General features: G+C 41.6%; 3 protein-coding genes across 7 annotated transcripts; 1 reads left to right on the top strand and 2 right to left on the bottom strand.

Moving 5' to 3' along the window:
* The first annotated feature begins 36353 nt into the window (after nucleotides 1-36353).
* cnot10 (CCR4-NOT transcription complex, subunit 10) lies at nucleotides 36354-63161 on the top strand. Of its 4 annotated transcripts, none has more exons than XM_080858577.1 (19): nucleotides 36354-36538; nucleotides 37180-37223; nucleotides 37543-37704; nucleotides 37802-37952; nucleotides 38181-38320; nucleotides 41958-42041; nucleotides 42170-42253; nucleotides 42642-42759; nucleotides 42855-43001; nucleotides 43579-43781; nucleotides 45012-45133; nucleotides 48114-48269; nucleotides 48676-48756; nucleotides 53227-53340; nucleotides 55151-55281; nucleotides 60295-60330; nucleotides 60641-60768; nucleotides 61021-61096; nucleotides 61393-63161. In XM_080858577.1, the coding sequence occupies exons 1-19, from the start codon at nucleotides 36520-36522 to the stop codon at nucleotides 61563-61565; spliced, it is 2169 nt and encodes a 722-aa protein (XP_080714703.1). In that variant the 5' UTR covers nucleotides 36354-36519; the 3' UTR covers nucleotides 61566-63161. The 4 variants fall into 4 exon arrangements, with proteins under 4 accessions (XP_080714703.1, XP_080714704.1, XP_080714702.1 ...); XM_080858578.1 differs by having other exon boundaries at nucleotides 37134-37223; nucleotides 61393-63160; XM_080858576.1 differs by having other exon boundaries at nucleotides 37129-37223; nucleotides 38184-38320; nucleotides 61393-63159.
* A 2885-nt stretch (nucleotides 63162-66046) lies between these two features.
* trim71 (tripartite motif containing 71, E3 ubiquitin protein ligase) lies at nucleotides 66047-108236 on the bottom strand. Its single transcript, XM_080858379.1, has 4 exons — nucleotides 106509-108236; nucleotides 77950-78117; nucleotides 73250-73384; nucleotides 66047-72375 (listed from the first exon to the last, which is right to left on the bottom strand). The coding sequence occupies exons 1-4, from the start codon at nucleotides 107184-107186 to the stop codon at nucleotides 70924-70926; spliced, it is 2433 nt and encodes an 810-aa protein (XP_080714505.1). The 5' UTR covers nucleotides 107187-108236; the 3' UTR covers nucleotides 66047-70923.
* A 9287-nt stretch (nucleotides 108237-117523) lies between these two features.
* Nucleotides 117524-124744, bottom strand: tcaim (T cell activation inhibitor, mitochondrial). 2 transcript variants are annotated; one of them, XM_080857849.1, is made up of 11 exons: nucleotides 124077-124744; nucleotides 123470-123602; nucleotides 123173-123323; nucleotides 122349-122613; nucleotides 121800-121922; nucleotides 121305-121402; nucleotides 121026-121117; nucleotides 120703-120935; nucleotides 119777-119908; nucleotides 118957-119189; nucleotides 117524-118280 (listed from the first exon to the last, which is right to left on the bottom strand). In XM_080857849.1, the coding sequence occupies exons 1-10, from the start codon at nucleotides 124109-124111 to the stop codon at nucleotides 118964-118966; spliced, it is 1488 nt and encodes a 495-aa protein (XP_080713975.1). In that variant the 5' UTR covers nucleotides 124112-124744; the 3' UTR covers nucleotides 117524-118280; nucleotides 118957-118963. The 2 variants fall into 2 exon arrangements, with proteins under 2 accessions (XP_080713975.1, XP_080713974.1); XM_080857848.1 differs by having other exon boundaries at nucleotides 117528-119189.
* Between the last annotated feature and the right edge of the window lie 19435 nt (nucleotides 124745-144179).

Below are 144179 nucleotides of genomic sequence, written 5' to 3'. Positions count from 1 at the left end.
CAAAAATTAAAGGGATGCACAATTAATATTCTAAAATCAGTTTGATGTGGAGCAGTATTTCGATATGACTCAAATAAAACGCATTTAAACTGATATTTGTGCTACCATATTAATACAAATAACATTAAGTTTTAGCTCCATTTAATTGAGATTATCAGCTAAGGCATATATTCATTTGAGAGCCATTTCAATCCTTAGTCTAAATGTGAAAGTGTGACGTGCAAGTTATTGTGTGAGGTGCTGCATAATTATATTGTGCTGCCGACCACCCAATCACAAAGACATTAATAGAAAGTGATTTGGGATATTGTGGAGCATTAACTTGTCTCCCCTGTCTCCATTCATTTACACAAATTGGAATGCCCCAGTAATACACAAACTGAAATACAAATAGGTGTACAGCTCTACGCAATCATTGGTTGATTGGTTGTTCCAGATCTCTCCAATAAAGCCATCAAATGACACAGAGAATTACATTTAGTACTCACATATAATGGCAATGAGTGGACAAGTTTATGGGATGGAGTCAGACAACTTCACTGACACACACATACAAATACACACACACACATGTACACGTACACGTACACGTACACGTACACGACCACACGACCACACGACCACACACACACACATATGTAGACACACACACACACACACACACACACACACACACACACACAAACAGGGATAAAAGAAAGCACATCACAGTCATGTTAATATAACATATGCATGTTGCTGAAAGAGGCTGTTGTATAATAGTATTTCTGGGCAGGTCACGTCTATCACAAAGACATTAATATAAACTGATGTTGGATATTGCTTATGGTGACCTTTGCTCTGCTGTCCCTTATTACTATGCTAATTAGAAGGTCTACCATGACACAACAAGCCAAATATTGCCAGAATGGGGGGTCCATTAGCATTTGCACTAAGATATTGAGGTTTTGTCAGTCAGACAACAATCTGAAAATATCACAATAGATCAGCTTCATAAACCTCACAGAAGTGACCTTCTAAGATCAAATTCATTGCATGCCAAATCTGAACATTTCAGGTGTAAAGATGTGATGACTATCTCAATCTGGAGTCTAAACATCTGTTGTTATTATATTTTGTTCCTGTACATCATGTCACAAACTGATCCTTTTATAAATCAACTAAAGAAAAGAACTGTGGATAATAACGGATCCAATACAGGAACTGTGGATCATTTCGGAACTAATACAGGAACTGTGGATAATAATGAAACTAACAGAGGAACTGTGGATCATATCGGAACTAATAAAGGAACTGCGCAGTACAACATCAGACTGCAGGTGATCATGTGAAAGAAATGACATCAAACAGATAATAAAGGGAGGTGAAACTATCAGCCATGATAATAATGACTTTTATTTCCAGAATTACACCCATAATATCTGCTAATTTACCAGTAGCTGTGAGCTTTTGATAACATTAATTTCAGTTGAAACTGCTTTATTTCCCATGAAGTAGGCTATAGGCAGTGATTAGAATATAGATATTTGCTATTTAATGACATTTGTGGTCTGTCAGCTGATACAGATGAAATGTAATATTTCACTCTAACCTGCCTGACTGTTTCTACCTACATAGTATTTGTGTGATGTTTGATGTCCTCTTCTCTATCACAAAAGAGTATTATCTCCCCCACGAGATGACACGTCTCAAATAACATTGTGAAGACAATAGCTGTGCACTGGCCCTTGGCTCCGCACACACAAATGGAGCCTAAAGATCTTGAGTTACAGGTCCAGGTGAATGCTGACCTCACCATGATTCATGGCTAAATCAGACCAAACATTACTCATTGTCTATCTATGGAACACCAGGGTCATGTGACCACGGGTGCAGATAGCACTCATCATCCTTTGAATGCGAGTGTCAGCACAGGCTTCAGGAAGCTTCAGCACGTGTTTGACCCTCCATCCACTCACAGTTTCCAGAGCCACATCATGTTTGCATTCATAAAAGGGACTGGCAAGTTTATATGACACTCACTGTTGTTAAAAACTCTAAATCCTGTTTTTATCACAGTGAAACAATTTCATTATCAAATATTTTGTGGTGTCTCAACAATTTGTCAACCTGTGATAATGTGATATGACCACTCTCTATGTGCAGAAAATAGAATATGTAACACTACACAAAACCTCTAGCCAGGAAGAGAAGCAATACAGGACTTAAACGTAGTGAACAGACTTTGCCTCCGTCACTGACTGATTGAATGCTACCGTCCCTCTGGTCTGCATATATTGGGAAGTATGTGTAGGTGCATGTTCCTCTGCAATAACATGTCTGACATTGACTTTCTGTTCCAACAACCAGACATGTTGTATTACCAAGGGGAGTATGAGGGGGAGATGCCTCTCTGGTGTCCTTATTTAACACACTGTGCCCTGAAGTAGTGCCTTGCAGTAGTTATGTATGCATATTCCCCCTGCTCCGTTCCTATTACCAGGCTGTGGTCACAAAGACCAGACATTCTCAGAGTCTGCAAATATTTTTGTGATAGTTCTGCGTTATGAAATGTCATTCTGACATGAGAGTTTTTACAAGTGTGGTTATTTTGACCAGGCAAAAGTGTCATCCCTGTGGACATGCTGGCTGGTAACTGAAACCTGATTAGGGTTTTGCTTCTTGATGGTTTCTTTGGTTGCTCTACCTCTAATACAGTTTGGATATTCTACTGGGGCTTTGAAAATGACTTTATTCCAAAGAGCAATTATTCTCTTACTGCAGGGAAATAATAAAGGCCCTTGTTAAATCAGCGTATACAACCTAAAATGGAATTACAGTTCCTAATGACTACGGGTCACTAAGATTTGGTGTGGTTGATGCTGCACAGCTTACTCATTTAATTATTCTTCTATTGGGGACAACCTGATTTAAGTTTTAACTGGTGTTAAATAATTAATTATGCATAGATTTAAGCATGACAGGTCTTCATTCACTCATCCTGTTCAACAGTTATTCCATTTTGTTAACCAACAGTAAATGTCAGATCCAGACAGAGACAGTGCATGGGTTGTATTCGAGCGAGCTGAGGCTGCTCTCCCTGGGAGGGCAGTGATAATGAAGACAGCCACAACTCTCAAGACACCCCCTCCCTCCCCAGATGACTGAGGACACCGCAGCACTCTTGCCTGCCCACAAGATGAGTGTTCAACCACAGTGCTCTGTAGAGTGCACATTAGACTGGAGTGAAATGACACCAGTTCTTACCAGCACTACAACAACAAGATGTTCCTCTGTCTAAAAGCAAAGAAATGGCAGCAGTATAAAATAACCCTCATCACCTCACAGCCCTGTGTATCTAGGGTGGGTTTAGACAGAAAGCTTAATACAGTATACAGTCGTAGACAGCTCTTGTGTAGTTTCATATCAATATCAACCTCAGTCCAAACATGCAGTACAAGCTGAGGAAGAGTTCTCTTGGTTTGTGTTCCACTGGGATTGAATGCACGTCCACAGAAAATTGCAGGTTTCCTCAGAGAACTGTAACAAAAATGCTGGAAGATGGTTTTTCAGTGTCTTGCTGAGAATGTCCGAGTGATTTGGGCAAACCAAATGGATCATTTCTGCATGCCAAAACTCTCCCAGATGCCCAGAGCAGAGTAGGCAAATCAATAAGGAGCAAAGGGTCAGAGGAGGAGCATGATTGTGCACTTATTGATTGAGTGTTTGCCACAAACTATCACTATTGCATTAATATAGTGCCAAATATAGTTCTATTCTTTTGTGTCTTCTTAAAACTAGTCTTTTTGGTTTATGTCTTACTGTTGCATAATGATTTCATTTCAGTGGAGATATTACATGAAACACTGCTAGGCTATGGGACACGTCTGTATGACATGCACACATTACGTGGATAGATATTATACGGACATAGGGATGTTTTTTTATTTCAACATGTGAGAATTCATCTAAGCATCCATAACTCATTCTGTGTGCTTTCATTTTGAGAGAAAGGGGGCCGTTGCATCCCTTGCTCCATCTGTGTCATTAAGAGCTGTGTCTGTAAGTGGGGGGCTTATGGAGACTAGTGAGAGGAGTGACAAAGACTGAGCTCACACCCTAAAGTGACAAGTGTTTGGAGAGTCACTCCAGTCCCAGAGGAACCTCCACGAGGGAATAGCCACATGATTAAAGGAGGTGCGAGGGAATAGCCACATGATTAAAGGAGACGCATAGGAGGCTTCCTGTGTGGGGGTCATCCATGGCTGGGGAGAATGCTTCAAGACCCAAATGTACTCGTATTGAACCATGTTGTTTTAGAATGTGCGGGATTCTGTGAATACATCCCTGTACGTCTGATATTTCTCAAGTATAATTTGTTGGCGAAACAAGCAAACTCATGAACCAACCAGAATATTTTCTTGTCACTCGCTTGTCTCTCTTTGCAAGGCTGCAAGTTGCATACTCTGACACATTATCATTATTGTCACTCACCCAGTGAGTAAAGGGGGATATATAGACGCAGCTGGGGAAATAACAGAAACGTCCTTATTATTTAGCCATCCAGACTCAGTGTCTGAAGTGAATTTGCAACAACCTTTGAATTGACATAAGCATTCAGAATGAGAGTTGAAATCAAGTCCCAAACCTCTGCCTGCCAGACTGGCCTCTCCTGTGGCATCAAGGGGCGATCGCCTGCTGCTTTAAATGAGTTTGCTACACGGCCCAGTGATTCAGGGAACAAGTAAGACGCTAGGTGTGCACAGACTGACAATAACATCAATACAGAACCTGTCACTGACTTGATTCATAACAACGGCCTTATTTAGACTGAAGTAAAATGTTTATTTTTTAAAAATAATTTTCTGCAGCTTTTGTTGCTGGTGTTAAGTTGCAATGCTAATCATTTGGTATCATATCTTTTTTGACACATTTGTGTTTAATTTGTGATAATAATGCTACAATCAATGATTTTACTGAAATGTTGTGGGGTGAGTTTGTAAATGACAAAAGAAACAACATGAGCAAATCTGCTTTTGTGTTTTAGAGGAACAAGCAGAAACGTTGTGTGTTCTTCTGTGAGGATGAGATGGTAATATATGATAAGTTAAGTGTGAAAGGCAATCAATAAATGCTTTAAAATGCAGGGCTTGGGACTGGGTGGAACAAGGAAGCGGTTGAGGAGGGGCCTGGCTGTCTTTGATGGTTTCTGAAGCTCCACAGGCAAGTCTCCAGAGGGAGGGGTTTCATAACACAAGGAACTGAAGGCCAGGCCCTAGAATCCCTCGGGCCTCAACAGGGCAAAAAATACCGTCAGCTGCCAGCAACCTCGTTCCCCTCCCCCTCTGCTATCTTGATCTTTCCCTTTCCTAAATCAGTTCATTCCTCTCATCTTTCTCCATTTAACAGGACAACTCATGATGGCTGCCATCTCGGCACAGACAAACCTAACAATATATGAATTGTGAATTCAATGTAGAGAATGATTGCACCAATCCATCACCGGTTGAATGAGGGATGTGTGTGTGTATGTGTGTGTATGCGATTGCAGACATAGCTTCAGCAAGCATCACACATATATTACCTATAAATATTGGTGCATTGTTTCTCTACATGGTTTGCTGGTATATCACTCACTATATTTCAATTGGGATTACTCAGTATATAGATTTGGCCTCAGGTATTGTCCAGTGCCCTCATTTATTGCAAGTATTCATTATTTGCTTCATACAGCCTATCGATTTATTTCTCCGGTTATTGAAACTACTGATAATCTGGCAGACATATCAGTTGGCTTAAGTCTTTGTTTGTTTGCCATTTTTCGTTGTGCTGTGAATAAATAAATGGTGGCAAATTAGTTTGGTTATATGGTTAATTGGAACATACTGGCTGATGTTTATCAGGTATTTTTTCATGAAAATGTTTTTATGGTTCAAATGTAATACAAATGTGCACTTTCTAAATGTTGTAATTTCAGAAAGTAATAACTTCCTTCAAAGGTAATAGCTGTAGCCCTCCACACATAGGCGGATTATGGCGTGATGGGCCCCTGGGCCTGGACGCATTAAAAGCGCCCCATCCCCCCTCCCCCAACACACACACACACACCGCATACACACACAGATACGGCCAGAATAATAGCCTAACCTTGACCTGCATCTCAACAGGATTTACAGCACAGCTATCTGAACATCCCATCGAATGAAATATTCTAGAAATATTATCCTTAGAATTAACCCTAGGGTTAGGGTTAGGGTTAGAACCCTAGAATTCAGTTCATGTTTAGATTGACTGAGTGTTGTGAGTACTGTGTTCAGATTATTGCAGCAAAGTTGCAGCAAAGTTCAGAAGTCATCTATTGCCATAATCAACTTTTAAATGTTATGTCAAAATTGTAATAGCTGACATTCAGCAGCTTAGCCAGAATGGACTGAATGTCTGAATTCAATAGTCATACATAGCGTTTCCTCTGCCATGTGTTGGTAATGTGTCTTCAGCAGCCTAACTGGTATTGGGGAATTCATCACTACTGGGACTGGGGTGTTCAGCTTCAACAAGATTGGACAGACTTCCACCAGCATGAGGGAGTTCAGCCTGACCAGCACTGGATAGATCAGCAGCATAATATTCAGTATATCTACAATGTGTTTGCAAGCCAGAGCCCTTTGTATTCAATTCAATTCAATTCAATTTTATTTGTATAGCGCCATAACAATACAATTGCCTCTAGGCGCTTAACAGAGCCCAGAGCCTAAACCCCCTTAGTGCATGCACAACGGCAACAGGGGCAAGAAAAAACTCCCTGTTAGGCAGGAAGAAACCTTAAGCAGAACCACGGCACATAAGGGGGGACCCATCTACTTGAGGTCGGCCGGGTGGAGATAGGAAGGTGGGAAGGGGGGAAGGGGGAGGGTTGTGTGGCAGAAGGGGAAAGGAAGCAACAGGGGTTGTACACAGCCAGCATTTAGTCGCTGGACATAGTATGTATACAGACATCCGGTGGTAAATACATGATACAGGCAAGACCAGTTTACTGTACTAATAGGGTTACTGTTACAGGGGTAAGGGATGTAGGGACAGAGAAACATTTCAGTGGTGGCAATAATGTATATTGTATATAAATGCTGGCATAGGGTATGGGGTAGAGTAAGTGTACGGCAATGCAGTGGTGGTGGGTGCAATTGGCCGAGGGTTTCTCCAGGTAGACCAGGTGGAGAGACTACAGCAGCGTCTCATGGCGGAGATAGTCTTGATTAGTAGGGAAAGAAAAGGAAGAAAGTGAGTGGGTAGAGTTCAGCTGTCCATGTGCGTAGATGAGGAGTGGTGGGGGTGAGGAGCAATATTTCCACTTCCATCAGCGATTGGAACATGCTATAAGGGAGAGAGAACATTTATGTTAGTAGACATCAATTTCAGAAACAGATAGGGAGATACATTTGGGTAGTAGATTTAACAGTAGGCAATATGGCTATTTTATCAGTGTTATTATAGGCATAAGCAATATGATATGGAAGGAGAGAGAGAGAGAGAGAAAGAGAAAGGGAGAAGATATGTTTAGTAATGCTGGCATTTGTCATTTAGTTTGGTAGTGTACTTCAGTGATACACTTTGTATCAAATGTAGTCTTTCAAGACACAAGTTGTAGTCTAGCCCCTCTAGCCCCTGGGCTAGTCTGGTCTTGTCTGGTCTGGTCTGGTCGGCTTTGGTCTGGTCTGGTCTGGTCTGGTCGGCTTTGGTCTGGTCTGGTCTCAAATGGGTTTAAATAGCACACTATGGCACACTAAAATGAAAAAAACTTTACTTATATTAAACAGTTTAATCCTTGGGGGTCTTTTCTTAAGAGGTGTTTCAATTTGGAAAGTTCCTAATCATTAAAGCTACAACAATGTAACATTTCCATATAACACAGCCGCACCAATCACACAGATGCAACTGTTCAAATTAAACTGCCACTGAAGCCTACGGAAGTTTAAGCAGCCTTTGCTCATCATGCCTTCAGGAATAAAGCACACATTTAATTCTGTATTCTAGAAGAAGAATTCTAGAATATGGACTCTTATAGCAGCCTTTGCTTTCATGAACAGAATGTATTGTTTAACCTGCCGACTCACTGAATGTATTGGACCATTCAGTTATTCAACTCAAAATAACCTAGTTATTATCTTGATAAACAAATATGGTTACTTTTTAGTTGAGTATAGGCATCTTACAAATCTACAACACAGCAAACCAAAATATCTTATCCAATGTATCCCTCTAAAAAATGATTGCATATTCCAGAAAACCAATTAGTATTCCTGTCATTTGATACATTTGCCAAAACATCCATGTAAAACTGTCAGCATTGTTTAATAGTCCTAATTACCAGCTTGTCTGTGTACATTTTGTATACATTTTGGCAATTTGTATATGGCTGTTTAACCTACAGACATGTTTGCCTGTAAAACTGCATATGTACCAGAGTATGTATCTCAGCAATATAATGCACTCCAAAGCCTATGGTTGTAGTTCCCACCACAATGTTCATAACAATCAACAAGCACTTTAACCATTCTAAAGGAAGAACAACAAGTGTGGCATTAAGTTCAAAGTTAACTGGTAGTCCAGAGGCTACTGGTAAACCATACGATAACCAATAACCATAATATTTGGTCCGATGAACATGAAGACCATTACATTGGCAACAAAACTGACATACGTAAACAAGTTTGTCTAAAAGTAACTTGCATGATCTACAAAGTGATATTTACTACTTGCAGGACGTGTGTGATCATGAGGTCCTGTGAAAATATCTCTCTCTTTCTGTAGAATGCCAACTCTAAGCTCTAAATGAGGCTAATGGAGTCATCTTCCCTACTGTGGCTGTGTCTCTATTAAACTGTGAGCTGCGGTGTCTCTCCTGCTTTGAGAGGGCAATGCCTGACCATGTGTTTCCGGGCAGCCGCTGATATGGGCCACTAAGTGTATGTGTGTGTGTAAAGCCCATTAAATCTTTTGCTCCAAAATCCAAGATGACTGGCCTCTAGATTGGCATCTATTGCAAATGACTGTCATTTAGCTCAATTGCCTGGATTATAAATGGACACTAGACTGCTGGAGCACTTAAAGAAAGGTGAAAAGGGAAGAGATGAGGAAGCCCTCTCTGCATTTGTGTTACCTGCTCAATCAGGCAGAAGGATATGTGTGCATCTGAAGCTAAAGGATACATTAGTAATACAGGGATTACATTAACTGCTGTGTGTGTACAATATCTGTTGTGTGTGTACAATATGTGTCGTGTGTGTACAATATCTGTTGTGTGTGTACAATATGTGTCGTGTGTGTACAATCACTGTTGTGTGTGTACAATATCTGTCGTGTGTGTACAATATCTGTCGTGTGTGTACAATATCTGTTGTGTTTACATATTGTGCATGGTTTACTAGCTAACCCCTATAAGGAAATGTTTACCATTTAATGTTTATGAATATTTTTTATTAGCAAATGATGCCTTAATTGTAAATACATTTAGTCTGGTTTCCCAACCAGCCCCATACAGATATTCATAAATTCAGAAGGACTTCTTTAAAGGCTAATTAAAAGTCCATGTCTAATTAAAATCATTGAAGCAGGTACAGACTGTAGCATGGTGGAAAGCATAAAACCGTATCTGACGTCTAAGCTTCATGTATAAAGTAACTTTCTCAGTATTCTTCTGGCTTCCCAAACCTGTGAGAAGAGACTGTGACTGTGACTGTCATTGCCTGCTCTTGTTCCTGGACATCTCCGTCGAGCAAGAATTGCACCTGCATGGCCACCTCGCCCTGTTATTTATTTTCAACACCTGCACTACTCCGAATGTGACTGATAGCCTATCCTCCCATTAGTCTCAGTGTAATACGTTATTAAAGCACCCTTAGGGGACATTATCTGCAGACATAAACAGAACTCTCTGTTATCATCCAACAGGGCTTTAGGCAGCCCGAAAGCATCCCATTCTCAAAATGGATTTCTATGGCATCCCTCTTTATTTTCTTAGCGGAGCTGATCATGCTGTAATTATGACTCAGACTGCCGGAATGTTTCAATTTCCCCAGTGCCTGCAGAGACGTATCAGTCATAATTCCAGATTCTCAGAATAGTCCCATGTCCAGCGGCAATCAATCAGCCATTCTGCCATCTTAGAGTACGTCTGCTCTCTGTCTCTCTGTCAATTAGGTCTCTCTCTTTGTCTGTTTCCCCTCTCACTCCTGCTCACACTTCTAGCTCTTGTCTGGTGATTTCAAGGCATTTATGAACTACACATTTTTTAAAAGAGTGTCTTAATTTAAGAACCCATTTTATTTCTTGTCCGATCGTAGGCTCCTTGCAGTATTGCAAACTAAAGAAATGATCCTGCACTATTATTTGTTAAGGGACATGATCTGTTTTACTTGTTGCAAAATTGAATAAAGAATTCATATTCCAAATAGGTCTTCTATCTTCATAAAGGCAGCCTTAAAGCTCCGATTAATCCTCCGACTTACCGACCATCAATTAGACTTGAGGTGGACAAGCATCGAAACAGGAGGCACTAGTTTTTGCGTGCATAGAGAGATAGAGGAGCATGGGGCATGGGGACACAGACGTCACAGCAACCGCTGAATCTCAGTGGCCCTGAGGGTTGGACAGGCATTCCAGAGCTTGTGTCATTTTTTGAGGGTAAGGGTAAGCTGCGCCTTTTACGTCATCTTGAATAGAAATGTGTAGATGCTTCACAATGCTTCCATCATTCATTCTACCTCTCTCCTGGGCTGGCCTCTGGACAATGTCTCCTCCCTCTTTCTTGAACTATATTCAGCACAACATTTCTTCCAATTAAAAGGGAGAATTTTCTTGCCATGATCACATGTTTACCCCTGGAGATTTAGGCCTCAGCCTCTCTAAGAGCAATAAACATGAAAATTAAACATATTTTTTTTTTATCTTGCATTGTGAAATGTATTGCTAGGATGCAACCGAAATGGATACTTTATTTCCTAATGCAACACACTGATTCTTGGACTGACTGAAACAATTTCCTTGTTTCGAGGACCATTACAGGTAAAATAGAGATGATGTTTTATTGACAATTAAAATGTCTCAATGATTATTGTTGTTGGTTGAATGTTGATACAACATTCAATAATAAAACAGCTCCCTCTACATTTAATTGAGAACTAACAAGAATTTTACTAATAGGTTTGCTAATCTGCCTTCAGAGCCTACCAAACACCGTTTGTATATCAAAGCAATTAAAGCCATGACAATCACATTTTAGAAGGCTATTTAATGTTTTCAAACCATGCAGAATACGTCCGGTAATGCAAATGTGAAAAACAAACGAATAACTGTTAAATGCCTGCCCCGACACCTTGTCTACCCTGACTAAGCTACAGTGCAGCTCCATATACAAGATATGAACTTGATCAAGCATCTAATAATCTAAGACCTATTTTAAACAACAACAACAAAAATACTCCTTGAGCAAAGCTTGATGGGATTGTTATACAACACAGTCCTGATTACTCACCATATGGCTGGAGGCAAGAAAGAGTAGATGACCCATGACTCTTTGCAGTTGTTTACAGTACTCTATGTTACATCCTGATTTGTGTGAGTGTTTGTGGAGATATCAACTGAGGGTAACTTTAGGGTTGCTTACTTTGTGTGGTTTTATTGGCCTAGAGATCAATTATTATGTATAAAATCATTTTGTCCCAACACATTTCCATTCATAACAGTCGTTGGATTATGAATGATCAATCGGTGAATATCGACCATCAGAAACACTTTACTTGTTAGATCTCACTGACATCTAGGGGCCCTTGGAGGAATTCCATTTGAATGTTAATTCACATAATCAGTTCATAAAAGGACAATACCCAGGATATAATTAACCCTCTATACCCCCAATAGAATTCTAGAACACTGCAGCAAAATCCCACGAAAAACAGAGAATTCCTTAATTTTTTGTTATTCTGTAAACAAACAGTTACAGTTAGAAAACAAAAGAAAAATTACAATTACAAGTTTGTTTTGTTTGAAAGGGCATACATTCTTTGTTAATATGATATCAAATATGTATTAGTGACTTCTACAAATATTAAAATACAAAGCTTTACATACACCCTAAAGTTCAAATTCATAAGTTTTGAACCGTACAGCAGACGTAGTTATTATATTTAATATATTCTTAATGTATTTAATTAGTATTTGTTATATATTTTGTAAATAAATTAATAAATATTAAAATATTAACACTACTAAACCATACAGATTACCAACATTTTTGCTAATTTGGTAGAAAACACCTAACTCTATGCCTCTTCAAAAGCATCCTGGTGCAATACATTTGTGGAGGAGGTGAAGGTGTTTGTGAGGATAAGCATCCTCATGGGTATCCATCCTTTACCCTCTTTTGTTGACTACTGTTCATCTGATCCAGCCTTACAAGTGTCCTATGTGGCAGACACCAATGCCATGAAATAAGTATGAGGAGTTATGCAGATACCAGTAACGTGCGGTGAGGTTCCTAGCTGATGAGGCACAGAAACCGGAAGTGATTACGTCATTCCGATCTCTAGTTGTTTAAAAAAAAATGTAAATGTATACATTATACATGTAAAAATGCATATGGTTTAAAATTTGTCATCTGACCAGGACTGAAAAAACGTTGTTTCATTGTCTAATACTATTACTTTTAAACGATCGCGTTTTTTTTTTATTATAAGAAGTTATGCGGCTCAATACTCAACTGACTTGTTAACCTAACTTTTACAAGGCTACAGGCTTACAGCTAAACGTACAACCGGTGTGCTAATTGAACTTTTACACCCTGTCAAATAAGATATTAATAGTATCAAGCGAGAGTATAGCCCTCCCACCAATGATGTGGCTCATTTCATTTTGTCTGGGGACAATATAACTACGGTTTCGGGAGGCTAATTTAAATGACTCGGACAGAGTTTTGAATTTGCAGTTTAGACAAAAACAATTGCATATTTATTTACACAACATATTCACAAGCAAACAGTTAAACACCGCAGACATAGCACACAATACCAAAATGTTCTACTGACCAGTATAATTTAAAGTTGGTGCACTTCGTTGGAGCTCGTAACGGTCAATTAGAGGTGAAACAAACGTAATCCACTCACGACTGTCCGTATAGTTCAGTGGAAATCGGTTGTCTTCTCCCGCGATTTCCCTCCTCTTCTTGAGCGAATGCAGTCAGTAGTTTAGCTCAGGTATAGCACCTAGTCTGCTCACAACTTCAAGGCATTTTTCCTGCGCCAGCAGCCTTTAGCGAGGTCCGTGTTTCGCATGAATATGTAGTCCCGTTGGGAAACGTTAAACACTCCAATACCTTCTGTCCCGTCGTTTGAAGCAAACCTTTTAGCTCCGGCATTGGTCTCCCATTATCAATCATTTCTTGTTTGGACTGAAAGTCCAGTTTTGAGAACTGCTTCAGGTAAGCAGTGCAATCTTCCATTTTCGCTGTCAAGCTCAAGAAGTGAAGAAGAAATCCAACGTCAGATTATATACCCAACAAGTGCCCTCTCGCTCGCCTCCCTTCTTGAAGCAGTGGTAGTGCGTGCCTCACTAGCGATATTTTTCAATGCGTTTTCAGCTCAACTCAAAAGGTTCTACGCTTGCGCACGCATGCGTAAAACCCAGTTTGGAGTGATTGCGCAATCCTAGGGCAATCCATTTGGCAGCGACAGATGCACTGCCTACCATAGACATGTATAGATAGACGCCGCCTCCACTGCTTCAGCCCGTTGCCTCGGCGAAACGCGTCGCAGCCATTTTGGGACAGGAGCTCTCTGCCGTCAGAGGTCTGTCAGACGTGTCAAACAAGCGCAATTTGCCAGGAGCTGCGGTTTATCTGGATAAAAATCACGATAACCTTTTACATTTCGCAACCAATTTCATGGAGTATTCAAGGGTTTATGCTCTACGTGAAGTGTGTGAAAAAGATTTGCCTCTACGTTACTTTGAATCTCGCTAGTTAAATCGCCAGTCATACATGTGCATGGGTCTATGATAAACGCTCACTTTAATTGCACAGCTCGGGCACTTTGAAAAATACTGAGAAGATCTATAAACTATCGAAATAGTGCTTCTTTAGTTACTACGTATTGACCATCATTAAGAGAAAGAGCATACATCAAATAGTGAGAAACTGGCAGTCAGTGTGTTTTTCATAGTTTAATAGTTCCTTTTCAAGTATGTGCATTAAGAAACCTTGAACAGTGCAATTGGCAATACACAGTTATTTCACAAATCAACATTACAAAAAAAAGCTATATATTTCTATAGCAGTAAAAATATACACATGTCAATATACACATACACATCTCAATAGTTGAACTGTAATATAAATAACATAGCATATATATAATACAATATAATATAATGACTCAGTATAATGTGCAATGGAATAACATATATATGATATATATAATATGTGATACAATATAATATAATATATTTTAAGATATATATGTGATACAATATAATATAATATAATATATTTTAAGATATATATGATATAATATAATAACTTAATCCAGGCTAGAACCCTTTAAAGAGTATAGTCTTGCTGAGCTTTTTTCGACTGTTGCCAGTCTGTAATTGCAGCATGCTCAGTTTTGCAATGTGGTGCAGCCTGATTTTATGGAATACAGACACAGTACCGGTTCTTTCAACACGCACACTACGCACGTTGTGTAGGGCCCCTCAAATGTATTATTCATAATAAAGGCCCGTGGGGAAAAAAAAAAAAACGTGACAACGTCACGTCAAGCTACCCATGCGCATCATTGCATCATCAGTGTAGAAAGATGAAGCGGAGCTATCCCTCGGGGAATGAAAAAAGGAAGAGGAAGGAACTTGAAAATGAACTGCGGGAGCAGCAGTCAGGTAAAGCCTATAACTCGCCTCTCCTGGTGGGAGAGAGGGAGGGACAGTCCGTGTTAGACCTACAGGGCGGTGAGCCCTTGGGGATCCCCGGTCTCTGTGTGCGTCTTGCTAGCTTCTATAATTTTAGTTGTAGCCTTGTATGGTTACAACTGCACTTAACAAAATGGAAAGTAATGGATACATATTGACTAAGATTGAAGTTTGTTTGCTTGGATAGCCCACAGGCAAATATAGACGCAGATACGATTTATTCTTGGTGAATAAATAAAACTCGTGAAATATTATGACAATGGTGCTAAATAATAAACACTTATTAATAGAGTGAGATCATACCGAGAAATATCTAACTGTTGCTTGAAGTATTGGTTTGATGTTTCGAGGTTAGTACGTTGTTTATTATGGCATTTTTACTCTCCTTTCATTTTATAAAGACACGGTCATTGTAAATCGAAAACATGTCGTTTTGTTAAGCTCAAGTCTTCTCACGACTCAAATTGTTTGCCTAGCAACCACTTCAACAGAAAACGGACAATATGGATCTGCTAAATAAAATGGTTTTAATTCCAACACAAGTGATTCAGAGTTTGTAGTCTTTCTATAACATATGCAATATATTTAAAGGGGGGATGAGTGGAAGCACTGGGTGTCAGGTGCGACGGTTGAAAATTTTGGGGTTCAGTTAGGAGGGCCCCTTGGCAGAATTTTGCCTAGGGCCCCATGGAGGTCTGAACCGGCTCTGTACAGACACAACCAAGGACAACAGTGCAAAGTTGTGTCTGTACACTTGCCCTGATGCAGACTGGCGAATGAACCTCTCTGCTGACCTGACCACCTTCATTGTCCCCTCTGATGGAATCATCAGCCCTCCTTTGTTCTTCAGAGTCAGCAGGTGGTAGCTCTCGTCAAAAGATGCGCGTGCAGCATCTGTCACCAGGCTAGCACGGCACGCACCACAGGACAGCTTTCTCAAAACCTGCCGCACCACAAACCCTGCAATGTAGACTAGTGCGTTTTCCACTAGGCCACCAAAGCGGGTTGGCAAGTAGCTGTGGTCCCCAATCAAGGCAGAGACATTCACAAAGGGCACCTCAAGCTCTTCCGTTTCAGAGGGAGAGGACATCTCTACAGCCGACAGGGACACGGTCTCATCCTGTGGTGCCACATTCCCTGAAGTGCTCGGTGTGACACCACATCGGACCATGAGCCGGCGGAAGATGCCCTGGTACTGGCCTGCGGAGGGATTGTTGTTCCAGCCCCCTAAAAACCAAATACACAAACACTTAATACCGATATTCAGACGTCAAAGACTTTTTTGGAAAGACAATGTAATTAATTTAATTAATTTAGAAACTTCTGAGATCCTTACCTGATGCCCTGATGGAGTTGAAAAGGAGCTCCAAATGATCCTGGCTGAACCGGTAGCTGCAGATATATTGCTGACTCTGCAGCAGCTCAGGACACATCAGCATTAGGGTGTCAATGTTGATGACAAACCCCATGACAGACAGGTACCTTCAAAAGAATTTTTTTTGTCAGTTTGAAAGTTGTAGATGGACATTTCCTAATATTTCATGGACATTTCCACATTCACCTGTATGAACTGAAAAACCGCAGACAGCAAAAAGATCGGAACAAGAGAACAGAGCATCATATGCATGCATAAGCAGAGCATGCACATATGGGAGAGTCACTATTTAAAAGACCTCTTTGAACGATGAAGGGGAGTTCCATCCTTCATCACCAAACTGATTAAGTACTCCCGGCCTCTGGACAAGAGTTCTACACTCCTTGTCCAATTCAAAGATCCCAGGGGGGCTTTGAATCCTTTGGCACGGGGATTGCGGCTGTTCATAATGTCAAACAGCCTGTCAATCATCTAAAAGAAATTGTTTAGGAAATAGAAAGGAAGAAGATGGAGATGAAGATGAAGAAGATGGCCAGGACACTTTGATAAGAAAACAATGTTTGAATGTATTCTTACCTCAATGAATTCGGCTGTCGCTTGACAGAGGGTGAAGCGTGGATACCCCAGGTCCCTCAGCGTTCGGAGCGCTACTGCCACAGAGCGACTCAGCGTCTGTGCAGCCAGGGACACCTTCATCTTCTGTGAGTCAAACTGAATGTGCTTTTCAGTGACCCTGTTGGCAGCATGCAGTCCATTCTTTGTTTGAATATCGTTCAAACAAACAACGTAGTCCCAGTTGATGAGGCCAGTTCTGCTACAGATTGGGCTGTACGCTTGCAGCATGTTTCTTGCCAGCTTCAACATGTGGCAAGCGTCCATCATGACAAACACCCTCTCGCCAGTCGCAGGATGGGGGAAAAATGTTTTCAAAGGCTCACAAGGGTTGACCTTTAGCTAGAGATGGCGTAGGTAAGATGGTGCCGACGATTTATGCGGTCCAAGGCCGAAGGGGGCGTCTACCTATACATGTCTATGCTGCCTACCCTGCTCATAGACTCCAATGCATCTGCCTCCCTTGACGGCACGTCCATGTTCATTGGCTGATCACAGTCACTGGGAACCGGAAATGCTCAAATTCAGCGATTTTGATAATAAAAATGCTCGAAATGATCGGAATCATGCAGAAAAGACACTCGTAACACAGATAACTAGAGAAATATGAATATTTATTTTATAATACATAAATATATAGGATTATTATATATATATATATTTTTTTACTTTTCAAAATGACAGGTGAGGCTCTGCCTCCCCTGCCTCCTATGACTGCACGTCCCTGGTAGATACCTACCCTGTTCAAACCCAGGGATAGCAGACTCTGGTGACAAGCTTCAGAAAGTGAGACCATTACAGTTTTTTCCAATCATTTTCACACTTGGTTCAATACCATGTACTCTTTCTCAAAACACTTAACACATCCAGCAGTAGACTAACTAAATGGGATACTTTTCCATTGCTTAGATACAAAATGCAGTCAATGACCACTTCCAAAATTCATGGATACCTGTCTCAGTCAATGTTCAGCACCAGCAAAATGCTGTGCAACTACAGCATTTTTTTTTCAAGATATTTAGATACTCTGTTCAAAACAGTTAACTTTAGTTTTTTAACCAGACACAATTTAGATCACTGTAGATGGAAAGATGCTGTATTTGGACAGACAAATTAAGTTATATGCTTGAATTAGACAAAGTATTCTTACTTTAGCAGAAAGTTTATTTAGATTACCGGTATTTAGGTTTTTTTTGGCTTGCAGACTTCTTGCAGACTTCTTACTATCTCGGCAAGCATGTAGCTGTCCCTGAAGAGTTGTTTCCACTATTACAGTACTGTTAATCTTGGGCTACCAATGAAAGACAGTGAGAAGCAAACTAACATATGAACACTGTCTTCAAATACTTGGCTTGGATTGATGTATTTTCATTTGAAATCATTAGTGTTTCATCCATTTTTATGCCAATTGTTTTATGTCACAACATCAGCTCAATATCCCAGTGTGTACTACATACGGACAAGATATATCACATCTACTATACATTTTTGTAGTAGTGATGTCCTATACCTTGGTCCTGATTTTATTGTGATTAGCTTTTCTACAGCATAAAAGCTGTACAAGCTTAAAATGTAACATCACAACATATTACTAGTTGGCTGTCGAATAATCTGCTGAATACCATTTCAATATGAGGTTTTCAATATTCAATGATGACTTTGCTATTGATTGTAGCTACTGTTATTACCATAAGCCTACAGCTCAAAACAAAGGAGGGATTTGAAATACTAGTAGAGACGAAGTTTTTGTACTATACATGTTATTTATCTAAATCTGATCAGTTTAGTAAGTGATGAGGCTGTGTCAATAGCTGGCTATCAACCAACTCCAGACGAACTCCTCAGACTAACGCTACCTCAGTCAATGTAGATAGCTAGCAAGTTAGCTGGCAAACTGGTCATGGAAATTGGAATGACGATACAAATTTTAAGACATTTCTTCTGAAAACCAGAAAACACAGCCGATTACCCACGTCGTTTATTTGTGCAAATAGCTCTCACCCACAGACGCAGGTGCTTCCTTCGTAGGTCACGAATTGACCGCCATTTCCACAAGTGAGATAACGTGAAAATTAGCTTTACTGAACGTCCCTCAAAGACCAATTATTCAATGTTACATATCTCTGTCAATTAAAGTATCATGGGTTTACAATCCATTCAAACATCACTGATCTAGCTATGACTTTTGTCTATGTCTACGATGAGGCTGCTAGTTGTAAACCAACACTTCTCAGTGACTGCCATACGAAGACGTTACTGGCGAGTTAGCTAGTCAGGAAAAAACAGGAGGATACTTATATTTCTATTTTGAATATGGTTTTTATTTTTGACTTCTCAAACAGGATCTTTACTGTCATACAAACGTGATTAGTCATCGTCATTGGTGCACAAAAATACGGTATCATCCAGTGAGAACAGATGTAGACGTCTCTGATTTCTAGCCTTTACTCAAGAGACACTGTAATCTTCAAGCGATCTGTCAGTAGCAAGGTTAAAGCCCCATTATGCAACAATTATACTTCAGAATTAGGGTTAGGATAAGCAGTTTAACCTTAAAATAACAGCTTAAAAAAAATTGTCTTGTCTTGTTGACTTTCTGCAGATCTAGTAAGTAGCTTATTTGCCGTCTTGCTTTGTCTTGTATTGCACTTGCTTGATGTTTGACTGTGTAAGGACAGTCGTTGAGTAACTAGTTTGTCATAATGTACAAGTCAGCATATTTCAAGAGATTTCGTTAGTTTTAGCTGCTAGCATGCCGTTCGCGAATAGCTATTGATCCGTTGTGCTGCTTTAAACTAGAAAATGCATTTCCTGAAGGAAATACCAGTGCATGAAATGCAAAAGTTAAGAAAGGAAAAAGAAAAGAAAGAAGAGTGAAAGAAGGAAATAAGGAAAAAAAGAGTAAAAGAAAAAAAGAAGAAGAGAAAGGAGAGTGGAAGAAGGAAAGATGAAAGGAAAAAGGAGTGAAGAAAGGAAAGAAGAGTGGAAGAAGGAAAGAAGCAAGTAAGTAAGTAAGTAAGTAAGCTTTATTTATAGAGCACATTTATATACAGCATAAACTGACCAAAGTGCTTTACAATGACATAAAAGGCAAATAATACAGTATAACAATAATACAATAACAGCCCACATAGGCAAGAACAGGGGGTTAACAGTTCAGGAAGAAAGGAAGGCCAGGGAGTAAAGGTGGGTTTTTAGCCTAGACTTGAAGGCAGAAATAGAGGGGGCGGATCTAATGTCCTGAGGGAGCTGGTTCCACAGACGTGGAGCGGCGACAGCAAAGGCCCTGTCTCCTTTCTGATTGAGCCGTGAGCGTGGCACATGCAGAAACCCTTTGGTACAGGATCTGAGGGACCTTTGGACTGAATGTGGCTGTACAAGGTCAGTGATGTAGGCTGGGGCCAGCCCATTGAGTGCCTTAAAAACAAATAATAAAACTTTAAACTGTATCCTAAAATGAATGGGGAGCCAGTGCAAGGAGGCCAGAATGGGGGTGATGTGCTCACACCTCTTGGTGCCAGTTAAAAGACGTGCAGCTGCATTTTGGACCAGCTGTAGACGTCTGAGTGAGGAGTGGGGGAGGCCGAGGTAGAGGGAATTGCAATAATCCAGCCGTGATGTTATAAAGGCATGAATTACTATCTCCAGGTCTTTATGAGATAGGATGGTTTTGAGGCGGGAAATCACTCTGGCCCAATCCCATTTCTCATCTCTACCGCTACCCTTACCCCTACCCCTTCGCCTTCGCTTTTTCAAACGGAGCGGTAGTGGAAGGGGTTGAAACGCTAGCCCTTCGAATTGGGATAGCACTTCAACACTTACGTACGTCATCAGTACGCTGCGTCAGCTGTTACGTTACCGGAGAGCGACAGCTGTCACTCACCAGACATAAACAAACATGGTGCCTGCAGCTCTTATTTACACAATGCAACATTTCATCAAACAAGTTTTAAAATCATGAATTACAAAGAAAATACTTTCATTTGTGTGATGCTTTCCCTGCTGTTTCCGACATTTTTAAATGGACTCGCGCGATGTTTTTTCTTTAATGATCACGGGTTCGCAATGCATTGAGGGAAATCAGTCTACCCCTCCGTTTGAAGTGTGCCCTCGGAAAATCTTCGTTTGGAGCGGTAGAAAGCGCTTCCCCTTCCCCTACCCCTCTGTCTTAACGTGAATTGGGACGGCCCTACCGCTCCACATGAACGCGCAAAACGGAGGGGAAGGGGAAAGACGAAGGGGTAGCGGGAGAAATGGGATTCAGCCTCTAAGTTGGTAAAAACTAGTTTTGACCACATTACTAATCTGTTTGTCAAGACAGAGTTCAGAGTCAAGGATGACACCTAGGTTTCTGGCAAAGGGTGTGACAAATGGAGTGAAGTAACCTAAATTATTTAGAGTAGTGCATCTTGCCTTGGGGGGGCCAAAAATGATGACTTCTGTCTTGTCACCATTTAACTGGAGGAAGTTGTTGGCCATCCAGTTTCTAATGTCTTCAAGACAGACCAGGAGAGATTGGATGGAGTCCCTAGATTTTAATGGCAGGTAAAGCTGTGAATCATCTGCATAGAGGTGAAAAGAGATGTTATGCTTTCTTATAATGTCACCCAGTGGGAGCATATACAGGCTGAATAGTATGGGACCCAGTATGGACCCCTGAGGGACCCCATAAGAGACAGGGGCAGATGATGAAGAGAACTGGCCTATAGAGACAGAGAAAGTCCTATGTTTGAGGTAAGAGCTAAACCAAAGTAATGCAGTCTCCCTGATACCCACCTGCTGGTCCAGGCGGGTGAGGAGGATGTTGTGATCTACAGTGTCGAAAGCAGCACTAAGGTCAAGTAATATCAAGATGGCATTATCACCAGAATCCAAAGTGAGGAGCAGATCATTAGTTACTTTAAGCAGGGCAGTTTCTGTGCTGTGAAGGGATCTAAAACCTGATTGAAAGGGTTCTAGTATGTGGTGGGTGGTCAGAAAGGGAGTCAACTGTGACAAAACAGCTTTCTCTAAAACTTTAGAAAAAAAAGGAAGCTTAGAGATGGGGAGGTAATTTTTAAGGCATTCAGCATCAAGGTTGTGTTTTTTAAGCAAGGGTTGGACAACCGCATGCTTAAAACATGTAGGGACAGTGCCGGATGTGAGGCATGAGTTTAGAATAACCTGAATAGAGGGGCCAACTGCATCAAAAACATCCTTTATGATAGAAGAGGGAATGGCATCATGGGGGGATGCAGTGGGTTTCATGTGCAATACTAAATCCTGCAGTTCAATGAGAGAAATGGCCTGAAATCGGTTAAAAATAGCTGGTGCACCAGAATGATCTGGTGGAGTGGGTGATGGGGAGGGGGTAAACAATGATCTAATGTTCTCTATTTTATCGGTGAAAAACTTAAGGAATTTCTCACAGGTATCAGTAGATACATCAGCAACTGGGGAGTTAAGAGGGTTGATAAAAGAATTAATAGTGCTAAATAAAATGTTGGGTCTATTAGAGTGTTTGCTTATCAGACCAGAGAGGTGTTTTGACCTGGCTTTTTTTTGCTGCTGCCTGGAAGGAAGCTAGTGCAGTTTTAAAAATTTCAAAGGAGACAGTGAGGTGATCCTTTTTCCATTTCCTTTCGGCTTTACGGCAGGCCTGTCTAAGAGAGCGGCTGGCCTCATCCAACCAACATTGAGATTTTTGCTTGGGGCGGCTATATGTGAGAGGAGTTACAGAGTCAAGTATGGAAGAGCAAGAAGAGTGGAAAAGGCTGACTAAATCATCCGGGCTAGAAGAGGATGATGCCGCTGTTGCAATGGTAGATGCAACAGTTTTACTATGAAAGCTATCAGAAAACTGGGCTGCAGTAAGAGAGTTTATGTGGCGAGAGTAACGACCTTGAGTTCTGGCAGTTCGCAATGGATTGGAGAGGGTAACATCAAACAAAATAGGCTTATGGTCAGAGAAAGTGGCATCCTCAATCACACAATATTATCTACAGAAAAGCCATAAGATAAAATAAGATCAAGTGTATGTCCCAAATTATGAGTAGCTTTATCTATATGTTGAGTAAGACCAACGGCATCTATTACACCACGGAATTCTTTAACCATGGGTCTGTCTGGACAGCAGACGTGGATATTAAAGTCACCAAGTATGAGATGACGATCGTGCAATGACACAAAATGGGAGAGAAACTCAGAGAACTCTCTATAAAGTCTTTGTCAGGCTTAGGGGGCCTATAGATGAGTACACAAACCAGTGGGGACATAGCAGATTCTACAATTATGCATTGCAGTTCGAAAGTGGAGAAGCTCCCTACAGAAAGAGTCCGTAATTTAAGATTATCTTTGAAGACGAGAGCTACTCCGCCTCCTCTTCCAGCGCACCTCGTGTGCTAATGAACGAGCAGTTAATAGGGCAAAGTTCGCCCTAGAAGAAGAGTGAAAGAAGAAACGGAGAGTGAAAGGAGGTAAGAAGAAAAGAAAGTAGAGTGAAAGAAGGAAAGAAGAGTGAAAGAAGGAAAAAAGAAAGGAAAGAAGAGTGGAAGAAGGGAAGAAGAGTGGAAGAAAGAAAGAAGAAAGGAAAGAAGATTGAACAAGAGTGGCTCTGGATAAAGACAGTAAAGAGAGAGTGAAGAGGGAAAATACTAAAAGGAGGAAAAAAGGAGTAAAGCAGAGAGATGCAGTGTGAGAGAAAGTGGATTGAGAGGGATAGAGAGAAAGATGGAGAGAGAAAAAAGTAGAGTATGTAAGGTGTCTCTTAATATTCCTAGTTATACAATTGAATGGAGAGGGACAGAGAGAAGAGGAGCCTTGGAACCTTGGCGCAGGTGTCAGTGAAGCACAGGTGCAAGCCAGTTTAATGACCCTATTATGATGTCATAATGGCCCAATGTAAGTCAATGGGAAAATGTATATTCGTTTTTCTTTAATAGCATACATACATAGCATAAGTGTCCTTTACAAGACCTACGGGACAAAGTTTGAACGAAGTTTCTAAGTTAAGCGGTTCGAGCTGAATTAATCGCAGAAAAAGGTGAGAAGAATAACTAGAAAATGCATTTCCTGAAGGAAATACCAGTGCATGAAATGCAAAGGTTAAGAAAGGAAGAAGAAAAGAAAGAAGAGTGAAAGAAGGAAAGAAGAAAGGAAAGAAGAGTGGAAGAAGGAAAGACAAAAGGAAAGAAGAGTGAAGAAAGGAGAGAAGAGCGGAAGAAGGAAAGAAGAGTGAAAGAAGGAAAGAAGAAAAGAAAGAAGAGTGAAGAAAGGAAAGAAGAGTGGAAGAAGGAAAGAAGAAAAGAAAGAAGAGTGAAATAATGAAAGAAGAAAGGAAAGAAGAGTGAAGGAAGGAAAGAAGAGTGGAAGAAGGAAATAAGAAAAGAAAGAAGAGTGAAAGAAGGAAAGAACAAAGGAAAGAAGAGTGAAAGAAGAAAATAAGAAAGGAAAGAAGAGTGGAAGAAGGAAAGAAGAGTGAACAAGAGTGGCTCTGGATGAAGAGATAAAGAGAGAGTGAAAATATTGAAAAAATGAGATAAAAATGGAGTGAAGAAGAGAGATTGAGTGTGAGAGAAAGTTGACTGAGAGAGAAAGATGGAGAGATGGAGAGAAAAAAAAGTAGAGAATGGATGGTGTCTTAATGTTCCTAGTTACAGTTAAATTGAGAGGGACAGAGAGAGTAGAGGTTCCTTTGATTTGGTGCAGCTGTCAGTGAAGCACAGGTGCAAGCCAGTTTAAAGACCCTATTATGATGTCATAATGGCCCAATGTAAGTCAATGGGAGAAATTTATATTTGTTTTTCTTTAATATCTTAAAAAGTATAAAGTTTAGAAAAGTGAAAAATACATAGCATAAGTGTCGTTTACAAGACCTACGCGTCAAAGTTTGAATGAAGTTTCTACGTTAAGCGGTTCGGGCTGAATTAATCGCAGAAAAAGGTAACAAGAATAAGAAGAAGAAGAAGAAGAAGAAGCCTAGGAATAACAATACAGGGCATTTCATGCACTGTAACTAGAAAATGCATTTCCTGAAGGAAATACCAGTGCATGAAATGCAAAGGTTAAGAAAGGAAGAAGAAAAGAAAGAAGAGTGAAAAAAGGAAAGAAGAAAGGAAAGAAGAGTGGAAGAAGGAAAGACAAAAGGAAAGAAGAGTGAAGAAAGGAGAGAAGAGTGGAAGAAGGAAAGAAGAAAGGAAAGAAGAGTGAAAGAAGGAAAGAAGAAAAGAAAGAAGAGTGAAGAAAGGAAAGAAGAGTGGAAGAAGGAAAGAAGAAAAGAAACTAGAAAATGCATTTCCTGAAGGAAATACCAGTGCATGAAATGCAAAGGTTAAGAAAGGAAGAAGAAAAGAAAGAAGAGTGAAAGAAGGAAAGAAGAAAGGAAAGAAGAGTGGAAGAAGGAAAGACAAAAGGAAAGAAGAGTGAAGAAAGGAGAGAAGAGTGGAAGAAGGAAAGAAGAAAGGAAAGAAGAAAAGAAAGAAGAGTGAAGTAAGGAAAGAAGAGTGGAAGAAGGAAAGAAGAAAAGAAAGAATAGTGAAATAATGAAAGAAGAAAGGAAAGAAGAGTGGAAGAAGGAAATAAGAAAAGAAAGAAGAGTGAAAGAAGGAAAGAAGAGTGTAAGAAGGAAAGAAGAGTGAAGAAAGGAAAGAAAAGTGGAAGAAGGAAAGAAGAGTGGATGAAGGAAAAAAGAAAGGCAAGAAGAGTGGAAGAAGGAAAGAAAAATGGAAGAAGAAAATAAGAAAGGAAAGAAGAGTGGAAGAAGGAAAGAAGAGTGAACAAGAGTGGCTCTGGATGAAGAGATAAAGAGAGAGTGAAAATATTGAAAAAAGGAGATAAAAATGGAGTGAAGAAGAGAGATTGAGTGTGAGAGAAAGTTGACTAAGAGAGAAAGATGGAGAGATGGAGAGAAAAAAAAATAGAGAATGGATGGTGTCTTAATGTTCCTAGTTACAGTTAAATTGAGAGGGACAGAGAGAGAAGAGGTTCCTTGGATTTGGCACAGGTGTCAGTAAAGCACAGGTGCAAGCCAGTTTAAAGACCCTATTATGATGTCATAATGGCCCAATGTAAGTCAATGGGAGAAATTTATATTCGTTTTTCTTTAATATCTTAAAAAGTATAAAGTTTAGAAAAGTGAAAAATACATAGCATAAGTGTCGTTTACAAGACCTACGCGACAAAGTTTGAATGAAGTTTCTACGTTAAGCGGTTCGGGCTGAATTAATCGCAGAAAAAGGTAACAAGAATAAGAAGAAGAAGAAGAAGAAGAAGAAGCCTAGGAATAACAATACAGGGCATTTCATGCACTGTAATAAGAGTGAAATAATAAAAGAAGAAAGGAAAGAAGAGTGAAGGAAGGAAAGAAGAGTGGAAGAAGGAAATAAGAAAAGAAAGAAGAGTGAAAGAAGGAAAGAAGAAAGGAAAGAAGAGTGTAAGAAGGAAAGAAGAGTGAAGAAAGGAAAGAAAAGTGGAAGAAGGAAAGAAGAGTGCTGCTGACAGCTGTGATGGTCTGCAGGCCTGGTCTGTGTATGTCCTGTTCTGCTTTGTCTCCTCTCTGTAGGCATGGCTGCAGCCCAGTTACTGAATTGGTGACACCTGGGCCAGGTGTCCATTTCCTTTCAGACCGTTTCCACCCCGTTACCCGTTGGAGCTTCTTTTCACTCCCTTTCCGGTCTGGCATGCAACACACCTCACTACATTGTTCACGCATCCATGCACTCACCCTACATTACTGACTTTACTGACTTCCACACTCTACCGCTTTGTTTCTGTTCGTCTTTGTTTGTGTTTATGGTTATAATAAATTACTTGTTATTTTGTATTTAAACACTGCGTCCTTCCTTTGGTCATGGCTTTCGAGCCAAGTCATGACATGGGGGCTCGTCTAACTTTCTAAAGGTATCATTCGGATTTGCGCACCGTAATTTCATTTTCGTTTTTGTTATTTGCGAGTGCTGCGGGTAAGTAACGTAGTGGGGATTCCCTCAGGTTCCGCTCAGGGGTAGGCCTTGCTGTCGGAGCGGGAAGTCACTGTTGTGTGAAGCGACGTAGTGTTGGTACCGATTTAAATGTGTTATTTTGTGTGTAGAAGCTCGACCTCTGTGCGCAGCGTTTAAGGTAAGTGAATGTTTGACTTGATGTAGGTTCTTGTGGGTTATGTGATGTGTGTCCCTGTTAGGTGAAGCGGCGTTGTCCCGTTTGGACTTCGTCAAGGGGGGTTTGGTAGTGTTGAGGTGAAAGCGGGCAGAGCAGTCGTCTCGGGAGTGTATCCATGGTGTGAGAGGAGTCGCTAGTTTCTGGTTGCTTGTCTCCCCACTGGGCGTTTGCACTTAATTTCCCACCGCCAGTAACAATATGAAGAGCTAGGCCGCAGCTTGATTAGGTAGGTTGTCGGGCTTTAGATAGTTAGAGGGGCATGCATTGCTTGTTTAGCCTTCAGTTTCGAGGTTGTTTTTTTTTTGCATTGAGTCAATCGCTCACTTGTTTTGTTTGTGTAGTTGCGCACAGTGTTAAAATGTCGACGGTCAAGGAGTTCATTGCTTCTCCGTCGGAGGAGTTATTAGATCGGTGCAAGAAAGATCAGCTGCTGGAGCTGGCGGAGCATTACAGACTTGAGGTGAATGCTCAGTTTGTAAAGGACAAGGTTAAGGCGATTATTAAGAGTCATTTGGTTGTTGCAGGGATTTTGGTTGAGCGTGAAGCAGTTAATGTCACGTCTCCTCTGTCAGTGTCAGTTGAGGGACTGAATTTTGAACAAAGAAAAGAGATGCTGCTGTTACAAATGGAGCATGAAAGATATAAAGTAAGTGCCGCGATCGAGAAAGACTTGGCAGTGGAAAAGTTGCGTCAGGAGACGGAACAGACGCGTTTAGAGAGCACAAACTGCAGGTTCTCCGTGAGGAGAAAATTGCGCCGTCGCCTAGGTTCTCAGTCCGGCGTCGATCAGTTTGATGTTCGGAGAAATCTGAGCCTTGTGCCAAAGTTTTCTGAAAGTGATCCTAACACGCTTTTTCTTTTGTTTGAGCGTTTAGCTGATGCACGAAGGTGGCCCAATTCCACTCGCGCATTAATGCTCCAGTGTGTGCTTACGGGTAAGGCTCAACAAGTATTTTCAGCATTGACTGATGAAGATAGTGAAGATTATTATAAGGTAAAAGTGGCGGTACTGAAGGCGTATGAGCGTGTACCGGAATATTATCGGCAAAAGTTTAGATCATGGAAAAGAGGTCCAACACAGACTCATTTAGAATTCGCACGGGAGTTAACAACGTGTTTTAATCGCTGGTGTGGTTCTGTTGAGGTCTCAGATTTTGGCGGTCTCTGCGATCTTGTGGTACTTGAACAGTTTAAGAACTCTGTCCCGCATCATGTTGCCACTTATATCTGTGAGCAGAAAGCGCGCACTGCAGCTGAATCAGCCGCTCTAGCTGACGATTATGTGTTGATCCATCATAGTCCTCTTGAGCGCCGGTTCCAACCTGACGGTGGTGTTGCAACGTCTGAGGGTTAGAATCGTTCATATAGACCTTTTCAGTCTGGTGGTGGGTCAAGTGGTTCAACTGAGGCAGAGAAGATTTGTCATTTTTGTCATAAACGTGGCCACTGGAAGGCTGATTGTTACATGCTCAAGTCTAGTAACAATGAACCTCTTCTAGGTTCACGTCCTAAGGGGGCTGGCTTGGCTGCCCCTGGTCACTTTAAAGAACCTGCTGTTATGGATGACCAGTCACAGTTAAACCATTCATGTGTTACCGAGTCTGCACTTGATTCTTATTTGCCATTCATTAGAACAGGGTTTGTGTCTATGGTTGGCAGTGAGGTGAAGGTGCCTGTGAGAATCCTGAGAGATACCGGGGCATTTGACTCTTTCATTAGAGCTGGGGTGTTACCTTTATCTAGGAACTCTGAATTGGGCAGGTCAGTGCCAGTTCAGGGAATGAGTTTAGATGTTTTGTGTGTGCCACTTCATAGGGTAATGCTTGATTGTGACTTAGTTCAGGGTGAGGCGGCACTTGCTGTGCGTCCAGCATTGCCAATTGAGGGAATCTCTGTGATTCTTGGTAATGGTCTGGTAGGTGCTCAGGTCTGGCCTAATGTTGCTCCATCCCTTGTTGTAGATCCTGTGCCTCAGTTGGAGTCTGGGCTGGTTGAATGTGCACTAAACTTTCCTGAAACTTTTGCAGCTTGTGTAGTAATGCGTGCTATGGCGCGAGCAACGCCTGAGTCTGAGACTCCTCAGTCTGGTAAGTGCAAGCAGTTGGAAAAATGTTCTTTGCCTCTAACTGATTTTCCTGTGTCCATGTCTCGTAGTGAGTTGATTGCTGAGCAGCAGGCTGACTCTTCACTGGCTGGGTTGTATGAGTTGGTCCGACCTGAGAGTGAGATGCGAGACAGTGCCTACGGTTACTTTCTTCAAGATTCATTGTTGGTGAGAAAGTGGGCTTTGCACACAGATGTGTTTGTTGGGGACCCTGTTTATCAGCTTGTGTTGCCTGATAAGTTTCGTCAGCCAGCGGTAAAAGTGGCTCATAATGAATCTGGACATTCTGGGGTTCGGAAGACTTATGACCGGCTGTTGAGGAATTTCTTTTGGCCACGCATGAAAAGGGATGTTTCCGCATACATAAAGACTTGTCATACGTGCCAACTAACTGATAAGCCAAATCAAATTCTAAAACCAGCTCCACTGTATCCTATTCCTGCCATTGGTCAGCCGTTTGAACAGTTGATAATTGACTGTGTGGGACCTCTGCCGCGCTCCAAGTCTGGTGCTAACTATTTGTTAACTGTCATGTGTCAGAGTACTCGATACCCGGCAGCGTATCCGCTGCAAACTATTTCAACAAGGTCAGTAGTTCGTGCTCTTTCGCAGTTTATTTCAGTTTTTGGTATTCCCAAGGTTTTACAGTCAGATCAAGGTTCAAACTTCTCGTCTCATGTGTTTGCTCAGGTGTTAAAGCAACTTCATGTTCAACACAACCGAGCTTCGGCCTACCATCCTCAAAGTCAAGGGGCGTTGGAGCGATTCCATCAGACACTTAAGTCTCTCCTTCGTGCATATTGTACCGAGTTGGGTAGGGACTGGGAGGAGGGGTTACCTTGGTTGATGCTTGCGGCTAGGGAGGTTACCCAGGAAAGTTTAGGGTTTAGCCCAAACGACTTGGTGTTTGCTCACTCAGTGAGGGGTCCTCTGGCGGTTGTGGCAGATGCCTGGAAGGAAGTAACGCCTCCACAGAATTTGATTGAGTTTGTTAATGGGTTTCGGCATCGTCTGTATGTGGCAGGTACACTGGCGAAAGAAAAGCTGGGCGCAGCGCAACAGAAAATGAAGTCATGGTATGATCGTCACACTGAGCATAGGGTGTTTGTTCCAGGGGCCCAGGTATTGGCTTTGTTTCCCAGTCTTCAGTCTCCCTTTCAGGCCGAGTTTTCAGGGCCATATGTTGTGGTGAAACAGGACAAACAACAAACAAAATGATCTGATTTCTACACCTGGGCAGGGCTTGAAATTAACTTTTTTCCTCAGTGTCCCACAATTGTCCCGGATATAACCAACAGTGTCCCAAATTTTTTAGTTGTCGCCCCCCGCAGAGTACATATAATTTGATTATTTTTTGTCACTTACTCATCACACCATGGACTCAGGTCCACCATGTAAGTTTTTAAAATACTTATTCCTTTATTAAACATATGAATTAGTCTGAGGGTGCCAGTGGCTTTGAAGAATTACACCCTAAACTCGTGACACTATCACAGATAGTGAATATCAACCTAAGGAGAACCATGAACTCTGATCTGTTGCATTAAAGAATTCTATTTTTTATTTTTCTATTTAATATTTGGATCCCTCTATCTGGCAATCAAAGTGGTATGAATGAAGATCCAAAAACAGAAGTTCCATAATATAGTTTAATGAATGTATTTGTTTTCAGTTGTTTACAAGTTATCATCACACAATGAAAAGTAATATACAGATGTTATCATTTATGAATGTCAATCATCTCTCACTCTCACTCATTCAACCACCCCACCAGGGGGGTATACATCGTACGTGGTTTAGTGTTTAACTTTACATTTACACTTACATTTAGCAGACGCTTTTGTCCAAACTCAGGTTAAACACTTTATCAGGTTAAACACTAAACCACGTACGATGTATACCCCCCTGACCCCCCCCTTCACATTTACTCTCTACTGTCGCTAAACATAGGACGGCATGTTCTTTGGCTACTTTGCCACCACTTCTCAACAGCCTTCTCCGCACTGAAGTCCTCAACAGCTGCTAGCTACCATGCCTTACGTTTTTGAAGCTAACGAATCTAGCTTAGTCCCTGACTGAACAAAGAAAATACAAAACTGATAGTACAAATACACCTTTTAATCTAATCAACTGTATTTCACATGATTTTAGCAAACATCAAAATAACATTTTCGGACGTTTGTAGCTGCTATGCATACTTGTAAGGCACACTTCAGCTGCTAGCTTTAGCTATCGCTGAACACTGCTAGCTAACACTGTCACAGGTAACGAACTAACCACAGGAGAAGACGATGAATGATGACTTGGGGTGTCTTCGTTTCGGGAGTCTGCAGTGTTGGAGCTTGCCTTATTTGCTGCAGGAGGCTGTTTATTAAGCCACCTCAGCATTTTGTTGTTCTCCTTGTCGATGATATGGTCTGTCTGTTACATTACTTCTCTGTCTGCACCCACCGCGCGAGTCTGCAGTAACTGACAGTAGAATGGATGACGTAGAATGCATTCTATGATTTTCCCAATCGTGATTCGTGAGATGTCCCAAATGTAACTCGCCTTTCTCTATCTTTACTCATAATTAATGCATTTGCAAATAACGGCTGTTTGGAAGTAAGTTTACTTCTTCTTTTTTTTTTCACTGTCCCGGGATTGTCCCAGACAAAATACATTTGTGTCCCAGAAGGATTTTTTATCGTCCCCGGGACAACGGGACACCGTTAATTTCGAGCCCTGCACCTGGGCATAGGAAGAGCACCCAACTCTGTCATGTTAATTTATTAAAGCCATATTACACACGTGCAGGTGTTATCCCACAGGCAGCTTGTGTAGCTGGGCCTGCTAGTTGGTTAACCGCTTGCCATGAGGAGCAAGATGAGTCCATTGTGCCTGATCAGGCGCTCCAGCTTGGCCGTTTAAAAAACTCTGAGGCTTGTCTAACCTTGGTGAGTTTCTGGCACATTTGCCCACGTTCCGGTCTGCTGAGTTAAAGGGTTTAATTGACTGTTTTCCCAGTTTGTTTTCTGATACACCTGGTCGCACACATCTAATTGAACACGACATTGAGGTTGGAGATGCTAAGCCGATAAAGCAAAGGTTCTATCGTGCAAATGCAGATAAACTGAAATGTCTAGACAGTGAAATTGCATACATGCTTGAGAATGGTATAGCTGAACCTACTTCATCTAGTTGGGCATCTCCTTGTCTGCTGGTTCCGAAAGCTGATGGAGCCCTACGCTTCTGTACTGATTTTCGCAAAGTCAATGCCATCACTAAGCCTGATTTGTTCCCTCTTCCGAGAATGGAAGATTGTATAGATCAGGTGGGCTCTGCGAAATTCGTAAGTAAGCCTTTGTCAGACCGTGCTCGAGAGATTGCTGCCTTTATTACACCTAAAGGTTTGTATTCTTACTCAGTTATGCCATTTGGACTTCGGAACGCACCGGCAACATTCCAGCGTCTTATGAATCATGTTGTGGGTGATCTGGAAGGTTGTGCAGTATACTTAGATGATGTGGTGGTGTTTTCAGATACTTGGGACGTTCATATTCAGCGGATGCGGGAACTTTTCACTCGTTTGGCGGAGGCAAGGCTCACAGTCAACCTCGCAAAGTGTGAGTTTGCAAGGGCCACTGTGACCTACCTTGGCCGGGTGGTGGGGCAGGGACAGGTTTGCCCTGTGGAGGCAAAGGTCCGAGCTCCTTTGTGATACGACAGTTTTGGCAGCACCCCGTTTTGACCAGCCGTTTAAACTATTTGTTGATGCTAGCCTTGTGGGTGCTGGGCCTGTCTTGGTACAGGAGGATGATCGTGGAATAGACAAGCCGGTCAGTTTCTTCTCAAGAAAGTTTAATTCTTACCAGCGGAATTATTCTGTAGTGGAGAAAGAGACTTTGGCGTTGGTTTTTGCTTTGAAACATTTTGATGTTTATGTTGGTGGCAGTACTCCTGTTATGGTTTTCACAGACCATAATCCACTCACATTTCTTAATTCTTTACATTGTCCTAACCAGAGGTTAATAAGATGGTCACTTTTTCTGCAATCTTATTGCTTAGAGATCCGTCACATCAAGGGGACCGACAACGTGGTGGCAGACGCGCTGTCTAGGGCTCCCCAGGTGTAACGGCCTCTTCTTCTGTGCTCATGGTTTTTCCATCCTCTCTTCTACTCTTCATATGCTTCCTAGGTGCACCGGTTGCTGAGTTGGAGAGGTTGAATGTGTGAGCGGTGGGTCAGATGTGACTTACATCCGGGTTCGACTGATCTAATGTCCTGTGATTTATTCTTTTTTTTTTAATATACTTTAAAATGTGCTTTAAAAATGTTTATTGTTATAGCCATGTACTGTGGGCGGGACTCCGCTGGGGAGCCCGCTTTTGAGGGGGGGGGGGGTGTGATGGTCTGTGTATGTCCTGTTCTGCTTTGTCTCCTCTCTGTAGGCATGGCTGCAGCCCATTTACTGAATTGGTGACACCTGGGCCAGGTGTCCCCATTTCCTTTAAGACCGTTTCCACCCCGTTACCCGTTGGAGCTTCTTTTCACTCCCTTTACGTTCTGGCATGCAACACACCTCACTGCATTGTTCACGCATCCATGCACTCCCTCCACATTACTGACTTTACTGACTTCCACACTCTACCGTTTTGCTTCTGTTCGTCTTTGTTTGTGTTCGTGGTTATAATAAATTACTTGTTATTTTGTATTTAAACACTGCGTCCTTCCTTTTGTCATGGCTTTCGAGCCAAGTCATGACATATCCAGTTTCCGGTTTCAAAATAAAAGTAAGATGTTAATCTATCCATTAGCGGGGTATTTTTTCATATATTAATGTTGTAGTATAAACACTGTGTCTTTAAAAGTTACGGCCGTCGGCGGCCGCTATGGGAGAATACAAGAAGGCCGTCGACGGCCGCTATGGGATCTAGAGGGATCTTTATTAGTTTGAGAAATATTCAAACTAATAAATTATTCGTGGCTTTCTGTAGTTGCTGTTGGCAGGACATTGAAACGATTGTATTTGGGGAGTAAAGGCTTTACTTTTTAATAATTTGACCACATATCGCAAAACAATGTCAGTTGAAGACCTGTAATAATAAATAACTAGAAAATGCATTTCCTGAAGGAAATACCAGTGCATGAAATGCAAAAGTTAGGAAAGGAAGAAGAAAAGAAAGAAGAGTGAAAGAAGGAAAGAAGAAAGGAAAGAAGAGTGGAAGATGGAAAGAAGAAAGGAAAGAAGAGTGAAGAAAGGAGAGAAGAGAGGATGAAGGAAAGAAGAGTGAAAGAAGGAAAGAAGAAAAGAAAGAGTGAAGAAAGGAAAGAAGAGTGGAAGAAGAAAAGAAAGAAGAGTGAAGAAAGGAAAGAAGAGTGAAAGAAGGAAATAATAGTTGAAGAAGGAAAGAAGAAAGGAAAGAAGAGTGAAAGAAGGAAATAAGAAAGGAGAGTGAAGAAAGGAAAGAAAAGTGAAAGAAGGAAAGAAGAGTGGAAGAAGGAAAGAAGAGTGGAAGAAGGAAAGAAGAGTGAACAAGAGTGAAAGAGAAAAAGAGAGTGAAAATATTGAAAAAAGGAGATAAAAATGGAGTGAAGAAGAGAGATTGAGTGTGAGAGAAAGTAGACTGAGAGGGATAGAGAGAAAGATGGAGAGATGGAGAGGAAAAAAAGTAGAGAATGGAAGGTGTCTTAATGTTCCTAGTTACAGTTAAATTGAGAGGGAGAGAGAAGAGGTTCCTTTGATTTGGCGCAGGTGTCAGTGAAGCACAGGTGCAAGCCAGTTTAAAGACCCTATTATGATGTCATAATGGCCCAATGTAAGTCAATGGGAAAATTTAGATTCATTTTTATTTAATATCTTAAAAAGTATAAAGTTTAGAAAAGTGAAAAATACATAGCATAAGTGTCCTTTACAAGACCTACGTGACAAAGTTTGAATGAAGTTTCTACGTTAAGCAGAATAAGAAGAAGAAGAAGAAGAAGAAGAAGAAGAAGAAGAAGCCTAGGAACTAGAAAATGCATTTCCTGAAGGAAATACCAGTGCATGAAATGCAAAAGTTAAGAAAGAACGAATAAAAGAAAAGAAAAGTGAAAGAAGGAAGGAAGAAAGGAAAGAACAGTAAAAGAAGGAAAGAAGAGTGGAAGAAGGAAAGAAGAAAGGAAAGAAGAGTGAAGAAAGGAAAGAAGAGTGGAAGAAAGAAAGAATAGTGGAAGAAGGGAAGAAGAAAGGAAAGAAGAGTGAAGAAAGGAAATTAGAGTGGAAGAAGGAAAGAAGAAAGGAAAGAAGAGTGAAGAAAGAGAAGAAGAGTGGAAGAAGGGAAGAAGAGCCGAAGAAGATAAGAAGAAAAGAAAGAAGAGTGAAAGAAGGAAAGAAGAAAAGAAAAAGGTAAGAAGAGTGGAAGAAAGGAAAGAATAGTGGAAGAAGGAAAGAAGAAAGTAAAGAAGAGTAGAAAGAAGGAAAGAAGAAAGGAAAGAAAAGAGGAAGAAACAAAGTAAGGAAAGAAGACTGAACAAGAGTGGCTCTGGATAAAGACAGTAAAGAGAGAGTGAAAATATTGAAAGAAGGAGAAAAAAAGATTGAAGCAGAGAGATGGAGTGTGAGAGAAAGTAGAGTGAGAGTGATGGAGAGAGAGAAAAAAAGTACAGTATGGAAGGTGTCTATTAATATTCCTAGTTATACAGTTGAATGGAGAGGTACAGAGAGAAGAGGACCCTTGGAGGCTTGCCGCAGGTGTCAGTGAAGCACAGGTGCAAGCCAGTTTAATTACCCTATTATGATGTCATAATGGCCCAATGTAAGTCAATGGGAGAAATTTATATTCGTTTTTATTTAATATCTTAAAAAGTATAAAGTTTAGAAAAGTGAAAAATACATAACATAAGTGTCCTTTACAAGACCTACGCGACAAAGTTTGAATGAAGTTTCTACGTTAAGCGGTTCGAGCTGAATTAATCGCAGAAAAAGGTAAGAAGAAGAAGAAGAAGAAGAAGAAGAAGAAGAAGAAGAAGAAAATGCCTAGGAATAACAATACAGGGCATTTCATGCACTGTAATAAACAAAGCCTGGTTCCTTTCAAAGGCTGTACATTTAACGTTAAGTAATGCCTTGCAGTTCCTCTCCATGACAGTAGGTGGTAGCCTACTTCATGACTACGTGAACGCCAGCTGTTTGTGTTTGCAGTGAGTGTCATTCTGGGTAATATTCATGGCGGAACTTTGAAGGAGGAATTAGCCAATCCAACCAGCTAAGTTGTAGTGGTGAATGTTTATGTTTAATACCTAGAGCTAGGCGTTTACTTTGTTTGATCATTTAGATTCTCACCACCGGTATCAGTACTTCGAAGTGTGCGACACCAAATCAAATAGTAGAAACAAGACATGGCAGAAAGCAACGCAGGTGAGTATATAGCTAACAAGCTAGCTATATTAAAATATTGTAGTCTTGTATGATAAGCTGGCTAACTTACGTGCAGCATAGGTTGGCTACATGGTAATTGATTAAGCTAACTTTATTTAGAGTCTGGAATGTAAAGTGAGTTTTTGTGAAAAATCGGACTCTAACCACACAGTTATCAGATTGCTAGACTTTCCTTGGTAGCAGGGTTCTTTTAGCTTGTCAGCTAAATTGATAGCTTGCTAGTTAGTGAAGAACTGTATACCCGTGATTTAGCTAGCTAAGCAGTTATCTATTATAAAAAAAATATGCGGAATAGAGAACTGTCTTTTGTTGACTGGTTGGATAGGGCAGAAACTGGTCTTGTGAGGTATTCGTTTGAGAATTGTGTCACATTGGCATTTAAGCGTCATGTTCCTAGTGTTGGGTTATACCAACTAGCTAGACCGACACCTAGCTAACTTGTCAGTGGTGCTCTGCTGTCTGGCTAGTTAGCCAACATTATTTGACATGCCTGCGTTTTTCGTGTGATCGACACGCCCACCTGGATAGTCTCTCCGTTTTCTTTTCTTATTTGTTTCTTTTCATTCCAGATCAGAACACTGTCCAGAAACATGACAATGCTTCCTCTCCTGGTATTTCAGATCAAGAAAAAGAAATGGCCTCAAATGCTCATGAAGCCTTTACGGTACTGAAATACAATAATACATATTATGCCCAAAGATTGTCCGAGAAGCGATCGACTTTTATAACACTCAGCCCCAAACTGTCCCATGTTTGCTTAATTGTATGTCGGTATGCCTGCTGTGACCTTGATTGATCCCTGCCTGTTGTTTTCTCAGAAAATGTACCTAGCTCTCCCAAAAAAATGATGTTATGGATAGTCCTATTTGTATGAAATTGAACACACATTTCTAATGATTAGTTAATTCTCAATGACTAACTTTGCTCACTAAAATCCAGGCTGTTTTTGCGTCTAAACTGAGTTTCTTGTATTTGTTTGCCAGGCTGGAAAATATGACGAGTCCCTGATGCGTCTTGAAAGTCTCCAGGAGCTAAACAAAGATGACTATAAGATTTCAATGAATAAGGCCGTAGCAGAGTTCTATAAAAGTGGCCAAACCACAACTGGCACTTTAAAGCAGACTTTGATGGCACTGAAAAGCCAGGTATAAAACGTTATGTTCCATAAATCCTCTGAAATTGATAAAACACAAACATTACTTTAATGTCGTTAAATGTATGTTTTCTTTTTTCTTACGGAAGGTTCATACAGCTCTGGAAGATATTGATGGTTTAGATGATGTGGAGAACAGTATACTGTACTACAATCAAGCTATCATCCACTACCACATGAGGCAGTACTCTGAAGCCATAGCCATTGGAGAAAAACTCTACCAGTTTCTGGAACCTTTTGGTATGATTCAAGTCAATTCACAGGATGCCTTATATGATGGGATTGTTGATGTGTTTAGTATATTTGATGTGCCTACCTTTTAAAAATATCTGAACATTTTCTAAGGCAACATTTGTAGTCTGTGTTGTTCCTTTTTTCTGTATTCCAACATAACACATTTCCCTGGTGTAGTGATGGCAGTGTACAGTAAGACAGTTTAGCACGGCTTGATGTTGTCCTTTGTCCTAGAAGAGAAGTTTGCTCAGGCTGTGTGCTTCCTGCTGGTGGACTTGTACCTGCTCACCTTCCAGCCGGAGAAAGCCCTGCACTTGCTTGCCGTGCTGGAGAAGCTCAGCGTACAGGGCAATAGCAAGAATGGCAAAGGAGAGGTAGGACTTTCATCATGTGTCTGATGCCTGCTTTATGTGACTCATCCTCTATAGCCTTTGCACAGCAGTGGCATGGTAGAGAGGTCCAATCCAATACAAGCTCTGATAAAATGAAATGTGTGTAGTCATATTGGCAAAAGTGCTTTGAGTAAACATGTTTTCTCATTGTTATGTAATGCCATAATATGGCAGCCTTATACTCTTTGGTTATTATAGTTGTCCTAAGGCAACTATCGGAGATAAGTGTGTGTACTGCTATAAGAAGTAGGGACGTGGTCTATATGCTTTGTGCTTTAGTGCTTGAGTAACACTATGTAACAATTTGACATTTTTGACAAGTAGTTTTGGTACCATCCTGAAATTAATTTTGAAGGCATATGGTAACGTGAAGGACAGATAAACACCAGTGTGTTTCCCACTAGTCATCCAGGATATGCACAATGTAGTTCTGTGTTCCGGGCTGGTACACCCTGCAAACATTTAAGAAAAGCTTTCACAACATGACATTGCCAGCTATACTGCCAAAAGACATAAGTTAGTATGTTGGCAAGCTTCTATCAGTGCCAACTGGGCTGTTGGTGGTGTTGGCAAGGTCTTTGCATCTGTTTTAAGTAGGTAGCTTGCTAGTTTTGGAACAGATCTACTTATTGCTGCTTTAAGTAGAGATACAGAAATTGGAATTTTGAACAATAACCATTTTCTCTGTACGATACTAAGGAATTTCTCCATCTTCATTAGGAGTAATGTGAATAACTAGAAGTTGTTTGCCATTATAGCTACTCATTTTCCAGGACTTTTCCTGATTGCTTTACGTAGATGTGCATGATTCAAATAAGCTTAAATATGCGTGTGTGCTACAGCTGTGGCTCATGGATTATTCCTCCTTGTTGAAGAGAAAATGCACCCAAGTATGCCCTAAACATAAACATGTTGCTAAGTGCATTTGGCAAAACTGCATTTGGCTTTGCTGGTGAAAAAGTGAGTAGAGTCTTTATAGGTTACACCCTGGCTGCCTTTTAATGGAAATATTAGATCAGAGCGGTACGTTATGTCGACATAATAAATCTCAGTTTGTGTCTCAGCTTAACTGGTAAACTGGGATAAAGTAACCAGGAGGCGTTGAGTCATCTTGCACTTAGTCCATATTGCTTTACTGCAGTCGTTCTCAAAGTGTGGTCCGCGGACCACTGGTGGTCCGCCAGTGCCCCGTAATGGTCCGCCACGGCCAAAAGCAAATTATTGCGACATTTCTAACATTCAACTCAGAACGAAGAGAACACAGCCAGTAGCCTTATCTAATAAAGAGTTGCCTAATATATTAACAAGGTCATGGATTGGTGGTTTAAGGCAGGGACTATGAAAATTAAATTAAATGAGAAAGCCTCTGACACAGACAAGGAGAAGGTGCAACGACGAGATGGTTCAGCCTTATTGGGCATTATCCCGCCGCGGAGCTGAATTAAAACAGCGTTTTTTTCTCCCGCTGCGGTGACAACAAGATTATAACTATATTCTGTGTTGTGTGACGTTGTGTAATGACAGCTCTTAATTCCGATATAATGTCTACTAGGATGCATGTATAAATTCCAGTGGGCTAGCCTACTGTTGGTAGCCTACTGAATTACTGCGGCCGGTATACGCATCTTTGTGTTTTGTGATAGGCCTGCATTGGCCTGTCTGAGTGTGTGATGGGATTGGGAGTATGAGGCTGTGAGCGAACTAGGGTAGTTTGTAAAATAACCAAGTCAAACATGGAGCAGGGTTCCAGATGCTTTGCCTTGCACATTGTCATATCTATAACGAGCCTACCGGTAGGCCTACGTAAAAAAAAGGAGAGCCCACCCGCGAAATTCATGTACCTCTCACAATTGTCTGGCGCCAGTTCTGTGTTTAGGCATGTTTTTCCAGGGATTTTCTATTTAGTTAGATGGTCCGCGAGTTTTTTTTTATTGGCTAAGTGGTCCTTGGTCTGAAAAAGTTTGAGAAACACTGCTTTACTGCATCCCCCTAAACCATCCACATATTCTCAGTAAACTGCAGGGGCGGAGAATATACACTTCAGCATAATTACATGTGTTGGAGGTAAGAAAAAAAGCAGGGCTGGTAAAGGTTCAAAAAAGGTTCCTTTAGTTTGGTTCCTGAAATCAGAATAATTCAGTGTCCTGTGGTTCAAAAATGTGAAAAGGTTTTTGAGCCATCTTCCATTAGGGATGCACCGATCCACTTTTTTCACCTCTGATAGCGATACCGATATCTGAGGTTTAGTATCGGCCGATACCGATCAGATACCGATATAAAAAAACAGCGCGAAACTGGTAACTGTGTATGTGTGTGACCACACGTGCGAGAGGGAGAAATGAGGAGTGCATGACATGAGATCTTGTTGCATTTTTTGCTCATTTGCTACTTGACATCATGTCTAGTCATCACTATCAATTCATAACATAGGCTAAAAATAATCACAAATAATGTACGTTCTAACTAGGGCTAGTGTTCATATTAGTTAGCAACCAACTTTTACGTTACATTGTAGAGGCTCAGCATGGTGACCTGTTTATGTATTTGCTGGTTCTAGTCTGTTAAGAGACCCACGATTATACCAAAGCAGTATTCTTTATCTCCCTTTAACGTGCATTCATCAATTTCCATTACATGACGATGCATGTGATCCTACGTATGTGAGTGTTTGCAATGAGAATGGGGACTAATTAGCACTGCACTGAATTACTTTAACATGAGTTATTGCTACACGATAACAATTACACAACTAATATTACTCGATACATTTAATTGTGGACATTACACAAGGCAACATGAATCTCATTCATAGCTCATCCAGTCGAAATCTTAACAGGATGAACCCATCTTTATTAGAGCGAATCATCATCAGGACATAACTAAATCTCCGCTTAGCATGCTAATCGCTACTAATAGCAACGTGCACTCATAATACACTACCTATACATAAACATAAAAAAAAAAAAACTTTTTTTTTTTAAAATGTTTTATTGTCACCGATACCCGATCTAGAAATGTCTTCAATATCGGTACCGACACCGATACAAATATCGGAACGGTGCATCCCTATCTTCCATAAGATCTAATGTGTCTACTAACTAACCATCCCTATATTATCTCTGTTACATGTCCTTTGCTTGTACCAAAATGTTCTGTGTAATCTTTCCGTGCATGTCTTGTGTGCGACCCTCAGACTCAGGTGACCGTTCTGTGCTCACAGACTCTCCAGGTGGCACGTCGGCCCAAGTGCAGGTCCTACATTCACAGGGAGCCGGTAGCCGAGGCAGCAGACCACATACAGAATAGGAGCAGGGAGCTTACGGCAGGACAGGTCATTGAGGCAGACTGCAGCACACTCAGGGCAGATCACACACTGCTGTGCTTGTATCTCAACCATGAGCCACGCCAATCCAGCCTATGTAGCAAGAACAGAGTGCAGCACCTACAGTCTCAGTTTGAGTCTGACTGCGTTAACTTCTCAACTTTACTCATTTATCTTATGATTTAAGAAGTGCATTTTTATATGGAGTTCAGGGAAGTCTGTCATTTTAATGGTCTTGAATTGCACTCCAAAGGGACTGAAGTGTAACCTGCTTTCTTCCGCTGCTTTCTGTATCAGAATGCAAGCGCAGGTAAAGACAACGCCAGTCAGAAAGCAGAGTTCACAGCTATGATTGAGGCGGCCAAATCAAAGATGCATCAGGTGAGGTCCTCTTAAGCAGTGCTCACCCTTCTGTTTGTCAAATGCAGACCTTTAGTCAGATTGGAAAGAAAATGGCCCCTGTATGTTCAATGAATGGTGCTCTGATCCATGTTACTCTCCTCCTGCAGTATAAGGTGCGAGCCTACATTCAGATGAAGTCCCTCAAAGCCTGCAAGCGGGAGATCAAGTCTGTCATGAACACAGCAGGCAATGTGAGTACTGAAGATGACTTCTCTCCCTTTGACCCTCCGACTCATGGAAGTCCTTCTCCCACTTAATAGTGTTACTGCTGCAGGTAACCAAAGTCACTGAAGAGAGATTAGCAAGAAGGGTGTGTGTCACAACTGCAGCGTACATTCTACTTTCAGAGTTCATAGAACCTCACACAAAATACCCAGCTGAGGATGGTAAAACGGTTACTTGCATATGGAAAAAAAATCCAGATATTGAAAACATTGGAGTTTAAAACTAAGTGAAGCAACTTTCCTCCAGAGTGTTAAGACTCAACATTCAGCCCTCCTGGGAGAGGTTAGCTCTGGGTTGCTTTATCTGAAAATGAACTAATGGCCTTTCATGACACTACTCTCTCTTGTCCTCCAGTCGGCCCCCTCCCTCTTCTTGAAAAGCAACTTTGAGTATCTAAGAGGAAACTACCGCAAAGCCATCAAGCTGCTGAACTCGTCGAACATCGCAGAGCACCCCGGTCCCCTGAAAACAGGTTTTCATGGAAGTTTCCTAGTAAGACTGCTGAGTTTGAGTGTTTATTGTCACGCTGGTCTGAGATCTGTGTGTGTGTTCTCCATTGACCCCCAGGAGAGTGTGTGCGCTGCATGTTCTGGAACAACCTGGGCTGCATCCACTTTGCCATGGGAAAGCACAACCTGGGCATCTTTTACTTCAAGAAAGCACTGCAGGAGAACGACCACACCTGTGCCCAGCTAGGGGACGGCAGCGGCCAGAGTGAGTGGATTTTCATAGGGGACAGAGCTGGCCCAATGATGAGGAATGACAACATTTCTAAATGACCATGATGTGTGGCAGGGACTGTGTATTCACTGAGGTAGATGGAGGACTGTTAAATGGTTCCTGTATTGGGCTGTTTGCAGGCATCCATACATGACTGTGACAGTCTCTCACCCTTGATGTCTGTTGTAGCTGAACATCATAAAATGAGTCTCTCATCTTTGGTGTGTGTTGTAGCTGTACCTCATAAGAATGATTCTCTCACCCTTGGTGTGTGTTGTAGCTGAACATCATGAAATGAGTCTCCCTGGGGTGTTTTGGACAATGTCAAAGTTGTACTGTAATATAAACACACCAGTGCTTCAGTAAACACAACTGCAATGCTGTTATATACACCTAGAGGTGCTATACTAGATTTTCTTGACTTGAAGGTCAGGAGATGTATCTGCTAGAGCCTTGGAAACTTTCTCTTACTTGCAATGTGCACCACATTATGTTGAGAGCTACCATTGCCTGTACATAGTGAAGTGACATTTATTGTGACTCAATCTGTGTGTTCCTCTCTTCTCTGCAGGTAAGAAGTTCACGGGCATCCCCATGTGTGCCCTCCTAGCCAACAAGCGTCACGAGCTGCTGTACAACTGTGGCATCCAGCTGCTGCACCTGGGCCGGCCGCTGGCCGCCTTTGAGTGCTTGATGGAGGCTGTGCAGGTGTACCATGCCAACCCGCGCCTCTGGCTGCGCCTCGCAGAGTGCTGCATCGCTGCTAACAAAGGGGTATGGCTTTCACACATGCAAGGACCGTACATTATCAGCATTCATGCAAGGACCGTTCATTATCAGCATTCATGCAAGGACCGTACATTATCAATATTCATGTGTACATTACACGTTCAATGAAAAAGACAATAATTTGCATGGAAGAAGCCAACAACTCCAGGCTGTGTTGCGCCTGTGGTGACTGAAGGTGTTCTTTTTCTCATAGAGACCACAAGATGCATCACACTAATTGCCTATTTTAAAGATATGTGCTCACAGGTCGGGTACAAATACTGAGCCGCTGCCTTGTGTTCTGCTGTTTGAGAAAGGCACTCTGCCTAATAGGGCTGAACGATTTGGGAAAATAATATAATTGCAATATGCGATTCAATATGCGATTCAATATGCGATTTTTTTTTCATTTTATCCTCTTTTTTTTTCTCAACAAAACGAACTGAATGATTTTAATATGACCCAATACACAATATTAGATACATTTAGTGTAAAATATTCTTTCCCACATTTTACATTTTTATTTAACTGCTCATTACAGAAACAAATCGGTGGCTTTGCCACTGTGCATTTAAGTAATTTAAACAAAGTCAAGTATAAACACAAGGCATGCACTTTTAGTGGCCTTATGCAGTAATTGTACTTCAGGGTTAGGGTAAGGATAAGCAGTTTTACCTTAAAATGACAGCTTTGAAAAAATTGGGGCGCTTCAATGACTTTTAATATTGAGAATCGCCTCTGTGCCATTGCCATACCAGGGTCTGTAGGCAAATGACTGCGTTATGTAGGTGTGCCTGAAGCCGCCTGGTTTTACTGTCTGCCGAACTAGTAAGTAGCTTATTTGCCGTCTTGTGTTGCACTTGTGTTAGGACAGTTGTTGACTAATTAGTTGGTCATAGTGTCAAAGCAAGCACATTTCAAGAGATGTTATGTAGTTTGAGCCACTAGCATCTTGTTAATGATTAGCAATGTATCCGTTATGCTGCTTTAATCACTGTGTGCAAAATTTTCCATCTTAAAAACCACGTTGTGATCGCAGACATTGCGGTTAGAAAATCTCGTTTACTATATCACGATTTAATCGTTCAGCCCTAATGCTTAACCGCATTCTGTTTCAGGTTGAAGTTTCATACTGAACCCCATTTCACAGCCCACCTCTGCAGCCAGGGGCTACATTGTGCTATCAGTCCCTTCGGTGGTGGTCATGCTATCTGTCCCTCCTGTGTGCTTCCACAGAGCTCCGAACAGGAGAACAAGGGCCTGCCCAGCAAGAAGGGTATTGTCCAGTCCATTGTGGGCCAGGGCTATCACCGTAAGATCGTGCTGGCCTCCCAGTCCACGCAGAACACAGTCTACAGGTACATAAACCCTTTAGAACACAGTCTACAGGTACATTAACCCTTTAGAACACAGTCTACAGGTACAGTGGGGCAAAAAGGTATTTAGTCAGCCACCAATTGTGCAAGTTCTCCCACTTAAAAAGATGAGAGATGTCTGTAATTTTCATCATAGGTATACCTCAACTATGAGAGACAAAATGAGAAAAAAAAATCCAGAAAATCACATTGTCTGAGTTTTTAAAGAATTTATTTGCAAATTATGGTGGAAAATAAGTATTTGGTCACATACAAACAAGCAAGATTTTTGGCTCTCACAGACCTGTTACTTCTTCTTTAAGAGGCTCCTCTGTCCTCCACTTGTTACCTGTATTAATGGCACCTTTTTGAACTTGTTATCAGTATAAAATACACCTGTCCACAACCTCAAACAGTCACACTCCAAACTCCACTATGGCCAAGACCAAAGAGCTGTCAAAGGACACCAGAAACAAAATTGTAGACCTGCACAAGGCTGTAAAGACTGAATCTGCAATAGGTAAGCAGTTGGTGTAAAGAAATCAACTGCGGGAGCAATTTTTAGAAATGGGAAGACATACAAGACCACTGATAATCTCCCACGATCTTGGGCTCCACGCAAGGTCTCACCCCGTGGGGCCAAAATGATCACAAGCTCTGTGAACATAAATCCCAGAACCACACGGGGGGACCTAGTGAGTGACCTGCAGAGAGCTGGGACCAGAGTAACAAGTAAGTAAGGCTACCATCAGTAACACACTAGGCCACCAGTGACTCAAATCCTGCAGTGCCAAACGTGTCCCCCTGCCAGTACTTGTCCAGGCCCGTCTTAAGTTTGCTAGATAGCATTTGGATGATCCAGAAGAGGTTTGGGAGAATGTCATATGGTCAAATGAAACCAAAATAGAACTTTTTGGTAAAAACTAAACTAGTCGTGTTTGGAGGAGAAAGAATGCAGAGTTGCATCCAAAGACCACCATACTTACTGTGAAGCATGGGGGTGGAAACATCATGCTTTGGGGCTGTTTTTCTGCAAGGGGACCAGGGCGACTGATCCGTGTAAAGGAAAGAATGAATGGAGCCATGTATCGTGAGATTTTGAGTGAAAACCTCCTTCCATCAGCGAGTTCATTGAAGATGAAACGTGGCTGGGTCTTTCAGCATGACAATGATCCCAAACAAACCGCCCAGGCAACGAAGGAGAGGCTTTGTAAGAACCATTTCAAGGTCCTGGAGTGGCCAAGCCTAGCCTGACGATGTCATACTCATAATTCTAGTCAGAATATGAGTCTGAAACTGAACCATTGGGCTGTGATTATGGGGCGTGTTTCAACGAACCAGGAAAGAAAATTCCTCTTCGCTGAATTGGATACCTAGAACCAATCAGAGCAACGTAGTATAACCATCTGATAGATTAAACTTTTACCTGATCCCGTAGGAAGGACGGCAAAAACATCTTTTCAATCGACAAATGCCTTGATCGCGTTTCTCTGTTCCTCTTTCAAAATGAACGCGCTGTCAATATCTGTTGAGATATGCCTGCTCACGTTACTTAATTAGCACTCAAGGCTAGAAGCTACCATTTGTTTCAATGTTTTTTTTGTCTACATAACCTATCAATAATGGTCTAGAGTGCTTCAGTTAAGACCTACAATCCTCTGCAACATTCGTGTTGCACTTACACAACTAACCGAGTCAATGTAGACATAAAAAAAGTTGTGTAGATAGCTTAAATCATATAAAATATGTCCCACTAAGCTCCCGAGACGGCGCCATCTTTGTTCGATGTATAATCTATCTATCTAATCAACTCAAGCGTTGGTTGGTCATCTGTCCATCAATGTATAAAGCCCACCCTTACAATTTGATTGTTCAGATCACTTTTCTGAGACGTTTAATCTCTCCCAACTAGCTCAATTCCAGACTGAATCTCCCAGACCAAACATTTTGTGGGCGGAGTTCAGGCTGGTATCCAGGCTAGGCCTAGCCAGTCTCCAGATCTCAACCCCATACAAAATCTGTGGAGGGAGTTGAAAGTCTGTGTTGCCCAGGGACAACCCCAAGACATCACTGCTCTAGAGGAGATCTGCATGGAGGAATGAGCCAAAATACCAGCAACAGTGTGTTAAAAGCTTGTGAAGACTTACAGAAAACGTTTGACCTCTGTCATTGCCAACAAAGGGTATTTAAAAAGAATTGAGATGAACTTTTGTTATTGACCAAGTACTTATTTTCCACCATAATTTGCAAATAAATTCTTTAAAAATCAGACAATGTGATTTTCTGGATTTTTTTTTTCTCATTTTGTCTCTCATAGTTGAGGTTTACCTATGATGAAAATGACAGGCCTCTCAGCTTTAAGTGGGAGAACTTGCACAATTGGTGGTTGACTAAATACTTTGCCCCACTGTACATTAACCCTTTAGAACACAGTCTACAGGTGCATTAACCCTTTAGAACACAGTCTACAGGTACATTAACCCTTTAGAACACAGTCTACAGGTGCATTAACCCTTTAGAACACAGTCTACAGGTACATTAACCCTTTAGAACACAGTCTACAGGTACATTAACCCTTTAGAACACAGTCTACAGGTACATTAACCCTTTAGAACACAGTCTACAGGTACATTAACCCTTTAGAACACAGTCTACAGGTACATTAACCCTTTAGAACACAGTCTACAGGTACATTAACCCTTTAGAACACAGTCTACAGGTACATAAACCCTTTAGAACACAGTCTACAGGTACATTAACCATTTAGAACACAGTCTACAGGTACATTAACCCTTTAGAACACAGTCTACAGGTACTTAAACCCTTTAGCTGGATGTTCTTGTCTTGGTGTCTGCTAGTTCCATCATTGACCAGCAGATGGCATCATAAGAACCTTTGTTTAACATCAGCTTGGATTGCGTGTGTGTGTGTGTGTGTGTGTGTCTGTGTGTGTCTGTGTGTGTCTGTGTGTGCGCGCATACAGTGAGGGACAGTCAGCAGCCATCCCTGTGGCTAGTATGGAGTTTGCAGCCATCTGTCTACGCAACGCTCTCCTGCTCCTGCCAGAGACCCAGCAGCCCGAGGCCAGAGAACAGCCACCCAGCACAGAGAGCAGTGGAGAGGGCAGTGATCCAGCAAGGTACTCGCACTCGCACACACACACACACCCAGCACGGAGAGCAGTGGAGAGGGAAGTGATCTGCAAGACTGCCCCAATCACACATCACATACACAAACACACACACACACACACACACAAAGTAGACAGTAACTGATGGCCAGTGATCCAGTAAAGATAATCTGTGCTTCTCATCACACATCCTTATACACACCTTCCAGTAACTTCACATCAGGTAGCCATGAGGTGAACATGAGAGACAGATTAAAGAAACTTCTCCTTTGTGCCGTCTGGAGGTGGATGTTACATTTAGAGTTCAATAATTACATATACATGGAACTCCATATTTCAGACATTACATATACATTATATATTTCGACCCCTCTGTTTTCTCATTGGTTAATGCCATTCTTTGTGTACCTCCCAGTGGGAAGGGTCAAGATGGAGACAAGTTCATTCCTGCGGCCCCGTCCTCCCCTCTGAGGAGGCAAGAGATGGAGAACCTGAGGTAGGAGCTCAAGTGTGCAGAAGCCTCTGCATATTTAACTGTGTTGATGCTCACACTCACGCTTGTACAGGCACACACTCTCTCTACCTCTGGTCTGTGGAAGTGCACATGTCCTTTGAACCTCTTCATCTCACCTGTCCTGATCTGCACACTGCCAAGCGCTCACAAACAGACACCCAGTCTTGCGGTTACTCATGTGTTGTTGACCGACACTCTCACATCCTCAATCCTACTCTGTGTAAATGTTGGCCTGTGCCAAGGTTTTTTTTCTTGCTGGCCGTAAAGAATTTATTTTACTAGACAAATTTGGTACTCATTGATAAAAGAATGACAATGATCTTAAATCAATTTGACTATTTATTGAACAGTAACAATTACGCACAAGGAACTGTAACGATTGAGCAAAACCTCATCGTTTGCCGCTAAAATGTAGGCTTTTACGAAACATCTGTAACCTGCAACATCTGTTGCCTGTAAAAACAGAAAGGTTAGGCCCATGTACATGACATTACATGTAGCCTATAGGCTACCAGCTAACATTTTATTTTGATCTTGGCCTGGCATGTTTGTGTGTTGACATAATAGTTCAGTTTTATTGTAGCAACACATAGATGTGATCCCCAAAGATCCCCTGGAGCTGATGTACAGCTTGTTATTTTTCTTATTTTTGACTTGAATTTCTCAATTGCAGTAGTTGTTGGCAAGATTTGCCATTTATCACTTTAGGTACACATTAGACGTGAAGAACACACTCAGTCTGAAGTTTTCTGACTAAGAATCCTATTCAGTACTGTGTGTGCTGTAGAAGAGAATGTGTCCATCTTACGTGTCATCAGTGCTTGGTATGAAGGCAGCTTTCTCCAATGATATGACTGTTCCACCCTGAGCTCAGACACTGACCTATTCCTCTCCAACAGTCTGAGCTCCTCTGTGTTGCGCTCACAGCCTTCCCACATCTCGCCCTTCTTTTTCCTGTCACCTACCTCCTTCTGTTTTTCGTCTGCAGCTGATTAGAAAAAGCCCTCTCCCTTCTCCCCCTCTGCCTCGCTCCCTCTTTCATATGTGAACAACAGCAGGCTGACCTTGTGCTGACACCCTCCAGCGCTCCATACCTTGACAAGTTTATGAGCACGCCTGCCACTTTCTCCAGTTTCCTTTCCCAGAAATCTCTCCCCAACATCACTCCTCTCTGTCTCTCATCCTCTCTCTCTCTCTCTCTCTCTCTCTCCATACCTCCCTCATTCCCTCTCTCCCTCCCTCTCTCTCTCTCTCCCTCATCCACTCACTCTCTCTCCCTCATCCTCTCTCTCCCCCTCTCCCTCATCCTCCCTTCCTCTCCCTCCTTCTCTCGTGCCCTCCCTCCCTCTCTCTTGCTCTCTAATGAGTCTTCTCTGGCCTCAGCCACACCTGAGAAATAGAGTGGCGGCAGCCTCACAGGAGCGATGTGGGGAAATGGAGGCTGTCATTACGTCTGCTACTGAGTCACAGAAAGCCCGTTCACACACGCCAGGGGCCCAGCAGAACTCATAAAAGCTAAAGGCCCTGCTGGATTCTTAACATCCTGCATGTTTATGTACTTTCAGTTTGCATGAGCCTCTCAGGTTTACAGTGGCTCAAGGCCTCAATATACTTCTGCATCCTTCTCCGTCCTCGAAAAAAAATGGGCGGGCAGTGGATTCAGAAAAATTTGAACATACTAATTGGCCCTACCTACTAATTGGCCCTACATACTACTCCGACGGCTATGCGTGTTGAAATCTATTGAGTTCCTGCGCCTGTCGTCATAGTTGCTGGTCGTGTGCCGAAAAACGATGGGCGTAGCCATTTTGGCAGTAATCGTGTCAGTTATCTGGCAGGCACTGACTGGCTGTCACGGCTTCAGTTGACTGTCATTTAGCCGTTGGGAGTGATTAACCTATGTATGAAATTCAAAAAATATAAATTAAGGTTGAAAATGACAGCCACTTAGGTTGGGTACATTCAAAAACACAAACTAGCAAGTTACAGATGCACTGCAGTAGCTACCCAAGATAATAAACAAACATGCTAACGTGACACTGCCGTACCTAGTCAAGCTAATAAACAAACAATGCTAACGTGACACTGTCTATCAAACTGGGATAATTTAATACTTACCCTTGCAGTGATGATGCCGAAGTTTTTGGATGCAAGACTCCACAGTCGAAGTTGTGTTACGAACCGGACTGACACCATTTATAAGCCTCCAAGCCTTTGTATGCTCTGAGGGAGTCCCCAGTGTAAACTGAGGGAAAATTGAGCAGATAGCTGTGGATGTCAGCGTAGCGCAAGTCAGGTAATTATTCTTCGTTGTAGGATGTTATGCTCTTGAAAAGCACCCCAGGAGCGTTATATGGGTCGCTTATATTTAATCTCTGTAATTTTGGCATCATCACTGCAAGGGTAAGTATTAAGTTATCCCAGTTTGATAGACCGTGTCACGTTAGCATTGTTTGTTTATTAGCTTGACTAGGTACGGCAGTGTCACGTTAGCATGTTTGTTTATTATCTTGGGTAGCTACTGCAGTGCATCTGTAACTTGCTATTTTGTGTTTTTGAACGTACCCAACCTAAGTGGCTGTCATTTTCATTCTTAATTTATATTTAATTTATTATTATTATTATTATTATTATTATTATTTATATACGTATATTTGCTCGGTAGGAACTCTTGAAGGCTGGCGCCGGTCGTCATGTTTACTGCCAAAATGGCGTCCGACAACCAAAAGTCACGTGACGCAGGAGCTCAATTCAACGCCAGACCACTGGGTGGGGTAACGATTGTTTGTCGAGGCCGGAGCTACCCCATTACCTCTTTGTTAGAAGTCATTGATTGTTTTTCCTCCCATCTGTCACTGACCTGACATTTAGGCTACCTTCGGACCTGTCGAGCAGGTGTCCTTGGAGACATGTAGCTTAGTCATATTTAGCATGTCTAATGCTATATACTCACTTGAGAAGGCAAATGTATCTCCATCGTGGTGGTAATTTTTTTGTGAAAACATAGTAGCGATCTATAACAAAACGTTGCCCTTGTCAAAAGCGGTAACGTGAAACGTCACTATAAAACAAAGCATGCACACTTCGAACAGAAATACCCGTAGAACTCTGAAGTAAGGGGCAGAAAAATAATCCCACTGCAAACATCATACCAATCAACATGCAGTGTTATAGTTATATCAGACACACAACAAGAGAATGCATACACATACATGCCAATAAACATGATTCTGATTCTGATACCTCAACATACAGTTGTGAGACTGCCTTTTCAACCATGAATATGGTGAAAAACACATACAGGAGCACACTCACTTATGATCCTCTGCCTTGACAACTTTAATGCCCAATTTTCAAGAAGACGATCTTAGAGAAATCGTTGTGTGTGTGGTAGTCGTTTATTGTATAAATATCTCCTCCCGCAATCCTCACATACAGCGAACGATGGCAACTAACAGACAATGGTTGATGGTGGAGCTGGACTAGTTTGAGTTATTAGCAGAGGACGTGCTTGTAGCGATTTTTTTTGGGCGACAACTACAACAACAACAGAACAGGAGACAGAGGCGCAGGTGGTATGTACGTTTACTAGATTTTCCGCTAAATCAAGCGTTAGCGTATTCACAATATCTCTCAAAAGTGTGCTGCTAATGTTAGACCACAAACCCATTGAAACACATAGTAGCTAGCTAGCCTCGCTGCTAAGTACAACGTTATTGTGCTGATATGCTCTCACACGCATAAATAAAATAAATGTTTGCCTCAAATGTCTTTCACTGCCGTTTTATGTAAAGTCAGCCATTCTATATAAAGTCAGCCATTCTATATAGGTTCTACACATACATGAAATACATTTCCTATTTAATGGATGCAAAGTACTCCGTAGAAATTACGTTAAATGTCAGTTCAAGCTGGTTGGAGAAGGCACTTTCAACACCGAGCCACCAGCCAAGAGACCAACAGTGGTCGGGAGCAATGTACTTTTCGAGGGTTTATATAAAATACGGTAGCCGTAATGTTGCAAGCGGTGCAGCTTTGTAGTTTACCAAAGTCGTACTAAAACATTTTGACAGGAAATGTGAGGTCCTGACATGCGTGATTCCGGAAATGATGTAGTTTGGAAATGATGCCGTAAACTGGCCAATCACAGCCAAGGGGGTATCCGACTCTCTCCGACTCTTTAAGAAAAGTTAGAAAAAAAGCGTTCGTCTCCTACCAGCTCTCCGAGGGCTCTCCTAGGGCTCAGACGGGCGTTAACACCTGGGTGAAGGTGTTGCCAAGGCGTGCCAAGGCGTGCCAAAGTGTCCCTCTACGACCGAATCAGAGAAGTAAAAAACGGCCTTCAGACATGCATTATGTTTAATAGGTAAGCTATGTTTCAAAGAACTGTCTATTCAAGTGTGTGTGTGTGTGTGTGTGTGTGTGTGTGTGTGTGTGTGTGTGCTGGTTCAGGTGTTCCATCCTAGCATGTAGTGCTTATGTGGCGCTGGCGTTGGGGGATAACATGATTGCACTCAGCCACTCGGAGATGCTCCTCCATCAGCCCAAGCTGTCTGGCTCCCTCAAGTAAGTCCTCTCTTCTCTGACTCTCTGGTTGTATCTCATTCTTTTCTCCTCTCACTCTCTCTCTCTCTCTCTCTCACTCTCTGTCAAATGGCTCTTTCATGTAGCCTTTATGAGGAGGGTTGTCTGAGGCAGACTGGCCATTCCTGGGCCTCTTTTCTTTCAAACATTCCAGCTCTTTAGCTGTCAATCTTGATTGATAGGTGGGCGGAGCTAAAGTTGACTGCACCTTTTAATGACACCCACATGATTGATTGGTTGGCTTCAGTTGCCCAGCCCCCAGTAGCAGATCAGCTCTGGGCCACTCCCATATCCACCTCCTCCCTATCTTAACAAAGAGCTGCGGCTCAACTGTATAGTATAGTGCCAATGGGTCCTCCTCTCCCCTCTAAAGACATGGTGGAACACAACAGCATGGTCCAGAGGATTGAATGTTTGGTGAACAGAAAAGGGCATAAAATAAGGCCTCCAGCTTTTGCAATAGCCTAAACAAAACAGGCCCCGGGCTTTCAGGGACTGGCATGTTCTCACTCAGGATGTACTCATTCTTGGAGCCAGACTGGGGGGCATACTGGACTTTGTGGAAAGGGTGTGTTATTGTGTGAATATATGGGTCTGGCTGTGTGGGGATAATGTCCAGTTGTTGCATCCTAATGGGCGTAGAGGTATGGGATTGCTTTACTTCCTGCTTCACCACTAATGGTGCAAGCTGATGTATTATACATTCTTCCTGCTCTGGCTTCAGTTCCTGGTTTGCTAGTGGTGCTCCTACTGTTTGAATGCTCTGTCTTGATCTAGCCCTGTCAGCAATCAGTGCGTTCACATGATGGCAGTACTCCGATTTCGGCCAAACCCCGACTTCTCTATCCATGGGGGGTTAACTGCGTTATCTCACGGCACATGGCAGGGACAAATCCAGATCTTGGCCGCGTCAGTTCAAATCAAATGTGGAATGTTTACAAGCGGGCATCTGCTACAGTTGATTATACAGTAAATAAGTTGTGAAATGAAACAAAAACACACCACAGTTAAAGTTGTATTAGTAATGATTGATTCACATCAATATGAATGGATTACATGACTAACAAGTGGTGGAAAAGTAATATGAAAATATTTGTTCAGTGAATTAGCACGTTCAGTCGCAGTCAACGTTTCAGTTTCAAAGTTTCAGTTTCGGTTTCAGTATTTCAAAGTGAATGAGAGGGAGCACAAGAACCGTGAGCGTCTAGCAGCGATTATCATATCATGATGCCATGTCTATGGTCAGAATCTCAAGCACGTGCAAAAGTTGTTGTTGTCCAGTTGAAATCTAGATTCGAGAGTCACATGCGAGCGTTGTCCGATTTCCAGCGCAATCCGATCACTTATCTGGGGGTGTACATCGGATTTCAGTCGGACACAGGTAATCTAGATTTGGGGAGTTCCATGAATTGGATTTTCGATTGAAATCGGACTACGCTCGGAAACTGGACACATGTGTCCGCACTGATTGTCTACATACACTTCAAACAAACACTTCACTTCAAAGACATCGTACTTAGACACTCCCACATCCCACATGACCCAATAGAACCGTTCCCCATACTTAGCCATACAAGTGGCATCTTTACCCAGAACATCTAGGTAAACTACTGTAAACCACACCAATAGAAGTATTAGACAGGACCATCTGATGGAGACAGCCCCCCCTTCTTTTCCGCCTCTCTCATCCCTTTCCATCTGCTGCTGAGTGTTTGTTCCATAATCGAATATTGGTCTGCGGACATCACAGTCAGTGCTGTGTGCTGTGTGTGTGTGCTGGCTGTGGCTGCAGGTTCTTAGGGCACTTGTATGCAGCGGAGGCACTCATCTCGATGGACCGCATCTCTGAAGCCATCGCCCACCTCAACCCAGAAAACGTCACAGATGTGTCACTAGGAGTGTCACCAAGCGAGCAGGAACAGGGTGCGTTTCTCTCTCTCTCTCTCTCTCTCTCTCTCTCTCACTCACCCTGAACATGCTGACGGCGCTCCATGTGCACTCACACACTGGACAGGCTGGATTGAGCGTATTGCTTGGCCAGGGTCCTGGTGTTCAGTAGTCTAACTTCAGTCTGATTATACAAGTAATATAAGTAAGTAAGTACATTTTATTTGTATAGCGCCTTTCGTAGACAAAAAAAGTCACAAAGTGCTTTACAGTTCAATTCAATGTAGGCCTATGTACAAACACAAGAAGGCATACACACAGCATAAAAACCTAACAGGCATATACAAAACCATATAAAAGCAATAAAAGCGATACAATTTTAAGACCATACAATAAGATAAGAATCAGAACAAGGGTTAATACAGTAGGCATTGTGAAAGGTGAAAGGAATAAATTAACAGAATGCCTGTCTAAAAAGGTGGGTCTTTAAGAGGCTTTTGAAACGGTCCACCATGTACTTAATCATTGAGTAAGAGGAGTCAGGGTCATCCACCCATGCTGCAATAGATCCAGAGGAACAGTGTCAGCACATGTGAACACCGTGTCTATCCTAGGAAAAGGGTCCTTGGAATTACATTTGGGCATGGCCTGTTTCCCCTCGCACTGATAACCTGTAGTAGTGGTTAGTGAAGATTAAGGTTAGGGGCAGACCCACTGATGGTCTGTATGTAGTGGTTAGTGAAGATTAGGGTTAGAGCCACTGGTAACTGGTCTGTATTAGAGCGTGGCTCGGGCCGTTTTTTTCTGTCCGAGCCCGGCCCGGTCCGACAGAATAGTAACCGAGCCCGGACCGAGACCGACAGCCATTAAGATTTTTTTTTTCGAATCCGAACCGAGCCAGACGGAATTAATTTCTCAACTGTTCATTGACGTACGTTCATTGACGTACGTCTTTTATGAATATCCTGGCTTTATTAAACTGGGGCATCAACAGTTAAATGCTCTCTCTCTCACAAACAAGCGCTGTTAAACGAACAACCACACACAATAAGGCCAATAAGCATATTTAAATCAAATGATTCACATTGCAAGAACGTTTAGTAAAATGGTGCGGCTCCTTTAAGATGAGCACGTACAAGGACAAAGGTGACGCATAGTTTGGATGTAGCGACAAACATTTATGTGCTGTAACAGTGTTAACCAGTATGTGAGTAATGTGAGCTTTATTAAAGCATATTAATAGCGTGTGTAATGTGTAGCTATTTCATCCCGTTTGTTTACCTTTCCTGCTGTCTGTATTTACTAACCAGCAGCAGACGTAAAGGAAAGGGAATAATAAACCCCGAAGTTAAAAACATGTAGCTAATCTACTTCGGCCGTGGAGCATTTTGCTCCCCTGCAATCTCCAACTATCAGAGACAGACAGCAGGAAAGGTTAACACACGGAATGAAATAGCTACACATTACACACGCTATGCTTTAATAAAACTCACGTTTTATGCTACACTAACGGAGGCACAACAGACAAGTCTTACCATTGAAGATTTGTTAGCACGCCGACGTTCGTTCTTAAACTATCTACATCCAACCATCGAAGTTTTAATCCATGTTGTTGTGGAGAACGAGAGTTGCATCAATCATATTTCATTAAAACTTCACACTTCTTACATTGGACATATCCAACAGCCTAATTAGAATCTGCATCGTCTACTAAGCAAAAATATCTCCATACAGTAGATTTCCCTTCGTTTAGTATCATTTTAAACTCTCCTGATGACAGTTTCTCTTTAACTTTCTCCGTGATGCCATTTTGCTACCTGTAATCATGTTGGCACGGACATAAACAAATTCCCGCCACGGGAAGAAGGCTGTTATCCTAAAATGTAGGACCTAAATGTGATTTTTTTTTATTCTCAAAAACGAACTTTTGCATCATGTGAAGCAGACAGTTGGCTTCACTATTTATTAAGATATTTAAAATTTGGAATGTTCAATGCATTATCGCGCTGATGTGTCGAACCCGACCCGAGCCCGCTTATACATTTCTAATATTTGTCCGAACCCGGCCCAACCCGACGGGTTCCGACGGGCTCGGGTCATGTTGCCATCCTCTAGTCCAGACCTGGGCATTGTACGGCCCGCGGGCCGTACACGGCCCTCTGGGTGATTCTGACCGGCCCGTGAAAGAATACATGATAATTATCTTATGGGTAATCTTATGGGTGAAACCGCAAACCGCTTTTATTTTGAAGCCAATTTATTCTCACAGTGCACGCAATCGTGCACGTCAACTGTTACGTGAAATGCGTGTGATTGAGAACCTGTCTTCCTTCTGTGTCACCCCTGAACTGTCTACCTTGCTTGTCACCCCTGAAAAATCCCAAAATGTTGGCTCATGCCAAAAAGAGGAAAGTGGATGCCGAATGCAGAACTTTCAAAAAAATATGGACTACTATGTTTTTCTTTAGTGAAGTCAAGGGTAAACCTGTGTGTTTGGTTTGTGGGGAGCATGTCGCCGTATTTAAAGAATACAATTTGAAGCGGCATTATGAGACGAAACATGCCGCGAAATTCAAAAACTTGACTGCTGCCGAACGAGCACGGACATCAACGGATTTACTGGCAAAGCTAGAAAAACAACAAGGCTCTTTCACAAAGCTGCATACAGCCAGAGATGCAGCGACCAGAACCAGCTTTGTGATAGCCCACAAAATCGCCAAGAACAGTAAGTCATTCTCGGAGGAGGAGTTTGTGAAAGATTGCATGGTCGAGTCTGCAGCACTGCTATGCCCAGAAAAAAAAGAAGCGTTTGAAAACATCCCGCTGTCCCGCCGCACAGTGACAAGAAGGGTGGAGGACATCGCAGATAATCTGGAGTTTCAGCTGCAAAGTGAAGTGGGAAGCTTCGACTTTTTTTCTTTGGCTTTGGATGAGAGCTGTGACGTCCGTGACACGGCCCAGCTGCTCATATTTATCTGGGGGATAACGCGCGACTTCAAGCTTACGGAGGAGCTGGCAGCAATGCGGCCAATGAAAGGAACCACAACGGGGAGTGACCTGTTCACCGAGGTAAATGCATGCATGGCCAAACTGGGGCTCGAATGGGACAGACTGGCAGGTGTCACTACGGATGGATGTCCGAATTTGACAGGGAAAAATGTCGGGCTTTTGAAAAGAATGCAAGATAAAGTGAGTGAACTCAATGCAGAGCAGAAATTGGTGTTCATACATTGCATTATTCATCAGCAAGCGTTGTGCAAGTCAGTTCTAAAACTGACTTCTAAAACATGTTGTTGATATTGTTACTACAACAGTTAATTTCATCAGAGCGCGAGCATTAAATCACAGGCAGTTTGTTTCACTGTTGGAGGAGCAAGAGAGCGAACATGGTGATGTCAGGTACCACACAGCTGTCAGATGGCTCAGCCTGGGCAAAGTGCTTAATAGGTTTTGGGTTCTGAAATCAGAGATAAAAGAGTTTTGTGAGATGAAAGGCAAAATCATCCCAGAGCTGTCTGATAAGGACTGGATGGCAGATTTAACATTTGCTGTTGATGTGACTGCAATGATGAATGAACTGAACACACAACTGCAGGGCAAGGGCCTTTTTGCTCATGAAATGCATAGCCATGTGAAAGCCTTCATGACAAAATTGCAATTCATTTCAAGGCAACTAGGCAGCAACAATCTCGAACACATGAAAACCCTGAAAGAAGTCAAACCATCAGCTGATCACCGGCACAGGTACTCATCGATGTTAGGAGTACTGCATGATGAATTTTCAAGGCGTTTTCAAGATTTCAAAAAGGTTGAGGATGAAATGCAGCTGGTTTCCTCTCCCTTTACCTGCAGTGTTGATAGTGCACCCACTGATGTTCAGCTTGAACTAATTGCCCTGCAGTCTGATTCACTACTGAAAGAGCACTTTAAGTCAGCATCACTGCTAGAGTTCTACTCTGCTCTCAAGGAGGAGAACTTTCCAAACATGAGGAGACATTCTCAGAAGATGTTGGTTCTCTTTGGATCCACCTACATATGTGAACAGACATTCTCAGTCATGAAGTTTACCAAATTCAGGTACAGGGCCTCTCTCACTGATGAACATCTGTCAGCTGTGCTTCGCATCTCCACCTCAGACATTGAACCTGACTTTGATGGACTTGTTAAAGCTCAACAGAGACTGGATTTCTCACACTGAATGAAGAAAAAACTGAAGAACACTCAAATGTGGAAATATAACAAGTGAAATGGGACACTTGATCTTTTTCTTTTCTTCTTCTTTTTTTACACAGTTTCACAGTTCAGTGACATGTCTTGTTTATTTTGGCTACAAATGAGTCAAATGTTTCCGTTTTGTTTATCATTTTGGAAATTCTATTTGAATAAATTATATTTTTGAAAGCTAACCTCACCTTTTTATTGCCGAATAATAACATACACTCTTACCAGCGGTCAAAACAATGCCATTTACTGCTTTTTATATAGAAATAAAATGTATATTATGCATAATTGAGTTTGGCATTTTGGCCCAGCCCTGCAAAATATTTTCAGCTGCTCATTTGGCCCCCTGGGAAAAATAATTGCCCAACCCTGCTCTAGTCTGTATATAGTGGCTAGTGAAGATTAGGGTTAGGGGCAGACCCACTGATAACCTGTAGTAGTGGCTAGTAGGGGTGGGAATCTCTTGTCACCTCACGATTCGATTCCGATTCAGAGGTCTAGTAAGCATTAGAGCTTGTGTTCATGCTAATCCCTCAGGCTTTACACCTAGCGCACTCTTATATGGCTCTGGTCACCACGTGGCAGTAATGCCCACACACACACACTAGCTGATTTTTTCTGCAGCCAGAAAGGGCAATGCTGACAGATTGTTAGTGCTGAGAAGGAAGAACTGCTAAATGAGTGGGAGTGATTTTGAGGGATGTGTCAAATCTACATGATGGATTTTTGCCACTAAATAATAAAACATGAGTAAAAACTTGATTTTGTGTGTGTGTGTGTGTGTGTGTGTGTGTGTGTGTGTGTGTGTGTGTGTGTGTGTTTCCACAGGTACTGACAAAGGAGATCTGGAGCCTCTGGAATCTTGTGAGTATTGATCCTTCCACCTTTACATTAGTAGCAAAAACATACATCATAATCATTAGGTCACCATTTAGATGGCATTTTAATATTTAATGTAGTGTTTTGTAGTTGTTTTGTGTGTTTGTTTAGTGTTGTTGTTATTATTGATACAAATAATAATAATATAATTTAATGGTTGTTAGGAATTTATAAAATTATGTTTTGGTGGTCTTATCTGCACACTGCAATGCCTTTCTTGCTCTTGTAATAAGTAATGAATTAAACTCCAAGATTGGTGAGCTGAAAAAAAAAATGTGTGTGTGTGTCCGCGCAGCAGGGAAGCAGACTCCTCTGTGCTACCCCAGTACTGTAAACTCAGCACGTGCCATGATGCTCTTTAACCTGGGCAGTGCCTACTGCGTGAGGAGCGAGTATGAGAAGGCCCGCAAGTGCCTGCACCAGGTAGGCATCTTCTCCTCCATGCTGTTTCTCATGATCCCAAACTCATACAGGGCTGTGATAGTACAGTCATTGGTCAAAAGGTGGAGTTAGCAATACTCGGCAGCCAAGTGTACTGTTCATTTCTGTCCTATGTCCTCACCCTGCGGGTTTGACTTGATGCTCGGGTGGAATTGATAGGCTGGCGAGTTAAGTGTATACCAGTGTTTGACTTTTGAGCAGAGACATGAAACTCAGGCTGGTCTGCTTTCTCAGGCTGCCTCCATGGTGAATACAAAGGAGATCCCTCCAGAAGCCATTCTTCTGGGTGTGTACTTGGAGCTACAGAACGGTACGTGTGGAGATGACACACACACACACATGTACACACACACACACACACACACACTCCCTCAAGGAATCTCTTAAGTGGGCATAATGTCATTAGGCTCAGTGATGCAGGATCCAATCCCATACACGTTGACATTTAGCTATTGTTTGGTCTTTTGCTAGTATGGATGTATTTCAGTTGATCTGACATGGAACATTTTCTGTATGTCGTTCAGATTAGATCCTCTGTTTAAGGGGCATTTATGTTTTGTTCCTGTAATTCTTAATGTTTTTTTTGTCCTTGGCCAAATGTTGCAGGCAACACACAGCTAGCCCTTCAGATCATCAAGCGCAACCAGCTCCTGCCATCAGTCAAGAACACATCGTCACCAGACCTCCGCAAGAAGCCTCCACCACCACCCTACCAGCCCAGTGCCCCCCTCCAACCCATCCAGCTGCCCTCCAGTTTCACACAGGTCCAGCGCAAGTGATGCCCCTCACCCCCAGAACGCACGACACTTCTCCAACTGACCCACAGCTCCCCCTGAAGGACCTTCTGAGTTATTCAAGAGAACGCCAAGCAGCAGCAGCAGCAGCAGGGGCCTCTGCCCTGGAGCAGGGGGCTGGTGGGGTGGGGGGCCTGCATATCTGGTTTGGGGCTGTGTGGATGGATGGATGGGGATTGGCGTTGTGGGGAGGAAGGGATGGGTGCCTCCCACTCGCAGCCTCTACCAGCACTGGACTGCAGAGCTTTCGCTGGCCATGTTAACTGTTCTTCAGCCCTTCTGTTGGAAATCTAGATGGGTCGTATAACAATAAACCATTTACCCCACTGCGTGCGTGTGTGTGTGTGTGTGTGTGTGTGTGTGTGTGTGTGTGTGTGTGTGTGTGTGTTAGAGTCCCAGTTTTACTGTGACTTGTTATAATTAGTTTTTTTCACTTTGAAACCTACCCCATAGTAATGTAAGGAGCCCGCACAGAGACAGAGATGCATGTAGCTTGTTGGAACCATTCCCATTTCCCTGGGTGTAGCGAGTCATAACCTGGACTCTGGGATCCTGTATTTAAACTTTAAAGCAACCCTATTTAACAGTTTCCATTGAATAAGGTATTCTTTCATAGCAAGGCTATCATCTTCAAATTAATGTTGAAGGTATATGGTCATGACATTTACGAGAGACAAAGGGGCAACTTGTCAATGCACATGTGCTCGAGTTTTTCAAGTAAAAACATGTTTTTGTTATTATTGTGTTCATAAACCATCAGAGTTGCGTGTTTGGGTATTCTCCTGTGAAAACAGAAATCATTCTTGCACAGAAAGTGACATGATTTTGTATTAATTCTCTATTTGTTGTGAATTTAAATATTTAGTGACTGAGTTGGGAGATTTCTGGGAAAACTGATCAACTTAAACACTGCATACACAGGAGGCTGTTAGAAGCCTTAGGCTATGTGCACACGAAGTCTAGTTTGTCTTCGTCCGCAACGTGCAGAATACCGATAGCCCTATCATAAATACGAACACTCTCTATCCGCACACGGTTTCCGCAACGATCGAAGTCTGGGGTAGAAAGTGAGTAGATTTGAATCGGTACGGGGGCTGGTGTTCGTCTGCACGGTTTCACGCAACCTGATGACGTCATTGCCCCACGTGATCGTTTTGCGATCTCCAACCACAATATATATAGCTTGTTCTCCCTCAAAATCTCACTCGTGGTGGGCCTCGAATTCACTAACATTAACCCAGCCTTCTGATTTTTGATTAGCCTCCTATCTTGATATAATTCTTCTTATTCAGACGCAACATAACTTTAATGACCACAAATATAAATTGGCCAGCGATTTAATTTGCTTTTTTATTCATAAATGTATGTAAAATGGTCGCAGCAAAGGCTCATGGGAAATGGGATGACAGACATGTCATGTTGTACTGTTTCAAACTCTATTATCAATAGAAAAAATAATTATTTTTCTCATATCCTTTAGTCTGACCACTGATTTTATTAACCATCATAATGTAATGTTGTTAATTGGAGCTTGAATGTCTTGCGTAATGTGTTTATCCTCGTGCTGTATAGTCTCGTTTTTTCAGTTGTGTAAATAAAGCGCTAAAGCGCCACCCACAGGTGTGAGGTATGTACTACAGCCCTTTAAACACAATCTGGTGGCTCCGTTTTTACGCAAATCTCTCGTTGCCAGCCTCCGTATTTACGAAATTAAAAGATTCGATTGGTGTGAAAAGTAAATCCGATTCGGAGGCCCTAGACTTCGTGTGCATATGACCTTAGTTCAGTGTGACATGCTGTGGTGTAGAGTGGCTCTATGTACCGTTTACAAAGAGTCTAGTTTGCCTGAATCCGGAGAGAAATGTCTCCGGATGGACCTTCGTCTACACGAACACACTGAATTGCACTCCTTCGAATTGGGGTTCCAAAGTTAGTAGATTCAAATCTGCCGCAGGTTGGTGTTCGTGTGCACTCCTATCCTCAACCCTTTCTAATCTGATGATGTCATTGCCCTGTGTGATTGCCTCGCAACCTCAGGCTGAACCCTTATTATTATTACTATTACTAACCCCACTGCGTCACTTTATAACAGCAACAACCTAAACGAAATGTATATGATGTGGTGCCTTTTTCGTGACTTACATTTTTCTACTGTGCTTAGTTGTTTGTATTGGGATAGTGTGCTGCTCTACCTACATGTGGATAGTTTTTCGTGGTCTTACTTGGCCAGTTAGACGTAGTTTTTTTTAGACCAGCCAGGACAACAGACACGAGTCACCGGCATTATTTAATAATTGAATGGGTTGCCATGGCGCAGCGAGTGTGGCAGCCTGTTTTAGCAGCTCTCTAGCTTTAAAAAAAAAAAAAAAAATCTTCCTATTACCTTGCTGCACGTCACGTTACACGTGAATTTCCCTTAACGGGATTAATACAAGTTTGTCTATCTATCTTAATCGGTGTTGTTAGGAAAGGGATGACATTGACAAGCCAACCTTTTATCTATCACTGTTTAATCATTTCTATTTGCATCAGACCATTTTACAAAACCACTTTTTTAAGTGTCAGCAAAAGCCTATATGAGCAAATCTGAGGTGTAAAGATTTGTATTATAGACGGAAGTTTCAAATGATACGTTAGCTCTAGTCCTGTCAGACAACGATAGCTACTAGCTAGCGGTAACGTTACTTCATAGGTACAGTACGTGAAGGACAAAGCCCTCAACAATAGCCTACATTTGTTGTTAGTAAAACCATGCAATTGGAAGCAATTGTAAACCATAAAACATCAAGGATCCACACCACTTGTATTGTGATCTCCCGTGCTCAAGCTCAGCCTCTCCATAAAGCACAGGCATTAAAACAACTCACAGACATGTCAGGTTGCCCATTGCTTTGTTGTTCTAAACTCTTTATTATCAATAGAAAATAGAATAATTTTTCGCTTAACCTACAGCCTGCTTTGACCAACGATTTTATTAACCACATAATGTGTTAATGTGCAGGTCTTCACTCTGCCCTGGGCCACTCTTGTGTGGTGTAGAGGGGCTCAAGGTCTCCACTCTGCCCTGTGTGTGGTGTAGAGTGGGCCCCTCATGTGTGGTGTAGAGTGGGCCCCTCATGTGTGGTGTAGAGTGGGCCCCTCATGTGTGGTGTAGAGTGTCCCCCTCATGTGTGGTGTAGTGTCCCCCTCATGTGTGGTGTAGAGTGTCCCCCTCATGTGTGGTGTAGTGTCCCCCTCATGTGTGGTGTAGAGTGGCCCCCTCATGTGTGGTGTAGTGTCCCCCTCATGTGTGGTGTAGAGTGTCCCCCTCATGTGTGGTGTAGTGTCCCCCTCATGTGTGGTGTAGTGTCCCCCTCATGTGTGGTGTAGAGTGGCCCCCTCATGTGTGGTGTAGAGTGGCCCCCTCATGTGTGGTGTAGAGTGGCCCCCTCATGTGTGGTGTAGAGTGGCCCCCTCATGTGTGGTGTAGAGTGGCCCCCTCGTGTGTGGTGTAGAGTGGCCCCCTCGTGTGTGGTGTAGAGTGGCCCCCTCGTGTGTGGTGTAGAGTGGCCCCCTCATGTGTGGTGTAGAGTGGCCCCCTCGTGTGTGGTGTATAGGGGCCCCTAGTCTTCAATGCCCTGTGTGTGGTGTAGAGTGGCTCATGGTCCCCACTCTGCCCTGGCCTGCTCATGTGTGGTCCCTCCCCCTCCCCTCTCTCTCTCCCCCTGAGGGTGGTCCTACCACCTTTTCCCAGGCAAGCATCTCTTTTCTCATGCTAAATTCCGCCATTCCTCCCCCTTCTCCTGCTAACCACTCACTCTATTGTCAGTCTTTCACTGCTCACGTGGGTTGTCACTACAGGCTTGGATAATGGGTACAGTACATACTTGCTGCCTACACCAAGACACACTAGATCAAACCACATTCTCCATCAGGGGTGTACGTTTACAGAGCAGATATACCAGACACTTGGAAATATACAACATATTTTTATTTGCCCAATCGCTCTACAGAGTAAAACACAAATATTAAATAGGGGAACATTTAACTGAATTCAATAAAGTAATACTTCAACAGTTCTTGATTTTGCTTTGTGTCTAAATGGCCCAACATGGAAAGCACAGAATGAAAAGCTTTTTGCCTGTAGCCCTCTGCTCTCTGTTCTGTGGTTCACCGGCCTGCCTGCCCTGAACTCTGACCTTCCCCTCTGATCCTAACTTTTGGTATGCAGACACACTGGTCTCTTAAGGTCATTGCTTTGTTCAAGAATGTTGGAATGAGTGAAAACGTCTTTGAAACTGACATCTAAAGAAACCCTTTTTAAAAGATTTTTTTTCAGTCTTTACTTAACAAACCACACATTAATACAATCCACGCACAATTTTCAGGATCCAAGAAGTACAACTTTATTAAAGTGTAAACAACAGTACATAAAATCAAAGACTGCATAGGAAATGTTTAAAGTCCACAAAGACCAGAGACCGAGACTGCAGGCCACATAGTATTTTAGTCTCTTTGTCGGATTTTTTTGATACAACACTGACATTACACCAACCAGTTGAGATTGCAGGGATGGGGGGAGATAAGAGGAGGAATTGGAGAAGAGAGAGGGGTTCTTGGAGGACCTCTAGCCCATACGCCATCTTGCCTTCTCTACACATTTACCCATTAACCCCCAGGTCTGAAACAGCAGTCAAAACCACAAAATCACACACAATGAGAAAATGGCAGTGGGATTCTTCGTACGTCGACTCAATTGAAGGCGGGAAACCAAGGAGGAAACATCATGCTGTCTGCTTTGCTTTAGAAGGTGGTTCATAGAGATAGAGCATTTAAAGGATTTTAAGGCATTTCTGACTTATTTGAAGGCAAACCCAAACTTGAAACTTTTCTTTGGTCGGGTTGATTGGCTGCTGCTAACAGAAATTGTGCCAATTAGTTTCCTGAGAAATTGAGGGTTTCCTTGGAGGGAATGGGGAAAAGGAGAGGAAAGAATATCCCACCATCATTTCTCTGTGGCTTTGAGAGGCTGATAAAAAGGTGAGTTTCTACAAAATGGTCAAATCTTATGCATCACTTAACATTTAAATGGAAATTAAACATGAGCGGATCCTGTGAAATTTTACTAACAGCAATTTTCTTCTTTTTTTTTAAACAGATGGATCAAGACAAAAGTACTTGCACACACATACACACAAAAATCAGATACTAAAAGTACTAACAGCGGGTTCACTATCAAATGGTGGGAAACAAACAGTGAATTTGGATTTTTAATCTCTAGAAAGCTACCTGAGTTGTTCTTAAATGTGTATACATCAGAAGACAATACAATCATTAAAATGGGTCTTGGACCATACACTTCTGAGAAGGTGTGTGCGTGAGTGTGTGTGTCAGAAACGGGCTAAAATAGTTTGAAATGGGGGGGGGGGGGGGGGGGAGAGAGTACATTACGTACATTATCTTGGAATACCCAGGGGACTGATACATAGATTGGTTAGAATGAACCCGGTGCTTTCAGAAAGCCTACACATCCTAGGACATGAAACTTAAGCAGTCAGCTGGTGCTCCCTAAAATTGTGTTGTATACTCAGCTGAGCACAAGTAGAATCTCTTTTTAACAGCAGAGGGTTAGTTCTACACACCATGAATACAACATATTGATCAGAGGGTTGGTTCTAGACACCATGTACACAACATATTGATAGAGGGGCCACATGTTCAGTGCACAGAACTCTGGGTAGTCAAGTCCCTCACACTACACTGATGTTAACTTACTGGTTCTATAATGCTCTTGCATTGACTGATGAACTAGGTTAGACACATCTCCGCATAGTATTCCTGACAGTTGTTCAGTAAAACGAAGGTACACATCAGTACAAAGCTTGAAGAAAGAGTTACTTTAAGGGGAAACGTTTACATTTCCGCTCTACCAGCCATGGAAATCTATTTCAGCGAACTGTTTGGCAGTTTTCAGGTATAATCAAATTGGGAACCAATCCTGATTTTTGAAGCTGTAGACTACTGCATGTGTGATAAGGCATCATGGACCAAAGACCATTTCACTCGTGTCTTACACAATGAGGTACCTTTCTCGGGCTCTGTAAAGCTTTTCTTGAGAGAAATACAATCGTAGAGGTCAAAGCCATCCACCACAATCTACCATACAAACTTTTTTGGTATATCATAAAAGTCTTTAATTCTCATTTCAAATCCTCATTTCTACAAGGACTTTTAAAGCATGCAAAAATATAAATATAGGGTTGTTTTTTTTGTTTTCCTCTTAAAGAGCACAGATCTTAGGATCTTTGGGGAGGCGTCTCTGCAGCTCTGTGTTCAACTCTGAGCACAGGTAATACTGGGTGAAAAGCAAACTCACGTGCTACGTTGCTAACAGCCACTGGCCAGCTTTAGTTGCTTTCTTATCCCACACACTTCACATTCACACTTTTCATCCTTAAGCTCCTTTTGGTTTTTAGTACTTTTCTCAGTGGTCTACTGGATTTCTCCAGTTATGGCTAAGTCTATTGTCTGTGACACAGAGCTAAAGGAGAAGGTACTTCTTTCCAGGGGTCTGAATGGCATTGAGATGCTATCCTCAGTGCACTAAGGAACCTTGCAAACATCTGCTGGAGTTAAGCCTGAGGAAACATCACAATGCACTAACTAGGGTGTGGTAAAGTCCAGTGTGACACATTTGAGGGTACGAACAGAAGCATCTGAAGAGGTTGTCTTACAGACCAAACCTCACTTTCACTGAGGTAAAAGAACAGAGAGTACAGGAGGACCAAAGGAATGGTGATGGTAATGGGTTTTCAGTAACACCGAGATCTGTGATGTCAGAGTTAGAGTTAAGAGAGTTGATCGCAGAACAGCTGTCTGAGGATCATCGCACTAGCATGACTTCCTTCACCAAAGATTTGGCATGGGCTAAAGTATGGTCACCATTTTGGCAAGACGCTAACCATTATTCTTGTGTTGTAGAAAGGCATATCATGTCATTTCTATCAACAACACAATTTGAAGTCTCCTGCACTGCACTGTAGCCTGCATGGGTTCATCAATGCATTCATGTGAATTGCAATGTCATAAAGAGGTCAGAGTTTTGTTTTGCTTCTAAGCTGTCTCAACCTTGTCATATTCCAAACTACTAAATCCTGAACTGAATACTGAAGATTACAAACTTAATTCCACTCAACAATGACCTGCCAAGCAGTAACACAATATCATTAGCTGAGCTTAACCAAAAGGAATGGACAAGGGAGTTTAGGGATTTACAGCAATGCAAGCCATGTCTATAAGCTGCTAGTAGGCTAGTTATTCTCCAGACTTTACCCTGGCGATTAAATGATCCAATTCTGATAAAGCCAATTTCAATGGCTGATGGAATCAGAACAAAGAAATTATGCCTTCACAGGTGTTCAGCTTGTCTTCATATGATCACATCACAATACAGTACGCCAACTCTAGACCCTCGAGAGGTGTGTTACTCTTTCTCGTTCTACTCGGAGGGGTATCATCTCTGCTTTCTGAGAAAGCGTGTCACTCATACTGTGCTTCAGGCTTCGCTCCAAGCACTTGGTGAAGCAGCAGCTCAGTGGATCCAAGTTATTTACCTAGTGCCTTTACTGTGAATCTGTGGTCCAAAATCAAATAATGTCACCATATCCCATGCAATGAATTGGAATTCAATGTTTCTTCTCCTTGGATAAAACATGTGCTTTTGTTGGAAATACTGATATCATTCTGTTTTAGGTGGCAATGCACGAGTTGATTTTAGTCAAGATGACATAAGGAGTGAACAAGATGGTTTTATCTTGAAAGTGGTTCCACACAAAGCGCCCTACACATCACCTCAGCAGCAGTGGGAGTATGAGGGGCAGGGATTGCATTCTACTGATGCCTCAACGTGACACGCCGACCCCACACTAGAGAAGCCACCAGAGAATCAGCCCATGAAACAAAACTAATGGAACAGTTTCTCTAAGAGCTGAAACCTCACCACAAAGTAGATACTGCCTGGACTCACAGCTGTGGCTCTTCAACTTAAGCCAGCAAGCCCAGACGATGGCAAACTAAAACTAAACTAAGAAATCCAAAGTTTGGATTAAATCCTATATTTTTTCCCCAGCACCAATGTGCCCATTCCAACAAATAATCACCCCATCATCTCTTTCACCTCAAGTTGTGCAGTCATAGTAATACATTTCAGATACTCATTTTGGATGAGAAATAAATCAAATAGACGATAGGTAAAATCATTAGAAATCGGCATCAGTTACAAACTAAATATCTAAATCTAAATATTTTGCCCTTTGACAGAGATTTCCCCCAAAAAAATGATTTGGAAAACAATGCCATTTTCACTTCTAACAATTCTCTTTTTTGAGAAAACATTAAATCAGGAGTTTGGGCATATTTTTGGTTTCTTGTAGCATTCTTCTTGCAGTAAATCTTGATTAACACTTTACTTTTTATATGCCGTATAAGAAGATAAAGAATGCTCTCAGCTATGTATATCCAGTCAAGGAAGTGAGACTGAGCCGCCTTTATGTGAATCATAAAGTCTTTTTTTTAAATAGAAACACTTGTGAGAGGCAGCTGGACCCATAGAGGTACTGTGTAATCTTGAGGTAAAAGGTTTTGCAGAGGTATGAGGCAGATGACTAATAGAACTACAAACACAACATGAAAAACAAACACAGTAGATTTCTCTAAATATGGCTGCATGCTTTGGCTAAAACATGCCACCTTGGTAAATTTGAACATCGTTCTCAGAAACATTCAGGGTATTTCAATTGCTTTATGTGCACAGTAACAACTGGGAAAATTTGTGCGAGCTGTGCAAATACAAACCAAACATTGCTTCATTTTTGTAGTTTTCTCTCGCTGAAAAAGCACTGAGGTAGATGTTTCTTTATAAAACTTCATGGACTAAGTCTCTGCACACAAAAAACAATGCGAGTACATTCATACATAAGCTAGATGAGGTAGGTATGATGCAGAGAGTAAAATATGTCAAGAATGAAAGAAATTCCCTGAGAAAATCAGAAAAAAAAGATTTGAAACACACATCAAGAGCAAAAATGGCATCACATTTCAGCAGCCCAAGCCTGATGGGAGGAAGGACTGCTTGCTTGACCACAGCACTTGTCTGGTAGCCAGCGCAGAGCATACGGCTTCAATAAGCTCAATAAACTAATACAAAAGGCATTTATCAATTGAAGTGTGGTAGATGATGAGATTCCATTCTACGATCAACATTTTTTGACTTCTTTTAAGGTTTGCTCCTGATGAGTGTGTACCGAAAATCTTCTTTTCTGCTTCTTCACTACGTGTCCTTTGCAATGAGCGAGAGCAGCATTGCTTAGAACATGAGGATTCGGTTGTTACCGAAGTCCACGGCGACAATCATTCCGTCAGGGGTAACGGCTATACCCGATGGGCGATCCATCTGCCCAAAGCCGTTGCCCTGAGTGCCGAACTTGCATAAGAAATTGCCGTTGGGCTCGAACACCTGAATGCGATGGTTTCGGGAGTCGGCCACGATGATGCGGTCCTCTTGGTCCACGGCGACGCCCTGAGGACGGAGGAACTGCCCATTGCCCGTCCCCTCTGAGCCCAGGAAGCGTGCAGACTGGCAGTCAGGCCGGATGACCAGCAGTCGGTGATTGTTGAAGTCTGTGACAACCAGGTGACCCTCCTGGTTGAAGGCCACACCGCGGGGCGAGTCAAAATGCTTCCAAAGCGCCCCCTCAAAGCCATACTTGTTAAGGAACATTCCATCAGGTCCAAAGAGCTGCACACGATGGTTGCGTGTGTCAGACACCAGGATCTTCCCCTCGGGGTTCACAGCCACGTCCCAGGGGTAGTTGAACTGCCCGTTCTTTGTTCCCTTCTCACCAAACTTGAGGAGGAACTGGCCCTCAAACGTGAAGATCTGGATGCGGTGATTGTCCTTGTCTGCAACGATGATTCTGCGCTGGCTGTCACAGGCCACACCTGCTGGCCTGTCAAACTGGCCTGGTCGAGAGCCCAGTGTGCCAAACCTGTGATGGAAAGTGCCGCAGGGCTTAAAGATCTGCACACGGTTGTTGCTCCGGTCTGCCACTACCACGAATCCTTCCTTGTCTACGCTGACACCCCAGGGACGGCACAGCTGCCCTTCCCTGTCGCCCTCGGCCCCAAAGGTGGCGATAGGCAACCCAACGCCACCGTAGCTGCGGCCTGACTTCACTAGCACCTTGAAGGGGCTACCCTCAATGTGCTGATTGCAAATGAGCACAGAGAGCAGGTGCTCGCCCTCACTCTTAGGCAGGTAGCTGACCGTGAAGGTGCCATCCTGATGGTCTGACACATCTGCACTGGACAGGGACCCTTCTGGCCCCATGAGCACCGCAGAAACACCGTCTCCTCCAGACAGCCGGGGCTCTCCATCATGGTCATAGCCCACCACGGTAAAAGAGGCCACCTTACCCTGCAGGCCACGCTTCAGGCCCTCACCGTGGGCTTTGGAGGCGGAGGCATAAGCGCCACTGCTGATCAGGCCCATGGACTTGATGGCGATGAAAAGCGTCTGGTCAGGTGGGGTAAAGACGATGCGATCGTCTTCTTGTGGCTGCAGCAGACAGCGAAGGGCCTTCAGTTCCTCAATCTGTGCCAGCATGTGCTCACGTGCCAGTAGCACATCCAGGCTCCCTCCCTCCTCCAGTACTTGTTGCACGGTGGCGATGGTGGTGTCAAGCTTGGTCAGGTTCTGATGGAGTTTCTCCACCTGGAGGTACAGCGACTTGGCCTTCACCTGCCGGATCTTCTCAACCTGTTTAAAAGAAAGACCACACTGCAAACTCAACATTTCTGACCTCAATCAAAGAAACAGGTGCTTTAAGAAAATAGTAGCCATTCAAACTCTTCTGGTCTACTTAGTTTGACTGTATTCACCAGAAAATGAACAATTATTAGAACAATTATTGTGGTTGTACATATCATATCATACTGAACATTGGTTTATGTGAAGAGAACTGCGTAGAGGTCACTGTGGATGTGAAGGCCGTTTTGTTTTTCAAAGGCTTTTTGTGTGTTCTGAACCCATAGAGGCTACCATTGTGCAAACCTGCCTGCCCTATAATGTAAAGCCTTCCGCATAGATGTCAGTATAGAGTCTGGTGTTAACTGATAGGTCCTATATTCTTTATTATACACTGAGAAACAGGATACGGGCTTCCCTCAAGGCTGCCTTTTGTATTGTGAGCAAACTTTTGTATTACTTAAAAGCCCACCAGTCAAAGTTTGATATGGATGTAAGTATGCTTTCAGTTTGGTTTGATTTCTCCACGGCCGTAAGCACTCCAGAGTGAGACGATCCCTGTCTTTATTATTATACACTGTTACACACAAAAGGTCTGTGACCAAATGGTTATTTTAATCTCATGAAATGTATGTTTTTCATTCAATTCAATTTATTCAGTAACCAAAGTAAAATGATGTGGATAACATCTGATTTAAAACAATTAACTTTATTTTTGTATCAGTTTATGAAATAAAAATGCAACGTTGTAGATTTGCATGGGAGAGACTACTCTGAAAATGATGCATATGCCCTTTGAGATCTAGGCCAAAAAGAAAAGGTATGCTTGTGTTTACGGGTGTATTGTGTTAAATATTACAAAAAGAGCGGCTGTCTGTCCACTCACCTTCCACAGGAGTTCACACTCGCGCTCCTCCAGGGCCTTCTTGTGGTGGAGGGCTATGGTCTTCACCTCAGAATGCACCACCTTCGCCTTCAGCTCCACCTGCTCTGCAATCGCTTGGGCCTTCTCAATGCTCAACTGCAAAAATAGATTGTTCAAATTAAAACATATAGGAAAAAGACCTACAACTTTAGTAATATATTGTGTCTACATTGACCTCTACTTCATTAGGAAGGGATAATGTCTATAAATGAACACAAACCATAATGTATTTTTTTAATATAGTCAGAGCATAACCATGAGTTCCACCATGATCCTCTACAATTAGTAATTCAATTTACAACCGTAGGACATGTACTAACCATAACAATAGCATAGCTTATACGGCCAACAAACTCTTTTCTTTAGACAAACCAAATGCTTTTTTTTTTAGATTTGAACACACGGGATCTGCAAATGATACCCTGAAAGCTTTGAGATTTCAACAAAGAGTAACACTGACTGGCAAAGATTGTGTCTAAAAGTCCTTTAGTATCTAAATATAGATTGCCCTCTCTATTATCAGCCCCCTCTGATGGCTTCCCTGATGTGGGGGGGTGGCTGAATGAACCCACACAAGCATGAGGAGCTCCATTGTGACGCCACAGTGAGAGGTAAGCAGAGAAGTAAGAGCCCAAGCTGTGAGGTCACGACCCCTGACCCCAGTAAAACAGCCTATGGATCCCACCGACCTGCTGAGGAAGGATCGACGTGCCCAACAGATGCTCTTTAAAAACGCCCATTCTTACGTTAAACTTCTGGAATTCTCCTTCAGGGGTTTTAAAGACACAACATGGAAAAAAACCAGGTTGCTCAATCATGCTACACGGTGATCCTACCATTACTGCAGTGACAACAGAGGTAAAGGAGGTTTTAATGATTAAGTATTATATTAAGTGCTTGGGTTTATCACCTGATGTAAAAATATAGAGGTATGTCTGTCAGTTGTACAATTTATATGACCATTTCTAGTAAACCTCATTAGGAGTTTCAGGAAAACCTTGTTTACAACTATGGTCTAACTATAACCAAGCACATAATACCGATCCAATCCGTTTTACACACATCAGAACTATACTAAAGTTCCTGTTACCGGATGGTCTAGGAAGGGTAAATAAATAACTCAACCACCAGGACCAGCCTGTCAATCAACATTTCCGCACCCATCAGTTGTCACTTCTGAGCCCACAGAACCCGTGAGAGCTAAAGCACTAAACCCCTACAAATAAGATTACTTCTAAAGCCTGCATGCTCTCAGCGTCTTCTGTGCTAATGCAGCTTGGCTTCCCTGCCGCAAAGGTCCTGGATGGCTAGCTGGGGAGTCCTCAGGACTACAAGAGCTCCAGCCCTGCAAGCACTCATCTCCACACACACCTCTCTAAGATGAACCCATACCACTGCCACCTCACATCACGTAGCCTTGGCCCCGGCATGTCCCACAAGCACCAACAAGCTGAGGCCAGATGATGAGGAGGTTTGTCACAATCCTCACCCACATTCTGGCAACATGGGGCAAAAACAGGGCTGAGAGCAGAGCAGGTGGAACTAGGCCATTAGTGGACCTGACAGAGGAGCAGGCCATCATCAACTAAGGCCACCCGGTGAGCGGCCACTCCCAACATGGTGCCATCAGGGAGACCATGGCATCAAAACAGCAACTAGAAAAGGGCTTTCTTTTGGGTGGTTTGTGAGGCGTGGGAGGAGGGATTGCATAATTTATTGACATTCAGGCATCAGGGGGAAGGTTCTGCCTCTCTCCTAGGAATTCCTCCTCAATTGTGGAAATTCTCCCCTTCTCTTCATCTCTGTCCTGCCTTTCACTCTCCAGCACAGCTGGGGCAGAGGGATTAAACAGCAGCTGGCCCCCACCATTGCCCAGGACCCCTGCAGAGGCAGGAGCCTGATTGAAACATTTCCTCTGTGTTGTGCTAATGACTCGTGCTCCGGCCATTGGCCTTCTGAATGTGAGCCGCCAGGCAGCAGAGCAGAGGTTGGTTGGGGGTGGTGTGTGTGTGTGTGTGTGTGTGTGGAGTGAATATCTTATTCAAGTTTCAAGTCAAAAAGAGCAATGGAAGAACATTCAGATATCACTGAGTAGACACACCTTAATATCTCTAAAGTCAGATTGGTCAGGCACCGGTGTTGGCCCGGTGATGATGTTTAGATAAATGATGGCTATTAGATGTGGAAGCTGCTGTGCCCTTTGTCTAAGTGCAGACACAGACACAAGGGAATGCCTGAGAGGCAAGTGGCCACTCTAGCCACCGGCTGTGTATTCCTAAAGGCCTAATAATTTCACCAGAGCCGTTGGGCATTAGCAATTAGCAATCTCTTCATAATAGTCTTCTGTTCAGTTCTGTACTTGTGTTTTCGTGATGTTTTCCTCCAGTAGTTTTAACCAGAACCTGTTCACCTCAGCCCTGACAAAAGCTATGCCTCTATAGGTGCTTTTCCACTGTAGAATCTCACAGGCTGTTTTTAAGGGGGCCGGCATCTTCAGGCGCTTTTCCACTGTAGGAACCATCCCTGTAGGACCTCTTTTCTGTTTTGGGGGGCAAAATAAGTACCTACTCTAGCAAAGGGTACTTCTGTGCTCCAGCGGCGTAACAATGTCTTGACGGGCCCGAGTGCAAACCATGCCAATGGGCCCCCCTTACTGTCGTCTCGTCAGGTGAAATTGATGATATTGCAGTCTAGTGAGACGCATGTACAATACACATTAAGGGTTGCTACAATATGTTGTCATGAAAACACCCATGCACACAGTATTTCATCGATCAAACTGATTTTGGAGAAGCAGTGTATAATGAGCTGATAGACAACACATGGGGAAACATTAATACCACTTCTTCAGGGGGTTATCAAACATTATTGTGAATTACGAACATTTACATGGATTTATGGGAACAGCCGCTCGACAGCGTCTCGTCTGCTGCAACCAATTACAAAACAAACTTCCTCCAACAATATCTGTTAGACCTATGCGCAAAATAACTTATTCTTTTAACGACATTGACGCGAAAAAATACATTTCAAGTAGCATTAGGAGTATTATAAAACGTAACATGCATGACGTTTAGAATGGCATTCTACGGTAAGAAACAATAGCAGAGCCGTGCACACATCACCAAATGCTGATGTAACCAAGAGGTTATCCACAATCTGAGCTTTTGCTACCTGTTGCACTCATGACTGCTGAGAGATCGCTGCTTGAAAAGCAGGACGTGAACTATGGGAGTTGACAGTATCTCAGACAGTATACCAGACAGTAAGCGCTATGTGATTAGCCTACCCTGGTGGTCCTCATTGCCGCTGGGTTGGGGGTCAAAGACGTAGCGTTCTTCTGAGCAATTTTGCCACCCTTTCATCCTGCTCGTTGCGTTCATGCTTCCACTTTTGTGTTTGAAGGGCATGGGGTAGCCTACTTATCGCTTACTCAACACGCAATGCAGCACAACACAGGATGGGAAACAATCACAACATGTTTGGGTGGGCTATAGAATCTTTGACAACAAAATTACCAACACACCCTTGCTATTTTTCGATGGCAAAATTACTTAATAAAAACGAGACTCGTTTCATTCAGCAAAAGGCAAATGAGGCTAAATTAATTATTTGCTGTTGTCAAGACTGACTATTGTTAAAATGGTTATTGGGTAAGTGATAGCTCATATTTGTGAATAACTGTCACCGTAATTGAGAAATGTTTGCGAATTGATGGGACTGGATCATACACCATTTCCGATGTGCCGAGCATGCTGGGGGGCCCGGTCAGTTCTTCAATGACTCACTTCCGTGTTGAGATTGAGGACGGGCCCCTTTCGCCACGGGCCCTAGTGCAGCTGCACTCCCTGCACTCCCTATAGTTACGCCACTGCTGTGCTCCCCTAGAACTCCTGAGAGGCTATATAAATTATAGCTTAAATAGTAAGCTTGTTAAGATTACAGTCACCGAATGAACACAAGCAAAATGTCAGCTGAAATAAAGGCTTTAATTACTCATAGTGGCGCTTGTATATTCATCGATCAAGTTATCACAACTGCCCTGAAGCAATTTAATCAAGTGTTAGCAACGTAATAACAAATTCAACTGTTGACCCAACCTTAAGGTAATCCTAACGATATCTAGAAAATCTGTTGAAATGGTCTAGTGTTGGTGTTGCCGCTGGAGAAATATATCATTATATTTATAATGATTGTCACGATCGGAGAAAATATTAGACATTAGTCGTTCTAGGGTCAGTAGTCCCTGCAACGCAGCAGACACAGACAAACTGAAAGGGGTCAGTAGGACGTCGTTCCTGTAAACCTTATGCAGAGGCACTAGGCTAGGAGCATGTTTACTATTCAAACACGATAATGATAAGCCCATTTTTGTGGGGAAAAGAGGACATCTTGAGGAAACATTGCGTCATCATTCCACCTCGCCATTCTGTATGTCAGGCACAGAGGATCAATGGGGGGGGGGGGGGGGCATTGCTTGGGGATTTGCTATGTAAAAGAACACACAGGGGTGGCATCATGCCGCCTCGGGTTGGTTCAGTATAAACTAGCAAAGGCGGTATAATGAGGGGTCTTCTTCACGTGATTAGTCCATTTTATATAGAGACCCTGCAATAGTGTCATCATTTGTTTGACTAGTTTACTGAAGACCCCACACATACCTGCACTGCCTGGCGTCCCTGCTGGGCGTCGGCTAGCAGCTGGATGGTGAGGGCACGGCAGTCCTGCACGGCATCCTGCAGGTAGGTGAAGCTGTGTCCGGCGTGCCGCCCAGCACTGCACTCTCGGCAGATGGGCACAGAGCAGCTGTCACAGAAGAGGCGCAGCACCTAGAGAGAGAGGGATAGAGGGTCAGCACGGGGGCTAGAGAGAGGGTAAGCACAGACACTGGAGAGAGGGTTAGCACAGACACTGGAGAGAGGGTTAGCACAGACACTGGAGAGAGGGTTAGCACAGACACTGGAGAGAGTTAGCACGGGGGCTGGAGAGAGGGCTAGCACAGGGGCTGCAGAGAAAGCTACTGGGACGTCTCCCTACAGGAGCAGACAACAGAGATGTCTGACCGTCGTCACCTCCTGGGCCTAATCCCCTCTTCCAGGGTATTCTGGGGATGATGGTAAAGGCAGTGTGACGGGGGTGCTCACATAACAGGAGGGTCTCAGGGACTACACAGACAACCTGATGACTAAATCATGTGGAGCTGTGAGCTCATAAATACTTAAATTGGTCAGTTGCCAAGAATATAAATGTTTACAAAACGCACACGGATGCGGACGCGCACACGCACACACACACTTCAATGACATCCCATGCAGTGCTTCTCCTCATGGCATGGCATGGCATCACATGGCATCTAAATGGAGGCCAATGCACTACACTACATTCCTGTATCCATGGAAACAGGTTAAGCACAACCAAGAGGGTGTCTGCGCAACAAGAGTGAAAACTGAGTTTTTGCAAAATTTCCCATAGTTTGGTTTTGGCCTTGCGTCCACACGGCAACAGCGTTGTTGGGGCCTTAAAACACATATATTCAAAAACACAGCTCGTCAGTGTATGAGTGTTTTGAAATAATAATGACACCGCCCATAACTTAATCACCTTTCAGTTTCAGTGAAGCTCCAGGCTGAGCTCCGCCCTCCAAAGCCTCCACTGCATCCTCAGACCTAGTTTAGACGGAGCCTAGTTTCACACGAATCTAATCTTTTAATTTTGTGAGGACGGAGCCTGGTAACGAGAGATTTGCGTAAAGATGAACCCATCCGATTGGGATGAACCGACTGAAGTACATACAGTGTGTTGGTGGCGCTTTAGCGCTGCTACAGACAACTGAAAAAACGTGAAAAAACTTAGAAGAAGAGAGGAGGACACGGGTAAACAGCCAGTAGACAAGCTACAATTAGCAACGTTTAGCCTAACCGCATAGCCTACATTTAATCTGCACAGTAATACATTATGGTGGTCAATAAAATCGGTGGTCAGAGCAGACTATAGGTTATGCGAAAATGAATTCCATTTCTAATGCCTGCCATCCCATTTCCCATGAGGCATTGCTCCGACCATTCTACATTAATTTATGAACAAAAAAGCAAATTAAAATCGCTGGCCAATTTATATGTGGTCATGAAAGTTATGTAACGTCTGAATAAAAATAATAAGGCCTAGATCAAGATAGGAGGCTAAACAAAAATCAGTAGGCTGGATTAATGAGATTAAGTTCGAGACACCATGAGTGAGAGTTGTAGAGAGACAACAAGTGTTATATATATATATTGGTTGGAGATGGCGATGCGATCACGTGGGACAATGACGTCATCAGGTTGCGTGAATCCGTGCACACGAACACCAGCCCCAGTACCGATTCAAATCTACTCACTTTCTGCCCCCGATTTGAATCGTTGCAGATACCGTGTGCGGATAGAGAGTGTTCGTCTAAATAATAGGGCTATCTGAATTACTTTCAGCTCGGACGCAGACAAACTCGACTCCGTGTTAACTAGGCTTCAGTGGCAGTGAAGAGCAAATCTATTGGTTGATTGTCAGATGCATCAGCCAATTGATTCTATTTCTACGAGACCTAATCTATCAGCAACATCAGCAGCCAAAGCCAAAGCCATTTAGACCACAGGACTCCACAGAAGACACAGCATGAACAAACAAATATTTAAAGAAATCAAAACCCTCATGCAACCATACAAACAAGACGCTATTTTGACACATTACCATCCCTTAGGGTGTTTCAGCTAGTTGTTTTTCAATGCAAAACACTGGAGTTGTTATGACAGCATTGAACATCCATCAGAGCTCCCTTAAAAAGGCTGACATTGTTTAGAGAGCTCTTATCTGTCCCTCTATTGTAGAGACACAAACAAAGCCTGATTTGGGTTTCCTGCTCTGACAGGTTGATGACTGATTACTAATTAAATCAGAAAGCTCCATTGTCCTGACCTCTACCTAAAACATTTTGTTCACAATCCAGAAAATAAAATGTGTTTGTATAACAAAAACAAGTTTCACTTAAATTTGACAATGCTACACAACAGGTCACCAATTACTTTCTTTGGTCAATGACCTACTCAGAATAAAATGTCAATGTAGCCCCTCCACACACACACACGCTTTACCACCATCTCTAAGCGCTGTGAGCAGCTGCATGTAAACTTAGAAAGGTGACTCACTCGGGTTACCTGCTCCTAAAGCTGCCAGGCCCTCTCTGTGTGGGCCACATACTAGAGCTAGGATGGCATGCACAACACTACGGGTTCAGATCAGATAGTATGAGCTCAATGAGGAAGTCTTCAGCTAAACATGTAGCATGCCTGGTGTGGCATTCATTTCAACCAGTCGTGCAGTCAATGCATAAAATACTGATCTAATGAGCACCATGGCTCTTTAGACGGGGGGCTCTAGATATAGCCTTTTCACAGCTGTATATGAATCTATAGATGTCAAAAACTCCACACACAATTAAAGAACCATATGAAGTTTAATTTGATGAGCTTTTCTGAGGCTTCAATCCTACAAATAAACAGAAAGTCCCACATTACTCACAATCCCAAATCACTGCTGCACTCAAGGAGAATGAAACACCATTCTACTTATTTCTAAACCTTTTGCATATGATCCTCCTTCAGGACATTTGTACTGCTACATATTAAGGCAGCAGTGGACTGAGAGTAGCATTCAATTAATTGCCTAAAATGACGACATTTTGGTGATGACCAAGCTAATGGGGACCTCTGCCACCTGATACTAGTCTCAGTAGTGATTATATTCAGGTGTACACTGGAGGCAACACCTTGAGGCCAGACAATTGGATTGTTTGGTTTCCCAAAACCTTTAATTCAGTCAACAAACACAAAATACTTTCCTCATACAAGCAAGAGAGAGCTATGAACAAAGTCTATATTTAGTATTCCACAAGAGCTTTCCTAGAACTGGAATAACAGTTCCCCCTCGAGCTTACATGATATGACTTCAGGGTTCCTTATGCTCTCAGGATACGATTTGTGGAAAGGCTCTCCTGACAAACAACACTAATGACAGCCAACAAGACTGTAAACATGTCACTCTTGGGAACTGCTCTGCAAATCTACTGCTAAGCGAGAGAGAGAGAGGGGGAGAGAGAGAGAGAGAGAGAGAGATGATGATGGGGAGAGAAAGAAAGAGAAGCAGGCAAAGGGAGAAATAGATAGATAGATAGATAGATAGATAGATAGATAGATAGATAGATAGATAGATAGATAGATAGATAGATAGATAGATAGATAGATAGATAGATAGATAGATAGATAGATAGATAGATAGATAGATAGATAGATAGATAGATAGATAGATAGATAGATAGATAGATAGATAGATAGATAGATAGATAGATAGATAGATAGATAGATAGATAGATAGATAGATAGATAGATAGATAGATAGATAGATAGATAGATAGATAGATAGATAGATAGATAGATAGATAGATAGATAGATAGATAGATAGATAGATAGATAGATAGATAGATAGATAGATAGATAGATAGATAGATAGATAGATAGATAGATAGATAGATAGATAGATAGATAGATAGATAGATAGATAGATAGATAGATAGATAGATAGATAGATAGATAGATAGATAGATAGATAGATAGATAGATAGATAGATAGATAGATAGATAGATAGATAGATAGATAGATAGATAGATAGATAGATAGATAGATAGATAGATAGATAGATAGATAGATAGATAGATAGATAGATAGATAGATAGATAGATAGATAGATAGATAGATAGATAGATAGATAGATAGATAGATAGATAGATAGATAGATAGATAGATAGATAGATAGATAGATAGATAGATAGATAGATAGATAGATAGATAGATAGATAGATAGATAGATAGATAGATAGATAGATAGATAGATAGATAGATAGATAGATAGATAGATAGATAGATAGATAGATAGATAGATAGATAGATAGATAGATAGATAGATAGATAGATAGATAGATAGATAGATAGATAGATAGATAGATAGATAGATAGATAGATAGATAGATAGATAGATAGATAGATAGATAGATAGATAGATAGATAGATAGATAGATAGATAGATAGATAGATAGATAGATAGATAGATAGATAGATAGATAGATAGATAGATAGATAGATAGATAGATAGATAGATAGATAGATAGATAGATAGATAGATAGATAGATAGATAGATAGATAGATAGATAGATAGATAGATAGATAGATAGATAGATAGATAGATAGATAGATAGATAGATAGATAGATAGATAGATAGATAGATAGATAGATAGATAGATAGATAGATAGATAGATAGATAGAGAGCTTCAAGGCCAGGGGCCCCTGCACAAGAAGGTCCCTCAAAAAGAAATCTCTTCAGTGTGTAAAACTACAGACAGACATTTTCCCCCTCTTGGCCATACACGCTCCTTTCACTTTCTAGCTGACTGGCTATGTAGAGTGAAGGAATCTCTCTGATGGCGTGCATAAATCTTTAATGAGACGCTTCTTGTTTCCTGCCGGAGCACTCCATCTCTTCCTCAGGAGGGGGGCTGCTGTAGTTCTCGTGGACACCAGTCTCTCTTTAAACGCATGAACAGGTGTGGAAGGATAAGATTTCCTTTTCCAGAAATGTTGGGGGTTCTGAAACACCCCAGTCTGTGTGAGCTACAGCTATAATCTCCAGAAACACTCTGGGACACTGAGTTAGGGGAGGTTTGGCTGCACCTGGCTTTTCGTCCACAACAACCATGGACCAATTAGAAAACAGGTTCCAGAAAAGTGAATCTTATTAAAATGCCACCAAAACATCTTCGTGTGGACAGGCGAGAACACACCTTTTGAAAACGATGATGACACTGCTCTTACTTAACCAATCATGTTCCATTCTCCATGAAGCTTTTGAGCTCAGCTTCACTGCGCCCTCGGTGGCAATGAATAGAACATCTATTTTTGATTGTCAGACTCATCATGGTAATCAGGCCATTTGTTCTATGTCTAAGAGGAGGACATAATCTATCCAAAACATAACAGGCCAAAGCCTTTTCTGGGCTTGTCTGATTTAATGTGACACTAAATGCAAGCAACAACGAGCAGGGTAAATTCACACTAGGGTAAGTTCACAATTCTGTTCACCCACTCAACGATGTGTTGTTGATGTTGACAAATAAACAATTTATAGGATTTATTTTCTCTTATCTCGTAGTGCCATTGCTTTGATAATAATGTTGTTTAATTGTAGGCTCTTACTTGCAGCATAGGTTATAAGAAGATAAGGCTATATGCACACGAAGCCTAGGGTCACCGAATCGGGTTTATTTTTCACACGGATCGAATCTTTTAATATCATAAGGACGGAGCCTGGTAACGAGAGATTTGCGTAAAAACAGACACATCGGGATTGGGATGAACTGACTGTAGTACATCCCCCATGCCTGTTGGTGGCGCTTTATTTTGCTTTTTTTTGCAACAGACAACTGAAAAACCTAGAAGAAGACAGGACCACATGGATAAACAAGCCATTACTCAAGCTCCTATTAGCAACGTGTAGCCTAGCCGCATAGCTAGGGATGCACGATAATATCGTCACGACATCGGTATCGGCAGATATCGGCTTCAAAACTTAATTATCGGTATCTGCAGATATGAAACATTTCTGCCGATATTCCTGGCCGATAAGTTGACGTGTAAATTATGCGCACGCAAAGCAAATGTTTATGAGCGTCGGCTGTGTGGCAGTACTTCACAGTATCAGAGGATGATGACAAAATGCCTATTTGTCAGAAAACCTTTCAGGAGAAGGAGGAGGAGATGCAGCTTGGCCATAACGTAGGTTGCATGCATAGATGCAGACCAACCCGCATGCCACGCTTTACAACATTACCTGTCGCGCTTTTTGCCGTTAATAAGTTACGGAGTTGGCTAGACAACACTAGCTTGTTAGCTTGCATGCTACGTGACACTAGAGAAGTTGATGATATAACGTTTCACATCCCGTGAAATGAGGTGTCACAAGCCCACGCTATCTGTACATGGCTTACTTTTGCATATATGGAATTTATACAGCTAACTTGGCAATAACGTTACATAGATTAGTCTAGAAATCCTAAAAGGGACGTTATTAAACTGTAAGTCAGTTAAGCCAAGCTGCATTTCCAGAGTGAAGTTGTTCAAGTTCAAGGAGGTACTGTTCAAGTATGAAAATTGTGACGTGAAAATATAAATATATATTTTTTATACAAATATAAATCTGCCATATTTGAAACCATTTCAGTTTCATGAGTGAATGTCTATGTCTAAAATGATACAAATCAAGTCTGTAATGTCCTGTATTTACAGCAATACACTAGCATAATAACAGATTAATTCTAGTACAGGAGAGACTTTTCAATAATTAAAAAGCTGAGGTGTATATATCGGTATCGGCATCGGAAATCGGCCAAAATGAGCTTGTAAATATCGGCATATCGGATATCGGCTAAAATTCAATATCGTGCATCCCTACGCATAGCCTACATTTAATCTGCACAGCAACACATTATGGTGGTTAAGAAAATCAGTGGTCAGAGCAGACTGTAGGTTATGCGAAAATTAATTCTATTTTGTATTGACAATAAAGAGTTTGGAACAGTTCAACAAAGCAATGTGCAACATGAAATGTCAGTTGTCTTGGAGAGTCTACTTGAGTACGAGACACCACAATGTAAGTGGTGTGGTTTCATAACAATTGCTTCCTATTTCATGGTTTTATTACTAAGAACAAATGTATGCTATTGTTGAGGGCTTTGTCCTTCACGTAATGTACCTCTGAAGTGACGTTAATGCTAGCTATCATTGTCTGAAAGGACAAGAGCTAACTAAGCATTCATCTTTATTATAGAACGTTTTGAAACCTTCCGTCTATAATACATATTTGTACGTCAGATTTGCTCATATTTGCTTTTGCTGACACTTTCAAAAAGCGGTTTTGTACAATGGTCTAATGCAAATAGATTAAACCGATAGAATAAAGTGTTGATTGTCACAGTTATCCCTTTCTAACCACATCGATTTAGGTAGAAGGGAGATACACTTGTATAAGATGGATAGATAGATGGATACTTTATTGATCACGAGGGAAATTAAGGTCATCAGTATAAATGCCGTTAGCAAAATTCACATGAAATAGCAGCAAGGTAAAAGAAAGAACATTTTTTTTTTAAGCTGGAGTGCTGCCTCACTGGCTGCGCCATGGCAACCCATTCAGTTATTAAATAATGCCGGTTGTGTCAGGTGTTCTGGCTGGTCCAAAAAAATTGCGTGGCTAAGTAAGACCACGAAAAACTATCCACATTAGGGCTGTAACGATACCCCTACCTCACGATTCGATTAGTATCACGATTCTTGACCCACGGTTCGATACACCCCACGATATTATTATTATTTTTTTTTTTTTACCTCGCGATTTTTAAAATATCTCTTCTAATTCACATTAGAATAAGTATGAGCTATAAAAAAATAAAGAAACAATTTATAACCAAATATTGAGGTTTTTATTACTCAAAGCAATGCTGTTGAAAAACATTCAACAAACTTCTGAAAAAGTAGGCTTGAACATAAAAATATGAGGGAAACAACACATAAATAACCAAATAACTTAAATAACTTAAACTATGATGGCAGTGTATGGCCAAATGTGACAGACCCTAACTGCCACGTATTTTTTAACAGGGCCCAGGCTAATCAAATGAATGAATATCGAGGAGGCAAGAGTTTAGCAAAATAAAACGTTTTATTTCTGTAGTTTAATAAATATCTGGTCACTGGTATTTAATGACATGACAAAAACAGTTCTCACACACGCAGACCCTCATACACTGCCATCATAGTTACCCATGATTACCCGCGATATACAGGCTACTGGCAACAGTAACATACCCACCAAAAAGAGCTATAAGATCTGGAATAACCCAACTCACGCACACGAACCAGAGCAATCAAACGTGTTACAATGTTTCAGAACACTACACACATTAGTGAATAGCCGCCACACTACTACACCACGTATTATGGTATGCACTTCCACACAATGCGCACACTTGGGAACCACTACAAACTGAACGTTATGGTTACACAGTAACCCTGTACATCACAAGATGGCCGTTAAGTAACGAAAGCACACACACACATTCATACAAACAAAATACAGAAAGATCCAAAGAAAATAACATAAAGTACTGGTGGCTCTCTCACAGCCTATTAACTCAAAACAATTTAAGTACGGGAAAACAGTGGTCAAAACACGACGCAGTGTACGTCTTTCTTCTGAGGGAGCGTTAGGACACCCGCAACCAAAACTCCGGAGGGGGAGAGGGAGAGACAGCTACGGAGCAATTAACGCCAAACTTCTATTCTCCGTGCAGAGGAGTCCTCCAGCGACAAACAATCCGGCAACCACGCGCCAACAATTCAAATGGCCGATTCAAATGTCATCTGAGGTAGCCATTTCGCACAGCACACGTGTAGGCTTACTAGCGAACCAAACTTTTTGTATCACGTGACCGCTGAGGGCATGTCGCGGTTCTGCCTCCTCACATCGCGATGCAGGTTTGTGGCCCAGAGTGTCGCGATTTCTCGGTTCGATCCAATATCGTTACAGCCCTAATCCACATACAGGTAAAACAGCACACTATCCCAATAGAAACAACTAAGCACAGTAGAAAAAAAGTAAGTCACGAGAAAGGAGCCACGTCATACATTTAAATTGCTGTTGCTGTTATGAGGGGAAGTAATGGGGTGAATGTGAATAGGGGTTCAGCTTGAGGTCGCGATGCGATCACGTGGGACAATGACATCATCAGGTGGCGTGAATCCGTGCAGACGAACACCAGCCCCCGTACCGTTTCAAATCTACTCACTTTCTACCCCCGATTTGGATCGTTGCGGATACCGTGTGCGGATAGAGAGTGATCGTCTAAATGATAGGGCTATCTGTATTCTGAACTTTGCGGACGAAGACAAACTAGACTTTGTCTGAATTGGGCTTAAATCGACCTAGCCAGCAGCAGTGTTTTCACGTGGACGAGGAGTTCTTAAAAACACTGCGTATGGGTGCAAAACTTTGAAAGCGCAAAAGAAAGACACTGACGTAAAAAAAAACAACATTTGGTAGAGTCAGGTAGAGGGGACAAACGACACAGGTGTCAGGGGAGTGAGTTGTCCTCTCCACTTTCACCACAACACTAGATGGGAAGAACAGGATTTAGCTATCTAGCTAGGCCAATGGAAAATCTAAAATGGTTAAGAATTAAAGTAAATGTAATATTTGTATTGATGAATGATTTCATTTAATGTATGCAAACAAGAGTTGGTATTTTTAACCAGCAACTGACAACGTATCCAGCTGCTATACAATGTTCAATAACAGATGGAATGGTTCATAATGTGGTTGACTAAATAAGAGCCATTGAAGAGTTAAATTTAACTTATATTACTCAATTTCAAAGCAGACTCAACAAAATAAATTAATTTTACATTTATAGTGAAAATCAAAGAGAAGACTAGGTGAATAGAGTGGGAAGACAGTAAGCTTTTCTTATTGAAGCTTCTGATGAATGAGACGATTTTTATTAAGTTTCTCCCTATCGTTAGGGATACCCGCATTACACCAGCCAATCCTGGTATTTATTGTGTCCTTATTGTGCTAAGCTAATGCAGCAAATAGGCAGGGACCACATTGACAGCATTTTTCCACCAACATGCCAAAATCCTATCAAGCACGATCAGTTTGCATTAGACCAGGGGTTTTCAACTGGTTTTGTCCCAGGGACCACCATTCTGACTAGAAAGTAATCCGCGACCCACTGATGTGCCTGCGCGCGTGCGTGTGTGCGTTCGTTCGTGCATGTGTGGGGAGAGGGGAGACCTGTCAGTGTAATATCTGGGCATGGTGAAGTCCACACAGCCTGTCTATTCGTGGCGAAATGGTAGACAGCAACAGTCTCATATCATTCTCTTGCCCTGTACTTATTCTTCAAGTACGCCAAAATGCTCTCACACAGGTAGTTTGAAAGTTCGCAAAATACACATCATTGCTTTTGCAGCAAGCTCTGGAAATTCGGTCTGTTGCAACTTATCCAGAACCATATATGAAAATCACACAACATCTGTTGCATGTACTTAATAAGCTTGGCATTCAAGAAAACGTAATGCGTCTCCATATGCCCCAATAGTTTTGAGGGCTTCATAGCTTCAGTTGACAGTAATGTTGAACACACGAAAAACAGTGGTACCTCCTCTCCTGCTCTGGCTATCATCACTGTAAATCCGTATTTGATGTATTCCTCATTGTTTTTTATTTTTCTTTGTTGACTTTGTTTCCCTGTATCCTGTGAAGGTGTACCTTTGTCGTGGCAGCCTGTCTCTCTCCTCACTAAACACCGATCCATTGGTGCTTCTGACCAGCTAACTCCGCGGTAGAACGAAATGTTAGCTAAGGACAGTAGATAACTCGTTCACCAAAAGTTTTACTTTTTTGACTAAACTTCAAAAGTACTCGTAGGCTATGCTTAACTGCAGATGCTTGTCAACTTCGCACGCAAGACTGTACGTTATGAATTATCCGGTATGTCGTGACGTTACGAACGCAATGCATTAACATCAGCAAAGCACAGGCTACCATAGACTGGATAGGTGCAAGGCTACATTCTGTCAGCGTGAATCACCTTTATATTATTATTTAGGCTTATTAGGAAGTATTCAGTTGTGGAAGAAGTACTGAAGTTTAGTACTTAAGTAAAAGTACAAGTACCCAGGAAAAGGAAAGTAAAAGTAGAAGTACTACATTAACAATCCTACTTAAGTAAAAAGTACTCACTTTTAAATGTACTTTAAAAGTAAAAGTACTCACGCAATGGGTTGTCTCTCAATGTCTAGGCTGTGCCATTTTGATAAAGAAATAGCGACTGGTAATAAATGCCTTTACAGATGTCACTACTAGTAATAATTATTAGAGCTGGGTTTCGATTCAAATTTCAAGAATCTTGGGATTTTAAGTTTCAGAATCTATTTTTTTCCGATTTTCTCAGATTCCATCCGATTCGATCCAATTTCGATCTGATTTCCGATTCGATTCGATCCGGAGGTATGGAATCAGATCAATGCCATGAATATTTTGTAATCTGTAATATAGATTTTGTATATGTAACATAGATTTAGTATCTGTGAAACCATCTACACTTTCAAAACCTATCTTCACTTTCAAAATGTATTTACAGATACAGATTTCAAATACGAAATGTATCTACACTTTCAAAAACTATCTACACTTTCAAAAACTATTTACACTTTCAAAAACTATCTTCACTTTCAAAATCTATTTGCAGATACGGATTTCAGTTACGCATTACGGATAGGGATACGGATTTCTGTTACGAATTACAAAATCTTTTTGGCAATGTCTTTACTGCCTTTCTAAAGAGCCAATCAGAGCTTTTGGCAGATTTTCTAAAGCGCCAATCAACACATTGTATCCTCTACTGACTAGCCAATCAGCGCTAGCTTGCTGGCAACTGCTGCTGGCCCGCTCATTATTCAACAGTGACGTGCAGTCAGGGTAGGCAAGGCAGGCACTGCCTACCCTGACAAAATTCAAACGTAAAAATGTTTATTAAATCATTTTATTTAATAAACTTGTATTTGTATTTGTACCGAGTATTCTTGTGATTTATATATGCAATACATACGTTATTCCAATTGTTTAGACGTTACGATGACAATTGTATCAGTTACGCATAAACAAATACAAAAAACCGGCAGAATAAGCAGTGCCTTTACTGTCCATTCGTTGTGAACGGCAAAGAAAAAGAAATGTCGCGCATGCGCACTTCGATTCTGTATTCTTTAATATGTACGTCGAAAGGCACAACTCTACTGTGCCTTTGCACGTAAATATGTTATGCCAGTAATCATCTACGTTACGTATCAAACATGGACCAATTAAAATCGAGATATTACTGGATGCGCAGCTGACGTCATTACACAAGCTAAGCGTAATCCCCGCAAAAATCAAAGTAAAAATGACAACAGCGGTATCTACCGATACTGTGGAACTTAGACATTTCTCTAAACTCGACTTTAATAGAAAAAAGCAGTAACTAGCAATAGGGAGGCCTATTCCAACACTAAATGAACTTCTGCAGAAAAAGGGACCAAAAATTGTCGTTTCAAACGGACTGGTTTGACAAAAAAGATTGGCATTGTGGCTGTGCTAGTCAGGTGAGTTAGAAACTATTTTGAGCTTAATTTTGAAATGAGTGTGGGGTTGAATTAATGCCGACTGCAAGCCATTTGCTTTCATATTCAATTGAGCAGTGTGTGTTCTCACTGCTGCTGACTGACATACATAATTGGCCGCTGTGCAGATAGATGGTTGCATTCTGATGATGGACATTAACTGGTGTGTGCGTGCGTGTGCGATACTGAGAGTAGTAGGCCACAGGATATGTTATCGTGATTGGATTTTTTTTAATATATCGATCGACCGTGCCCGTGCCGCACTTGTACCTACTGTCCTGACGTAGCCTATTAGCCTAAACAATAAATAAGGTAATCTGGCTTTCATAACTCAGTGCCTACCCTCGTACTGACTTCACCGCACGTCACTGTTATTCAATAGTTATAACCTAAAACTGCCACCGCTCTGCCTAGGGAGAGATCTGAGGTCTCCCCCGCACGGTTTGAATACAATTCGGTGTACGAACACCGTGGGGGAAGTTAAACAAGCATGCCTTATGTCTGGCCCAAAGGGCTGATGAACACCTGTACTATTTAGTTAATCTTAGGCTCTGGCGATTCAGAGATCGCTTGGCTGCAGAACGCATTGTAACTAAGAAATTGGTCTCATATATCTCTTCCACTAAGACGCTAGAAAACTCGCTTCCACACAAAATACACAATAAAACGTTTTCAAGGACTTCAGAAAAGGGTTACAAATAGCCTACCCCAAAGTGCCATGAAAAGAAACGAAAATGACATTACAAGGTGGTTTTGAAATCAGGCTGGTCATTATCCAGCTGTTGAGGATGCATATGCACTTAACGGTATACCCCCACCATCACTTTGCATGTGTCTGGAGAACAAGACAATAGCAGTCTGTCTGCTAAATGTTCTCATCGTGATAATTGGTCATATGAATACTGTTCATTGTTAACTTAATTAAATGTGAATAGGAGATCAGTCACGAAAATGCTAACGTTAGCTTTCGTTAGCTACCAAAGCAGATCCTAATATCTTCCATACAACGACAAGGATCTTTGAAACAGGTGTAACGAAGTGTGGAGAGAAAACCACTGACTATGATTGTGCGTTTTACAATGACTTTATTAACAACTCCAAATATAGGACTTCTTACTTGTGCCATTTCTCGGTCTCTGATCCATGACTGCTGCATACTCCGTTTCACTCAACTTTCCCAGTTACCAGCAAGCTAGCGCCGCTGATTGGCTAGTCAGTACAGGATACAATGTGTTGATTGGCGCTTTAGAAAATCTGCCAAAAGCGCTGATTGGCTCGTTAGAAAGGAAATAAAGACAGTGCCAAAAAGATTTTGTAATTCGTAACAGAAATCCGTAACTCGTACTTGAAATCCGTATCCGTCTCCGTATCCGTAATGCGTAACTGAAATCCGTAACTGAAATCCATATCTGCAGATAGATTTTGAAAGTGAAGATAGTTTTTGAAAGTGTAGATACATTTCGTATTTGAAATCCGTATCTGTAAATAGATTTTGAAAGTGAAGATAGTTTTTGAAAGTGTAGATACATTTCGTATTTTAAATCCGTCTCTGTAGATAGGTTTTGAAAGTGTAGATGGTTTCACAGATACAAAATCTATATTACAGATTACAAAATATTTATGGCATTGATCTGATTCCATACGGGGGTTAATGTTATTAAAAATGAAAAATGTATTTGAACCGTTTCCTTCACTTCATGACTGTGTAGAGAAGCAACATATTAAAACTAGTATTATATCAATATTAAACAGCAAATCTTACAAGTATTGGTAGTTACTGATGGCTGGAAGACTGATGAAAAGGTTAAGGGTCAATCTACCTTCAAGAAAGATAATTCAGGACAATAAATGGAGGACATCATTGAGGTGACTATATCTGCAACAGTGGATTCCTACTGGGACACTAACCAGTGCATTATTATTATGCTTAAAAAAAAAAAAAAAACGATATTTGGACGTACGAATCGATAATCGGTAATTAATATGCGAATCGATTAAAAATCGGAAAATCGAAAATCAACACAGCTCTAATAATTATAAGCAACAACATTTGTTAATTGGAAAGGTTGGTTACTTATTGGGCATATTGTCTGTAATACTGTTCACACTCTATCTTACAATTCTGCAGATGACAAGTTATCTACCAGGGATTATTTGCAAAGTTAATACCATTAAGCCAAACCAATAAAGACAGAATTTTATATCTTTTATTTAATTGTAAACGTGTAAAAAATAGAAATATGAAAAACAAATGGAGTTGTTAAACTGGTCAATGCAGAGTTTTATGCTCTATTGATTGCAGAAAAGGGGAAAAAAACATACCGAGTAACCCAAAACTAGGCATTAAGTTTGCATGCCAGGCAATAACCAGTCAATAAAAAAGGCAATATTCACGTTAGCTTGACATTGCTAAACTACCTGCTTTATCTTACCACTACGTTAAATAAATAATCAAGGTACAATCGTGTTATTTTTATGCTATTGCTGTATGTCAACATGTATTTTGCTAGATAACAGTATAAAATCATGTCAGTAACCGCATACGACATGCAAAAGTCATAGACATTAACTTAGCATAGCAAGAACGCATAACTCGACCTGTTTCTCCAAATTTGAAGGTGAATTTTTGAAGCCTAGCAACCTTTTTTGAGGTAGACAGGAAAAGCACTGAAACCTCCACGAGTTATTCTTGGGGCCTCTGAACTTGAACATGTCCTCAGATGAGGTGGACTCTGAATCCATGCTGAAAAGTTGTTTGTCAGTCAGGCTGTTTGTCGAATGTTTAAGCAAGTAGTGCTGCTGCCAAATACACACTCTGCTGTCATTGGAGCTGATAGAGCCACCTGATTGGCTGAAACGTCCTAAAGCAACGCAATCCATATTTTTGTGTAGGCAACATTTTGGCGAAAATGTGTTCATAAATTGTAGCGAATAACGACACATACAGTGCCACTTGAAAGTATGTGTGAACTCTTTGATCACTTACGAGTTTTCTGTTGTTTTACCATGATTTTTAATTTTTTTCATCACCAATTTTCCATAGATGAAATGTCAGGTTTATGTTTATCATTTGCATTTACTTGTTTGGAGGGAATTGTTTGAGTAGCCAAAAAACTACATGAAACATGGAATTAGTCAATTTCAAAAGTAAGTGAACCCCCAGCTGAATTGGTTAAGTCAAGCAGGTAACAGATTCGGTGCAACTTATTTGGGTGCTTAATTAGTCTCGTTTCCTCTCGGCATTGTTGATCTGTGTGGGTATACCTTGGCACTACAGTAGTTTAATTGGTTTCCTCTCTGTTTTAATCTGTGTTGCCCAAACCTTTCCCTAAGGATGCCTCAGTTGATCGGTTTGCTTAATTGACTAATTAAGCACCCAAATAAGTTTCACCGAATCTGTTACCTGCTTGACTTTACCAATTCAGATGGGGGTTCACTTACTTTTGAAATGGACTAATTCCATGTTTCAAAAAAATGTTTAAACCTGACATTTCATCTATGGAAAATTGGTGATGAAAAAAATAAAAAATCATGGTAAAACAACAGAAAACTCTTAAGTGCTCAAGGGATTCACATACTTTCAAGTGGCACTGTATTGTAGAAATGTAGTGGAGTAAAAGTATAGATTATAGCTGCAAAATGTAACAAAGTAAAAGTAAAAAGTATGCACTATTGTTTTTACTTAAGTAAAGTACGGATACGTAAAAATGTAACGAAGTAAAAATACTCCGTTACATTCCACCACTGGAAGTATTACGTTTCAGGAAAATAACGTATTATATGGTTTGTATGTTTCACTTCTGAAAGCTAAAAAAAAAAAATGCCAATTGGAAATTTGGATAGGCACTGTTTTAAAATAAACACGTTCTGCAGACATGATTGTTTTTCCTCCCTGTTCATAAGCAAACTCAAAAAACCTAACACCTGGTCTTCTTACAGGACTTTCCTGTTTTGTCATTACAGGTGCGTTGTCCAAACTAATACAGAATAACTCAGCACTGATTTCTGCTTTTTGGTTTTCCACAGCGTGGTTATTGTCTTTGAGGTTCACTTGTTCACCAGACATTCCCTCAGCTTTCCCAAATGTCCAGATCAACCACACTGCCAAGAAGAGTTGGCAGGGGAAATCAACACAACCCAAGAATCTCCTTAGCACACTAATCCTGTTTCTGAGAAGTCACACGTGCCCGTGAGCTTTCCTCTTTGGAGTACACACCCACACCCACACCATTTGAGTACCCTAGCAGCCACTGTGGGAGTTGTCTGCCTCTTAGGTGGCCTCATTGGCTGCTGTGGAAAAGCCAAACTAAATCAGCTGGGCCCTGGTGTAATCAGCATCCCTCCACATGTGTGCACACTGTGTTTGTGTGTGTGCGCATGTGTGTGTGCACATATGTGTTTGTGTGTGTGTGTGTGTGTGCATCTGTGTGCGTGTGCACACATGTATTTGTGTGTGTGTGTGTGTGTGTGCATGCGTGTGTGTGCATTGCACACATGTGTTTGCGCGCGTGTGTATGTGGGTGCGTAAGGACAAAGTGTGAATGAGAGCGTGCAGACGCACACATGCAGTAGTAGCTGACACTCTCACGCAACATGGACAAAACACTTACTTAGTCTGGGCACTTTTAGAGGAAAAAGAGATCACATGCCGGTTCCACAGCTGAAACTAGCAACAGGGCAGGGCATGAACACACGGATGCTTCCTGTGTTAAAAACCTTACAGGCGATGATGACAATCACAGGAAAACTCAAGTTTGAATCCCATCCCAGAGGCAGAAGGCTGGGAAAGACAGTGAGTGAGTGAGACTACGAGGCATTGCTTTGAAAGAGAACGTATGTGAAATCATATCCGTGTGTGTGTGTGTGTGTGTGTGTGTGTGTGTGTGTACTCTGGAGGGACGAGAGTGAGCACGTGTGTTCAGTGGGGTACTCAATGGGCACACTGGTCTCCATTTGTGACCCGCTCTGGCGAAATGAGTCGCAAGTCGCAACATTCTATTTTGAGATATGGCCGCTTACAGTAAGAAACATTGAAAATATATTATATGATAGAAAATATACTTATATGAAAGAAAATGTCTTCAAAATTAATCTCCCAAAGTTTCATCGTCACAGTAATTGCGAAAATGCACTTAAATGGCTGTTTAGGTTGACTTGCAACTCTTAATCTTACAAAGAATGTCTCAAATAACGCTGTTTTACCAGCCGGCGGAACCAAGGATTTCGCACAAGGATTTCCTGATGATGGAAGGTTATTGCTGTGATATTAATCCTGTAAGGCCTGTATACTTTTAAACTTTCTTTATCATAGTCTGATGGCTTCCAGGCCAGGTGGGTTCAATCTTAAATCAGGATAATGCAGTGGGATTTGGCAATGTTAATAGTTGCATTTGGCACATAAACTCTATTAAGATGTTGATAAACTGTGTTTACTTGCGTTTAGCTACCACTACATCCTTGCTTATTACTGAGCATTTGTGTGCTGAAATTATGTAAATAAGCCTACGCTGCAAATAAGCCTATGCTGAAAAAACATAATAAGTAGATTACAAGAGCATTAAAAAAACTGAGATGTTGAAAACAGTGCATTGATACAGAAATTAAGCAATCCTTTCTCTACTTTGTTTTATCAGAACATCGTGTGGTGAGTCTTGTGACCTTTCGACGCCTGTGGAAGACCCTTGTGCCCTACATTGTGCGTACAAAGCCAATGACTGACTTGTGTTGGCAATGCCAAAAGAACAACTCCATCATTTACAAGTCCGCTAACCTGACTGAGGCAGAGAAATCCAGTCGCTGCAGAAAACAGGAGGATCACCTCGTGAAAGTCACCCTAGAACGTTCACTCTATCAAGTGATGGTCCAGAAAGCCAGGGATACTGTGAAAAACAATGCCATTCATGAACTCTGCCCATGTGATCCATGCTCCCAAGACATCACGATGCATTATTCCTTCGATTATGCACAGCAGGTGCATTATCCCTCTGACTCTCTTCAGCCTGGTCCCATGTATTTTCTGGCACCCCGCAAGTGTGGCTTGTTTGGCATCAACTGTGAGGCCATTCCCAGACAAGTGAATTACCTTATTGATGAATGTGTTTGCATCACAAAAGGAGCGAATGCTGTGGTGTCTTTCCTTGAGCACTTTTTCAAGCATTATGGCATGGGTGAAAGAGATGTGGAGCTGCATTGTGACAACTGTACTGGACAAAACAAGAACAACACTGTGCTGCAATACCTGCTGTGGAGAGTGCTTCATGGTTTGCATGAAACAATTACATTACATTTTCTCATAACAGGACATACAAAGTTTGCACCAGATTGGGCATTCGGGCTAGTCAAACAAATCTATCGCAGGAAGATGGTTTCCTGTCTGAATGACATTGTAGATGTTGTTAAAAGTAGTACACAGACTGGAGTCAACATCGCACAACTTGTCGGGGCAGAAGACGGGAAAGTCTTTGTGAATCAGCGTGACTGGCAGTCATTCCTCAAGCCATTCTTCCGACCTCTCCCTGGTATAACCAAACACCAGCATCACAGGTATGTAGATTACATCAATAACGTGTTGATTTCATATAGGTAATTGTTAAAGTGTGTGTGTGTGTGTTTGTAGGGATGGATGATTTACTCATTTTTTTCTCAATCTTCTGTATTTTCAGAATGACCAAAGACTATCCTGGGTGGGTGTTCTACAAGGAATTTGCCAATTCTGAGGAACGTGGAATATGCCTGCTCAAAGAGGATGCACCACCAATGCAGAGGCCCCCTGCTGTCAAGCCTCCTGGTTTGGATTTGAAACGTCAGGACTATCTTTACCAACACATTCGTGAGTTTTGCACCGACAATACAAGGGACATTACATGCCCAAAACCAGCTGGGAAGGTGAGCTGTTCCACTGAGAAAGAAGCTAAGAAACGTAGAGTTGAAATATGATTCCAACTATGTTTCTCTGTGTTTATGCCACACACACACTCTCTCACTAACTCACTGACTCTCTCTCAGTCTTCCTCTCTCTCTCCCTCTCTCTCTCTATGTAGATACATGTATATAGTCAATGTCTCTGCCACACACACACACACACACACACACACACACACACACACTGACATTTTGCCACTCTCTCAAAGGCTTTAAAGCAAAAATGTAGTATGTCTGTTTTGACTCTCTCTCAGTCTCCCTCTCTCTCTCTCTATGTAGATACATGTATATAATAGTCAGTCAATGTCTCTCTGCCACACACACACACACACACACACACACACACAGACATTTTGCCACTGTCTCAAAGGCTTTAAAGCGAAAATATTGTATGTCTGTACAATATTTGGAGGTATTCATCAATGTTCCTGTTACACATCCAGACTGAGGGCACACTATTGTACATAAAATGTATGTATGTTTGTATGTGACATTTGATCTACTTATGTTTTTATAGTCCTTTTTAATATATATATATCTGTTCTTTCTTTTGTTGTTTTGGACATGAGTGTCAAATCAGCTGAATTGAATTGTATTGAATTTAAATGAATTGAATCTCTGTAAAACGCGCCTTAAATTATTATTGAATTATTTGATAAATATTGAATAATATGTCATAAATATTTTGAAATAATTGATGTTTCAGTCCAATTTAATAGCTTTTTCTAAGAATCTAAATGCCTTAAGTAAAATCATGTTGTAAAAACACTGGGTGCAGCTCTGGATGCCAAGGATTACTGAAGAGGTCATCAAAAAACGGACGGAAAACTAAAATGCGATTATCTCGGGTTTTCAGTTGGAAAAAGGTGCTGCCGCACCATCATTCAAATGAATGTAACTTCACAACCATTTAAGATAGGACTTTGACCAATACATAATATTTTCCCATCTTTCCAAAGATACCAATATCTTAATTTTGAGTTCTTGGTCACTGTGACTCATTTTGCTGGATCAGGTCACATTTGTTAAACCCTCTTCAGCACTGACCCCAACACCACACCCTGCAGTCGGTGACAGGAAGGAACCTCACAGTGGGCTGGAGCCCCTCTAACACGGACTAAAACTGCCATCTGCACAACTGGGGAAATAATTGGGTTTAAACTCCAAAGCATAAAGAAGGGAAACAGAAGGTCATTTTTAGTGCAACCAATGTTATTCTTTCAACCGAAATCCAGTTCTTTCTTCAACACCATTCCAAACAACGTAGCCTCATTCATCTTTTGGAAAAGAGCCGCTGCTTTAGTGGTGTGTCTGCAGACAAGCAGCAGGAGTAACGCGCCCAGACCCAGGCTTGCCAATGAGCATATGGTGAAACTATGTCTAGGACTGCAGACACAGAGGCCAAGTAGAGTGTTGTAATGAGAGTGTTTCAGCATGCTAAGTAACTGTGAGTTTCCACACTCCATCTGTGAGCCAGAGAGCTGCTCCACCTGCCAGGCTTCATTTAACAATATTAAATGTTCAGACATAGGCTATGTTCCACTGGCAGTGTGTCCTGCTTTATGAAGAAGCCCAGAACTTTTGGCAGGACCCTTTTTAATGCACCCTGTGAAGATCTCACTGGTTTACTTCTTAATGGTATAATAATGGTATAATCTTAAATGGGGGGAAATACACTATCTACCCTGGTCCTAATAAAACTGTTTAAAGAAGGGGGGGGCTGAAAATATTTTATCCAACTTGAAAAGCATGAAATAGGAGTGGGCTATCCATTTTCAGCCACATGTGGACAATAACCCTTTTACAGTTCATTATTTCAATGTCAAACCCCTCAGAGAGGGAGAGACAGAGAAAGAATCACAACGTCTATGCTTCTAATAATGTTGCACAAAACTGGGCAAATAATCTGTTTCTAGTCAGGCCTTCAATCTGCTGACCATTCCACATTCCACCATGAAGCAATCCCTACAAAGAAGGAAGCCCTTTCCAGAGGAAAAACCCTCGCGCCTTCCCGACTGCTCCAGATGGCTTTGTGTTGGGTTTGTTTTTAGTGTGCCCCACCAGATTCTATATCAAAGCTGAGAGCACTGCACATGAAAATAGTTAAAAACAAAGAGAGGCACCAGGGGTAACGGAGAAGGCTGAAAGAGGGCCACAAAATGCACACTGGAAAACAGCTCTACTTGTTGCCTGGCATATACCCGAGTAGGGTTGGGTACCGAGAACCGGGACTATACAACCGGTACCTACCCGGACCGAAATGTCACACAGATTTCGGTGCTTCCTTTCGGTGCTTCCTTTCGGTGCCTGAGCCGATTTAAATGTATAACAGCAACAAATCATGCAGCTAAATGAACAAAACTTACGTAAAATGTTGTCTTATAAACAGGAATTATTTCAGGCTGCAACATGAAACACAGAGGCTGGTTCCAAAACAGTAGAAAACTAGCGATAGCTAACTAGCAGTAACGTGAGTGGCGTATGTTTGTATGAGTATGATCTGTATGAATCCTTTTTAATTTGTTGCCAGTTATATTTTGTGGGTCACATTTAAAACTGCCCCATCTCCCAATGTTAACTTTGTCCTGTGGCACTCACGCTCATTGGTGTTTTCATAGCAACAGCCTTATGACAGTGAAGCAGGCAGCATTTAACAGCGCAAGCACAAACAGAGCTTGCCATCAACCTTTTAACAGAGAAAATAGCGAAAGGTAAACGGTCAAAAGTGTGGCTGTATTTCGCACAAAAAGATTCAAACACCGCGACGTGCAGCAAATGCAACAAAACAATTGTGTGTAAAGAGGGGAGAGAAAGCAAGAGTCCTGGGCAGATCTGCAACCGCAAACTAAAACGCTAGGTCCCGGTTGTAGCCTATAGCAACCAATGACATAGTCTCTTAAAGGGGCAGTACACTTTCAAGCACTCGGTGTGTTCAAGTAACAAGATTAACTATAAACAAGATAGAAAAGAAAGCTGGGTATAAACAAATCAGAAAGTTGTGAAATTTCATTCAATAAATGCAAACTAAATAATACATGTTTGACTCCAAAGGCAAATATGCTCATAAGTTTGAGAGTGTGTGTGTGTGTGTGTTTTGTATTTATTTAAGCATACTATAAACTGTTGTTAACAGTTAATATAATATTCATAGTTTGAAGCTGTAGTTTGAAGCCAAGTGTTTTGTATGTATTTATATTCATAGTATACTTTAAACAGTTAATATATTGTTCAATTTGAAGAAAAAAATTGGCCTTGGCAATAAAAAAAAGCATTTCTTTAATGTCGTCAATCCTCGTTTTGTGCTTTTTTTTTTAAAGTATCGGTTCAGGCACCGGTATCGTTTTAAAAGTATCAACTTCAAGGGATTTCAATGTTTATTTCCTCACTCAAAAGGCAAGTCATCATGTAAATGGCCATCTTAAAGACATCCACTGACGTGAGCAGAATACAGCCGCGGAAAAAATTAAGAGACCACTTCAAAATTATCAGTTTCTCTGGTTTTACTATTTATTGGTATGTGTTAAAGTAGAATGTACATTTTTGTTTTATTCTATAACCTACTGGCAACATTCCTACCAAATTTCAAATAAAAATATTGTCATTTAGATCATTTATTTGCAGAAAAATGACAATTGGTCAAAATAGCAAAAAAGATGCAGTGTCTTCAGATCTCGAATAATGCAAAGAAAACAAGCTCATATTCATTTTTAAACTACACAATACTAATGCTTTAACTTAGGAAGAGTTCAGAAATCAATATTTGGTGGAATAACCTTGATTTAAAATCACAACTTTCATGTGTCTTGGCATGCTCTCCACCAGTCTTTCACATTGCCGTTGGGTGACTTTATGCTACTCCTGGCGCAAGAATTCAAGCAGCTCGGCTTCTTTTCATGGCTTGTGACCATCCATCTTCCTCTTGATCACATTTCAGAAAACCAAAGCGGACTGGAGGTCATCTTCTAAGTTCATCTTCTCTGAGTCCAATTTTCAGCTTTGCCCAACACATGGTCGTCTGATGGTTAGACGGAGACCTGGAGAGGCCTACAAGCCACAGAGTCTTGCACCTACTGAGAAATTGGACTCATCAGAGAAGACGAACTTAGAAGACCCTCCAGTCCGCTTTGGTTCAATCCTTATGGTCTTTTACAAACCTCAGCCAGGCAAAGTACAACGTTGTCCCGGAAGAAAAACTTGCTTCCTTTTGCTCTGACAATGTTCCCCATCTCTGAGAAGTGTTTTTTCCAGCAGGGCAATGCTCCATGCCACACAGCCAGAACAGTAAAGGTGTGGATGGAGTACCACCAGATCAGGACCCTGTCATGGCCAGCCCAATTTCGAGACCTGAATCCCATAAAAAACCTCTGAAATGTGATCAAGAGGAAGATGGATGGTCACAAGCCATGAAAAGAAGCCGAGCTGCTTGAATTCTTGCGCCAGGAGTAGCATAAAGTCACCCAACGGCAATGTGAAAGACTGGTGGAGAGCATGCCAAGACACATGAAAGTTGTGATTTTAAATCAAGGTTATTCCACCAAATATTGATTTCTGAACTCTTCCTAAGTTAAAGCATTAGTATTGTGTAGTTTAAAAATGAATATGAGCTTGTTTTCTTTGCATTATTCGAGATCTGAAGACACTGCATCTTTTTTGCTATTTTGACCAATTGTCATTTTTCTGCAAATAAATGATCTAAATGACAATATTTTTATTTGAAATTTGGTAGGAATGTTGCCAGTAGGTTATAGAATAAAACAAAAATGTACATTTTACTTTAACACATACCAATAAATAGTAAAACCAGAGAAACTGATAATTTTGAAGTGGTCTCTTAATTTTTTCCGCGGCTAGTATGTACAGCATTCATCAGCAGCGGCAAACAAACTGTGGCAGATGTGTGGGACACAGGTCCGGCCTAAACCCTATACAGCATCAGATCAGGTTCTGATACCTACAGCACTTCAGAGCCTTTTGTGATATTTCTCAGATAGAGGCCTTCAAGTAGTACCGCACTAATTGAGAAAGGACACATCACGCACAATCACACTGGGACAACTAATGCTAAAGGACATTCAAAACAAGATAATTTCCTCGTACTTGCATGCACAGCCATTCATATTTAAGGCCAATCAGTAAAAAAAAAGAGAGAAAAGTCCACTGCACTGAACCAGGGAAACAGGGTCAGTCTCTGAACAGTGTTTCTCCAGCACATACAAGAGCACATGGCAGCCACTCGCATCACACGGCCCTTTGCCTATAGCCTAAGGTGGGGTCGGCCATAGTGACAGAGCTCTCAGACATTCTCGTCTCCATGGTAGTGGCTCGATTCTGCCATTACAATAACACTGAATGACTTACTTGAAATCCCCCGCAATAAATCAATATCAATAAAAAAGAGAACAATTTGATAAGCAAGCCACAGTTGAATCTATACCATAGCTTTATGTTTTTAAGAGTAAAAACAAATTCACACAAAAGGCAAAAATACATTTAAAAAATCCCTCACTCACTTACAGGCAAGAAAAGGCAGAAAGCCAAAAATATCTAACAGCCAGGAATCCTTCCAGATATTGAGAGAAAAATAGAGGCAGTGAAAAATAGATTTGATGAATTTGGGTATAATGTTTTGTATTCTTTAAATAAAAATCAATGGCTCTGTAACCCAAGAGTTTAACCAGGGTTAAACCGTCATTAGTGAAACCGTCAGGATGTCACACAAACATGAGAGCAAAAGGACTACTTGGTTCATTTGTCAAATTCCAGTGACCGTAAAAGTATGACTTCTAAAATGCTTGTTTACCACCTACATCACACTAGAACTAAAAGAACACACCAACCAACATTATATACTCTACGTCTTCAAGTCATTTTGAATTGAATTGCATAATAAGCTACAGCACTCCAACCTGAGCTTAGTACCTTTACGTGAAAAGAAATGAAAGATTTAAGCTTTAACACTTTTCAGTAGCTCTATATCAACAGTTTTTACTTAAAATCACTACTGGATTAAAAGAATGGCAACATCATACTGAACCTTCAATTGTAAAGCTGCCATAACCTTACAAAAAGAAACTGCTACCTGCAATAATATAATTTTTATCTGGATTTATTTGGTTATTTTACACAAATAATGTTTCCTTCCAACTTCTCTTTCTCCACTACTCAAATGCTTCAATGTGTGTCAATATGTCTTTATTGAATGGCCATAGCTTCACAGACTAAATCATCTGTGGAAATGCTGCTGCACCACTGCTAAACTGTCTGCGCAAAAGAGCATTTATGATATTAAATGATTTGTTTTCTATCACCGCAATCAAATCAATTCCAGACATACCATGTCCCATGCGTTTGAAAAGAGAACTGCAATCATTGCGCAGCCTATGTAAAATTATAACACTTGGCATCACCCTCACTCACAATTGGCATTTAGCCATTTGCCCATTCTTCCCCATCTGCCATTTTGTGAACTCAAGGTCATCCAAATAAAGGCAACAGAAGGGCTTGAAAGAATAACAGACAGGCTTCTGCTCACCTCCCTCTTAGCCTTACATGTTTACAAAAACCTCTGGTTGGAAATGGCTCCGTTCAACCCCAGAACTTCAGCAGGGACTATAACCCCTATTGTTTGACCCCTCACATTAAGGATTTCCTCTACCCCTTTTGCAACCCACTCCCATTCCCTAAACCAACCAACAGAGACTATGAAGCCTATTCTCCCTGCAGCAACATGAACAAGGCCTCAAGCCTCCACCCCAGCAGCATTCCTGTGTTTACCCAACACAACAGCTCTGGGCAAGTTGCTAGTCTTTCATATCCATTTGCTCTGAGCCACTAAACCATAATAAGAGAGTACACAGCAACAATGACGGGATACACAGAGAATTGCCAGGTCCTTCAGTCGAGGTCACTTACATAATAGCTACAAAGTGCAGTGCTCACTAGGCTCTTTTACAGCTTCCGAGAGAGAGACAAACAGACTATGGTGGTGATTTCTTGGAGAATAGAAACACTGCTAACAGACAACCCTTGAAGACAGAAAGATTCCCCTGCTTCCAGCTCTCCTCCAGGAGGACTGCTGAGGGCTGATGTCATAGCATTCCGTCTGAACGGGAGGCTTCCTGTGTTAGCTATACTGGGGCCTCTCTCTACACCCCCACCCCCTCTACGCCTGCCTGTGTGTGTGTGTGTGTGTGTGTGTGTGTGTGTGTGTGTGAGTGAGAGAGTGAGAGAGAGAGAGAGAAAAAAAGAAAGACAGACAGAATCATTCTGGATCATCCAAATAAGGTCCAGAGGAAGACACCCACCTATGCCCTGACAATGAATGCTATGAGCATGAAGTGAAGTATGCAACACTATGAAACACCAGGGGTTTGTGGATACAATTTGGAAGGCATGCAAAGACTCATAGTGTAGGCCTTTTTTAAAAGTGGAAAAAGGGGATGATTGAATCTTATTTTATGTAGTGGAAAGAATGGGGAAGTGAGCAGAGTGTCTGAAACTGCCTCTTGTCTCATAACTGATGAATGGCCAAGGGCTGGTGTATTTCTGTCACAAGCAGTTGTTGCCCTAGAGCCTAGTGGACTCTCTCGGCGCCCGCCCCCACGTGGGGGTCCTGAAATGAGGGCTTGTCAACATTGAAAGCGATTCTCCAGCATCACCCTCACTACGATAACATGCACTGCATTCCAGCAAGGACTCCTCCCCACGGATCACATGACCTACTGTTGAACACACAAACACATTCCAACAAACAAATAGAAGAACTTCCAACCAGAGGTAAACACCACTCACTGTGTGTGAAGCAGTAAAAGAGGAAAGCAGTACCTTCAAACAAAACAAGCTCAAAAACAGCAGGACCTCCAAATAATGATACTACTGCGGTCAAGAAACCGACTGACCCAACTACTTAACACTGAATAAATTGTTGCCATGGCATTTAAAAAAAAAGGGGGTATTCTCATCAAGTAGTAGCAACACTGAAGTTACCCTGGCGTACAAGAGGACTTCAAACAGCCTTCAATCGGTCAACCTTTGGGACCCTTCAACACTGCCATCCTATTGCCCACCCTGTCAAATATGCCTTGGAGTTGTAGGATTAGTGTGAGACCCAACAATGGAACATACATTTATGGTACAAATGCCTGGAAAATCCTTTTCATCCAACACTACCGCATCGATGGCTTACAAATCTCTGAGACACTCTACAAGACACTCCCATCTCTCCAGCAAATGAGCTTGGGGGCTTGACCAATCACAGCTGCTCTGGGAGGGGGGTGTGAGGAACATGTGGTGTAACAGTGACACTCCTCCAGCACGGGGGTTGCAGCACTTAAAATCATTCAAGGAGACCAAACCAGTCAACAGATTACTGAGAGAGTAGTTCTCACATATCACTCCGTGGCTTGAAGAGCCGTATAAACAAAGTGTAAACGGCATGTTTTGAAGCAGCCTTTGAAGACAGCTTGTCAATATGCAGACTCTATCTCAGTGTGTCTGCTCTCTCCTCACATGCCCATGTAGACACTCACTGAGGCTGCGCATTCAGGGGGGAAAAACACTTCATGTTTCTGCAGTTATGAAGTAATTTGCAAATTAAGATAACCTGCAATAACAGGGAGGTCTACGAAGACATTCAAATAATGCAGGCTTTCCCAAGAATCCAAGCCAGTACAGCTGAAAATGTGGATGCCAAACCTTCAAAATGACAACTCTGTAAAATGTATGATGACAACCCATATGAGCATCCAAATGGTTATCAAACACGAATTGTATGGACCAATTTTGCAAAAGCAATTTTGTACCCAAATTCAATAATGAAATACATTAACAGACTAGCTCAAAATTAAATATATTAGTTGATGTTTTAAAATAGCGTGGAAGACTCAAATTTGAAACTTGTTGGCAAAGCAGTTTAGGGTGTGTCACATGGTCAAATACAATATACCAATTGCCGTGATACAAACTTGACTTACACAAGACAATTAAATGAGAACTCACCGCGTTATCATGCTGTTGACAGAAATCCATTCGCTCCTGAAAGACGGGCAGAAACGAGTAGGTCGAATGGAACGACTGGGAGAGGCTCACCGGAGTGTTGGCGTTGTTGGTCCGGCCTCCGATGTGCAAGCTCTCCAGTAACCTTTCAATAAAATGGTCTTTGGTTAAACGGACACGCTGGTGCGCCCGGACACAGTTGTCACAGAGGTACTCTTGGCAGTCCAAGCAATGTGAGGTAGCGGGATTGCCCTCATCGCAGGAACTGCACTGAGGTTCGGTGAGGTGATGTGGTCGAAGAAGGCTGCTATGTGTGTTGCCTCTGCAGCTAGTCTTGTTGAGCTCCTCGGACGCAACTACAACATCAAGCAAGTTGTTGAAGAGAAAATTTGAGGATGGCAAGGCGTCTACCCCTGATTCAGACATGGATACCTTTTGGTCACAAGTCGGGCACCTAAGTTTCAGTGGGTCGCCCGGGTTCCGCTGGCCCTCTAAACATCGCCTACAGAATGCATGTAGACAGGGTAGTACGTGGAGCCTTCTAGAAGACGAGGTAGATGAACTTGAGGTCTGAGATGAAGACGATGAGGTAGAGGAGTTGGAGGAGATCGGAGCAGAAGACCCGCACAGCTCCTTGCACAGGGGGCATGTTTGCAGATCGGAGTCTGGGAATGAAGCCATTTGCGAGTAGGCCAAAATGTAACTTTGAAAAACTTAAATCGTGTGGCAGGTATGCATAGAATGCGTTTGCTCTAATATGGATTTTATATGTGGATTTTCTGGGGATTAAATGCTGACCAAGTGCATGCACTGGCGTTGTGCTCACTATACAAATTCGCTTGGCCGAAAAAAGAAATCTATCTGCACAGTAAAACCTGTGCTTGGGAAATAGGCAACCAATGCATATGAATTGGGAAGTATATATTAAATCGTATTCAAATCAATTATATGCAACTGTGTTTTTAAATGTTAGAATTAAGCAAACCTGTTTAATTATGCCAGGGTAATCTTAAAGTCGAGGACATCATGGAAATTCCCTCATACGTATTTTCGGTGCTCCGATCAACACAGTGCAGTTTAACGATTTACAAACAACCGGTGCTCATTTTTCGAGCCTTAGCCTATAATCCTCAGATGAGGAGCATTAACATTGTTGCGAAACATGAAATCCGCTGCGAGGTCCCTGCTCCGATCCTCCCCCACCGCCGCATGACGAAAGGGGCCACACGTTCGATGTGTTGTCAATTTCTTGCTTTTCCTTTAACACAAAGGTGTGTTTTCTCTCCACGTGCCAGTCTCTTGCCTTCTAGTCTACCATCTGGGCATTTCTGAGCGCAGTGCGTGTTAAAGGAACTGACGAAATCGCCTGGGAAGGAATGGAATATTTCAGCAAAGTACGTCCCATGTAGCTAGTTAGCTTGCTGGTTAGCGCTCATGAGATCCAGTTACAGATTTGGATGTGTCGCCTACTGAATCGAATATGTCTACTCCTCCTTCTCTTTACTCCGCTTCTACACTCTGTTCAATTGTAGCAACAATTATTCGTCCAACATACGAAAGGTTATAATTACTAACCCACCAGTTTCCGTTCGAAAATACACCGATAAAGTAATTTCCACTGGCTTCCCTCAAAAATCCAACGAGGTGTGCAGACTATCCGTCTTGCTGCTCCGGGCTATCCGACGGGAACATGTCGGTTGTGCCCTAAACGCAATCGCACATTGTGTTTGTTTAAAATCGCTTAACAGTGTGCAGTTCCCTGGTCGCAGGGACGCTAGTTGTCGAATCTGATCTGAAAATGCCTTCAATTCCGAAACGCTTGCGAACACTTCCGCTTGATCACACGGGGGGGGCAAGGCTTAAGCGGGGAGGGGGTTGGGCATCGACTGTTTTATTCTACCATGAACATAGTGCTAGTAGGTATAAGCCAAACATTTTCACAGACCTTATGAGAATTTGGTACCATTAAATATGTATGATCATAAAATATTTTTCATGATAATTGTACACATTGTACATTTCCAAATGATTTACCCTCATGATTATCTGACTCTTAGAAAACACGAAACAGAATACCATAGCCTAGCCTACAACACTGAAAGAATGATCAAACAACTTTTTTTTTAAAAACCTAATGAATTCTCATGAAGACACACTAGCCCATATCTCATTGTTCTTGCCAGAGCCTCTCCTCTAAAATCACAAGGTATCTATTCACTTCCACCAAGGCAATCATTGATACTAAACCTTTATTTTAACAACTGTCAGACTCCTCAAGGAGGTGTGTGGGTGTTGGTGATTGACGAAAGTGCATACAGTAGAGTGTTACTCTGTAAATAACCTGCAGTTCCATACAGACTTTTACTGGCTCTCAGGATGGGGCCCTGTCAAGGCTCCGAGGGGCAGGATGGAGCCCCCACTGTGGGCTGGGGCTCCAGATGTGAGCGGCCCAATAAAGCGATGCGACGCCAGGATCAGAGATGGAGCTGGGGGAGGCACCTTTTGACCCCCATTATCCCAGCCTGGCTTTAGGCGCAGCAGGGCCGGCCACTCCTGCTCACAGCCACTGGCCACTCCAAGGACATTCCATTGATCTCTTTGAGAAGTAAACACACACACACACACACACACACACACACACACACACACACTCACATGCAAACACAAACAAGCACAACAGAGTGAGGGGGTTGGGTCCAGCACAGGCTACAGAAGAAAAAAAGAGGAAGGGTCAGGTCACATGCTGGAAATGACCGTAGGTTACGTGGACAAAATGGCAGAGGTAATTGCAGTGTGGAGTTGCAGGGCAGTGATTGTTGCGTTAACTTAGACACCAGCGGTCCCTGAGAGAGCATCATGTCCAGTGGCCATCTGCTTGCTGAATGTAAATCTAAAGTCCACCCCACATTTATCTTCCCAAAGCTTTTCTCTTTATTTTTGCTAAAAACTGCATATGGCTATAATGAATTAATACACATAAAACAATACATATAATAAATATAAATAATACATATAAAATCTCCACGCATATCTACTGGTATACGGCAGTTCTGCTAATTTACAAAATCATCCCTTGTCCCTTGTCTGTTTTTTTCCCCTTCTTATCTGTCCACAACATTTAAATACCTAGCTGGCTAATATACACAATTCTTTATTAATGATTTATTTACAAGGAGTTTGAAACCCACATGGAGTCAAGCCATTACAATCTTAGTTAATGTTAGCGTACATAATGAAAGAAAGACCTCTGGCAAACATGGCTTAATAGGTAACCATGAGGATCAGGGGTGCATCATGGGAGAACAATGGCTGACTGGTGGGAGACTAGGGGACACCATAGACATGTATAGGTAGACGCCGCCTCCACTGCTTCAGCCCGTTGCCTCGGCGAAACGCGTCGCCGCCATATTGTTACAGGAGCTCTCTGACGCCAGAGGTCTGTCAAACGTGTCAAACAACCGCAAGTTGCCAGGAGCTGCGGTTTATCTGGATACAAATCACGATAACCTTTTATATTTCGCAACCAATTTCATGGAGTATTCAAGGGTTTATGCTCTACGTGAAGTGTGTGAAAAAGATTTGCCTCTACATTACTTTGAATCTCGCTAGTTAAATCGCCAGTCATTCATGTGCATGGGTCTATGATAAACACGCACCTTTCTTGCACAGCTCGTGCACTTTGAAAATACTGAGAAGCTCTATAAACTATCGAAATAGTGCTTCTTTAGTTACTACGTATTGACCATCATTAAGAGAAAGAGCATACATCAAATAGTGAAATACTGGCAGTCAGTGTGTTTTTCATAGTTTAAAGGCACCCAGTGCAACTTTATGTAAACATTCAATGAAAAATAAACATTCAATTTCTAGTCTTTTTTACACGTAGTAAGTTTCAATAACTCCATACCATTACATATCGACATTCAAGGAGCAAAGATGAGACGTCGTTGTGTGGTGAGAACTGATAGAAAATCGTAAACAACAACAATCGCCGGTGGGGAGAAGCCATTTTTCCATTGACTGGAAGCCTGCTTTATTTATTGTAGGTAACAAAAAATAAAGAAAATGGCGGCGATTGTTGTTGTTATCGATTTTCTATCAGTTCTCACCACACAACGACGTGTCATCTTTGCTGCTTGAATGTCGGTATGTAATGGTATGGAGTTATTGAAACTTACTACGTGTAAAAAAGACTAGAAATTGAATGTTTATTTTTAAGCCTCGAAAGTTGCACTGGGTACCTTTAATAGTTCCTTTTCAAGTATGTGCATTAAGAAATGAATGACTGTGCATTAAGAAATTAATGACTCAGTATAATGTGCAATGGAATAACATATATATGATATATATAATATGTGATACAATATATTATATAATATATTTTAAGTATAGGTATATATTCATATTCCACAAAATCAGGCTGCACCACATTGCAAAACTGAGCACGCTGCAATTACAGACTGGCAACGATACTTTTTAAAGGGTTCTAGCCTAGATCAAATTATTATATTATATCACATATTGTGTGAAATTCTATATTGTGTCAATTGCACTGCATAGATCTGAAAATGTTATGAGCATGATTGTATATGTCAAATTGTACAAATGTACAAATATATATATATATATATTATATAATATGAATATATACCTATACTTAAAATATATTACATTATATTATATTGTATCACATATTATATATATCATATGTTATTCCATTGCACATTATACTGAGTCATTATATTATATTGTATTATATATATGCTATGTTATTTATATTACAGTTCAACTATTGAGATGTGTATGTATATATTGAGATGTGTATATTTTTACTGCTATAGAAATATATAGCTTTTTTTGTAATGTTGATTTGTGAAATAAATGTGTATTGCCAATTGCACTGTTCAAGGTTTCTTAATGCACATACTTGAAAAGGAACTATTAAACTATGAAAAACACACTGACTGCCAGTTTCTCACTATTTGATGTATGCTCTTTCTCTTAATGATGGTCAATACGTAGTAACTAAAGAAGCACTATTTCGATAGTTTATAGATCTTCTCAGTATTTTCAAAGTGCACGAGCTGTGCAAGAAAGGTGAGCGTTTATCATAGACCCATGCACATGAATGACTGGCGATTTAACTAGCGAGATTCAAAGTAATGTAGAGACAAATCTTTTTCACACACTTCACGTAGAGCATAAACCCTTGAATACTCCATGAAATTGGTTGCGAAATGTAAAAGGTTATCGTGATTTGTATCCAGATAAACCGCAGCTCCTGGCAACTTGCGGTTGTTTGACACGTTTGACAGACCTCTGACGTCAGAGAGCTCCTGTAACAATATGGCGGCGACGCGTTTCGCCGAGAAGCAGTGGAGGCGGCGTCTACCTATATGATGTCTATGGAGGACACAGCAGGAGAGCAGGCCTCTGAGAGAATCATGTGCTGTTCCACGCACATCTGACCATACCCACATACCCATCTCACTGGAACATAGCTATTACTACTGTATATGAACACAGGCTCGAGGGGGCACTGCCAGGGGCACAGAGAGGAACAGACCCCATTTTTGAACCAAACTAATAAAATTGAGTAACAGATTATCTGCATCTGTAGATGTATAGCATGGAAACACTGGAGGAAGTCATGGACAGGGTCTTGTGAATGCTTCTTTTTATTAGTTCTGGCAAGTTGCCTCCGGAGGTTTATAAAGATGTTCAAACAAACTAATGTATGGACTGATTTCCTTATGCAACTGATTACCGTGGCTAATGCTGCCTTTCACTACACACTGTGCTCCTGTGTGCGCAGGATTTGTGAGGTAGTATTATGCAAAGCAAATGAATGTCCTCAAGACTAAGCATTGGGATTAACTAACAAGTTTGAGTGTCCTTCCTTGAGAGGTTCTTAGAGTAAACCTTACATACCTACACATACCATACACTGAAGCACACAGAAGAGGTGTTTGAATTCATAGAGGTTTGCTGCATTTTTAAACATACTTTTATGGCATTTATACTTGAAATGATGATTTAAAAAAATGCAGGATACCAACCACTTTAACTGGATAGAAATAGGTCTATAACCCCCAGCTGAATACATCTTATGGATTAAAAAAAATAATGACAACCTCTCTGACAACTTTAATGTGGAACTGTAATTTGTATGCAAATGCAATTGAACAAAACATTTTTATTGAAAAATAATATCTGAATATACTTAACTAAATTAAAATTACACAATAACCTGGCTGAATTCTCTTCGTCTTCACACCAATTTTTGAGGGGACGTCCTTTTTCTTCATGTCATTGTGGTGCCATGTTTTCTTTACTTGTTTACAACTTTCTTCGTAGTGTTCCCTTGTCTTCCATTGGCTAATAAGGGTCTATGTAAATTACGCAGGTTTGAACTGATTTTTGGAAGCGATTCTGTAATTCTGTACACAACCACATTCTCAGTTATAAAAGGGTGCACATACTGAAACAACCTGGGTATTATTTTTATATATAATTTGTTGTAATATTTATTTATAATATATGATAATGTTATTTCTTTGCCTTGTTGCAAAGAAATGACAGAAGTAACTGCTTTCATTTGAACAAATATGCAACATACACTTCTCATCACATATTTACTAATTCAAGCATGGGTAAAGTAATATTTATGGCAATAGCCATGCATTATTCAAACCAAAAAAGTGATGGATGAGGGTTTTTCTTTAAGTTGTAGTCTTAAGGCCGATTTAGGGTCGTTTACGCAGAGACGTAAGCACGTAAGATACATAACCCCCCCTTGCGCGGTAAAATATCCCCCCTTACGTGCTTAAGTGCGTCGCCCAAAATTCCTGACTATGCGACTAAAACACTACGGCCCTACGCAGCTCCAAAAGACTGTGATTGGCCAGCTACCACAGCCTTTCACAGAGTCTCACGTTTCTGGGTGAATAGCATACTACAGTCTTTTTTAGACCCAGACATTTTTTGAAATCATGAATACCCTGCAGACCGTCTCACAAGCCTTTTCTTATGGATAAGGAACAAACATTACAGAAGAGGTCCGAAGACATGAACTCCTTTACAAATAATCTTTAAACACTTATAAGGACGCTCAAATTACCGCAAATTTATGGAGAGAATATCCCATTCTCACCCGCGATTGTTTGGAGAGAATGTGGTAATTCACGAACAAATAGGTACTTTCATATTCATTTTCCGCCACTTGTGAGTCATGGTGATATCTTTCATTGAGTTCATATTGACGTGAATCAATCAATTGCACCCGCGAATTTGATAGAATGAGCCCGGTCTGCTCATATACAAAAGTTAACATTAACCTGCCGTTACCTTGTGGCCAGCACCATTGTAGTTCGAAGCATTGACAACATAATGAGATTCTCTCGCCGTTTACCACCTCATCATGTAACTCATAAACACATCGTTTTAAAGCCTGTCGCAGTCATTAAAAGATGTTTCAATAAACTAACTTTTTCGTCATGTGATCTGTCTTTTTCGCCACTGGTACTGAATTGCCAACATTTGTATTTTGTGTAACACATGTATTCATAACATCAAGCCTTTCGCCCACTTCACTTTCATGCTCCGGTAAGTTTTTTTCCTTTGTCCTGCTGCAATAAATACGCTTACTTAACTCAAAATAAATCTACAGTTCTGGCGTCAATTTGCTTTGCAACACGCAACACGGCTCACAAGCCTTGCAACGGCTCTGCGTCTAAAACGAACCTTAAATCAAAACTTGTCTAAAACAAGTTCCTTGTGTAAATTACGTGCTTACGGCTCTGCGTCTAAAACGACCCTAAATTGGCCTTTAAATGCAGGTGAGATGCCAGTGTCCCTTACAAACCAAGGGTGTCACTCCTTTCCCCAAGTAGCCTACATCAATGGGGAATGTATAAGATATAGGAGACTGTGAGCTGTTTATGCTGATGAATTTTAGCACCGGGACCAACCTGAATGCAATCCGTTGTGCATTCTGTTGCAGCCAAGAAAAGACATATTTTGGCGAAATGTGCTGGTGTATACAGCATGTCTTATTCTACATAAGTCAAATTAGACTTCAACAGGTGACTAGAAATAACAAGAAACGCCATTACTTTGTTTAATGCTGACAGAGAATTGAAATCAAGTCTGACAAATAAGACTCTCTTCACAGGTGTTTCAGTCTTTCAAGAGACTACCTCTTAAAACAAACATTTTATTCTTTTTTTAAAGGCTGCCAGGATGTGTTAACTTCAAGGATAGATGAGCTGCATTAATCCATGACATAGGTTCCTGCTTCCTTGCCCACACAATATGTAGGCATTATTTACCACTCCTCCAATGAAGGAAATTTAGCCAAATAGATAAATCAGACATGGGAAGTGATGGTTAGTGATGGCCACATTCAAATATTCAGCTAAACTAGGGCTCAAAAGGTGGAAAGATACGATCCTTCTCTTGATATCATTCTTTTCATATAAACCTGCCATTTTAGCTGGGGATGGAGACTTTCCCACTGTTTGTGGCTCCTCACAAATCTATTTCCTCACTATAAATACAGACTAAGAAAACAATGGCCTCCAGTTTTTGCCAGTGTATGTGTAACTGTTCTTATTAGACAGAGCAGAGGTGTGGCTCACTCTGGGGAGATTGCTTGATACATAGAGTACATTAATGTGGTTTCAACATGAGCAACATCCTCACGTGGGTAAATGTGTTGGTGTCCCTCTATGGTTCACCTGTATTTCAGCATAGCAATGGCAGTGTGTGGCAGTGTGTGTGGCATCTCTGCTTTTGTTCTTGTGTGTGTGTGTGTGTGTGTGTGTGTGTGTGTGTGTGTGTGTGTGTGTGTGTGTGTGTGTGTGTGTGTGTGTGTGTGTGTGTGTGTGTGAGGGGGCGCTGAGCTTCCAGTGGCTCCCGGTAAAAAGGAGCATGGACACAGTGGACTCCCTGCCTGTCCTCAGAAACAGATCCATTGTAAAGGAACCCTACTGGAAAGATGCTATAGTATTACAGACTAAGAATTGTACTGGCGACTTGCAAATTAACTCCTCTTACTTAGCAACTCTATAGCGTGACTTCAAACACGGTTTTCCTGCATAGTTGGGTGGATCTCATTTCAACCTCAGCCTATTCAGGAGCAGGCCTGGAGAAGAACGTGCTTACACTGAGTATGTGGAATTCTGCCCTTCATAGACCAGCCTTTAAATGGACAGAATGATCTAATTTACTAGAATAATATCTAATTTCTTATATACTTGTTTGTGTATATACACACACTCACACACACTAATATTCTGGACTAGCACTTTATCTGGCATGTTAAATAAACAACAGTATTTTTCTGTCAACATCCATTTTCGCTTTCCATTGTTACTTTGATGTGCAGGGATTTGTATGGGCACTCTGACTGTAACTGTCAAGAAGTTACACTATTCCCATCATGAAGAGGAAATAGACATAGATCTGAGGGTTTTCACAAAAACGTGGCAGGTGGTATGCAATTCTACCCAAAATATCCCCAGACATGAATTCTACAATATTGCAGAGGTTCCCAAACTTTTCATGGTAGGCCCCCAAAGTTTGTAGTGGGGGTCCCACCCAGGGAATCACTGCAATGTCACTTGTCAGTTACCTTATCATTATAATATCCAATATATATCACTCATAACCCTATTTGTGAGTGAGTTACATGTTAAAATGTGTACTGTAAAACACAGCAACAGTTATTGCTGCTGGGCCAAACTGTGAAAAGATGGCTGATGGTGGGGAGACTGAGAGCTTGAGAGGTTACTAAGAGGGGCAAATCTCCCTCAGGATTGCCCAGGCTGTGAACAGCACTCAGTGCAGTTCAGAGAACCAGACATCTCTCTCCCTCTCTCAGCTGCAGCCTAAAGTACATGAGTCAGTCAGAAACCAGACTGCCATAAGGGGAGAGGAGACCAAAGGGTTTCCACACAGTCAGACCGCTACAGTACACTACTGTCCCTAAGGGTCTTTGTTAAGACTCCAATAAGGCAGAAGTTCAAATCTGTATTAGCTGTTATAAATCTGTTATAATCCAGACACCATTCCTTGTCAGTGGATGGCACTACTTGTAATTGTCATCAAGTTCCCTAGCGAGCCCTGCTAAGACATTATCACAGATACATTCTGAATCGGGGTTGTGGCAGCAAATGGTTAAAGTCTCTAGACTGGATTGATATACTGTAAATGGATCCAGACCTAAGGATGGTTCATCAGCTGAATGATGGTTCACAAGCTGAATGATTCAATCAGTCACATTTTTACCACAGGGACTGGTGGCTACACTGTGCAGCATGTCATTATGAACTTGGGCAAGTTAAGTGTGTTGCGAGCAGCATGCCCAGGTGTAAATCAGAGCGGGACGGAGCACGTGCAGATTAAGTGGCCCTGCCTGTAGCCGGTAGCTGTTCTCTGCAGTGCTCTTGTGGGGGCTCACTAATGATGGGCTGGGGGGCAGCACGCTGCCAGCCACTGCTCTCTGTGGTCACCCCTACTGTGCAGGGCAGGAAAGATTAACACAGCTCAAAGGGAACCTCACAGCCAGACCATTAATCCCTCTTTAAAGGGGCCTGAGATACTTTAATGCTGGGGTCTCAACCCACTCCTGTAAAAGAACAGTCATGTCCTTCCTCTGCACACTACCACACTCCCCACTAACACTCATGTCCTTCCTCTGCACACTACCACACTCCCCACTAACACTCATGTCCTTCCTCTGCACACTACCACACTCCCCACTTTTTATGGTACTCCGTACAACATGTTTTCGGGCACATAGGAACGCCTTCAGCTAGGTGGAACGCCCTTATTACACTCATTCGCTCTAATCATTTACGTACAGCGTGTATGAAGAACTAGTCTTTACAGTTCGACCGTTTAATTTCTCGATTTAACCTTCAATCACGGGGAACATTTCATAGTTCTTAATTCATGCCAATATAACACTTCTGTCCTTCCTTTGCACACTACCACACACTGCACTAACACTCCTGTTCTGAGGAAGAGTCCTCATTCTCACGTCCAACATAGAAGCTCCCAGGTCCGAATTTGTGGAGGGCTGTGAATGGGTTGGGGGATTTAGTAGGGCAGGACAGAACACATCTTTTAAGTCTGCAATGATTTAGACGGGAAGATTTAGTGAGCTATGCAGAAGGGGGAAAAATTCATTTCAGCTGGCTGGCTCCAGTCTACATGAAAGCATGAATTCCAGGAAATAAAAATCTTTTTCCTTTTCATAATTTTATGTGTGTCATAAATTATTCTTTATTATTTCATCATTTAAGAGCACAGACCTATAACAAGGGATAACAGGAATTTACGGCAAAATGATTGAGAGAAGGATAAGTAGAGGAGTACATTAAGTCATTATTTAATAGTCCTCTAGAGTCTTCATGTCATATTTCCTGAGAAAAACTTCTCGTAAACATTCTCTTGACCCTTCCCTATTACCATTATGTCTCCACCACAATTCAGTTTACATCTTTTTCTGCCCAAGCACAATTGTCATTTAGACTGGGGTGGTATGCCCATTATTGGCAACTCTACTCTACTGTTGGGTTAGTCAACAGGACTCACAGCCATCTCTTTCTTTCAACATGTTCGGAGTTAATGGACACATTAAAAAATGCGGATGGAAAACTTCCAGAATCCTTGCAAACAACTTTCAAAGGCACATGACATGGGAAAAACAGACCAGCAGGGCAGTGAAGATGATCAGATCCTGATGCCCTGAGATTGGAGCTCCCCCTGCTGGATCAAAAGAGACGGCCGACTTCTGAATACTTTCAAGACTTTAAAACAGGATTTAATATTGACGTGGGAAAGGACATCAATACAAAACGTAGTGATCATGGTCACTGCAGAGAACAACAATTTCTCCCACACGGCACCATCCCTCCCTGTCTCACCAGAGAAGTGGGAGTAAAAAGGATTATTCTGACTAGGAGATGACACGCTCAGCCTTTCACAATCATGGTTATCACTGCACATTATTCTTTTTAACAGCATGTACACTCACAGTAATCTTTTACAGCGTCAGTTCCTACACTTCCCATAATATTCATTTAAATGCAGCATGAACAAGCCTTCACTCTGGTTTACTGAAGACCTATAAAACAAGAAGAGTCTCCCCATTGGGGATTGATCTATAAATGCCAATATAAAGTGAACAAGTTAAGTGCTCACACACTGATATCCACTCAATAAAACAATAACAGGTCGTTATTCTGATTGAGATTTCACGCTTAAAAATAAAATGATTTGTTTTGAGTGAACATCTGTAGGCGAGTGCTATACTTTTTCTGTACATATTTTGACCCTACACCTGAACTAAACTAGTGTTGTGTTCAGATATCACCAGCTATTCTCAGCCCGTATAAAGTGCTTACATCTGTAGTGTGTGTGTTTGGTGTGTGTGTGTCTGTACATGGTCTTCAGCCCTTCCAGTCCCAGGGTATGCAGAGGTCCCCGTCCTGCATGACAGAGTAGTAGTTGGAGACGTGCAGCTGCAGGCCCTGCATGAGTGGGACGCGCTCCTCCAGGAGGCGGCGGCAGCAGGGGATCATCTGCCTGGTGGACACGCTTCTCTCTTTGGACAGGCCCGCAAGAGACAGGTCCCTCCCACACGTCTCCACCACACGCTCCTCTTCAGCCTCCAGCCTGGACAGAGGCCAACACAAACATATATGTACACAAACAAAACACATATACAGTATGTGACAAACAAGATCACTTGTCCAGATCACTCACTCAAAGCTGTTAAAGACTGTAAATAAAAATGTAATGATGTATGTAACATTACTTTTGGTCATCAATCCTGACAATTTGTCCCCATAAATTAGAAATACAGATTAATAAGCTCTAATTGTGTGAAGAGAACAAACTGGCCCAGAAACCCTCCTGTTCCTCTGATCTTATGACTACTCCTGATCTTACTCCATACCTGGGCATACTTCATGCCTGCCAACAGATTCTTCATGTCTAGGTTGTTCAAAAGACCTATTTGAATTACAAATCATTTTAAAATACCAGTCAACTATCTATTGCAGACAGCTATTCAATAGCAAACATGTCAACACAAAGTACACACAGAAGACCGCATTGGTTGCATGACTTAATAACCTATTGTAAAGCTATTGTAAAGCTATTGTTAGTGGCCACAGTGCAAAGGGTGGGAGGTACAGAGGTTACAGTGGAGTAGGTGAGTGGTAGCAATGTAGCGCTGTAAAGGCGTGTGTTCCACTCACTGGTCCCGGTGCCTGAGGCGCTGTCGGGCCTCATGGGCCTGAGTCTGGAGGAAGTTACGGAGTTGGAGCGGGTCGCATGCTGCTGGGATCATGAAGTGTCCCATCTCATGCAGACCGATGCTGGAGCGTCCACTAAGCAGAGAGGAGGAGGAGAATGTGAGACCAGTCCAGAGGGAGGACTGGAGGGCTGAACAGTGCACCGTTATCCACCTATGACCCAACATCCCTGTCAGGACTTTGGGCGGCGATTGCCATAAGTTGGCACATTGGCGGCATCTGGTGGCCAAAGGACAAAAGAACGCTTGTTTTCCCACATGTGCCTCTGTTGTGATTTTGTGTTCTCACCTGTGTCTCGTTATGTGCCCTCACCTGTAGCCAATTGTCTGCCCTCACCTCTTGTCACACTGTATGTTTGCTTCCTGACTCCCAATTAGCCAGGAGTTAAATACCTGGCTAATTTCCCTGCTCTTTCTCTGGTCATTGGATTGTTTTTTGTCTCCATGTGTTTTTGGTCGTGCTCTCAAGCACGTAGTCTTGCTGCAGCTCTCAAGCTGCTTCTTGTCTTTGTGACATTGTCAACATTTAGTATATTATTTAGTTGATGCTTTTTGCCCTTTTTGCTGTTCTTTTGTGTTTTTGGAGTTTCTCCTGTGGAGGTATCTTTTGTGTTTTTGAAAATAAAAAGAAACTAAACTCCAAACGACATCCTGCAACTGGGTCCTCTCAATAGCTCACCTGGCTAAGACGCTGGTTCCCAAACCCAGCTACTCTGACAATCCCTCATTGGCATGGTGCTACAGAGTACAGACACTCTCTTTAAGGTGCTCAGAGGAGGTTCCCACACTCGTGTCATGTCTCCATATGAATATGCTCAGCATCAGCACCATCACCATCACCATCACTAAAGCAGAGCACGTGGTTTTCACCTCTCCAGAGTCATGCTGAGTCCTTGCAGGCTGCGGGGATGCAGAGCCAGGCGGTGGGGCAGCAGCCTCTTGTGGAAGTGGTTGAGGGTGCTGTAGTACTCCTCCAGGGGCAGCACAGGGCCCAGCCGCTCCACATGGATGACCTGCACGCCCCCCAGCAGCAGGCTGATGCGCTCCTTCAGCCACTCCGTCTGCTGGAACAGACCGCGATAGCTAGGCAGCCTCTCAAAGAGCTGGGAGATAAAGTACAATAGTGTTAGTCACAGTGTTAGTGACTGTTAGTCACAGTGGAAGTGACAGCCTCATTCTGACTTTAGCCTTACTTTGGCCCAGTGGTGGTGGACATCCATGGTTCCCAGCATGACATACCCTGAGGCGTTCATCCCTGACTGGTCGCTGTACAGTATTGTGTGCCCTGGTAAGAACACAATAAGAACAATACCCATTCCAAGTCCTGCATATAGGTACCACTGCTCCATCTGAAGATGGGCCACACCCTCCCGGCCTTCATTGCTGAAGGTCTGTAAATGATTAACATTTTTGAAGAGCACACACAGCATGTTCCTGGGCTTGAAGTAGTAGGAGAGCAGGCTCTCCCTTACCTCTCAGGTTGTACAGATCCTCTGGGCTCTGCAGGGCCAGACGGCTCAGACTCTGGAGCTGACAGCAGCGGTGGGCCATACCCCAGCTCCGCTGCCACCTACACCACAGCACAGGATGCTGCTCTCATATGTGTGTGAACTTAGCACAAAGACTGATTAGGCCTAAGGGCATGCACACAGGAAACCTGGTTCTGAGTGCTTAACGTAGCACACAGGCCTAGGCTCAACACAAATCATCTGAGCAAAAACACAATGGAAACTAAGGCACCGCTACAGAGATCTGATGGCTTCATCAAGACTGAGGACGTGAGCTGGACACAATGGGTAGGTTGAGATAGGCTTCAACCAAGGGGAGAGAAGATGGATGTGCTGACTTCTATCATATAATGATATTGTCCTTCTAGTACAGTTGAGAGTAGGAGTGCCGATTAGGAATTTGCAACTAGAGCTCAGGGGACAGGGCCATTTAGAAGTTCAGAGGTGGGAGGTTCTCACCTGATGTCCACGAGGCCCAGCTTCTGACAGAGATCTTCCTTGAGGCGCTGCAACTCATCTCTGCGTGGCTGACTCTCCTTCTGTTTCCGGCTCGCCTCAGCCTCGTTGTTCCTCAGCCACAAACTGCCGGGGGGTTACACAGAGCTTAACATCAGAACAGCAGAACATTGCCATTAAGACCCATGGCACTGACTCAATCCAGTTCTATTGCATTTCCTTTCAGAGGGCCATTCACCATGGACATTTACTTTTCACAGGGCTCACAGTCTCAGTGCTTCCACTATGGTTGTCCCCATTTACAGGCAGGACTGTGTAGGAACACCACAGGTTTCTTTTAGCGCAAACACTGAATGGACAGCTGGACTGTGAGGAGCAATTTGCTGAATTTCATAAAAAGTGCATGGGATTAGAAAAGCAGACTGCACCTCTAAGGACATACATAAACAACAGAAATAACTGATGACATACCGTTTGAGGCAAAGAAGATCAGACATGCTTGATGCCAATCATCTGATAGTTTAAAGGTATATTTGATTGACAGGTAAATACCTCAGACTGGGTTCTACTCTCTTGGCATGCTGCAGTTCCTCCTCTGGATCTCTGTAGCCAGTGAAGGTGTAGTAGCTCTTGTCCCATTTGATGGGCCTGTAGAAGGGTGTGGCCCCATCAGGGACACTGGGGCTCCTGCTGTTGCGCTGTGCACTGGCCTTGATGCCCTGCATGTGCTCTGCTGACAGCCTGCAGGACTGGAGCACGTCCAGCACGGTGCTCAAAATATCCTTAGTCTGAAGTGTGAAGCTCACCGGACGAAACCCTGGAAGGAAGACAGTACAAACACAGCATGCACTTTTAAATCACCACAATCCAAATTCAATTGTGTTTAATCGTGAATTTTGTTATTCTATGCACTGGGCTGTATGCAAACTGAACAATAGGTGTAGGATCACGAATCATGTCAAATTGAAGTAAATATTTAACTATTTCATATTATTAAATATTAATGTGCAATCAGATACCTTATTAACTCAGATTGGTTCTACATGAACAAGGACCCTCAGCTAACCGTTTATTGTGTAGTCAGGAACACACCTAAGTCACATTGTGATTATGAGCTCCATCTTGGCGGGTTTGCTCATTTAAATACCTAGTGTATTACATTTTTCAACACTTACATTATACTAAAAAAAACTATATCCGATTGTATATATGTTGCCTATAACACCCATAAAACTGAGAGCGCCGTTTCATCCATATTTATAGAAGGTATTAACTGCATAAGTATGTATATAAGTATCCTCCTTCTAAATGAAACAACATAAAAAGTGAAGGACAACAGTGCATGCAGTAAAAAAAAAAAAAAAGAAGTCTGGTACCTGAGGGAAGGAGCTCTTGCTCCACTTCCGTTTTCGTCTTGGTGCCACGAACATAAAAAGTTAGTTTTGTTGGTTTGACGGAACGGGCCCCTGGCTTCTGCAGATTTTCTAAGTAACCATTTAGTCTCTTTAAGGAGTTTTCATTTACTTCCTAAAATGGAAGTTACAAACAAAGCACAATGTATCAAGCTGTTTCGCAGGACTTATATTCTTAAATGTAAATCACACTATGCTGTCTTTATTACTCCAGTATCTCAGAGCCAAGTATCTCAGCAAAAACTAATTACAAAAGCTCACCCTCTCCTTAGGATGCTGGCCAAAGAAGTCTGGGTGCACTGCAAAGTAGAAGGGCCGCAGCGCATTGATAGCCTCGGCCCCAGAGAGACCTCGCTTCTGGAGAATATGTGCAGCAGCATATTTATTATCCACCCTTTATAACAGAATTGACCATCAAAATCACATGGAAGATATAAAATGCAACATTATAATGCTAAGAAGTAGACTTGGTAAACAACACCATTGTAGAAATGAATGCATAGCCCGCCCTAACCAATGCACTTGTTTTAAGATATGGTAAATTACATACAGTATATAATATGCTGTATGTATCAGCAGTAGCCCTCTTCTTAGTTATTTTTGCAACTACATTCTATACAAATAATGACAGTTACCGTTTTTCGTTTACAAAGATACAAACAACACTGTTTTGGAGGTGTTATACATGTCTCCGGATTTTGTCTCAGGTATCTGGTCACCAACAACTTGACAACATAATTTACATTCCGAAATGATTAACTATTGTATGTTTTAAAAAATAAATACATTTATGAAATTGTATAACTCTAAACAATCGAGGCAAGTCGACGAGCTCTAATTGAGTATTTTAACCCGACTGGTTGCCTACCTTATAGCGCAACGTAGCATGGAGGTCACCGACATAGCAGTCGCCTACTTTGGTCAACACAAGTGTGACATCGACAGTTGCAAATAAACCGCTATTCTATTATGTCCACTGTCAGTATAGCAAACCCCAAAAGTTGTTTTCATAAAGTTTCAAGAGACACACATTACGAGACTCCAAACTGTTCAAGTCAGAACTAGTCTGAAAATAGGTCACCCTTATATGCCCATGTCAAGCACGTATTTTCAAGAACACTGAGACCTAGCTTACAAACAGTTAGCTAGCAACATAAACAACACTGACACTGTCCTTTAGCACCTGTAACGTTGTATGCATCCCATGGCATGGTAACGGGGATATCATACAGTTAAATAACGTTGGGTTTAGACCCAGATAACACAATTATCACCCCCTCATTACATTCATTGCAAGGCAACGATTCTGTCACTTAGCTGGCTTGCTAGCTTCCTCAGTTCTCTCAAATGGCTATCATCATCTGAGCAGCGCTGGTGAAGAGCTAAAGTAAACACAACATACGCAGACTAACTACTTAACAACGAAATGGAATTTGAAGGGTGACAGGTACAAGAAAGGTTAACGTAACAATATATTGAAGTGTACAGATACCAGAGCATAAAAGCGTGCTACTTAAAACGCAGTTTAAATGCAGCTGCCTGATTCAAAGATTTGTGTTAATGCGGAGCTCCACCCATTTGTCATTATAAAGTCGAAATCTGCGTAGGGCCTACTCGGTAGATCAGTGTTTATAATAGTATTTTTTTGTATTTGTGCATTATCGTATCTTGTTTTAAAACAATGTAAGATATAGTGAGTTACAGGATACTTTGATAATGACTAAGCATAGCTGATTGACAGTTAACATTATTTTGTTTAAAAAGGCCTAGTTTAAAAATAAAGTAATTGATCCGTGCACTTGCATTATAGAAAGCAAAAAGTGTCCATAATTACACAAACATAGGCTATGACCATATATTATAAATATTCAGTATTGTTTAGAAGTTACTTTAAAATGGTTATAAAATACCACTGACTAGGCAGGCCTACAGTGCCACTTGAAAGTATTTGAACCCCTTGAGCAGTTTAGAGTTTTCTGTTGTTTTACCATGATTTTTCTATTTTTTCATCGCAAATTTTACATATGAAATGTCAGGTTTATGTTTATCAATTGCATGTACTTGTTTAGAGGGAATTGTCTGAGTAGCCAAAAAACTTCATGAAACATTAAATTAGTGTATGTGCAAAAGTAAGTGAACCCCCAGCTGCATTTGGTAAGTCTAGTAGCTAACAGATTCGGTGAAACACATTTGGGTGCTTAATTAGTCAATTAAGCAAACCAATCAAATGAGACATCTTTAGGAAAAGGTTTGGGCGACACAGATTAAAAAAAGAGGAAACCAACCAAACTACTGTAGTGCCAAGGTGTACCCACACAGATCAACAATGCCAAGAGGAAAGGAGATATCCGAGAACATCAGGAGGAAGGAACTGACAGCCTATCAGTCTGGGGAAACCTATAAGACCATCTCCAAAAGATTCAAGCTCCATCCATCCACTGTAAGACAAATAATTTACAAATGGAGTGCATTCAACATGGCCGCGTCGCTGCCTAGAAGTGGATGCCCATCCAGACCATCACCAAGAAACACCAGAAGAATAATATATCAGGTAAAGGCCAACCCACCATCACCTCTAAAGAGTTGCGGACCTCTCTGGCAGCATGTACATGCGTCTACAATCAGACGAAAATTGAATAGACATGACATTCATGGTCAGGTTGCTAGAAGGAAGTCTCTGCTCTCAAGAAAGAACAAAGCTGCCCGTTTCAACTTTGCCAGAGAGCACTTGGACAAACCAGAGGCCTTCTAGAAGTCACTTCTTTGGACAGATGAGTCCAAGATAGAATTATTTGGTCATGTTCTTGGATCCAAACCTTGGATAAAAGACGACAAATTTCGTCTGATTGTAGACACATGTACATTTACCCCAGATGCTGCCAGAGAGGTCAGCAACTCTTTAGAGGTGATGGGTGGGTTGGCCTTTACCTGATTTATATATAAAAAAGGTACTCTTTCGAAAGAAATGTCTTATGTTAAAGTTTGTGGAACAGAAAACTTTGTTAGGGTTAAGGAAATGTTTGATTTAAAGCTTTGAAATTAAGAATATGCGATCCAATTTACTTTAAGACTTGGAGACTAGGTCTACATGTTGAAATGTTAGGTTATAGCAGGATAGATTTGAAATGTTTTTGATAAAGATAGAATAATTCTACCAAGGTAGCAATATGTAGTATAGTTAAGGAAACACGAACTACAGAAGCCAGGAGAGGCGACAGAGAACAGAGATAGTCACGTATGTAAGACGAACAGAGTTGACAATAAAATAAGTTAATGATAAAGTTTCTTTATTAATTTATTTCACACAATAAAAACACAACATTTAATACGGTTTTTGCTGGTGTTTGGCCTTCTTCTGTTGCTGAAATAAAGGAGAGTACAGCTCACAAATGCAACCCAAACCCAGTCAGGATGACCTAAGCCAGGTCTCACAGACTCTGAGGTGAGTTTGAGACCTAGTTTAGTGATTTGGCATTAGAACAAAGGATGGGGAAGTTACCTTGAAAGATGGGCCTCTGCTGTTCTTGTCACGAGTGATGAAGGCCCTGCTACTACTCTGTCTTCAGAGGACTCAAGCTCATCCTTTAAGCACTCCTGGATTGAATAAGTTAAGAACACAGTTGGATTAATACTCTCAAAGAAAGTGAGAAGCATGAACATGACTACAATACTTCTGCACATTCCAGGAGGCATTAGCTAAGTCTCCATTCACCTTCTTCCACATTTAGACTTCCTATTTAGAGTGCACACACAATTACGGCAGTCATGCAATTATGCAGTGCACTGCGAGTACCCAGGTGGAGTCTCATGACGTTCAATAAGTTCATCTTGTACTTATCTACTTGGTCTAGCTCAATAACACTTTGATATGAGTACTCAAAGCATCATCAGTGTTCTGCTCACCTGGAGACTGTACCTGGGGCAGACTGAGCAGGGCGTCTTTATTAGCCTGTCCAGCAGGGTTTGGGCAGCTGCCTCAACACCTTCTGTGACTTTGTGGCACCACTTGTTCGAGGTCTCCCTCAGTGCCATGAGAGGTTCCGGAGGTTCCTGGAGGTTCCGGAAATACTCAACGGACTCCTCCAAAAAAGCAGCCAGTTCTCCGGTCCCTCGGTTTGTCTCTGAGACAAAACAGCCGACCTTTTTCTCAAAATGGTGCCGTCCAGAAACCTGTTTTTCAGCCTCTATAAATGTCCTACAATCACACAAGTAATTTTCAAGTTATTAAATTCTTCCTTACAGAGTATTTCCAGAAGCACTTACTATATTAGCAATGGCAAAGATTGAAAAAAAATGTTGAAAAAGACCACCCATTGAAAATACACAGTAGTTTCCAGGAGACGCACTCTGCAACACCAAATGTGTGTGAAGGCATTCGGGTGCTTCTCACTTCTGCAGGGCCTGGCGTCGGTCTTCTGCATCAGGCCCTGGTGTTCTCATGCAGGAACCGTATTTTCTAGGAGGCAAAAAACAAAACTAGACGTAACGCAAAGCGTTACAAAATATGACCGCCGAACTGTTCAGTAGGTTTTGGCACAGAATGAGTCATGGTTGTCAGTGTGTTTGTGTGTTTTTATGTGTTTTGTGTGTGTAAATTGGTTTGTGTTTAATTTTTATGTATTAAAGGAATTATTTGTGCATGCGTACATTTGTCTACTGTGTGTGTATGTGTGCATACGAATGTCTACTGTGTATGTGTGTGTATCTGTTGCAGTTTTGACCATGCATTATGGTGCAGTTTTGACCATGTCAGCCAGAGATACCTGCAATTACATCACCTCATGTTTGCTTTTTCGTTTTTAAGTAGGTGGCGCTATACATAAAATGAGTGGTTATGGGATGGGTTGACATGGCCCCTTTAGACAAACATTCAAAAAACTGGTGGCCCTCCTAAACCCTACAGTTCTCGGGATATTCGTAGAAAACTGTGTCAGCCCACCTACAGGCCAGTTGGTGTAGTCACATAAAAAAAAAATATTGTATGGCCCCCCATGGACAAAATTGCACGAAACTTGGCATGCATTCAAAGGGTCTCATAATGATCCACCACTTTTAATTTCGTGCACGTTCGACAATATATGCATAAGTTATAAGTGACTGGAGTTGTGAAGAGTGCATAGTTTGAGGGTCTTCCACGCCCACACCCTTCAAACTTTGTAAAAGACTCTCATAACTTTTAATTCCCCATTGCTGAAGAGTAACCTGACCACGCTTGAAGGCATTACCATTAAATCTGTAGGAGGAGTTCAATCACATGCAAGGTGTGGAAACAAAGTGAAGTTTCCAACCACCAACAGGTGGCGCTATAGGTGATATCAGTCAGGCCTATGTACGCGTTCGGGCCGGATCCAGCGTCCACCCTAAGACATTGTCTCTGGATCAAACAATGTACGCAACAGTTATAAGAGACTTTGGTTTTGTGGCAAGCACTAACAAGTTGGCAAAGTTTGAGGGTCTGCAACGCCCACACCTTCCGACTAATGAGAAAATCCAATATAACTTTTAGTCGCCCATGGCTGAAGAGTAGCCAGACCACATTTCAAGGCGTTACCATTAAAGCTGTCGGAGGAGTTCGATCAGATGCGAGGTGTGCAAACGCCGTCAAACGCATCTTCCACTCAAAATGGCCGACTTCCTGAGGACCTGCCACCATGGCGTCGGAGACTTTTTGGTGCGTCCAAGCATGATGAAGACGTGTACCGAATTCCGTCAAGCTACGCCAAAATAACCCCAATGCGCAGGGTTTTTTGCAATGTTCTAGGGGGCGCTACAGAGCCATTTTGCTCCATCCATGGACAAAAACTCTACCGAAGATGGATGGTTACAGGCTTGATGTCCCTGGCAAATTTGGTAATTTTTCGAGCACTTTGACATATATTCGATCAAAACACCTAATTTTTGCTTTTCAATTATTAACTAGGTGGCGCTATACATGTAATGACTGGTTATGGTATGGGTTGACATGGCCCCTTGACACAAACATACATGAACAATTTGGCCCTCCAAGGCCCTACGGTTATGTGAGGTCACCTCACACTTCATGATTTCCATCAGTAGGATAGCAGAGAGCAAGAGAGAAATGAAATTAACTAAATAAAACAAATGCACAGTTATAATTGCAACTGTCCACGTGAATAATGTGTGTAACTCCTGTTCACTCCAGTGACTGCATCTCACCCATTCGGTCAAAGTATTGAGGACTGGCAGCGCCTGGGCAGTCAGGGCCTCTTCTGTATGCATCTGGTGCTCCTCCTGTGGGGCCGACAGATAAAAACAAACTGAAAAATCCAATAAAATGTCACCTTAAAAACACATAGACTTACTTCTAACAGGTGCCATACCCATTGTGAATCCAGTGCCATTATGGTGTCTATTAGCATTAAGATTGCCTTTCTGGGATAGGTTCAGTGGTGGGTGCAAAAAATAATAATAAAAATAAATAAATAATAATAATAAAAGCGGTTTAATATGTCCATCACAGGAAAACGATGCTTTATGTCAATTTTATCAAATGTTGTCTCAGTTTTCATCGTTTTCCTGTGATGGACGTTTCTCTCAGGCAACTTTGGTGAATCAAACTTTCGCGAATCAACTTTCGCGAATCAAAGAGGTAGACTCTAGCTGTGAGATTGCATTATCGAGCGTAATGAAAATAGGGCCAAGTGATAACGAGGTGTGACATTTTCCACTACAACGGTTTTGGGATGCAAATATATCACTCTTTTGAACACATAATGTTTTGGGAAGAGAAACGTTTTATTTTCCTGGGTCTAGAAACCTGCCGGACTACTTTCGGTTTGACCAAAACTGGACGAGAACTCTGCTCACAGGACGCTGTCGGAGGTAAGTCAGCGTGGATTGCATTACACTGGTGATGTAGATGCCATACAACTTCATGTCTTAAAAACCGAACTATCCCTTTAAAGGAGGTCGCAGAGGACAACGCTTCTTCCAGGGCTCTGCTCTTCACCCTGTGAAGGTCCGCTGTTGGGGAAAGCAGGAAGGCAAGAATGACACAGACAGCGGCCTACAGGAGCTCACACATTTTGAGATCTCACTGGGACGGTTCTAAAGATGTCAAATGTATTGAGGCACACACAGACAGTGTTGAGGTACTCCAGGAGGCTCAGATGGAGACGGCTCTGCTGCTGCAGGGACCTCCGCATGTTGTAGCTAGTCTCCATGTGCTGGCGAAATTCCTGCATTCTCTCTAGTTTGGCATGGTACAGTGTTTTGATTTCGCTTAACGGCATATTGAGATGGAGTGGCAGTTTTATTTTCACGTAATTGAACGTTGCACTTTGTTGTAGTTGTGAAAGGAAATGGAGTGTCGGCTGGCTTGACCAACAAATCGCGAGTGTCGGCTGACTTGACCGCAGTCATTATTAGGCCATAGGCTAGCTCTCAGAAAGGGCCTAGAAATTGACTTCCGTTCCAGTATCCTGGGAAATACTTTTTTTTTTGTTTTTTATCAAGTACAATAGTTAAACTTCTTCCACAAAAAGTTCCACAAGCAGGAATTTTGCAGTTAGTGAGTAAATCGCCTTTTGAAGTTGGAAATGTATGAAAGTATGGACATAAACTCAGCACAAAAAGTAGGGAAACTTACTTTTGTTTGGTAGATTATTTCTTTGCTGTATGAATGCTTCTTGGCAATACATCTTATACCGTTGGAAAGCCTACTTTCTTCCCTTTCCGATGGTGCCACATTTGTAAGGAACAAGCATTCATAGGATGAGCTGCAGAGCTGAGTTTGTGGGTTGCGCCCATGAAAAATGTGCCAGAATAAACTGAAACTAAGGAAATTTGGTGTTTGGTAGATTATTTCTTTGTTGTAACAACGCTTCTTGGCAATGAACCATATACCATTGGAAAGCCTGTTTACTCACCTTTCAAATGGTGCCACATTTGCAAGGAACAAGCATTCGTAGGATGAGCTGCAGAGCTGAGTTTGTGGGTTGCGCCCACGAAAAGTTTGCCAGTATAAGCTGTTTGGCAAATGTTTCACCAGGCGCAAGAAGCTCACCATGGGGTGTAATTTTTCACATACCACATTTCAGATTAGACTATATAAGCCCCTTAACTGATATTAAGATAAGTTCCAAATAATTTCTTATACCTTCAATGGAATCAAATAAAACATATACCAATATTGTCGTCACGCCCCTGTCTAGGGCTTTTAGGACATGACAAAACGAAAATGAAATGGACGGACAACGGAATAAAAATAATCATTTATTTACAAAAATAGAAAACACACACACCACACACACATGAGAGAGCTGCTGCTCTCTGATCCCTCCCCCTCTGATCCCACACACACTCACACACCACACAAACATACACACTCACACAAAACACACACACACACGAGAGAGCTGCTGCTCTCTGATCCCTCCCCCTCTGATCCCACACACACTCACACACCACACAAACATACACACTCACACACACAAAACACACACACACACGAGAGAGCTGCTACTCTCTGATCCCCCCCCCCCACACACACTCACACAAACACACATACTCTCTCTCACACACACACACACACTCACACAAAACACACACACACACACACACAAACACACATGTAATCCAGGTGCAGGGCCAGACTCCCCGATCTCCAACTCCAGCTACAGCTGCGCACCAACCCACCTACAAGACACAAGGCAAAACAGAAAACACATTTATTACGACCCTGTGGGTCATCCATTGTAATCACAATGTACCACAAATTTGATCATCATAAACGATTAAGCGCTCCAGAATAGCCTACTCACGCTAAAGTGTATCATCAGCAGAGTACAATGTGTGTAGGAGGTCTTTTGGTTTTTGGTCTAGTCTTGAAGTCACATGCTCTGGGCTGTAAGAGCCATTGTCTGTTTCTGAAGATCCTAGGTCACTTTCTGTAGAGTGTAATTCCTCAAAAACAGACCCAGTTGAAAGCGTTTCAACATACACAAGTTCACTCTTATTTCTCAGAGATGGCCGATGAAAGGTGATCTGAGGATAGTCTGCTTGAATCCTTGACTTTAGCTGGTCATTCCTGAAATTAAAAACTGAATTTAACTTAATTCTATTAATCCCCTGCATTTAACCCATCCGGGAACTATGGCTATTTCTAGTATTCCTACTACACCCGGAGCAGTGTGCTGCCACCGAGGCCTTGGGCCTTGCTCAAGGGCACCTCATCAGCGTCTCAGGTGGAATTTCGGTCCAGCCAATTTCTTAACCACTAGACCACTGATGCCCCTAAAAAGTACCGGTAAGTGTGATTGACAACAATTTCGTGCTGGTGAATGAGATTTCAAAGAAAAAAACAATAGAGAGTTCTGAAATTCCCAGATCAAGGCTCATTCCTACAGAATTGCATTAATGTCCATTGTGTTTTGGATTAGGAGCTTTTTTTTCTTGGTCCCACAAGTTCATTATTCAATCCAAAACAAAATCTTACAATTGAGGGTCTTTGCAGAGGGGGGCTTTTTTCCCAAGCCAAAAATCAAAATCATATTCAATAGCAAAAATATTTCTTTACTACTATTCAGTTAGGTATATTCAGTAATACCCTCAGAAATACAATTATGTGTACCTGTAATTGGAGGCATCCAATGACTCATGTTTCTGCACAATTTTCTTGAAGGTCTTTAGAAGGCTAGTCATCCGAAGAACTTCTTGGTTGTCCAAAATCCTCTTCACAATGACAGTATCACAGAATACCTTGTATGAGGCATCAAATAATGACCTTCTCCCACTGTAAAATGCATTAAAGAATGAAGATTAGTTTGCAAGGAAATTACACTAGTCAATAATTAAAGCATTATCTAAGGAAAATAAGAGCCACCTAGGATAAATGTTAAGATTCAGTGCCTTGATTGAAATTGAAATATTTCATAAAAATTCCCTCAGCAAAGTTGAATTCAATCAGGTATAAGTTCACATTCTTAAAAAAAATGTTTTGGGGATAACATTTCTCATTAATACAAACCTTCCTGTTTCAGATTGAGTCTTAGAAAGGAATCTAGTATACGCTCTGTAGCAGTCATAGTGATACCTGGCCTCCACTGCTACACAATCTTTCCCACGTATCTGAATCAAAATACTCTCATCATGCTTCAGCTCTGCTGCCTCGCGTAGTCGCCCTGAACATTTTGATGTAAATTCAATGAGGACTAAGCCGACTATTAAAACAAGAACTTGAATAAAACATGTAGTAGAGACAATAGGGGTATGGACTAGGCTAGCAGTCAATTCAATCATAATGCTTTTAAAGTATGCTGGTAAGCCTAAATATGACTCACTCACTTACAAGAAACAAGTATACATCACAAGTTTTGATCTATTTTTGCAAGGATTTATATCGTATTTTGAATGTGAAGGGAAACATTTTTAAAATGTACACAGTAGTAAACATAAACCTCAGTAGGCTACAAACACTGCAATATGAGACTGAAACTACGAGAGAGTCCAAGAATGTATTACACTAAGTTTACTACCGCAGTTTTCTGTTTTTGCTTTGGCCAATTTATCCTTCACTCTCGTTCCTCTGACTGTTGTAAATCTTTCCTTTTTCTTGCAGATCAAACAGACTTCAGGAAGTATTGCTGAAGATCCCTGCATTTCTGTTTTCGAACGCAATCTCTTAGGGGAAGGACCTGCACTGTCTGGAAATAACAATGAACATGATGGCATGTCCCAATAATATTTTTAATTCGATTTTTCCTATATAATATGGCATAGTTAGGCTAGTCATACAGAAATGCTGTTTTACTGGTTATGACTGAGGCTTCGCCTGTTATTGACAAAAAACGTGCAGAAAATATAAATTGAGGCCAACTCACCAGTACAACCTGACTTCTGTTTCTCTAGTCTCTCCTTGGCATGGAACAGCTGTCTTTTATCAGTAAATCGTTTGTAGCAGGAGGGATGATAGCAGGGGAGTGTTTCCAGTTCACAGTATTCACTGTCCAACATGTGTACAATTGGCAACACGGCGTTGTTCTCTCTCCCTTTCAGCGATATCCACTCTTTTGCGATCTTCCTGAATGTGTCCCATCTTGTTCGAGTTAAAACGCAGGTATTTTCGTCACAATTCTCTAAAATATGCATACAGCAAGCAGGATTTTCCTCTGAACGCAACCGCTTTCGACTGGGCGTCGCCATCTTTGTTTACCAACAGACCGCGACTCACTCACATCACAAAGTAGTAATCGTGATCGCTCATTGGTCGGAACTGGATCAGTGACGCTTAACACGTGAATCATACCGCGGCAGATAAGGTAGTTCGATATTCAGAGTCAAAATGCAAAATAAATACAGGATTTCAGCGTGTGGAAACTTCATGTAAGCAGGATGGTGTAGTACACTTTCAGAATACGTTGAGAGATTTTATTTCCCATAATACTGGAACGGAATGATACAATAGAAAAGCTAGCCTATGGCCTATAGTTTAGCTTGCTCATAATTGTTACGAGCACTGTCACTTAATTAATCTAGCATGATGGCATTGTTCGTGAACTAGTTTAGCATTAGCTGCTAATGTACAAATACGAGTGTTACAGGGTTTACCTTTGCTAACTTTTGACCGGTCTTTCATTTAGTGTACATGCTCTTTAAGCGAAATCAAAACACTGAACCGTGGGGAGTGGAGTCGAATGACCGATCCACCTTATTATTATGTAGTAGGCCTACATCCATTTCTGTGCAAATGATGTCGTCCTGAAAATGTAGCAATTATTAAAAAAAAATAACTTTGAACTAGTTCAGAATTTTAATGGTGAACTATGAACGTGAACGATTCATATTTACTTGTATAAACTAAACTTTGAACTAGTTCATGAGAGGTGTGAACATGCACAACACTGTCCATTTGGTAAGTGTAGTCGTAGAGTTTTATTCAAATGTGAGTAGCAGTCTCACCAAGTTGATAACAGTAGGTTTTTCAGACTGAAAAAAAAAGTGAAATGTATGATGCAGATTGATAAACTATACACTGTAGTAAAAATAATAAAAAGGAATTTTAAATTTACATCAAGCGATCTGCGATACAGACTATTTCGTGTCTATCTGTTATTGACACTCTCATATAATCTCCTCGATACACAATATATTCTGTGGTCCATCTAGAATACTGTCAAGGCCCCACCCAGTTTCTTGTTGGCTATTGTGTCTATTACTTACCTTAGTTGGATTCCAAATGTTGGATGATAGTTCTGTAACACATGTGCCCATAGTGGTGGGATGCAACCATAACACACCCCACCACTACCTTACTGTCCATCGACAAGCTATTTTCACCTACAGGACCTTTCCCTGTTTTGTCGAGAAGGATGATGTGTAAAATGTTTCAACTCTATTTGATTCTGAAAACCTTTCAGCATAAGGATTTGATGAAAGTTGTGGGTTCCTCTGTATAGTTAAATGTATTTTGATTAAGAGTTATTTGTCTGTTTTCTGAGATTGTTGAAAATAAATCAAATAAATATTAAAAGAAAAAAAATGTATCATCATTTATGAGATTCTTTATTTCTTCAGAGATTTGTGTTCATATAATTCAAACATGCATACACCCAATAATGCATTTTTATATACTGGTGAATTTCCTGTATATAACATACACATACAGCACACACATGTATACTTTAATGAGGTATTACAACAAACATTATACATTGTATTTTTGTTCATATATGATACATTGTACATTCATATCTTGATTGTATTTTGGTGATACATTGATACTCATTTGCAGAGGATGTGTGCCTGTAGTGCTGGGAAGCGACATCACTGTCTGCCTCAGTCAGCTCCTCCAGGGAGACCAGTGGCAGCGGCAGTGAGTGTGGTGAGGTGTGACCCTGGTGTTATGAAGAAGCCGTGCCTGACACCGTCTCGGCCTGATTCACAACACCAGCTGCCCCACGCCACCATAGAGAAGGGAACGCTTCTTCCTTATAGCCTTCAAATCCTCCACGTCTCTGGATCTGGATGCTGGACCAGCTGAAAAAGAAACAGATAAAAGACATTAAAGTTTATTCCAGGCTTATTCTTATAATACAGTAATACATCTAAAGCACACAGTGGGGGAAATCAAATCCATTTAGGCCTTGACCCTGAGATCTTGTGTATAAACCTCCACTTTGAATTACTATATGAGCAAAGCACACTTTTTCTCATCTTACATTTGAATTACTTATGGCTTTTCTTGCTCCACCCTTTCCCTTCCTGGCTCTCTCTCTCTCTCTATCTCTTTGGTAATCCCTCCTGTGATGAAAAAGTCACACAAGCACATAATGTCCAGGCAAAACATTTCTCTTAATCCTCTTTTATCAGCTCTGTTGCCCTTTCTGCTCAATCTAATTGCAACAAAGCCTACATCAGGACTTTTGTGCCAAGACTTCTTTTAGGGTTTCAATTAAAGCGACTGAGCAGCGGGTCGAGGTGCTTGGACGTCTGCCAGTGTCCTTCAGATGAAGAATGTCATCGCACTTAATTGGCAGGAGTACATTCTGCCATGCCAGAAGAGACAGAGAGAGAGAGAGAGAGAGAGAGAGAGAGAAGACAAATACTGAAGGCACGCAGGAACTCTGGTTGTGTCTGCCCCCATTACACCTCCTGTCAGGGAATACAATAGAAGCCAGCACATCAACACTGCCCCCTGGTGTTGGGTGTGGGGCACCCACGACTAAAACAGATGGCCTGAGAAGTGGTACAGAGTCAGAAATCACTGGTATCTCAGCTTAAGGCATTACAAGGGCCACATAATCTTACCTTTATCAGAGATCTAAAAATATTCTGCATCTTTCTCATTCACAGTCTCACAGATTTTCAGATAAATCTCCCTCTCATTTTGAACCTTGTTTGTCTCAATACTGATGTGACACTGCATATGTATGCATGTAGAAACAGGAAAATATCTTCACAACTTCGCACTCATCTTTTGAGATCAGGTTATACTTTCATTACAAACCACCAGCCATTTTGTGCTGTTTCACAGCATGACATCACCATGAATGTATTTAATTCCAGGGGAGTATGAATACTGTCTTGACCATGTCAGCATACTGTTCTCTTCTCTTTACTACACTACTCCCTTAACAGAAAAAAAAACACTGCCATGAATCTACCAACTGAAGAAAGGGAGACCTAAACGGCCCACGCCTGTCATGTATACCACTTTGGGGTCTGCCCTCATCACATTTTATGACAGACACAGTCAAAGTGTCTGAAAAAGCTCTTTTATTCTTTTACACAAGCTCAAAACAACCAGCAGCACTCATCTATCTACTGCACATTTGCCGTTTGCGGACAACCACATATATCCTCACAGAAAAGTTGAGGGCCAACAGAGAGACGAGAAATATGGGCCCTATATTGTGCTTGAGTGGCTCGCTAAATGCTGGCCCACACACATTAATGGCTGTGCTGTGTAATTAAAGCTTTCAGTGAAATTACCCTTCCAGCATGAGCTTCGCTCCACTGGCACAGAGGTGACTGCACCCTCAAGCCAGAGTCTCAAACCGTGGGCAGAAATTTTGTGCTGATGGACGCGCCCATCCTTTTCTCGGCCTCCAGACAGCAGTGCTTAGCTAGCAGAATGTCTACAGGGGCCGGGGGCACTTTGCTTACCATGGAAAAGGAAGCAATGGGCTCCCGATTACACCCATTCCCTCAGATCAATCATGCTCCCCTCAGTGAGCGAGACACCCACAACACCAGGATTCACAGTTGAACCAACAGGGCGTGACTGCAGACTAAGGGTGGAGAGGGCACTGGGAATGGTTGTACAGTAAGTCTGGCTGATCAAGCTATGTCTGAATGATATGAAGTGGTGGCTCTTCGAATGTTGGCCCAGGGTTAAAGCACTAAGGTGGCAGCAGCCAGGTGAATCATGTCAAGGGACCTCAGCTGGGAGTTTCAGAACAGGACATAAATAAACAGATACTACAGATAGCCTGTGTGTGCAAGAGAGAGAGGGAACATCAGATCATTACCAGCTTGTACTGTGTGCAACTGAAATCTACAGATACGGATTTTGAACCTTACGTCAACCTGACAGTTGGCACAACCAATTAAGACTCAACCCCCTCCCAACTAAATAATCACATTTCTGTTTTTTACACACAAGAAGTTTAAATACTTGTTCCAATTCAGTTGTATTTAAATGGAGCTGGTTTGGCAGTAGTGTGATATTGAGTAATTTAAAAAGAGATGTGAAGCTCTTATCAGCTGCACAGCAGGCAGGCAGGCGCTGGGGAGGAACTGACTGCACAGGCCACAGAAACTCTCCTCTCCATCAGCCTCCACACTCTTGCCACGCCTGCACGGCTCTCTGCCTCCATTTACAGATAGACACTTTGCCTCTTACCACCTGCAGAGCACATTCTAGAAACATCTCCTTCTGACCTTATGTTATACGGCTAGCCGATGCATGTGAACAGTAAGTCAACCCATATCTCATAGCACACCTATCTCGGAGCACTGGTTCAGCAAAACCACAAACACACCTAGGTACACACTCACAAAATGGCTGATAAATAAAGACAATGCCTTATTTGCAGGTCACCCATTGTTAATACAGAGTAACCAAACAATTGTCCTCTCTTTGATGTGTGTGGGTTAGCATTCACAGAATTTGAGGTTTGCAATGTGTAAAGGTTAGTCTGTGCCTTGGTAGGGTACCTTAAAAGTGAAACATTCACATAATATCCTCCAGTGACGCAATGAAACAAAAACATGAGCTGAGCTGTAATTAGTTACCTATAAGAACCATACTATATGACAGCAGGCAGCACACGCTCATTAAACATGGAAACAGAGCTGTGACGCACCACTACTCTGGATCGCCCAGCATGCATTAGATTTGGGAAAAACAAGAACACACACACACACACACACACACACACACACAGACTGGAGTCTCCAACTGTCTTGAAACACATGACTGACAGTGACAGTCCCCTCTGGAGGGTGATGGTGTTTTCCTATCCTCTGAGAATCTCGGAACTCCGTATCACTGTTCCCCTCCCCCACACATATATCAATGATCTTTGAACGAAGCTGGACTGAGAAAAAGACCATGCTGTTTGCAGGGTTGACTCCCCCGATTTCCCCCCACACATCTTTTCTCTCTCCAAAGAGCCCTATATCACAAAATGGCTGCCGAGGCATCCACTGCCTGAGTGGTGTTTCAGGCTACAGGTTCAGCAGAGACTTTCTCAAACAGGAACATCCTCAGGCATTGCTGAGAGGTTTTAACACTGCACATGAAATCTAGATAAGCTGTTGTATCAGAGACTCGTTTCCACCTCTGTGAAATAGAAGGCAGCTGAAGCGGGTGGCACGCGGCTCTTGTGGTTTTCTGACAGACCAGGCGTGGCACTGCACCACGCGTCCCTCTGACCAGTCACACCTAGGCTACTGAATACGGAATACAACTTAGCATCGATCTTTACAGAGTAGAGATGAGCTGCTTAATTATCTATCTTTCCTGAGATTCAAAAGACAGAGAGGAAGGCGAAAAAATGTAAATGCTGAATGAGATGAGAATTGTTCAGGTGACAGAGCATTGACAGCACTTCAGAAACGAAGAATACAAACAAGGATGACAGAATAATGAACATGAGACCAGAGGAGAGAAGAATGAAGATTGAATGAAAGAGCTGACTAAAGAATTCAGAGTCAGCCCATTTAATCAGTATAGTTCTCAGTATAGTTGAGTATAGCTCACGTGAATTCAACCACATACACTCACACACCTAAGAAGAGCTCAGGTTTCACAAGCCTTTTATGCGAGGAGTCTCAGAATGCGCCACAGGCATGTAGCTTGTAATGTTGTGATGTAAGACACAGGGCAAATTCAATTCACTAGCAGTTACCAATTCCCAGTACTCCGTACTCAACACTAGTTTTTCTTGTCTCTACTGTTATTATCAAAACTATATATTAATACAAATACTATTTTGTTCTGATTTATAAACCGGTCTATGAAGTCATATGTTTCATTTTAGGCAACAACATCAATAATACAAAATATGAGTGCTTTGACTGGCAGGACAAATATAACATTAAACCTTTCTCATATAAATACATTTTATTTTGAATCATAAAAAATCTGTATCTGTATACATCAATTGTAACAGGGCAGTTATCTGCCTTGCCATAAAATGTACATATTTGTATATTTTAAATAAAACCTGAAATGTTTTTTTTTTATCATGATGTCAGCATTGCAAGCTGTATATTACAGTGATAAAGGCTCTTATCAAAAAAGTATTTCATGATCATGACACATAATTCAACTCTGTGTTATAAGGTAGTTACCAAACTTTAAGAATAAAGTATACAATTCAATTTTGTACATAACTTAATTTGAATCATTTATGCTACACTGAAAAAAATAATGGAAAAGAAAACACAAGACATTGTGCTGCAATGTTGGCAATATGATTTCTTAGAAAATACGATTCAAAGAATGATACGCATTTTTTTCAAAACTCAATAGACCTATATGTTTTCCATGATCCAGGATTGTGAGGATGGGGAAAAGATTATAGTGTCCAGCTGAAATGGAGCAGAGAGACATGACAGTGCCCTCAACACAGGCGCTGAACTAGGACTGAAAGAGCACACAGAAATACAGAGACTATAAAGCGGTGCTAATCTGCCACACTGCATCAGAAGACGATCCACTCTGGCACACTAATCATGTCAAGCACAATGCCTCTTCCAGGTGGAGAAACACTGAGAATTAGTGTTAAGAAAATGAGAATGAAACAGGATGAATTCTTATTTTTAAGGCCTGTTAGATGTGGGCATGAGTCATGACACCTGAATTATTTCAGACAGGTTTACATTCTATGTGAAAAGGTAACCTGAAATAAGATATGCATTGCTGAATATTTGCATTTACAGATGCTAAATATGCCACTCATTTGATATGTTATGATATGATATAAAACATATCTCAAAGAAGAAAAAGAACAAATTGTCTTATTTGCTCCTATGAAATTAAAGAGTTGTTTTGGTCTTCCAAAAACTCTTCCAACTTGGTGTAATCTTGAAGCTGGGAAACACTGCCATAATATGTATATAATATGCCTAGTTATGTTAGAAAGAAAATAAAACAAGACAAAAAAAGAGATTAGACTGCAAGATTATAGATGCTATGGATAGTTAGAATTACTGACAGTTCTCATATGCTTAAATGAATATTTCCTAGCCTAATATGTAGACTAAACTAAACTTGAGCAGTGATTTAACATGCTAGGCCATAACACAAAGAATAACTGCAGAAAAGAAGAACACTAATGAACATTTAGAAGTTTTTCAAATCTTAAGAGTAAACGTCAACATAGAAAACTGGAATAGGGAGATAGGGGGAAACGTATACCGGTTGACACACGTTAAAGGATGAAACCTGCAGCATCAGTCAACTTGTAAGAAACATAATCGAATACGCTGGGTTTTGCCATTCACATTTTAAAATAGGATCTAGCTTATGTTGTCAGTACCGGCAACAGGATGAGTAGTGTATGATAACAGACATCACACAATGATCATCTTTGCAAAGGTTCCGTTGCCAGTGGTTCGGCTGCTACAGCTCCCGTCTTATGGACGCCAGCTAGATCCGCTCAACGGAGATAATGCAGCCATTCATCGCGGCTGCCTGGGCTTGGTCTGATGTCAGGCATGAGCCTGGTGCTTATTGATTAAACTCAAATAGTCCTCAGGTCCCTTGGACTCGGTACATTCGGCTTTGTTCACGCGTGGTTGTTTATTAATTGACTAACTGATTAACTGCACATAACATTTAGAATAATACAATAACACGAAAGACACGTTTAATTCTCTAAACCACTCAATTGGACACAATTATAAGATAAATGTATACATTTGACATGTAGGCTAAACAATTTTCACGTTAAATACCCCCTGGTTACAGACAACTTTCTTTGAATTTACTGAAGGAACCCATAATTATTAGTGTGGTGAAAAAACAGCACGTTTTACATTTACAGTAGGCTATATTTGAAACTGACTATATTTCAGTTTATTTCCACAAACTATAAACGTTTTACTTGTTCATGTTAATAAGCCGACTTGTTGTTCTTCATTACCATAGAATTTGTCTCAGGCCACATTCATATGTCACAGAGATCATATCTTGAACTGTTTCAACAGCTACTTGCCTGCAGTTCAGTTTTCTGGTAATTCATTTTTATGTGCATTTAGAAAGGATATTCTCAACTACAACACTTACTTCAGACTTTATCCATGTTTGGAAAATATGCCTTGAAATACTTTAATCTGTGACAGCATATTTCTGGGCAATGCTGCCAGGGTTCACCCAGTCCTCTAAATATGACAGACAACTGTAGTCCATACCTGAAGCCAATTATGGAGACACAGTGAAATATTATTTTTTTCATGGCTGTCAATGTAATTTGTATGCGTGCAAAAGTGCATTTGTGTCTCTGAATATGTGTTGTTTGCTTCTTTGGTGTTACCTACATAGAACATTAGCAAATCAAAATGAAGACTATCCAAAATATCAAGTGGTCTATGTCTGTGAGTGAACTGCTTGAGTGAGTCAAATAGGATTTATTTTAAGTTGAGACTGACAAAATGAATACAAATATGAATGCTCTCTACCTCTCTCACTCTCACGCATTTGACTGTATGTGGATGCACCTTTCCCTTGTGGTTTCTATTTGAGAGGGATACAGTGGATGAACACCCAATGCTTACTGGATATGGATGAAAGATTCTCAGCACATTCCTCCATAGCCTAAGAAATGAGGATATGAAATTGGGGTGTTCCAAAAAGAAACCATAATTTTACAGAATTATATTATCTCCCCAAGGTGCAGTCCAAAAGACAGCCTCCTGCTCTCCAATCTCAAGGATACAAGGATCAGTATATTCTCTGGTGTAGACCTGCAAGGCCATGTGTTCTTGCAGTGTTGAGGAAGCTTCTCTGCAAGAATAGCTTTGAGAGCTATACCAATTACCTCACACTGGGAGAAGTTCAACTACAGCAAAGCTAGGAGAAATCTAATTTGGTTAACTAAAGCTACTACGAACAAGTAGTTTAAACTACTTTGTAATTTCTTTTATCAAATCGACTAAGAACATGTGATGAAATTATAACAAAATTTCATACAAAAAAAAGTAAAAATGCCACTCTATTGAGTTTATTGTAGAAAGTCCCTTCTTGTTCAAAAGTCTTGAACCAAATACAAAAAATGTGTTTGTTGTCTTTGCATTAGAGAGAGTGTATTTACTCTTGGCTTGCATAGTAACTACAAATACTACAAAATAGTAATTTAACTACTCACTAGCTGCAAACTGTAGTTAAACTATTTATTTAATTACATGTAGTTCATTACTCCCCAACACTGTGCATTTGTCCTGGAAGTTGATTTAAGTCTATGCAACCATTACTCAGTTATGCTCCGCTATAGAATTGATTTAAATCTACGTAACCATTACTCAGTTATGCTCCGCTATAGAATTGATTTAAATCTACGTAACCATTACTCAGTTATGCCCCGTTATAGAATTGATTTAACTCTATGTAACCATTACTCAGTTATGCCCCGCTATAGAGTTAATTTAACTTTATGCAACCATTACTCAGTTAAGCCCTTCTATTTAATTGATTTAACTCTATGTGACCTTTTGTTGTATGAAACTGTCAGTGTGTTTATGGCCGTCACAGATCTTTGATATGGCTTAGAAAGACTGATGATTGATTCAGTACATTGGAGATTATTGTCATTTTTAATCCCACGATCATGAGACACACATGCAGCACTCACACACATGCAAACACACTCATTCAACCCTCATGCCCATGATTAAAATGTCTAACATATTATCTCCGAGTGCTTGCGGTCAGAAACAACCTGTATGAAAGGTTTGAGACAAAGCAAATAATCAAAGAATAGGAAACAGATCGTGAGAGAAAGAC

Source organism: Sprattus sprattus (genome assembly GCF_963457725.1).
Source record: "Sprattus sprattus genome assembly, chromosome: 19".
Lineage (NCBI taxonomy): Eukaryota > Metazoa > Chordata > Actinopteri > Clupeiformes > Clupeidae > Sprattus > Sprattus sprattus.
Note: the sequence above shows the minus strand (reverse complement) of the source record. Positions and strands in the feature narration are given on the sequence as shown.

What these genes read in the sequence shown, in the direction of transcription:
- cnot10 (XM_080858575.1), top strand. An exon ending in TCATGAACACAGCAGGCAAT is followed by an intron (nt 42,254 to 42,641) that starts GTGAGTACTGAA and finishes CTTGTCCTCCAG; the next exon opens with TCGGCCCCCTCCCTCTTCTT. An exon ending in AAGCTGTCTGGCTCCCTCAA is followed by an intron (nt 53,341 to 55,150) that starts GTAAGTCCTCTC and finishes CTGTGGCTGCAG; the next exon opens with GTTCTTAGGGCACTTGTATG.
- trim71 (XM_080858379.1), bottom strand. Translation starts at nt 107,186, where the DNA reads ATGGCTTCATTCCCAGACTCCGATCTGCAAACATGCCCCCTGTGCAAG. An exon ending in GTCAACAGCATGATAACGCG is followed by an intron (nt 78,118 to 106,508) that starts GTGAGTTCTCAT and finishes CTCTCTCTCTAG; the next exon opens with GTGCTGCGCCTCTTCTGTGA. An exon ending in AGGGACGCCAGGCAGTGCAG is followed by an intron (nt 73,385 to 77,949) that starts GTATGTGTGGGG and finishes CTATTTTTGCAG; the next exon opens with TTGAGCATTGAGAAGGCCCA.
- tcaim (XM_080857849.1), bottom strand. Translation starts at nt 124,111, where the DNA reads ATGTCGGTGACCTCCATGCTACGTTGCGCTATAAG. An exon ending in GCAAGAGCTCCTTCCCTCAG is followed by an intron (nt 122,614 to 123,172) that starts GTACCAGACTTC and finishes TCTTCCTTCCAG; the next exon opens with GGTTTCGTCCGGTGAGCTTC. An exon ending in CTCAGCATGACTCTGGAGAG is followed by an intron (nt 119,909 to 120,702) that starts GTGAAAACCACG and finishes CTCTCTGCTTAG; the next exon opens with TGGACGCTCCAGCATCGGTC.